At 43.7% G+C, this 144,179-nt stretch overlaps 3 protein-coding genes across 5 annotated transcripts; all 3 read right to left on the bottom strand.

Moving 5' to 3' along the window:
- Window positions 1-1,762: 1,762 nt before the first annotated feature.
- On the bottom strand, window positions 1,763-38,478 carry ell (elongation factor RNA polymerase II). The gene is made up of 12 exons (XM_085348619.1): window positions 38,330-38,478; window positions 22,844-22,888; window positions 13,672-13,793; window positions 12,224-12,387; window positions 10,975-11,225; window positions 10,765-10,889; window positions 8,180-8,255; window positions 5,811-6,393; window positions 5,417-5,483; window positions 4,503-4,674; window positions 4,337-4,381; window positions 1,763-4,253 (listed from the first exon to the last, which is right to left on the bottom strand). The coding sequence occupies exons 1-12, from the start codon at window positions 38,462-38,464 to the stop codon at window positions 4,149-4,151; spliced, it is 1,890 nt and encodes a 629-aa protein (XP_085204745.1). The 5' UTR covers window positions 38,465-38,478; the 3' UTR covers window positions 1,763-4,148.
- A 1,317-nt stretch (window positions 38,479-39,795) lies between these two features.
- On the bottom strand, window positions 39,796-48,113 carry fkbp8 (FKBP prolyl isomerase 8). The gene is made up of 9 exons (XM_085347663.1): window positions 48,033-48,113; window positions 47,224-47,485; window positions 46,924-47,093; window positions 46,721-46,809; window positions 43,841-44,061; window positions 43,485-43,657; window positions 43,322-43,399; window positions 41,350-41,487; window positions 39,796-41,193 (listed from the first exon to the last, which is right to left on the bottom strand). The coding sequence occupies exons 2-9, from the start codon at window positions 47,471-47,473 to the stop codon at window positions 41,107-41,109; spliced, it is 1,206 nt and encodes a 401-aa protein (XP_085203789.1). The 5' UTR covers window positions 47,474-47,485; window positions 48,033-48,113; the 3' UTR covers window positions 39,796-41,106.
- A 1,268-nt stretch (window positions 48,114-49,381) lies between these two features.
- ssbp4 (single stranded DNA binding protein 4) lies at window positions 49,382-141,761 on the bottom strand. 3 transcript variants are annotated; one of them, XM_085347204.1, is made up of 17 exons: window positions 141,623-141,761; window positions 129,902-129,974; window positions 121,998-122,059; window positions 113,428-113,512; window positions 72,164-72,253; window positions 61,205-61,288; window positions 58,441-58,567; window positions 58,236-58,303; window positions 56,973-57,037; window positions 55,610-55,655; window positions 55,473-55,508; window positions 55,283-55,337; window positions 53,970-54,040; window positions 53,670-53,748; window positions 53,299-53,327; window positions 53,111-53,212; window positions 49,382-51,740 (listed from the first exon to the last, which is right to left on the bottom strand). In XM_085347204.1, exons 1-17 carry the CDS (start codon window positions 141,676-141,678, stop codon window positions 51,657-51,659), a joined length of 1,212 nt encoding a protein of 403 aa, XP_085203330.1. In that variant the 5' UTR covers window positions 141,679-141,761; the 3' UTR covers window positions 49,382-51,656. The 3 variants fall into 3 exon arrangements, with proteins under 3 accessions (XP_085203330.1, XP_085203329.1, XP_085203328.1); XM_085347203.1 differs by having other exon boundaries at window positions 51,698-51,910; XM_085347202.1 differs by lacking the exon at window positions 49,382-51,740 and having other exon boundaries at window positions 53,009-53,212.
- Window positions 141,762-144,179: the final 2,418 nt, after the last annotated feature.

The raw sequence follows: 144,179 nt of genomic DNA, 5'->3' as shown, positions 1-144,179 counted from the left end.
TTATCTGTAGCTATTATAAGTGTCCGTATACTTAAAGGAAACCAATTATGCTCATTTTTAAACCTCATATTTTCATTCCTGGACTCTGTATGCTCCTTATTTATCTTAGCAGCCCCTCAATCCACCCAGAGTAACCAGCGGTTACCATTTGAGGGCTCCGAGTCCACCCACTGTCAGAAATAAACTGTTCTAGCTGCTCCGTTTTTAAGGTCAAACACCCTTCTTCTGCTTGGCTGCACTTTTTAAACAAAAGAAATAAACACCGAGTGTGTGGGGCTTCCTCTGCTCACCTGGTTCTATTAAATTCAATATAATTTTATTTATACAGCACCAAATCACAACAACAGTCACCTCAAGGCGCTTTATATTGTAAGGTAGACCCTACAATGATACATACAGAGAAAAACCCAACAATCATGTGAACCCCTATTAGCAAGCCCTTTGGCGACAGTGGGAAGGAAAAACTCCCTTTTTACAGGAAGAAACCTCCGGCAGAACCAGGCTCAGGGAGGGGCGGCCATCTGCTGCGACCAGTTGGGGTGAGAAAAGGAAGGCAGGATAAAAGATGACTCAATGACATCACACAGAGGGCAGAAAAAGCTGGTCAGAGCAGTGTGACGGTGGAACTGCTGGCTCACATGAATTATCCGTCTTTGAAATTCTGGCCCCCTCTAATATTAACATCCACCACTGCATAATAAAGCCTTTTAAATTCATCGATTATGCCATGCCCTCGAGTTTAATGCCAATTACCTTCAATAAGAGTCAGCCCTTTATTTCAACTACGGCCTACATTTTCACATGAAAGCACTAGCTCGCTCTGTTAGCACAGAATCTGAATAGAAGCAGATCCCTCTGCAGTTTTCAGCACAGAGAGGGGAGGGGAGACCTCTGTGTGTAAACATGTTTGTGTATATGCTGCTGTATGTTGAGGAGAGGGGGAGATGGCAGCTTGCCACAGTGAACTCTCTGACCAGCCCCCCTCCCCTCCAGCTCCCTCAGCAGCTCTGAGGCCAGCTTCGGGATGAGAGCCATGCGCAGCGAGGCTCAGGCACAGCTCAGCCCAGCCAACTGGAACGCAGTCGCTATGTAGATTTCTGGGATCTTTCACAGTGTGTCAGATTACAGCGAGCCTCGTCCTGCGCTGCCTGGCTGGAGCATCCTCTGCTCACGCTGCCATGCCAAGGCCTTTTTGGGATCCACGTTTAAGTGTCAGCAAACACACATTCACAAATTATAAGAGGATGCCAATTAGACACAAGACACACGTAGACTACAAAGTGGAAGCTTTTAACTACTTCCCCTTGCAACCAAATGGATCCCCGAAGGTGTCGCCGAGCACACGTAAGGGTTTACCGACGAAGAGAAACAAAGAAATCTGGGACACCGCATTGATCTAAATCTTTCTAGTTAATCTGCTGCCTTCATGGACAAAGGCGAGGCATGCCAGGACTGTGTGGAGGCTGGGGAACCCAACAGTGTGAGACTGCTGCCATCCAAAGGATAGCTGCTGTATTACAAACCAGTCGATTCAGTAATTGTTACCAAAAATAAAAAAATAAAAAAAAAAATTAATGATTTCCTTAATTAGAGAAAGTGCTTCAGTAATTTGAACTTCCACAAACATGTTTGTAAGCTTTAAAAAAAAAAAAAAAAAAAAAAAAAGACTTCATCATCTGTATGATTAAATATTCCTGACCCCATGTGGAAACAGCAGGAAATGTAGCACCATTACAATAAAGGGCAACAACAACGGATTCAGAATTTCACAAATAAAGATTTGAAAGAATTTTATTATTGAAACAAAGATCATCTCAGTCCCAGTCCCTTATGGTTTTCAAAAAGCGTGCTTTGGGTTTTAGCGCCAACATTTCATGACTGTCCTCCAAAGCCCTCTTTGCTTATACAGCAGCATGTATATACTGAAGGGAAAAGGAAAAGGGGGGAAAAAAAAAATCAAAACCTATACAAACAGATCATTTTGGCACAATCAACTCGTACATGGTAATCCTGTGCTGGCATATTATTACCAGTTTGCTCTCCATTGGATCAAAATATCTTTCACTGATAAACTCATTCACGATGGATTTTGACCAGAGAGGGAAATACAGTAATCATGTCTGAATCTTTGTAGAAAACAAGGTACAGTAAGAGTGACTGAAAGTCTTTGTTAAAAGGTGTAACGCTCGGTGTTGCAGAGTGTTGATACCAGTAACAAAACATTCCTCCTCACAGACTTCCGAGTCCCAGATCCAGCCTCGGTCTGAACCCGGCAGCATTTCTAAGTTCTGAACTTCATGTAGTGTTTGCATTAGGAGCAAGATGAAAATCTGAAACCTGACAAGTCCAGTGCGAAGCTCTGACCCCTCACAGGGAAACACTGAAGAACTTCCTACTGGATGGTAAATCAGACAAAATTAATGAGAACTGGAAGCGGGGAATTCTGTGATGTTGGCAAAGTTCCTTTGCCAACATTTGGTAGAGCGTTTTGTGTCATCCCACTCAGTAAGCACTTTGGTATACATGCTGGTCAGAGTCATGTCTACTCGATTACATGATAATACAGTCGGACTAAGCCTCAGCGTGGATTTTAATATCCTTGGGCAGTTTTTTTTCTTCAAGTAAAGATACAAAGACTGTTCATTGTAACTCATTCATAAAGCATGCACTCGGATGGACAAAGAAGTGTGTCGATTGGACAAAACCCCAAGGTAACAGCAAGATCAGAAGAAAAAGTGCAGATTCTCCATATTCACGTAAAAAGATCGATATAAGAAACGCACTTGCTGACGGCGCTCAACGTTTCTCGGGCATCTCGACTCGATGCTGACCCGGGAAACTGATTTTTTGGGTCGCTCCCTGTAAATACTTGACATCACACTTGGAAAAAGGCAAAAAGTGGTTCTCCTCTGAGCAGGAGGTCCACCGGGCTCCACTCGGAAGATGAACAAAAATGGCTTCATCTTAACAGTCGTCTCAGATGGACTAGCATGCGGGAAGATTAGCAGACAAAAACAAAAGTAAACGTGATCTGAACACAACTGAAAGTGATAATGGTGCACAAGCCGAAACTTCCAAAACTTCCCGGAGATGAAAAGAAAAAGGCTTTAGGTCTGCATCCCGTCTGCTTCAGCTTACAATTCAAGGATCTTCCGTAGTGCGAAGAAGGGTAACACTGACACCGAGCTCCTCAGAAAACTCGGACACATTCTGTTGCTACAAAAGCCGTAATAAACGGGAAAGACGATTCATTAACAGCAGAGAATAGTTTCTCACTGACGCAATAACTGAACCACAACTTAGGACCACTGCAGGAACAGAGCTCGGGAGTTCGTCCTGAAGGACCGCAAACCCGAGCCCCCCCTCCTTTAATACGCGTGCATATGATTTTAGAAACGAAAAGCTGAACGCACAAACCCGCGTGTGACCGTGCGCACCGGTTTCAAATGAACAGTAATATCTGCATCTCTTTAAAAGAGATAAATAAAGAGAATAAAGTTATCCCAAAAGACTGACAGACGGGCAAGGCAGCTTCTGGATAAAATACAGGCAGACATTCAAAATGTGAGAACAGAAGCTTTAAAGTACTGATACAGAGGAGTGTAAAACAGACTCCTCCCCCATTTTAATATCCAAAATAAATACAAAGAAATAGAGGTTCGACATCTCAACCATTCATTTTTCACTAAGTGGGGAAAACTTTTTCATCATTCGTTTAATTTTTTCTCAACTCAAAAACAAATTCATTGCATTTGGCATTCAATCTGCAGCTTTCATCTCCGTGTCCCTCCTGTTCCCAAAGCAGGAAAAAGAATTTGGAAATCTCCCAAGAACGTGGCAAAGTTTCCATGTTTGACACTTTCACATCTCTGAACTATAAGCAGGGTGTGTAGAAAAACAGACCTGCACAGAGCCACATTTTCTGGATGCACACCAGGCTTCGCCTCATCTCCACAAAAGAAAAAACAAAAGAAAAACAGAGCGTGTCCCGCTTGGTTCCCACTAGAGCCTTTGGCCCCGATGAGAGGAATACTCCCTTCATGGCAATTTTTTTCTTCTTCTTTTCTCCCCACACAAGCAGAATCTGGAGCTTTCCACCATCTGCTCGGCTTCCAGAGATAACAGGGAACACAGTCTAATAACCACTTTTAAAGTTGCTGTTGATCGTACTCCGCAATGAGTTTCTTAATGTGCGCCAGTTTGTTGTGTAGATATTCACAGCGGTTCTTCTCTTGGCTGTAGTTTGGATTAGTCTGCGATGGAAAAAGCACAGCGTCAGAATCTGATAAACCGCTCACACACTTCATCATCAGCGTCAGTCAGAGCTACAACCTACCTTTTTTATTTTACGATACTCTTGAAGTATTTGATTGTGAACCGTCTGTTCAAAGAAGGAAAGAGTTTAAGTCATTTGTCTTCACATTAAAGGTAAAAGCGTTGTGTTTATTATACGGTTACTCGTGGTGCCGTGGAATCTTTCGCGTCTCTCTCGGGGTATTTACCTTGTACTTGTCTGTGCCGTGTTGGAGCTGTTTCAGCTCATTATCAAGCACCGTGAACTGCCGGGTGATGCCCTCTATTCGAGCATGTAGTCCCCGGTACTCGCTGTACTCGGCGTTGAAATCATTTTTATACCTTTGACGCTGCTCCGGAGAGCTGATCACTGTATATTTCCTAAGGAGAAGAATACAGAAAAAAATATTACTGAACAAGAAGAGCCCAAACTACCAAGGACACTCCCTGTCTGGGCAGCATTTACTTTGGATTTTCTTTGTTTTTTTAAAATGTACTTTTACATTGTCTGCAGTAAAAAACAGATGACACAACTCACAGCACAGTTGTAAGAGTCAGAGTTTCTCAGTTACAAGGCTTTTGTCAGTTTTCCACAAATAAATCATCGAGCTGACCTCGAAGACCTCAGTGGATGCGAGCCAAATTTGAGTGCATTGTTAACATGACCCCAACGTTTTATAAGAATTCTTTCAAAACTGTGTTTACAGACAGAAGGACACACAAACTTTACCAGAACCCAGAAATATAACCAACAAAAATAAGTTGTGAGGAGTGAGAAGAATCAATATCGGCTTTTAAGTCTGACGCTGCGGGAAAAGTGCAACTTAAACCGTAACCCAAAATATGTGTCATCACGTCTGCGTTCATGTTTGAGTTGTGGCTGTGAGGAGGAGGAGTATAATTTTTGTGTCTCAGCCACAGCTATGGAGCTTGGTGGCAAAAGGACAAAAAAGTAATGAGCGCTTTCTGAACACCAGCACGCACCCGTCTCCTTTACGTCACGTCTCACCACCAATGGGACGGTGAACTATCTCCTCTCCTCATGTGTGACTCACGGTGGAGGCTGTCTCATTTATTCTGATGAGTTTAACAAGAAGAAATTTGTCAAAACTTGAATACTCACAATAAATAGTCTGCCACTTCAGGTGAAGATGAAGGAATACTGGTACTGTTACACATCCCATTAAGATCTGAAACGAGAACACACATTTGAATAATCTCAATGTGTCATCTGTGCAGGTCTCTAATGCAAAAGCAGAGAAACGTCAGTATGACTGTTATTTGTATTTAACTATCATCTTTTCTGCCAGTGAAATTAACAGGCGTGCATTTGAGGCACAAACTCGAACAGCAGGGGTCTCAGTTTGTTCGATAAGAATAAGACTCGTCACATGATGCATCACCTACTCACAGTGATGACTAACTGGAGAGCATCCAAATATCAAGTATCACTTTTATTCAGAAATCCACATCTAACGCAGTAAAATACTGTGTGTGTGTGTGTGTGTTGTTCTCACCTGTGCTTCTGTGTGGAATACTGTTGCTTTTGAGGTTTCCTAGGCTCGTCTCACAGGCTCTATTAGGCTCCGACACACACTCGTCACGACTTTTCCTCTCGTTTTCCTGCTCCTTCTCCCTCACCTTGTCTTTATCTTTGCTCTTCTCTTTGTCTTTATGCTTTTTGGACTTCTTTTTAGACTTGGTGTTTAAGGAGGAAGAGCTCTTGTCCCGCGGGGCCTCCAGGATCGTGTGTCTGGGGGAAGATGTTTGAGGGAGCGAAGGCGGCTGACTGAACCTCTCGGGCACCGCAGATTCCTGAGAGTCACAGTCGCGTCCATTGTTGCTGGAGTCATTGCTGACGTCCGACAATGCTTCAAAAGGACGGGGGATGTCGAGCATGGGCAGCTGCTGGGAGCTGGACGGCGTGCCGCCATCTGGCGCTGAACCCACCACTCCCGACGGCGTGCTGCCTGCATCGCCTCTGCCATTGGAAGAGCTGATCTTGCCATTAACCGGGGGTGTTGCAGCCTTGCTAGCGAGGTGCGATATCCTTGGCTTTTTGTTGGCGAGTGGGTCGATGAAGTCGGCAGCGGGCCGTTTCTGGCGAAAACAAAACAGTTTTAGTTTCATACCTTAAAACAGCGTTTGATATGAAATAGTGTTCCAGGTGAAATCAGGCAGGGGAGAGACTAATGAGAGCAGAAAGCAACATAATGAAAACGACAAGACTACAGAGTATTCGAGGAAGAGCACTCTTAGCAGCAAAGACACAATGAGGACTGTGCTTCCTTTTCACAACAGCAGAGATTAGATTACAGACAGCCCTGTTTGACCCAGTCCACTCTGAAGACTTTGGGAGTGGCAGACTCGATGACTTTGTTTGCTCTCCTGACTTGGTGGTGTGAAACAAAGGCAAAGAGCCAGTGAAGAGCTCAGCTTGAACCTCCCAAGCTCTTCTAATCTTCTCCACACAAGGCACCTTTGACACCTGAGATCAAAAGTCTCCTGAGATGACAGCCGGAATAAAAAGACTTCTTTATGATTAGCCATGATGGAGGAGGCTAGACTTTAAGTTTCATGTTCATCAGTGTGGATATGCCTTCCCATTGTTCTGTAGCACTCCCTGATTCAGACCAGACCCAGCTCAGGTTTATGCTGCATTACCTGCTGTGATTCTGTCTTTTTACCAATGCAGCTAAAAATGGAGCCCGGAGGCCTGTGTGTGTATTCATATCTTTGTGGGGACCAAAAATTGTAAGTTGACTATGCTTGTGGGGGACTAACAACCCGTTATAGGGACAAAATGCTCGTCCCAACGAGTCTGAAGGCAATTTTCAGACTCAAAATGTGGCTTTAGTGTCAGGGTTACAATTCGGTTATGGGCAGGGTTAGGGTATTAGGGTAAGCGGCTAGGGAAAGCATTATGTCAACGAGATGTCCTCACTAAGATATGGAAACGTGTGTATGTGCGTGTGTTTACAGAGGGAGTGAGCGGAAAGGAAGGGGCAAACAGTAGGTGTCTGAGGCAAGAACAGCTGAGTGGAAGGAGCTATTAATAAAGCAGAGCCTCTTCTCCTCCCTCTGCTTAATGGAAGTGTAAATAATGGTAAATTTAGACGTCTGTACAGACCTAACAGGACAGGCAGTATGAAAATATCAAAAAATTGTTTAGGCAGTAAGGCAGGAAAACACAATTTCACGCAGATATAGTATACCCAAGAAGATATTTTGTATAATAACAAAAGTTAAGTATTCATGGAAACGTGTATATTTATTTAAAGATTCTAGGGGAGCTTCTAATATCCCTTAATGCGTAATTCTGACCAGCAGCAACCACTTAAGAAAACATTTACTCCAAAAGGCACTTTGGAAATTCACAGAGGAGGATACTAAGAGGAAACATTTATACTTTTGCAGACAGCCAGATGATTTAGAAAAACCCTCCTTGGGAAATACCAGACACCACCAGACTACTACAACAACAGTCCGGGGGTCAGGCTGCAGTGTTTGGTAAACTGGTGGAAATGGAAAGAAACGCTCCAGTACACACATTAGGTGGAAATAATCTTACCCCTATTCCTCCTGCCTTTCTACAAGGTTGCTGGAAACATACAAAAGGCTTAAGCATGCTTGGGTTACACATTACGCTTTGTATTTACACTGAATTTTTTTCCCTGCCTGGTCTGTATCTCAAACAGGGGTTTTCTATTCTTACATGTAGCTTCCTCCGTCTTAACCAGCCCTTTATCGTGGTCTGATCACAGGAAGAGACTTGTTATTAAATGTTCAGTCAGTAACGAGGAGGAGGAGGCAGAGGGAAACAGCAGATGAGGCTTTAGGAAAATGTGTGGAAGTGAGAGACGGGTTAAAGGAAGAGGAGGCTCACTTGAGATGGAGAGCAGCTGGCCAGCTCTTTCGGTGGGCTCTCTGGTGGAGGTGCAGAGCTGTTCTGGGCTTGTTTCCTAAGAGAGTTCATGCACACAGACAGAGACAGAGCCAAGAAAATTTAATATAGTTTATGCATACCTGCAGTGCATTAAAACTCTTATCTATCCAACTATCCTGGTGAGTTAAAGCAACATATGCACTGGCAGCAATGAGGGGCTTAAAGTGCAGGAAAGTGATCTCTTTCAACCTCAGCGTTTGACCAGACACTTCCACACCACTAACACGCTTCTCAGGTCTGAAGCAATCATGGGCTCATAAAGTGTCTTTGAAATTACTTAAACCCTTACAGCTTAAAATCCCCTTTTCTAAGCATACACGGCAAAAAACAGAAAAAGAAATCTAGCTGAAATTGATTCTGTGACAAGCAAATTGTATGTACGAGGACTTCAAAGACCTGAGACAGTCACACTGAGAAGCTCACAGGGTAGCTATGACAACTGAGTGAAGGAGGAGGTACTTGAGAGCAGCATTTAATTATCTACAGAGAAGGCAAAGTTTCAATAATAAAATCTGTGCACATTTTTAACATTTAATGCTTTTTAATCTCTCAGTCACTGCAGTGTGTTTATTTAACGGCTGAACGGTTTTGGCAGCAGCTCGTGCACGATGAGCGAGAGAGTGCCACGACACTCTGAAGTGACGAAGAAAGTGGTGCCGCTGCTCACTTGGGGATGGACGCTTGTTGTGCCGGGTTACATTTATAAAGAGGTTACTTTTGCATGCTCCGACAATAACAGAACGTCGATTTAAAGGCAAACGAGCAATATTTACACGCCGATCGTAACTGCCTCCATTACCCACGAATCATTGCACGGCCAGGTATGAACAAGGATAAACGGTGCATGCTACGTGCAACAACGTACACTTTCTGAGAAGCATAACTACACGTTAGATTGAAGCATCCCACGGCTACTGCGATTGGCCCGTCGATTCTCCCTGTGCATTTCCAGCTATGTTTAACGTTGAAGTACGATATCAGTGACAGGGCAACAATCAATGCCTCAGTAATCATCACTGTCAATATACAGAGGGGAAAAAAGTCACAGGATTTGTTCCTATCGACTGGCACCGCACGTGTAACAGCAGGACACGACAACAATGTTGACCACTTAGGTAGGATACATCACAGGCTCTACAAGGTATTCCCCACAGATATATGAATCAGTCCTTAAAGTTGCTTTTTTGAAGCGGAACCTCAGTCCACTGACCTGAGCAGAGTTCCAACGCTGGCTTAAACACTAGCAGTAAAAACAGAATTCACTGGACAAACACCACATGTGGCCATAAAAATAAAGACGCATGCAGAGATGCTCTTGCCACAGCTGAGGACTTTATCAGTAGGGGGCAGTTAGGTACACCAAGTCTCGTCAGTGCCGCACCCTTGTAAAAATCAAGCCGTGTGTGCGTGTGAGTGAGAGAGAGTGAGTGTGCAGCTGACACTCAAAGGCAGGCAGGAGTGAGAGCAGTGAGACAGCGGGCTGAACCTTGGACAGGTGCCACTTCACACATAGATCAGCATGGGCTGGAACACTTGCATCATGTGCGCCCCACTCATGTTGCTGTGCGACTCCTGCGTGACTGACTGCATTAGCTCCAAACACTGGAGGAGCCACGGAGGGGGAGGTGGTATTTAGGTGGGAGGCTGTTTGCTAGTCAGCTGATAAACTCCCCCAAAAAGAGCTCAAAGTACAGTAAAGACACAAATGGGCAGCAAGCATGTACGGATGTTAAAAAGAAAATACAAGAGCACACACACGAAATACTGACTAGACTTTCCGACAAAAAACTGAGAACTGCTGCAGTGCATGAGACTGCGTGTTGCATTATGAACACTCAGTGTTAATATCCTGGCTGCCTTCAGGTGTGGGCACAGTTAAGGTTACTGTGGATAATTGGAGCTATTCTGGAGTCCACTACATAAACACAAACTGAGGACTGAATGTTGCTGGTCTATATATAGCCGGTCGGACGCTCGCTCCCTCGCTGGCTTGCTTTTCCTCGGCGTTCCAGACCATGAGAAACCAGATTTTTCCACCGGGACGGAAGCCAGCAGCTCACGCTGTTAACAAATACAACTCTAAGAGGAAATTCAGTGGAATGCAGAAATCTTCCTGGGGCACAGAGAAAGTCGAGCACATTGATACCTCCCAAAAAAAAAAAAAAAAAATCCTTAAAGAAAATAATTTCAATCCAAAAATATCCTTATACATGCAACGATCACGTCTCATAAACGACACAAGGAAAATATTAAAGAAAAATAAGCATGCATAGATATTAAACATTACTTCTATGCGCCGTAAGACTTTAAACTCATAACCATCACGCTGGCGCTTAACTCCCGCCAGAAATACAAACAAGGTGCTTTTCAAGATTTTTAAGCCACAACACGTGAGATGAAAGTTAAATCTACTGATCTACCAGAAATGCTGCTGTACAAATGAACACTGCTACAGTATCAGAGCCTTCTAACTGCTGGCATGCTATCCCACTGAACACACATATTCATTGTAACTGCTGACATACCTGAACAGAATTCTCTTGAGAAGCTGCTGGTCTCCTTCTGTGTAGCCTGGCCAGTCCTTCTGAATTTCCTTATACAAAAAGTCCTTTAATGTGAAAGTGTTTTCTCTCCCATTCAGGTTTGCAACCTATGAAAGGAGCAGAAATCTCAGGTGAGCCCAGCTACTATCAAAGTATCAGGAAATCTACATGATGGCCAAGTGTGTGTGGGACCTGTTGCAGGTGGCTATCCAGGGAGTCTTTGTCTAATGGCGAGAGACCATCCTTCTGCAACCTCAGGATCAGCTCGGGCTTCTTGTAAGGCTTGAGAGCCAGCAGGTGGACGAGGCGCTCTCGGAGCGGCCTGTGCTGAGTTGCGCTCTTCTTCAGCGTACTGCTCGAGATGATGACGGGTCGAGACGTCCTCCGTAAGGGGGCGACATCTGAGAGTCCAGGTGCCGGTTTCCGGATCTGAACCTTCTTACCTGAGAAGAGTTAAAACGCACAGACTGATGTTACACATTTTAACGGATCTTTCAAAGAGCAGTCTTAGGAAAACCGTCTGCAGTTTATTTACGAGTTACGACGAGACGCTCGTCTTATGATGATTTTAATTATAAGGGGTGTTTATTTATCACAAATAAACACAGTGTTAGAAAAATGAGTCATCAGGTTGCTTTTTGGTTGGCAGCCAGTGTATTTTATTTTCTTAAGAACAAAAACTGCAATTTCATCACAGCATCTTTGGACACAGTGGCTGTTAAAGGCTGGGAGAGCTTGCAGATGACTCATAGGTGACGCATTGTGAAATGATCTTAAGTTCAAGTCTGTGTGGCAACACTAAACTTCCAGCAAAAAGCAGTGATCGCCATCTCCCAGTGACACCTTGCTTTCGGATCACCTGGTGAGACCAACAGCCCGTTTGCTTCCTAGCACGCGGACCGAGCGTGCTTGACTCAGAGCCTCATGGTGAACAGGCTCACACTAGATTTCTTTTTTTTGTAGGCAGTGAGGCAGAGCCGCTGCGGCTTTCTGCTTCGACTGACACTCAGGGCACTGCGGTGCGGCTCTGATACCAAAACAGAGATTCAGGAAGTGGACGTGTTATGTGTGGATGTGCCTGGGGGCATTTCCTCCTCTGTGTGTTTTTAAATTACATTCAAGGAGAAATGGATCAGTGCGTATGAGCCTTTACAGCAAGCACGCATGCTGTTACCGTGAAAGTACACTGCCGTTCAGACACAGGTCACTTTCTGTTAACGCTTCATTCAGATAACCACAGCGAGGAAGCTCAAACACTGGTACAGTGAGAACCCATTCACCAGCAGAGCACGGGCCAAGTGTGGGTGTTTGCAGGGAAATATCGCTTCACACGAACCAAAAGCTCAACACTGGTAGTCTTACTAGTCTGTGTGAGTAGGAGACTCTGAAAATGACAGACCAACAGTTGGTATTCATGTGTCATAGTATCGCGTTTTCTCACCTACGTATCGTCCCCCAGGCTTGATGACGATGGCACTCCTGCTGCGAGTCTCCTCCTCAACCTGGGCCATGCTTTCCTTGGCCTTCTGGTAGGAGTCGTCTGTGGCACATACTGTAATCTTGTCCTGGATCCCACCCAAACAATCCAGCTGAATGCTCCCTTCACTGCCAAAACAAAAAGGAGGTGGTGAGAGAGGAAGACGGAGAATGGACAGAAGTTTGAACTGGAAAAAAATCCCATTAGAATCCCTTTTATTGGAGATGGGGAATAAGACACTTGTGATACATTTAAACGAGTCCTACTTTAAAGTATTGCAACAGTGTATTTATAACATTAAGTATTAAAGACTATTTTCACTACTCCACCCCTTCACCGTGCATTCCTGCCCACATGAGAGCCATTAAACCCCCCGGAGGGCACAACTATTATTTTTTCAATTTCCAGCCAACTGTGGGTTCCCACAGTACGACTCACTGCGGCATCAAATCCTATTCTTTCACAGACTTTCCGGCTCCCTTTGATTAGGATTTGGCAGAAAATGAGATGGTGCTAGCACAGTTGATGGAAGCTGAGCTCTGTCATTTGGGTTTTAGACTGCAACTGGAGGTTGACGAGGATCAAGTCGGAGATTCGAATTAACTCCAGCTGACCCACTTTTTAAAAATACTTTGAGAACAATGGGGTCAGAAACTTGACAAGTACAAGATCCTTGTAGTTCCTCATTCTGTTCCTCCATTTCCTTCCTCGTCGACGCACACATCTGCCGGCATTAATTTGATTCAGTCACAGTTTGCGGACGTTATGTGTCGAGTCTTTCCCACCTCTACTTGCTGGGATGGGCCCGACCACCCATGATTGAAGTTTAACTGTACTGGAACACCAGATAGCTTAAGTTCTTACCTCAACATTATTTTGCAAGAATATTTTGTTTAATAACTCAATTTTGGGTTAACTCGACAGAACAATGTCGTCACTCAGCTCGCGGCACCTTTTCATATTTAACTGGAAAAAGATGAAGAACGATTGAACCATTTACCAAAGTTCATAAAAGTCACAGCGTCCCGGAGCCGAAGCCCCGATTGTCTTCATCTATGCTGCCTGTAAGGTGGTGAATTGAGAGACCTGATGATTGGCCTCAGGTCCCGAGTTCAACAGTATTTCCAAGCAACAGTCTGCCTGAAAATACTCATTAGATAATTGAAGTCCAAAGACTGCTGACTATTTACACATGGTTTAAATATGTTGACAGAACATGACATTCCTAGTGCCAGTCCCAAGCCCGGATATGTGGGAGGGCTGTGTCAGGAAGGGCATCAAATCAAACATGCGGATTCATCTGCTGTTGGAGGACTGACTCCTTGGGTAATACACGAGCGACCGTAGGCACCTTCGTGTATTTACATAAGAGAAATTAATAAGAAAGCACTGCTTGTGTTTGCGCTCTTCACCTGGTGATGTACTGCTGGATGCAGTCGAAGCTGCCCTGCGGGTTATCTCTGCCCACATTCGACAGGTAGAAAGTAAAAGTTTGGAGTTCGCTTGAATTTTCTGAGCGTGGTATTGAAATTTTCTGTTGAAGACAAAAACAAAACAAACGATACATTAACTCAGCATGAAAGTAAAAAATGCATTTCACAAAGGTCTGATGCATATTACAAACACGTTTAACATTCTTTCCAGACACTTTTCCTGTATGTTGTTTGCATTGCTGTAAACAGGATGTCACTGTGGTACATAATATTTAAGAAAAAAAAAAGCTTATAAAGCTCCAGGGGTTTTCTGCTCATTTAAAAACCACGCAAAATGCATGTAAATCTACCACCTTGTGTTTCTACGGCATTCATTCACAACTACAGAGTGTTTTAATTGTTGTCCAAACGCACCACTAAAATATGTTAGCAGAACAACTATGGTAGGTATTTCTGCAGTCTGTGGCTTTGGATGTAGTTGCAGTGCGCACATACTACTCTGCCCCCACAAAAAACCCTCCTCCAGCACTACAGGTGTTGGTTATAAAAGACTGAGGTGAACGTAGAATTAACCACCGTCATCTGGCTAATAAGCCTCTTATCATAAAGCAAAGCTTCTGGATACTTTGGTTAAGTAGAGGAAATAGTTTTAGAAGAGAGCCGAGATTCAGATGTTGCGTTTTTCCTTTAAAGTAGATAGAGCAAAACTACAATAGTGCCCAGTGTGAATACAGCTGACATTTTAATGCAGTGGAAAGACACAGGCTGGTAATCATCTTAAAGGGCAATGTGTAGAGTGAGCGGAGAAAGCACGGGGCGACACCCAAACCTTGGCTGACACACTTCTGATTCACCTCAAAATGATTTTATTATGCTGTGAATTCAACAGTGAATTGATTCGTCGCGTAAAGAAACTTCTTCACTAAAGGAGCGCGAGCGGAGGCAGAGGTTTGTGTTTTAAGCACATCTGACCAAATTCAAGTGGTGTCACCGCCAAGGACTGTGCATCACACTGAGCCAGTGCGACAAAAGGCTGACGTTACATATTTGGTGGTTTTGGACACCTAGCAGAGGTCCTCTTGATTGGTGAGCAGGTTACTGCTGGTGACCCAGCCTCGATCCGAGGCTCTGCCTGTGACTCACAGGCTCCTTAATCAGTGCTGGAAGTCACATGCAGGCGGCTAAACCGTTTTACCAAAGACAGAAAGTGTGGAGGCTGCAGGTGACACAATCACCTGTATTTTCCTACCTCTAAAAACTGTTCCATAACTCTGAAAACAGCTTTGTTAACAAAAGGGAAAATGATCATTTACAAATTATAGCACACTTTTTTTGTTAGTTATCTGCATTAGCCCAGTTAATTAGCAGCAGTAACACTGACCACCCTACTACACTGTACAGCCTGTATTTACAAAGAGAGAGCAGGGACAAGATCAGGTGTAAGAGGAGGGAAACTCAGAAGTTCCTTTCTTATGGAACAAAATATGACTCAAGTGCACAACAAGATTTATGAAGAGTGAAGTACACCGCCTGCGCTCAGAAAACATCACAACTGTAAGAAAAACACCCATAAAACCAGCCACACCTATCAGCACCATCTGGTGATTGTGCTCACATCCACGTTTGTCCCGTTTAGGAAATCTGGCCCTATATGTACTCAATGTTCTTGGTCCATTTTGTAATGAGCCCCGACCCCATCGCTCGTCTTTACAGATCAACCGGCAGTGTTGCCATTGCAACAGAGACAAATGGACGCAGCCCCATTATGACTCCAGCACCCACATACTTACTTGTACTTGCAATAAAACTCTGGCCTACAGCAAACAGGAAAAATACAGACTATGCAGATAAAAGCAGCTTACTCTAAGATCAGTAAGGGCATTTCTATTGAGCGTTTCATGCTCGAAAATGCTTGCTAGCTTTGATGGCAACACATCTCCAGGCTTTCAGCACATTATAAAACCCGTTACGGCAGTTTAAGAACACGAAATGCACGTGGGAAGAAGATCAACAATGATACAGTATGTCATGGTGTTGAAAGACACCTACATATCCAGTTTAAACATACTGTACGTGTGTCACGTTTAGTTGAAAGAGCAGCAGATCGATGTGTTGACTGTGAATCCAGATCTAATTAAGAGGCACCGGAGCTGACTGAGAGGCAGGGCACAGGGGAGTGACTCAGTGACTCAGTGACTCACGCTGGAGAGGATGAAAGAGTGAGAAGAGGCTCCTCCACACCAAATGGCTCAGGCTCCACGCTAACAAACTGTCGAAACCACCACGTGGACGTAGGGCTGCTCGATTATGGCAAAAATGGTAATCACGATTATTTTCACTGAAACTGAGATCTCGATTATTTGACGATATTTATTTAACCCTTTAAGACCTACTATAGAACCAAGTCCGTCAGAGCTTATATTATTTTTTTACATGTTGTAGTGCCATTTGTGGGAGCATTTCAAGTTGCTATACAACTGTTATAGCCCATATTTTAATAATATGTATGCATTAAGTCCATAGTAACTACATTAATTGCAAAAAAGTGCAATAAACTACAAAAAAAATTGAAAATAGTTTTTGTTTTTTTACATATATTTCTACTTGGAGAAATTTAAGAGGTTTATCCCTCAAAACTTTAAATACAAAAAAAAGTTGCAAAAAATAGTTTACAACAACAGGAAATTTATTTTGAGTGTCTTCATAGTTTTATTTTGGAGATAAAGCAATTTTTATATACTGCAGGAAAAACAAAAAAACAATCCTATGATGCAAATTTGCAAAGAAAACAGCAGGTGCATCAAAATAAACTATTTCCAGCTGTGCAATTTGAGTTCTAAGCATCACAGAAACTATTCAGAAAAGTCAAACATGACCAGTATAGGCTTTTAAGGCCTACAAGTAAAAAAACCTACATTTTCCGCGAAAATGACGTCACTTCCAGTTTCGGGCAGGAAATGGCGGACATGCGATAGTTAGCGGTGACGTCTGTTTCAATGTGCGAAGTGTTATGAACAGCTGATCGGATCGGCAAAGCGTGTTTCTGGAATATTATGTTTTTGTTCCTGCAAGCGCTTTTTATGCAATTTTTGAAAAGCTTTATGTGGAAGGAAACCCTGACCGAGGACAAGCTGATGGCATAAGATGCAAGTACAACTCCTCTGGTTTCATATGCAAAAAAATAATAATTATTGCGCTAGCTTACACGGTTCAGGTTCTACAGGGATTTAAAAATAGTTACACAAAACGGAGCGTGCTGCTCTGACCGGCTTTAAAGGGTTAACAATAACAATGTATTGAATAATGGCTTTAAAAAATTATATAAAATAGTGTGCAACACCACTGAAGTTTTTTTTACCTCTCTTTTCAACCAACAGCAGTCACTCTCTCCTCTCCAAATAACTTCTGCTTAGCTTTCCGAGCTTCCCTCGGGTCCTCTTAATTAGCGGTCTCCAACCTTTTTTGCGCCACGGACCGGTTTATGCCCGACAATATTTTCACGGACCGGCCTTTAAGGTGTCGCGGATAAATGAGGGAGGGGCTAATAATCGGCTCAGTCATTTATAATGATCGTTGAAAGCCCAGATCGTAATCGTGATTAAAATTCAATTAATTGAGCAGCCCTACGTGGACACATGAACGAGCACCGCTTCTAAAGAAAGTTATCACTGTTGAGATCAAAACCTGACAAGAAACGCCTCCCACCAAGACCGAGTCTTTGGTAAATCAGATGCACAGGTGACAAAGTGTCTTTGATCACACTGAGCAGGCACGACTAGATATGGATGATTTTTTTTTTTTTAATTTCTTTTCTTTTTTTTCTTTTTTTAAAAATATATGCATTAAGTAGAGCCAACATTTTAATAATACATTAAATAAGTTATGAACTTTTAACACTCGAACTGAAAAATGTGACTGCAGATCCGGTTTGGTCAGAGTACCCAGAGCTCCGGTCTGCATCAAGACTAAGAGGCTAACTGGGTTAAGTTTTATTTGCATGGTTAAAACCTTCCAATTATTAAAGCTTTGAGAGCTTTAGCACAAATCAAAGGAATACAAACAAAGAAACATTTTAAAGAGATTACCCATCACCGCCTTGTGGGACCGTCTGATGTTCAACACACAACCAAATTAAGTGCAGTTCTTCGCAGTGTTAAAAAGGATCTGAAAAATTAAATTAAAAAAAGAAAAGAAAAAAAAAAAGAAGAAGTTTTACAGAGACAGGGATGCAGCAAATTCACCAGTCCCTTTCATTTTTAATCAAGCCAAAACCCCACAAACTTGATATCCACACCTCTTATCAAGGTGAGAAGAGAAGAAAGTCTGTCAGTGTCAAATCTTTGGCTTAGAAAGTATTAATCTATTTATTTTTCTTAAATTGGAGACACCAAGATTAAATGGATGACACTATTGACTTGTTCAGCTTCAAGCCAGCCAGAGAGCTGTCCAAATCCTCTCCAATTGAGCCGACTATGCTTGACTAGAAATCATGGTGCACGGTGGCCGATATCAGGAGCAGAGCAAGAAAGTCATGAAAAACAGTGATTCATGAGGAGAGACACGATGGATCTGGGGGAGGATAAGAAAACAATAATACCCCCGCCCCTGGATCTAATAATTGACCCTCCAAGTCCCTTGTTAGAGGGACAGCAATCAAACCCTGAATGGAAATGTGAAGGGCGAATTCTGCAAATCCACAGTCAGCCCTTACCCTGGGCACACCCACGAAAGCAATACAACAATGAAATCTGGAAACATGAGCCAGTCCTGCTGCTGATACATGTGCTGATAGTTTACAGTGTGAGGTAGCAGGCTTATCTGTATCCGTTCGACTAAGATATGCATAATGATAATTTTTCCTTGCACTCTGCATCCATAACACAAACAGGCATGGTATTTTTTACACGTGCTGCGGGGGGAGGAGCCAGAAACGCCGCTCATCGAGCAGTTAATGAATCCGTTATGAGAATTTCTGAGTATGTGGGAGAAGCACAACCTGCAGCAAAACATGTTTTAAAAATAATCTGGGGGCAAAGCTACTGAATGTTTCAGCATTTTCAGATTTAACTGTCCTTCCTGGCTCTAGAAGATCCTGTGGAGGGGCAACTTTGGACATGAGCAATATTAAGCGATGTGTAGTCGTGAGTTTAATTAATCTTTTATCTATCTTTGCAGCAGTCTGTAATTTCTGCGCATTTTTTAAATAGACAAAATCAAACAAGAACAAGTGATTAAAATTTTTTTAAGCTCAATCTTGATGACTTTGCTTTGTGGGATGATCAGTGTGCAGGAAAAACTCTGGTACTGTACATCCACCACCTCTTCTGAAGAATTCATAAAAAAGGATGTGTGTGTCACTTTTACCAAAACTGCATTTTAGGACAGAATATTTCTGCAGCCAGAATGAAATATGAGGGAGAGACGTCTCATCATCCAGATCAAAGTTTTCCATGTTTTATGCAGCCAGCGTTTGTGTTTTTTGGCCATTTAAAATATGAAACCTGTCTGGAAAATATGTCTCCCATTTCGTTTCTAGCCTTTTGGATTTTCCCCCACTTTTCTAAAAAGTATGTGTGCAAACTCTGTCAGAGCTGAACCAGATGAATGAATCTGAGTGAATGAATATTGGATCTCTTGACAGCCAGGCCATCTGTTCTGTAATTCAGTCACTTTCACACTTGTGACTTGCATTCTCATCTTAACACCAACAGATTTTTTCCCTGAGCAAGCCTGCTGCATCATAACTGCAGCCTGAAACGACCGGCAACAGACAGCAGGACCTTCTACAGAACATGTGACCAAATGTGTGTTAAGTTAAAGACAGGTGGGTAGGTAACGCCTACCATGACGCTTCTTATAAAAACTGCAGCGTCACATTGAATAATCAGCCTGTAAACTGGAGATAAAGCCATCTTTCCACAGCAGACGTGTTCATACACATAAAATAAATGAGCATTAAATGAAAGAGCGCCTGGCTCCATGGTTCTGCAGTGCACCAAAATACTGACAGCAGGCAGGAAAGCTTGCTACAACTCTAAATACAAGGCTATTGTGCATAATGTTATAGCAAGAATATTAGTTCTAAATTTTAAAAACAATGCAACCTGAAATACTAAATACTTGGCTATACTTGAGCTACAGCAGTGGTCCCATCTGCTGCTTTACAGGCGTTTATAAGACTACATACATAAATGATGAATGGGGAGCTTCTGCAGACTCCGGTCTGTTTGTGTACATCAGGAAACAACTCGTGGATACAGTCAAGAAAAACGTCTTGCCCTGAAAATATTTTTAACATATTTAGAGCATTAAACTTCCATAAGGAGACACATATTGGCAGATGTTTTGTTAGCAAGCAGGTTAATATAAAAAAAAAAAAAAAAGTGTGCTGTTAGAAAGTATACCAGCCACCAATCTATTTAACTTTGTCCATCAGTAGAAATTTAAGTTCTGTAATTCAGTGATGATCGTCTGTTTTATTTTAACCATTTTTCATGTTAAAGTTCAAACATTCATTGTGCCTGCTGAGACCTGCTGATATGGGAACTGTAAAGCTTATGAGGAGGCTGCCTGAGTTTACAACGGAAACAGTAAGACACATTTTAACCACATTTCTCAATACGGTGCCAACCTGTGCCGGAGCTTTTTATATCACGTTCAGTGACCGAAGATAACCTGGTGTCAAAGCCTTTATATAAGCCAACAGCCTGGGGTGCAGACGAGGCAGTGCCAATGAGAGCAAGTGTGTAGGAGGGCAGGATTAAGACAGATGTATGAAGCATCATTATGGATAAAGATGCTAGAAATCTCTGGTTTTGTGGGTATTGTGACCACGCTGGCAGAACAGAAACACCACTTGGGACACAAATGCACTGCTAATAAAACATCTGGGCATGGCAGACACTAAGGTTTCCAAAGTAGAAGAGCAAATAGACAGTATGCATGTCAGACGGGGCAGGCTGACACACGTCAAGCGGGCATGTTGCCTTTAATGGAAGAAGCTGCTTGTGCAGAGTTCATCATTGTCGGACAGTTAGCTGCTGATACAAGGAGCGCTGGCACCACGGTGACATTTTTATATCATGGAAAGGCACAATTAAATTATAGGATTTGAAGGAAAACGTCAGTGCGTTCTGCTTACTTTGTTTACTCCACTGTCCGCTACTCGTTTTGCATTAAGAAAGAAAACTGGGCACTTTGCATGGCACTGCTTGCTGTACCATGCAAACTACACCAATACTCATGCAAAATATTATCAGGATGTCCTAAAAACTCCCTGAAAAGCCTTCAGTTAATCCAAAATGCTGCAGCAAGAGTAGCGACAGGGACTAGAAAGAGAGAGCATACTTCTCCTATATTGGCTTCCATTCATTGGCTCCCTGTTAAATCCAGAATTTAAAATCCTGCTCCTCACATACAAGGTCTTAAATAATCAGGCCCCATCTTATCTTAATGACCTTATAGTACCATATCACCCCATTAGAGCACTTCGCTCTCGCACTGCAGGCTTGTTGTTTCTAGAGTATTTAAAAGTAGAATAGGAAACCAAGCCTTCTGTTTTCAAGTCGTTCTTCTGTGGAACCAGCTTCCAGTTTGGATTCAGGAGACAGACACTAGCTCTACTTTTAAGATTAGGCTTCAAACTTTCCTTTTTGCTACAGCATAGTTAGGGTTGGATCAGGTGAGCCTGAATCTTCCCTTAGTTATGCTGCAATGGGTGTAGGCTGCTGGGGGATTCCAAATTCATTGAGTGATTCTTCTTCAGTCACCTCTCTCACTCACTATGTGTTAGTAGACCTCTCTGCAGTGAATCATACTTTTTATTCATCTCTGTCTCTCTTCCACAGCATGTCTTTTATCCTGTCTTCCTTCTCTCACCTCATCCAGTTGCAGCAGATGGCTGCCCCTCCCTGAGCCTGGTTCTACCAGAGGTTTCTTCCTGTTAAAAAAGTGCTTGCTCATAATGGGTGACCTGATTGTTGGGGTCTCTGTGTTACTGTAGAGTCTTTACCTTACAACATAAAGCACCTTGAGGCGACTGTTGTTGTGATTTGGTGCTGTGTAAATAAAACTGAATTGAACTATTAAGTAGTTCAATCTGACCATTTTTCAGTTTGGACAAATAAATCTAACAATCTAATAAAATAAAATCAGAAAAGCCTCAACTCTGGTTAAAATAAATACAATTAATTTTTCAAATTTCAAATAAACAAAATTAGATGTGATCACTTTAATAAGTGCACTTTAAACTTTAACTCAGTTACAGTTTGTACTAGAGACAAAATTCAAAAGAGATTTGGAAAGTGGAGATGATCAATCTTAACAGGACATTCGGGGTCCTGTATGATACTTAGATGATAAAACTATCAAACATCATTCGTTAGAATTCCCACTGTGGACAAACACATGACTGACAAAGAGTACACATGAAACACAAGCCTTCCTTTATCTTGCTTTCATAATATGTCTGAATATAGGTATGAAGACAGAGGCAGAGGACATGACGCTGCAAGAGGTTTCTTTTTCTCCCCTACTAATCAGTTTTGTCAGATCACGTTATTTGGAAGGAGAAGCAATAGAAAACAAATTTACGTGACTAACATCACGACAGGGCCAAACGGCTGCCTCAAGTTCTGTGGCAACAGTGCTTTAAGGTCGAGCAGCGCTTACACAGCACATGACACAATGGCAAGGAGTGCATCATTACATTTAACATCTTTTTAACATCTCACACTCACACACAGTGTCATGCTTACAAAGAAACAGCAAACTTGTTGGGTGCGTCACCATTGAAATTATCTTGAAAATCTGAATTGCGTTATACAATCACCTGCCATTCTGTTAAGTACACCTCACCGTCTTCAGAACGAGGTCCTCTGCCATCGATAAAGCATTTATCACCCAGAGAACTGCCTATTACTGAACCTCTCCGTGCCTAAATGAATCAAATTGCTGTCACGTGGCTGATACCCGCATTAACAAGCAGATGGATAGGTGTACCTAACAAAATGACTGATAAATGTGTAATAAAGACATCTTTTGAAACTGAAAGTGGCAAATACCTGCGATAATTCAACAAGGTCAACTGTAATAAAACTGAGGTGATGATGTAGGTATAGTAGCGTGTTTACGGAGCGGAATACATTCTTACCCCTTGGTTTCCATTAAATCTTATCAATGGCGATGATGACAGGACCTGTGAAAAGAAACAAAAAGATTAATTAACGTCAGCCAAGTTACCACAAACACCTTTTGTTTTTTAATTAACTGCTCATGTATGGATATTAAAACTGTTCCGTGAGGGCAAAAATGTGATTTTGAAACCGTCAGCAGTAGATTAAATGGTAACAAAGTAAAGCCATCATCATTTCCGTCCTTTGTCTTTAGAAAAGATACCAGACACTTTGCTAGCTCCTGTACCTGACCCGGGTGAAATCTGTTTATTCCAGTGTAAATGAACTGTGATAGATGGGGAAGACTGAAAAATCCGCCCAGCGTTGGAGAAGCAGAAGCAGTCACGGGTGTAAATGAGGAAGAACAAGAACAGTAAAAAAAAAAAAGAAGCTGCCTGCAATCATGTGGTCACCTTATGGCTCAAGTAGACAAAACAGAAGAGAACTTTTAAAAAGGCATGCTATGTGCCGCAGACCACAAACACGTATGGATTCGTTTTTATGCTGAAGAGTTGATGGTCACATCAAAGGTACTGAAAGCAGTAACGCACGAACACCAGAAATAAACCAGAACAGACCATTTCACACTTTCTAACAAAAAAGACGTGAGCGAGACAACCCATTTAATATCACAAAATTAAAGTGACAAAATTGTGACCTCCCACAAGCAGCAATAAGTTTGTAAACACGGGAAAAGCAGCACAGAACAGAGTTTCCAGAATTATTTCAAGGGAAACTGCATTTCCTCACGAGTCCATTTCTTATAAATTTTAATTCTTTCAGTTTAACGATTCTCAAAAAAGTGGAAAAAAAAACAAACAAACATTCCCGGACTTGGGGGATTTAAAAAATAAAAATAAAAATTAATAATAATACTACTACATGTGCATTCTTAAAACAAATCTGGTGCTGACGCTAAGACAAAGCAGGGAGCGGCACAGAAAGCCAAACTTAATCAATCAGCAGTTTGCTTCAACCTAAACTGAACCTTTGACAGTGCCGGTAGCTCCAGATGAAGCCTTTTTGGGGCGTCAGCCTCACAATTACAGGTACTGTGGGTACTGTAAGTACCGTTAAACATTTAAACAGCACTTTGGCTTTTCTGATGCTGCTTTAGTGGATTAAATGTGATCAAGTGAGAGTACTAAAAAGTTCAAGAGAGGGTAAGCCTATTAAAGACACAACATGCTTTGTATTCTTGCCTGATCCTGACCCAGAGATCTAGCACTTGCATATAAAGATAACAGAGTTGCTATTCTGTGTGGTTTCACTTAAATTTCATTTTATTTTTTAATTTCAGGCCTTAATAGTATGGACCACATTTCTAGCATAACGGCCGGTGCAGAACGACTGCACGTCTCTACCCATTATAAGCCTACTGGGAGGAACTCTTGAAGCTTTCTGAACTGATTGGTTTCTGGCATATTTCTTATGGACAAAGTTGATTGGCTATGCCTCAGACGCTAGTGAGGATGGTCTCTGCCTATCCAACTACCTTTGGAAAAGCCCACAAACTATTCTGATGGTCATCAAACCACATTTTGATATATACACCATGGTGACGAACTCATCATGAAGGGTACTGAAAGAGTTCAAATACAAAAAAAACCGGTCTGTATAAAATTGTGGGAAATTTTTTTCCCACCTTAGTAAAAGCTCTCCAATGATTTTATGGTGTTTATGTGTTTATGGTGTCACTAGTTTAAAGGTCTTCTTTAATACTGTAAAAATGTTCATTTTGTGGATTTTTTGGTCCTATTTAGAGCTAAACAGCAGACAGATACGTTTTAGCGTATGGTTAACTCTTCTTTGACAAGCCTCTACAGCGAGACCACACAGCTCCATCCTTTACACATCAGATCTAGTTTTAAACTACGACGATTGCAAAATAATCAGCTCGACATTTGAAAATCACCAGTGTGACGTTACTTCAGCTACGAAGATCCTTTATGTGCTACCTGGCTTATATGCCTTTAATGTTAGGCTTGTGACATGCCCATGCATACTCTGACATGTGCCTGAAAAGGTTTACATTACTCCTGCAACGCTCGCTGTCCAATCACAGCACACACACCTGTGCAACGTCCTTAATTCCTTCCAAGAAATGCTGGACCTTTGGAGCAGGTTTAGACAAATGCTACAACCATTACATTAGTTAATGCACCTTATTAGTTTAACTGTTTTTACACATAAAAATTGGTTGAAAGAACTATTTAAAAATTAATTAATTAATTAATTAAAGGGCATAATCAACTGCAACATTAAACTGTACTGAACCATCCTGAATGACTTAATCGTTCAAATAAAGCCGGGACTTTCTCCATTCATTTCTGTAATCCACACACACACACACACAACTATCCCTGCTAAAACGATCATCGAGTCTGCTGTAAAGCTGATTTATAATTATTGCTTAATAGCTCAGCTGGGAGTGCTGGACTCAAAGAAACTGTTCTGATGATCCAAAATAGAAGTGTGTTAAATACCTTTTGCCACACCCTTTAATTTCCCTTCCCTTAACCGCAGCCTGTAAGATTCAACGGCGTCTGAAAAACAGCCTGGGCACACATTAAGTTGTGATGTGTGGCACCTTCCTGACAGACAGCCATCTGCCATGTTCAGTTCTGCCAAAGAGTTCTTCCTGTTAAAAGGAAGTTTTTCCTTCCCACTGTTGCCAAGTGCTTGCTCATAATGGGTCACCTGATTGTTGGGGTCTCTGCATTACTGTAGGGTCTTTACCTTACAACATAAAGCACCTTGAGGTGACTGTTGTTGTGATTTGATGCTATTTAACTGAACTGTACTGAATGCGGAAAAAGAATGCAGTCTTTCCAGAACTGGTTTCTGGTAACAGCTTTAAAAGCCTAGCTTAACCTCGCTGTGTGTTCACTGTTTACTAATTAAACATAATGCACTGTAAAAAAAAGAAAAAAAGAAAAAGAAAAAGAAAGACTGCTACTTGAAGCAGCAGTGTCTCAGAGACTCTAGTTCTATTATTTGAAGTTAAAGACTTTGTTGCGGAACAAAGGGAATGAAGCGAAGTAATCCTGGCAAAGCAACTCTGCTTAAACTCAAAAGAAATTGCAGGGCAGCAGAAAGGAGATGGAGGAAAAATAAAAATAATATCAACCATCAAATATTTTCCGAGCAACTTAAAATGTACAATAATACATTAAGGAAGTCAAGAAATTCATACTTCGCCAAAATAATCAGTATTAACAAAAATAATCCCAAGGTCCTCTTTTCCACCATAGATCATTTATTTAACCCTGATTTTAAAAGCTCCAAAAGAACCCCCACAGACTTGCTCTGTGAGCAGTTTGCAGACCACTTCAGGGGAAAGATCAGCGCCATCAGATCTGATATTTTATCTAATCGCGATATGATTGTAAACACATCTGAGGGCTCGATTGTACCTGAGGAGACACTGGACAGCTTTGTCCTGGTTAATGCTGAGAACTTTCAGAAGGTTTTCTCCACAGTGAGACCCACCACATGTCTTTTAGATCCAATTCCTTCTTCACGCTTTAAAACACTTTATGGATTTTTTGAGGCTGAGCTTTTATACATGATGAATTGCTCTCTTCAGTTGGGTGTCTTCCCTGCTGCCTTTAAAACGGCGGTGGTGAGGCCCCTTCTGAAGAAGAGCAATTTGGATTGTAATGATTTTAATAACTACAGACCTGTATCCAACTTACCATTTTTAAGTAAAGTCTTAGAAAAACTTGTTTTTACTCAGATTACTGATTTTCTCAATGATAGACAGATCCTGGAGATATTCCAGTCTGGATTTAGGGTGAACCACAGCACAGAGACGGCTCTCCTAAAGGTTTTAAATGATCTTAGATGTAACTGGGACGCCCAAAAGCTCTCAGTCCTGGTGCTACTGGATCTAAGCGCAGCCTTTGATACAGTAGACCACGCTATTCTTTTAAACAGACTAAAACACATGGTGGGCCTCTCTGGTGCTGTACACAACTGGTTCACTTCCTATCTCTCTGACAGATCTTTTATGGTGAGTATGGATACATGCTCCTCTAAGATCCATAAAATGACATGTGGTGTGCCTCAAGGGTCGGTTCTAGGCCCTGTACTTTTTAATTTGTATATGTTGCCTCTCGGCAGTGTCATCAGGAGGCATGGAGTGAACTTCCACAGTTACGCTGATGACACGCAGCTGTACATCTCCGTGTCTCCTGATGACACCAGACCAATGGATGCCCTTTTTAACTGTATCTTGGATATAAGATCTTGGATGGCAGAAAACTTTTTACAGCTTAACCAGGACAAAACTGAAGTTTTAATTGTCGGTCCTGAGGCTCAGAGAGAGAAACTCTTGTCTAAATTAGAGGCATTTTCACTATGTCCTTCGCTACAAGTGAAAAACCTGGGTGTTATTTTTGACTCTGAGCTTGGTTTTATCCCACATGTTAAACATGTAACCAAAATTGGATTTTATCATCTAAAAAATATAGCCAGAGTCCGCCCTATTCTCTCTCGGGCCAACACGGAGATGCTGATGCATGCTTTTATTACCAGTCGCATTGATTACTGTAATGCCCTGCTCTCTGGTCTTCCTAAGAAGAATATTTCAACTTTACAACTCTTGCAAAACTCGGCAGCTCGTGTGCTGACGAAGACCAGAGGGCGGGCCCACATTACACCGGTTTTAGAATCGCTGCACTGGCTCCCCGTGTGTTTCAGGATCGATTTTAAAGTTCTTTTATTGGTTTTTAAATGTCTTAATGGTCTTGGGCCTTCTTATCTCTCAGATCTGCTTTTACCATACGAACCCTCGCGGACCCTGAGGTCCTCTGGTACTGGCCTTTTGATAGTCCCTAAAGTCAGGACACATACTCACGGAGAGGCAGCTTTTCAGTGGTATGGTCCTCGTCTGTGGAACAGCCTGCCGGAGGAGCTCAGGGCCGCAGAGAACGTACATGTTTTTAAGAACAGGCTCAAGACCCACCTTTTTAATTTAGCTTTTACTTAGCGTTTATTTATTTTTTATGCTTATTTATTCTATCCTGTTATTCTATTATTAATTTAGGATTTACCTAATATTTCTTGATTTTATTCTTATTCATTTTTTAATCTTCTTACTCTATTTATATTTATATTGTATCCTGTTCTTATTTATTTTATCATTTTACCCTGTATACATCGTATTGCGTCATATCTCCAGTGTTTCCTCGGAGGGCGCTCTCTGCACCGGGGCTGTTATTGACCGTGGCTGCTGGGTCTCTGGGGTCCTCTCAGCCTGGTTGGGGGGCTCCTTTGCCTCCCTCCGGCTGTGTGCCCAGCCCGGAGGCTGCGGTCTGTGACCGGCTCCCGGTGCAGACGGCTCTCTGTTATGTTTCCTCACTTGGCTCATGCGAGCCCAGCCCAATTTTTACTCTTTAAGTGTGCGCGTGTGTGTATGTGTGTGTGGGTGGGGGTGGGGGGATATATGTGTATTGAGAGTGTGGGGAGTGAGTTGGAGGGTGGGGTGGGCTGCTTTTAACTATGTAAAGCACTTTGTGCTACATTTTTTCTGTATGAAAAGTGCTTTATAAATAAAGATTGATTGATTGATTGATTATACTGTACTAAACTCATAATATTAGAAACCAAAAGAAAGGAAGAAGAGAGGGGGAAAAAAAGAAAATAAAAAAAGCACAGCCTATCCGGGGACACCACACCTTTCATGGAGCCAGGCTCCCCGGTCTCCCCCCTGCAATGTTTAACGCAGCACCAGTTTTAGCACCCTATGCCCTCCCCCTCCCAGCAATGCTAACATACTGCTACCCTCAGCCTGTTCGTTTGAATGGGCTGCTGACATGTCACTATTCTCTGGGACCTGAGCCCAGAACGTTCCACAGAGCTAACCTTGGGGACACAGTACAGCTCCTGGCCTCAGACTGAGCATGCGGATGTCCCCACACAGTGCCTACTAGCAAGGAAATGAGGACCAGCAGGGACTTGGTGCCAAAGAGCTAATGAAGAAACTAAAAATCTAAAAATCTGTCAAAATGAAAGCTTAACTTCTGAGTGCTTATTTTCCCCCTATAGTATTAAAAAAAAAAAAAGCTAATGATGATTTAAAACTTGATTTTCAAAAAGAATGTAGAACGAGTCCTTTTCAACTGTAACGTACGATTGATGGCCAGCTTTGAAGCGACATCCACATCCACAACACAAACACAATACATCGCTAACGGAGTGCTACTTCACATTACCGCCGCTTCTGTTTTGGACGTGCAGAGAAGCAGAACACGGACTAACTTTTGCCTGTCTTCACACCTCATCAGTCACTGCAGAAAAGTGTTCAAATCTAACCACATGTGCTCATTTCTAAAGAAAGAGGAGGGGGAGGAGGTCAAACGCTTTTTATGTTATAACCTCAACTGGGGCACACCTGATTTTAGTACAGCTCCGTTTTGCACTGCATCAGAGTATTACTCAGTCAGAATGGAGTCTCTCATACATTATGCAATGTTTACATCCAATAGTTAGGGAGTATCAGACACTATGTGAAAAACAATTCATGAAAAACATCTTTTCAAATCTGATTTCCAAACATTAGATCAAGTAATTGCAAATTAAGAGTTGGGGTAAAGAAGGCTTAGCTCCTTTTATTGACGCCACAGCTTTTGACTGCATTAGACATCCTCAGAAGTTATCCAATTTGTCAATGATCAGTTCAGATATTTATTCAGTGAGAAGTCCTCAGCATGCTTATAATTTGCAATTGTCCTCCTTAAAAGGAAAAACAACAGTAAACCCTGACCTGAGCTTTTAAGATCTTGTTAGTGAGATTTTGGTATTTCCTAATCAAACCTTGCTCAGAGTTACCAAACATTTCATTAAACACATCATTAGCCTGCTTGGCCACAATCTTTTTAAAAGCTTAATAACAAAAATCTAAAGGGGTTCCTGACTATTAATGTGACAGGGTCAAAAACTAGATGGCACACAGGAAATTACCACTCAGATTAACGCAGAAACTATGTGAATTTGATTAGTTACACAAGTGCAACTCTCCAACAATGCAGACTGCAGGGGAAGTAAAGGCATGTCTTTGTTTGGTTGTGAATGTGCACAGGAATAGCCAGGACTAAATCCCCATGGGTAGGACTGCAGTCAGGTGTTTAGTTGCATCACTGTCACACTTTTAAGGTGCTCCACCTGTCTAGGATTTCAGAGGTGGAAAGAGCACTATGTGCCATGTACTCTGCAGGGGTAAACTGGTACTGGGTGTTCCTAGTCATAATACGAAGTGTGCGTGCATTTCTGCAGTGCTTCTTTTGCGTGTCTAAACCCTGAAAATAGACGTGGCAGCACAATAGCACACACGTATAATTGGGCTAACTCTGTGTTCCATTTACTGTAAGATCTTCACCTCTAGAAGGAAACCCTTTGAAGGGTTTTAAGTTTTCCATCTTTTGATTCAGAGCTTCTTTTGATCGCGTGCTTGAATTGAAGCATTACTTTAGCCCTGCAACAAAGAAATGGTGCACACATAATCTGCACATGGCATCTGACAGGTTTTTTTGTTTTTTTTGTTTTTGTTTTTTAAACATACGCTTATGGCACAACAATTTAAAAACAAAACAAAACACAAGACTACGCCTTGTGTCACCCTAAGCTTTTATTCTGTTTAATTACTACATGCATGTAAAACTTGAGTATAAAAACAGAAAGCAGTCTCATTACAAAGAGAGACATTTCTCTGAAAACTGAAGTGAGCAAAACAAACTAAACTCATTTAAGATCTTAATAGAAGTTCTTCAAATAGTCTTCTTCTTCTAAGGCCTTGACAAAAGTGATGTGAAAGTGGAGACTCAGCAGGCATTCAGAGGCTCCAGAAGAGCAAAAACAAGCAAATGGGCAAAACAGTAAGTTTACCAATTATGCAGAAAATGTTTCATTTGTCATTATAAACCTTTTACACACTTAAGACCATTAAGCTGGGCTGAATTCCCTGGACTGATAACTAAGATTTGATTTTTTTATTTTTTTTTTATTTTTTTAAATAAACAGGATCATTAGTAGTAGCTGGACTTTTTAATTAGTGCAACAATATGAACACTCAGGTTGTGCTGAAGACTGGTCGCCGCATCTCACACCATGTTGATACAGCCAGCAACAAACCACATGTTAGATTTTTTTAAATACTGAGATTACTAGTGTAGCAATAAGAGAGCTTCCTGCAGTAAGTTAATGAAATCTTATGATAATAGTGTTGCAAATTGAACACTATGAAATATGGAACCAACGGTGATTATAGTACCAGTGTGCAGGGAGTTCAGAGAACAGGTCTACAAAAATTAAAATGGTAAAAACGTGGTAATTCTCACGTTTAAGGTCATCGCCTCTGGCATTTCCTGACAGTTTTCCAGCCTGGGTGATATTTTTAGATCCCTGGAAATCCCTTTATGACCACTTGGGCTGTGACCTCTATTTCACCACGAACTTCAACTTCTCTTTCACACTGACCTGAATTTGTACAATGGATCATTACTGGTGATGAGAGGTGGGCTTCCAGCTTTGTTTGAGAAGTTTTACAATTTCCAAGCAGGAATCCAGGGATTAATGCAGATGCGCAGTTTTGAGGGGATCTCATAGAACTCCAAACAGACAGCTATACAAATCACCATGGTTCCGCAATACTTCACTTAGAAAATGCACAGCTGTACACTCACTGGACACTTTATTTGGTATACCTTGCAAATACTAGCTTGTACCGTGTTTTACGTTGAGACAGGCCTTTGTGGCAGAGATTCAACCATACTCAGACCAGCCCATCTGGCACCAGCAACCATGTTCACAGTCACTTAAATCACATTTCCACCCATTTGGATCCAATCAATTAATCTATTATTTGTCAAAATTGCCCGTACACGTTGCGTGTTACGCGTAGGACTCAGGTAGTATTATGCTTAACACGTAGTACACCCAGTTTGAACTTCAGCACACTATCTTGACCACATCTGTGTGCAGTACATTCAATACATGTTTTTAATAATGCTGCATCATTGGTGAAGAGTAAAAACAGCTGGACAACCCTCCGTACAGCTTTGTGACAACTTAACCACTGCCATGCAAACCACATTTGCACTGTTCTTCGTTTCCTGGCTTTTAAAAGTAATCTGTCCGTGATCTTACAGTAATATATTGAGTTTGGGAAGTAGCAATGATGGTGGGAGGTAGCTCAGAGCTACTTATTTAAATTAAAAAAAAAAAAAAAAAAAAAAGTGTAAGAAATGAATGTACCTCATTTGTGCAACCGACCTGTGAACTGTGCAGTAGGGGTGCAACGATACACAAAATTCACGGTTCGGTTCAATATTTTGGTGTCACGGTTCGATATTTTTTCGATACAAAAAAAAAAAAACATGTTTATGCCTTTTTAATTTGTCATTTATTAAAATTATAAATATATATTTTAACTCAAAAGTACAGTTTCTAAATTTAATGTTGCTGAAACAACAAAATAAAATAAAAAAATAAATCTGACCGAGAAATCACTCATCTTTAGAAAAGAGTTTATTACAGAGAAATGGCTCTTTCCAAAATAAAAGCTATACTATACGCTTCTTCTGGGCTATATACTCAGCAGCATATTAAACATATTAGGTCCCCATAAGGAGAATCATGTGCTTGTTGTTTTTGTCTGCTTCCACTTGTCTTTTGCACTAGGATGATGTCGGCGTAAATGTGCAGTGATATTCGTTGTGTTCCCACTAGTGCTGTCAGCGTTAATCTCGTTAAAATTACATTAACGCCATAACGTGGCAAATCTCCTTTAACGAGTTACCGCGGATTGCCCCGTGCGTGGGGCTGGACGGCGTCAACATGTTAACAAGCTAAGTGCGCTAACGCACTAGTTCCCACCAATTGAGCATTGCGTGGCACATCCGACATACTGTTTTACTTTTGTCCATGACGTGCTTACCATCAGGGTCATGCTTCACATGAAAACCAAGATCGTTCCAAACGCCAGATCTGAATTAGGGTGGGGGAGGTTCAGTTTCAGGTAGCGTTGAGGCAGCTTAGCTTCTGTCTTGCTAGCTTGCGCTCCGCTCAGTGGATCTGCACTCGACAGTGCAGCCTAGGCAGAGTAGTCGAACGCAGATCCACTGAGCGCTCAACACAGACAGCATCGTCAGAAGAAAAGTTGATAAAATAAATAAAAAAATTTGTATTGTTCAATACATATGCGTACCGAACCGAAAGCACTGTATCGAACGGTTCAATATCGATACGAGTATTGTTGCACCCCTACTGTGAAGCCTGTTAATTTTAATCTGTGTGACCTGATCTTTGAGCTAGCACATGCAAAGTGTAATCACTGTCCAGTGTATGTAGTTGAGCTACATTGACACCCTACAGATGGAAAAATTCAGTTTTCTTACTCCAACAGCATCGGAGGTCCAACACGAGAATAATTATTGTGTGTGTTCCAACCTGCTTTCTGAGGTAGAAACACACACAAGGATAGACGTGAACATAAAAGAGGAATCTCCTTTCAAACTCAGTCTTTTCAAATGTGGAAAAGCCTGCATTGAATTGGCAGATATTTCTTCAAGGTCCAGCCTAATTCAGGTTTTCTGAATTGATGAAGCAGTCTTTCATGTATTACGTCTGGGCATTTATTCTTTATTGCTACAACCCACTGAGCGAAGTAACACCTTTAAAAACGAAGGTTATGTGTGAATAAAACTCAAATGTGCATATAATTTGTTCTGGCGCCACAGTCACACTACTCATTTGTGCCTATTTTAAGCATTTATGATGCTCCACGTATGATTAAAAATTAAAAGACCAAACCATGACCCATGCACTGACTGAGCTCTTGGAAAGGACATACCAGGTCATGGAGACATTGTCACTTGTGGTAACCTTGCCACAGGGCACAGGAACACCATGACATTTAGAGTCGTATTTGGCCTTAGTGGTTATGGTCATCTCTTGCAGTGTCCCATGCTCTGCTGAAACTGAGGAGTAAGCATTCCTTAAATAACCGTAGCGCTGGCATTAGCCAACTGGATTCATGCAACAAAATCCCCACCCAGGTTCTGTTACCTCCCCTACCGTTCCCATAAGGTCTGAGACGGGGTTAGGTGGCCAAGCCCCCAGCTTACTTACAACTTCCTTAGATACAAGTGCTTTAATTCAGAATTTGTCACCGTTAAAACTTATGCTCACAGATGAAAAACAACAGAAAGGGTGTCAATTTTTCACCCATGATGGAGAAACTCAAAAGTTCTTTATCTAGAGAAGAAATTTAAGCTCTGGACAACAATTTGAGCAATTCAACAACTTTCTATCCTGACAATTCCGAAGGCAAAACATGCTTTCGGTTACACGTATCAGACAAATGCCACTTTAGGTTATGAAGAACTAGACTTAACGGAGCGCACTCACATCTCATACAACTCTTTATAAAGTTCAGGACTTCAAGCGAATAAAATGTGGAATATACTGCACATAAATCCAGACCATAGATCATCACGGGACTGATGCCAGCACTGATGTTTGTCCTCATGAATACAAAATTCATTCTTTTCCTCTCACTACAACACAAATAACTTGTCAATACCACTGGGACTAGCTACCCCTCACCAGTATTCCTGGTTTAAGTTATTATCATGCCAAATGTTTGTAAAATCTATCATTACTGAACGAAGCTTGGTTCCCTGTGCAGATACTGTGTGAAAGTCTTCAAGTCATTACACCTCATGACAGTGGTGTAAAAGTGAATTAGAAGTGAGTTTGTCTTTAAGACGAAGGTCAATTGGGCATTTCTATTGTCAAAACAGAGGTGTGAGTTGGGTCTGTGTGCATGAGAGAGCACGCACCTGTATGGGGGCTTCTGGACAAAAGGCTGTCTCTTTGATGGATGGACATGTTAAGTTTTAGATCTTTTGAGATAGGAAAAAAACCTAAAACCCCCAAGTACTATTTCAGCACACTAGTCAAGCTGTTTTTTCCTAGTACTGTGCTATAAAAGTCATGCAGACATAATTCAAAACTTATCTGTACTCTCCATAACCTTCAGCTCAGTGATGCCGGGTAGCCTTACTCATTTCCTTGCTTATGTCACAGCTAGTAGGAAGAAAGAAAAAAAAAGCGAGTGAGTCTCTGCTGGCAGTCCCGTAGCAGAAGCTCCAGTTCACCATGTCCTCAGACGTACCAAGAAAAACCCCCACCTGACAGTCACGTCTCATTCAGCCAGCAGTGCAACAAGACATGCTTTATTAGACTAATACAGCATCTAAATGAACTGAATCAGCTTTCCGTCTGGTCCCGTGTTTTGTATTTTGTTAGCTTACAGAGGAATGTGATCAATAAGCCTTTAAAAATTTCTTGCTCTCCCACAAAGCAAAGCGTGTAGTGACTTCACTATGACACAATTAAGAGTTCACCTCTCTTCCTCTACCAGCTCACCCCAGCAGTTGGGTGCCAGCCAATGTTAGAACAATCAGGAACTCTAAGGGGGGAAAAAGCAACAATGAAGGCAATTTAGGCTCAGGTTTGAGGCAGTGGCATGAGTGATAGGGATGTTTCTGAGAAACAACAGCAGAGATGGACCATACGGACCAAAGGGAGCGTAAACTGCACATAGCTTCAGTCTCAGATGATCCTGTTGATTTCTTTTTATTCAAATGAAGGCAGAGTTCTTATATTTATGACCTAATGAAAACTGATAACAGCCAACCACAGGCAAATAAGAATCCCCAAACTGACGTCAGTCCAACAACTCTCACCACAATTTATGGCATGTGAATGTAGGAAGGCAGGGTCTTCAGTTGAGAAGAGCACCGCTCCTGAGCCCCAGTGTTAGCCTTTGTTTGGATTTCATTCCAGTGCTTTTAAATATGTAAAGCTCTCATTTGTGTAATTAACACAGCAGACACCAACATTACTAACATTATAAGACTGATTATCTTCTTTAGAGGACACACGTGCACACCTATGCAGGACTGTTCTGTGTCACATGGGTGGTTTAATAATCTCTCATCATCTGTCCAATGAACCTGTTGAAGTCATAAAAACAGTGCTTAACTGCCTCTGCAGTCCTGTGCTTATTGGCATATAGCAATCCCAAAACTAAGCAAGAGCTCAGAACCTGCCGACCTCAGAGATGCCGCTCAACACAAAAAGTTTGAATGCGAATCGTGAACCGTTGAGCCCGCCAAGAGTCAACATCCCCACAATGAGGCAGCAAAGTTTCTATCACCTTACTACTCCAAAACCATTCACTTCTCTATATCGTCCACACATCTGATTAGTCAGTAGCACAGTCATTCAAACTGTGAGTAAGGGTTAAGTCAAATAACAGGGAAAGAGGTCAGGATAATCTCACAATGAGCTATACGAGTTTAGCAACACGTCTGCACGTCAGTTCAAGGGCCACTTTCAGGAGAGCATCTTCTGGATTGTGAAACAAGTTTTCAATTCCTCTGACATCCATGTTATCAAAGGAAACTTCCAGCTGACCAATTTCCTGTGTACTCTGAGTCGTTTAATGCAAATTTGAGCCTTTGCAGATTGGATGAGCACTGGGCAGCAGTTTATCCTCAAAGCTCTGCCAGTTCAGTGTTTGGAGCCCATTTCGGGAGGTAGCAACGACCAGCTGCCTCCTAAGGGAATTTCTAGTCCCACAGTTAAGACAGTGTTACCAAATCAGTAAGCAATGGCACTCTGTGACCTCCCACAGCTCATAGAAAACTGCCATAACGTTCATCTGGCCAACGAACGTACTAGAAGGGCAGCGGTTCTCCCCACTGGTGGGTTATAGAGTCATGTTATTGGGAAAAATACATGTGGAAAATTTATCTTGGTTGTCAAACAGAAGAGTTTGACATCCACCGTGGAACAGGCACAGGACACAGACGGAGCTGTGAGGAGAGCATTTTCTTAGATTAATGGTTTAATTTACTCTGACCGATAAAAAGTTAAAAATCAAATAAATTGCCAGATATTTTCTGGCAGGTTCACCCATCGATAACCATAATAATCAGTTAATTTAGCCTTTCTGCCAAATAAATACCAAGTGTTCCACAGTTTTAACAATTTGCTTGACTAATCTAACATATTCATATCTGCAATGAACTCTCACCTTAAAGTTTTGTTTTTCTAACCTGCACCCCTGGGAAATATCAGGAAGGCATGATTAAACGCTAAAGCTTAAGATCTGCGAGATAATAATAAGTTTCTGCCTCCTTCACGAGACTGGAGGCAGATGCCAGATGATGAAAGTTTTCATGGGAAGCAGTCAGGCTGGTAACAGCAGTGGACAATCGGTATGGCACGTTTTCAGCGGGTAACGTAAGAAAGCTCACATGGCATGTGTTTTGATAAAATTGTGGCCAAATGCACTGCTAACAGATCTCTAAATCACAACACCAAAGTCCTAAATGATCATCATTTCCTAATATAACCATCACAGATACCTTCTAATGCTCATTCCTTCCATGTGCCTTGTATTTGATTAGGCAGACCTCTTCCTACAACTAGTGGCCACCCAGTTACCTGTCACAGTTTACTGTTGTGGATTGTCAGCTGCAGTCCTGCTATACACAGCCACTGAAGCTGGAGATAAGGCCCTTTCCTCCTGGCCTGTCAGCTTTTCCCTGTCAAATATTTATAGAAGCTGAAACGTTAGATGGCCACCATCAGACTTAAAGCTGTGGACACAAGAAGCCGAGTAAGAGCAAAAAGCAACCCAGAAACCCACGAGCTGAATCTAGTGTCCAGTAACTTCAGACAATGTCTAAAGCTGTAAACTGAACATGATGAGCATTTACTGGATGTGAGGAGGGGGGTTGGGTAAAAAAAAAATGCCCATGTTTCGCATGAATACCGAGTGCTTTTTCAAAGTATTCACTGCCGAGCCAAGGCTTTGAGAGAGGTAACAGCTTAAAGTGAGCGGACAGGGCTCAGATAACCGACGGCACCAGACACCCTCATGTGTGGGCAGTTTGATGGCTAGTTTAGCTAGCAAGGTTTGCCCCCACCACCACCCCACTCCCCCCCCCCCAAAAAAAAAAAAAACAGGAGAGAAATGACAGGGGTACCAAACTTTCTGGAAACATCTGTACACGCGCCATAAATGACTAATTTTCACTGATAATTCTTCTACGTTATAAAAGACGTATTTAAGCAAGACAAGTGGCCGATACCAAGTTTACACAGAGAGGCTGAAACAACGCGATGAAGTAAGCGGGCTGCGGGTCCAGTGGCACCGGGCTGGAGTGAGGGGTGTCTGGGTGTAGCTACAAAAACACGGAAAACCCACCGAGCACTCGGCCACAGCCGGGGCTCGCTAAACTACACGCTCATCAAACCGAACCGGCCGTGGACCTCAGCGTGAAGGCAGGCGGAGCGGGGACCGACCTCCCTCCGCCTGTCACAGCCGCCAGCACGGACTTCGGGAGCCGACCGGGACGGCACGGAACCGAAAAGGCGCCGCTTACCCTGCTGCTCTGGTAGGCTTCGAACGCCTTCAGCGCGCTGTCAGTGAGTTTGACGTGAAACACGGAGACATTGCTGCCGTTGCTCACTCTTCCACAGGACAGTCCGTAACACTGCTCCTCCTTCAGCGCCGCCATCTTGCTCTCGCTCCCACCACCACGCGCACGGACGCGCTCTGCCGTAAACCGAGAAGTCCCGGTGCTTTTCAATGAATATGCAGCAACGAGCCGGGGAGCGAGGAAGCCCCGTGGGCAAAGCCCGAGTGTCTGCTCAGAAATAATAACGACGACGACGATGATATTGATGATGATGATGATGATACTTTACAGCGTCACACCTGTGTTGCTTTTATAAGTTTGGTAACTGAGCGATGTTAAATTGTTTCAATATTTTGAACACTTAAAACTAATTGATATTTTAGATTACTTTGATTTTTTTTTCCTGGATATTTTGTAATTATGTCATTTTATTAACGACTGAAAAATATACACTGACTATATGAGCCAGCACTGCCCAGCAGAAACGCGTAGGCAGAGGGAAACTATAGGTCATCAGATTACGTCAGCGAAACGTCAATGTCTGAAGGCAAGAACACACACACCATGATGGTTTGGGTATAGTCACAACACCCGAGAATGTCCGCTTGTAAACCAATAAAACATGGACAGTGACTCTATCTCTGATTTAATTCATTTAACTGTCTCTGTGATGTTTTGGCTTCATGCTGAGAACGAGCACTCCAGATGTGTTGATCGAGAAGGAGCTTCACCATGTCTTGGAGAGGAGATGAGTGTCCTCATGCAGTGTGATCCTGCATGAGGAAGTCAGGAGTGACTGTATGTGAGAGAGGTGCAGGACATGTACAAGGAGCAGGTGGAGGTATGTACCGGAGAGAAGCGGAATAAAAGTCAAGAACAAGAGAGAATACCTGTGTGTGATTGGGAGGCGGATCAGCACAAGAGAGGTATAGAAGTGAGTGTAAGCAGGGTGATTTTGGTTTATAAGCTGGTAGAGAGCTGCTGTGATGAAAGAAGTACAGGAAATAAGTCCAACAGAGGGACAGCTCAGAGTCAGAGAGATGAGGTGGTTTGCACATGTGCAAAGGAAGGAGTGGATATCCTGGACAGAGGATGATAAAGATGTAGCTGCCAGGCAGGAGGAAAAGATCAGCCCAGAGGAGGATCATGGATGTAGGGAAGGAGAACATGCAGAGGGCTGGTGTGACGAAGTAAGATGCTTGGATAGGAGGAGATGCTAAGGGGAACCTCAGAATGGAGCTGCCCAACTATGACTGACTTAGAAAAGCAGAAGAAAACAGGCAGATGATCTGGAGCATGTTCTCCACGTTCTCTATTAAAAGACATGGATGCAGCAGAGCAGCTGCGGTCCTTTTATGAATCAGTGCAACAGTCGATATCTGTGAAACACAACTGCAGAAAGTGACACAAAGGAAACCGTAGTCTCATGACCGACATGTTTTATTGGGATCAATACAAAATTAACAAATGCATGGAATGGCATAATTACTTTAATCAGCAAGTGTTACGAGTCGATGCGGCTACCAGCTACTCTGATGAAAGCACAGATTTACTGGAGTCGCATTTACTCTAGGTAGGAAAGCAGTAAAATAAATTAACACCAAATGGAACTTAATTTAAGGCAAACTACACAAAAAAATTACAAAGGTGGAAAAAAACAAACCCACGCACGCACTCAACATGGCCTTCAGAGAATCATCCTTCAACATTTGGTCTTAATTGTGATACTGAGGTATAATTTACTGAAAATGAAAAATAAACTCCACTTTCACCCATCTGCTGAGAAATTACCTGTACCGTACTCTGCTGTCACTTTAAAGGGAAAAACTGCATCTCAATTAGGGGAAAATATATATTATATACATCTACATTTCTCTTTTTCTGGCGGTTGAATGATGGTACACATGACAGAGCATGAATAAATCTCCTGGTTTTAAAATGTAATCCCGCAGTCATGTGCTAAATAATGTATGCTGCCTCTGATTGTTGCTTTCCCTCTGCTTTCGGAGAGGTGTCTGCGTTACCTGCGACTCTTCGTGAGGCGTTTCTCACTCGCAGGCTCCTTCGTAGTTCCTAATGACGTGGGCACAATTTTAAGACCATCTCTCTGCACCCCCACAAACTTCAGCGTACACCCACCAACTTAAACATATCCAAAGACTGCAGTACTGCTCTACAGGTGTTTCAATAATAGTGTGTATGTGTGTAGAATCAGTACAAAGGGTCACAGAGGTAGTGCACAATGTAGAGCATCATTAGAAACGTGTGTGTGTGCGCCATTAGAAAGTGAAATTGTGTCTCTTGCATAATAAATATTACTTCAAATGCACAATCTGACACTGAACTATAGCAACAAATGGTAACATTTCACAGCAGCTGATTTCTTTTTTCTTAAATCTATTTTTACACTTTTCGCTTCAGCGTTCCGATAATCGCTTTGAACTACCAGACTGGAAAAACGATGGCAGCAAAAGAAAAGATTCAAAACGACAGATATTATTAAACCTACACATTTACAAGGTTGGAATTACATCTCCCATATTACATCATTACCGATGACGTCGAATTTGTCACAAAGTTCTCAAACATAGCAGAGAGGAGAGAGTGACGGCGAAGAGGCAACTGACCGACTGACATTTCCACCTCCTTTGACCAAAGGTCAGAAGGCACTGCCAGATGTGCTTTTGTGTTTCGGCTGGCCCGCTGCGTGGGACTGGTCAGGCCGTCGCTACAGGTTCGCATCAATTTCTAGCAGCTATGACAACAGATAAGGCTACGCCGCCGATGGCTACTGCAGTGGCGCCAAAAAGCCACTTCCAGCTGAGACCCTGGGGAAACAGAAGTAGAGTGCATGTTAAGCAAGTCGAATGATTTGTTGACTCACTGAAAAGCTCAAACAAACAAAACTCCACATCCTGTTTTATTGGTAATACTGATTAAGTCTGAACCACAGGTTTAACTCCGTGTTTTAGCGACAGTCTCACCCATGAAGACTTGGCGCGTGGTTTCTGCGTGCTGCTGTTATCAGAGTGGTTACCGAGCATCTTCTTATACATGGCCTGCTCTGCTCCCCGCTGCTCCGAGTGCTTCTTCACCAGCTTGGAGAGCTCAGCGTGGATCGTCTGCACACAACAGGCGAGACAATTAGACGATTCAAAGCTGCTCTTCAGTCTAGCACACCTGCTGACGTGCAGGACACGCAGCCGGAGTGCCGATTTCTGCGTCCCACGTACGTCAGGACGACGATAAGCAGAAAACACAGCTTTGCAAGAGAAATACGACCAATATTTTTCAGTACTGATGAAATACTTAACATAATCGAATCCTGGTGAAACATGAAATTTGATTTGTGTATGCATGTTTTTGTCTTCCAAGAAATCATTTTGCCCACATGGTGACAATTATTCCAGGATATGGGTCTAGTTATTGTTCCAGGATGGTCTGCTACATGAGTCACTTGCTAGTGACTAAGCAAACTAGCTTTTTCAGACACAAAAACTTTTTCTGCTTAGTAAAACAACCTGATCAAAGATTGAGTTTACAGTAATGTTCACTTAACCGTGTATTCTGTCTGTGGAAATGTTTCAACACAAAGGATTTGTCAGTTTCCACCTAAGACGCCGCAATGGCACCATCAACCGCTCACCAAAGACACAAAACTGACAGATGACTAACTTGTCCCTGAGAGAAATGATAAGGGTAAACTAAACATCCTGTTCTAGGAGCACATGTGTCCAAACGCTGTGCTGAGACGTTCGAAGGCCGTCTAAATTGGACCAGTCATATCCACATGTCATTTCAAAAAAAGTAAATAGACAGGAAAATCATCTCTCACGCATCCGAGTTTGAGATGGGGGTGTGAATGGCTGACACCATGTCTATTAGAGAAGAGGACGACAGTGCGTCATCCTGTCACTTCATACGCCTGCGCCTGTCCAAGACCGCCTCATTTATTATAACGAGAGTGCCGCGGTATTGTTGACGCTTCTTGCTGTTAGAACACGGGTTATTTAAGGAGTCTTTTCAGTTTTTGTGGCATATTTTAGCATTAAAAAGGGAAATATAGCACCAAATTAGAAACATGGTGACACACAATGATGACTCTTATGAAATCTGAATTCTCCCCCCCCAGTTTGATTCAGTTTCTTAATCTACTTTGTTTTTAAATGTAGCTTTGGTACGTTTCATTTTAATACCTCTGGTTTATTCCATTTGCTACACCTCTGTACTTGTTTCAGATTTGCAGATATCAGACATTTAGCTGCATTTCTCCAACTACTCTCAAAGGCCCATTAACTTAGCAATTCACCCGAGCCACAGAAACACTCCATTATACTTGCACTGTGTGTGTTGGCTGAAAAGAGGTTTGCAGGCCATGTGCTGTTTGACAGATTTGTGTAGGACTGAAGTGGGGAGTTCTGGGCACAAGCACCAAGTTGCTGCAGCTTACAGCTGATCCAAGAAGCCCACACGTTTAGACGAGTTTCGTCAAACGGCCTCGCGTTGCCAAAGAACCACGTATACCCGGCTGTATAAGCAGAACAGAAACACTTTATGTGCTGGATGTGAGTAGAACCTATTCAGATCAACAATCTGGAGACGGACCCCTTAAATTGATCAATTGGCTCTAAAAATAGAGATACTTTACCCTATAGCCCCATCTGCTGGCCATAGGAACACAGTTATTTGTCAACACCACAACATGTAGCCATGTTGATTAGCACTGTTGCTCCAGGTACTCTGGATTCCCCTCACAGTCCAAAGTAACTGGTGATGCTGAACTGCCCATAGGTGTGAATGTGGGTGTGAACGCTCGTCTGTCTCCGTGTTAGGCCTGCGACAGACTGGCCACCTGTCTACCCCGCCTCTTTCCCTTCATGTAGCTGAGATAGCGCTCACCCAACCGCCCGCAGGACCCTGATAAAGATAAGAGAAAGAATGGATGGCCAAAAATACCTTGTTGCTTGGTTCCAGTTTAAGTGCCTTCCTTAAAGTCTGGATGGCGTCTGTGAATTCACCTTGCAAGGCCAGCACCTAAAGCAAAGACAGGTACCCGTGAATAAGAGAACCAACGAGTTTACTGACAGAAGGAAACCGAAAGCACGAGAGCTACGCGCACCTTGCCCATGCGGAAAAGTGCCTTTATGTTGTCTGGCTGGTGTTCGAGTGCTGACACGCAGGACTTGAGCGCTGCATCGTAGTGGTCCAGTTTCAGCTGAGAAGCAGCCATGTTGTTTAGACACTTCACTTTCACATCCAAAAGCCCCTCTTCCTCCTCGGGGGTGATGTCAACTACAGCAGGAACAAAAGAAGAAGTTAAAAAAAAAAAAAAAAAAGAACAGTGCAAGTTATTATTCAAATGGTGCGTCATTACATTAGAGGAACACTGGTTAAGCTGATAATGTCTTTTCACTACAACAGCCAAATCCAAATTTACAGGAATGCATCGTCAACGTGAGCATCGGCAGATCTCACCTTTAGAACTAGACTCCGTTATCTGCAGGGCAATGCTATACGAATTGACAGCAAAGGCGTAGTCTCCGCGCTGATAATGGGCATTGCCCCGCTCTCTCTTTTGGCTGGCCAGGGCAATCTTCTCCGCAGGGGGTAGCAGCTCCAGGTCTGGAGCATCAGTAGCTTCCAGCAGTTTCACTTCTAGGGACAGCTCAGCATTTGCAGGAACTGCAGGTTCAAGACTACAAAGGGAAAGACAAACAATCAGAGGCAGGGTTTAAGAGAGTAAAAGTCAACAATCACTGGATTACACAGGAAACAGGACCTGTCACATGTCCCTGCATAGAACGAAAAACCGTTTTTGTCCAGTAAAAAGTAGGTTTAGCTTTTTAAAATGTAGTGCTTGGATGCGTTTTTTTTTTAAATCGACATTTAAGTCTGCATTAGAGATTAGCTTAACCTGTGCACAGAGCCGTCCAGGTTTGCTTCAGCGTTTGGAGATGTATTTCTTTAGGCGTCCTGATGATGGATCACTTACATTTCTAAAAAGATGCTTAAAAAATAAAATAAAAAAATCTCCACAGAACAGCAGCCTCTGGCAGCAATATTAAAACTGCTGAATGAAGGGTAGTTTGGTCCGAGGAAAGAAACCACTGCACTTTTCTACATAATGAAAAGAGAAAAATCCTGCAGTGCAGAGGAGCACTACGACTTTCCTTCAATTTTCAGCTCATATGAAAGTTAGGAACTTCATTATGATCACAATGTAGCACTGCATCAAAGACGCACATAATCAAATGAAGAAAAAAAAAAAAAAAAAAACCAACCTAAAAATGTTCTGAAATAAAAACATGGACTTCTTTACGAACTGAAGACCAGCAGTGACGGGTACAGCATCACTCTTCTCACTCGCTCCCTCTCTTTTTTATTAACACACACAAGTGTGGAAGAGCATTTTCATTCATCGAGTACTTTTTACATTGTGATATTACTATGTTTTCTTATATAAAAGTATTCTGCAGCTATTGAAAACATTACATTAAAGTTTACAAGCAGTAATTAGATACATCCACAGTCAGACGATTAACCACTGCTGCGTTCGCGAGTCTAAAAATACTCTCAGGTTTAATGAATGCGCAGCATCAATAAAGCGTTTCTTTGAGATGCCACCAGCTACCGGGCAGACAACAACGCCTCTCTGTGTCTCTCTTGAGATGGGCGATATAAACAAAAATCAGAAAGATGAGAGCTGCACAAACCAGTGTGACTCTGCAGCTCTGTGGGGAATGACGGGGTGTGCAGTGCCATGAAAAAAGTATTTCCCCCTTCCCAATGTATTATTTATTTGCATATCTGTCACATTTCAATGCTTCAGATTAAATTAATTGGGGGGGGGGGGGTATCCAAACCTACCTGCCCTGTGTGAAAAAGTAACTGCTCCCCTTGTGAAATGATAAATGAACTGTGGCCTGATCACTGTCAGAGCTGCTGAATCACTTCAATAGAAGCTGTCTGACAAAGTGACGCAGGCTAAAAGATCTAAAGAAACAGCTGAGAAACAAAGTCACTGACATCCATCAGTCTGGAAAAGATTACAGAGACATTTCTGAGGCTCTGGGACTCCAGTGAACCACAGTGAGATCCATTTTCCGCACATGGAGAAACTGGGAACGGTGCTGAACCTTCACAGGAGTGACCAGCCTACCAAAATACACCCAGGAGGTCACAGAAGAACCAGAACAACAAGGCCAGAGGTCATGACTCAACCATAAGAAAGAGACTGGGCAAAAATGGCCTTCATGGGAGAGTCCAAGGAGAACACCACTGCTGACCAAGAAGATCACAAAGGCTCGTCTCACATCTGCCAACAAACAGCGGGATGATCCCAGAGACTCCTGGGAAAATCTTCTGACTGATGAGACAGAAGCTGAACTTTCTGGAAGGTTTGAGTCCTGTTACATCTGCATCAGACTAACAGCGTTTCATAAAGAGAACATCCCAGCAGCAGGTGGACACAGTGGTGGTAGTGTGATGGTCTGGGGGGCTCTGCTGCTCCAGGACGTCTCGCTGTAACTGAGGAAACCATGAATTCTGCTCCATACCAGAAGGAGGATGTCCGCAAATCACTTCATGTCCCGAAGCTTAAGCGAAATCAAGCAGCAGAGCAATGATCCAAACAGCAGCAAGTCCACCTCTGATTGGCTCAGAAAGACTAAATGAATGTTTTGGAGTGTCCAGGTCAAAGTCTGGACTTAAATCAGACTGTGCTGCTTCAGCGGGACCTTAAACAGCCGTTCATGCTGGAAAACCCTCCAATGTGTCTGAATTAAAGCATTTCTGCAAAGAAGAGTGGGCTAAAGTTCCTCCACAGTGACGTGAAAGACTCACTGAAGGCATCACAAATGCCTGGTGGTGGAACAGCCAGTTATCAGGTTTAGGGGGTAATTACTTTTTGATTTTTGTTGTTTGATTGTTGGGTTTTCCCTGTTCCTGTTACAATATTAAATCACTATGAGATTATTATTGTTATGCATTATTGTAGAAGGATTCCTCTGTTTTAATTGGTTAATTTAAAGCTCTTTATAAACCATTTTGTAACCTCTAACTAGAACCACACCAATAGATCGGCTAATATTAGCTATGTGCCGATACGGCCTTATCGGCCACGATAACCCTCACTTAACTCTAAAAACTGTTGTGAGAAACGGTGGTACAAGCCAAGACCTGTGCTCTCCAAAGTGTGATCAGAAAGTCACTAAAGCTTCATTAGATAAGTGGACAAGACAGAGAACTGAAACCCACTTTTAAATGAATTAGCATTGTGAGAAGGCCATTATTAAACTTTGATACAAAAAGTTTAAAAATAACAACATGCAAAAACAGCCTCAAACACTTCCTTACCTTCCTCTGGCACCATATGCATATTTGGCATCAGTCTGGATGAGCGCCTCCTCTCCCAGCGCCATGAGCTGGACTGTCAGATCCAGTGCCTGAAAAGGAGAAAAGCTCTCTTGAGAAAATTAAGGAATCACACATGAAGTGTGCAAATTCCACACACAAACCTCTGCAAAGGGCATTAATAAACTAATCTAACAGGTCTTTACCTGGATTACATCACCATCTCCCAAAGTGAAAGCGAAATCAGGCTTCTCCTCTACTAAAGTCCCGTCCACCAGGCTCGTTTTAAGACGGATTTTCACATTCTGTCCTTTCTGTGGTCGACTGTCTCGCCCTTCGCCTTCCTTCAGGACTTTTTTCTTCAACTGCCCATTACCTGGAATTAGACACGGTCACATGTATTACAACACTGACCACTGTCCATATCAGGCTCAATGCCCATCACTAATCAAGGAAAGTGCAGCACAGCCTACACTGCTGTGGAGCACATCATGGGTCCTACATACCCAAAACATCCAGCCATTCATCGACTTGACCTGTAGGGTCGGGGTCAGCGTTTGCATTTTCTGAATTTGTGGGTTTCACCTTCCCTTCCCCGGCATCTTCCAGAGGAGGCGGCTCGTCGTCGTCAATGTCTTCCTCATCTAAAACCTCGAAGTCTTCTCCGCTGTCCAACAGCGACGTTTTGCTGTTCTTCTTTGCTGATTGCGCATTATCGTGGCTATCCGACTCCATAATCTCCTCTCTGTCAGTCATTAGCAGACCCCTCTGGTAAAAAAAAAAAAAGAAAAAAAAGACGGGAGACAACGTCAAAAATGATCCTTTGCCTAACTCTTAATGTGTGTGCCCTCCCAAAACACGGATTCCAATTCAGATTAAAGCCCAAAAACAGTGTTTAAAGATCCCCTGTCAGTCACACACCACTGAGCTTGTTACAGGCTAACAGCACTAAAATAAAACCTGCTTTCGCTCTGAATCGATCGGGATTATTGATCGATTTTAGCGTGACGTGATGCGATTTCACCTCAACATTACATGTTAACTGTTGTTCTACAGCAAGAAAGCCAACCACACGTTTCCAGAAGTTTCTAACAAGTTGCCCTGCTGTCATGTGTTCCCACACGGATGGCAGGCTGCTGCTAGCACACGTTAGCCGAGGATGTACAGCTAGCTAGCTGCTAGTTGTCAGCATTAAATTAGCAATTTTTTTACTGTCTCTGAGTGTTTATCACTGCTTATACCGATCCCCGATGGAGTGAGTCAGAGTTAGGGATTTTATAATAAAAAGCCTGTATCAAAATAACCGGACACTTACCCTGAAATTGTCTGTGAAGAGCCGTGTTTTGGTTCTGAGCAGTCTCCTTTAGCTCGCAGTGCTGAAGTTAGGTTGCTGTTGGGGAACATGAAGCCAGTGAGACCTGGATGTGTCGCTGCATACCAATATCAACCTGACTTCGCCACGATCTGTTAACAGCCCCAAGCAGGCTGCTTCCTGTTAACCTTGAGACCCTGCACGTTTATTGGATGTTTCATGCTTATTCATAATTTACCTCAGAGGCAGCGATGTACGCCTGCAGCTGCTATTTGTAATGATAAAATGACTTATTTTTGCTAGTTTAAAACACAGATGAACACACTGAAAGCTAAGAACACTCAAAATGTATTAAATTAAAAACAAAACAGTTTGTATCAGTGATTTAAGGGGTGAATTTACACATGAAGACTTTGTGTGCAGCTCTCTAATGTTTTGATTTATTCTGAATAAGGATTTTAAAACTGTGATTTACATATTCACAATGGCTAGACATGCGTTTCATCCAAACACAAATAAACAATGCTGATGTAAAGTTTTCCAGGAAAAAGATGTTTCCAGTGGAAATATGTTTTTACTGATTAACATCATCACAACCAAGCAAAAGTCTTGAGTCACCCCTCGGGCTTGGTTAATGGGAAATAACTGCAGCACCTTATTCAAACATGTAGAAAACATAGATGGAAATACAGTACAGAAGAGGCTTTAAAGAATTTGGTATGACCACCTATATTCTTCAACACAGCCTGGATTCTCTTGAATGAATCATCTGTAGTCAATGTCAAAAGAAAAACGTAGAAAATTCTTCAGAAAGCCCGCAGGACTATTGCTCAAGCGCAATTTCAAAATATGATAAAAGCCCAGCTCGTTGGAAGCAAAATATGAAGAAACGAGGGATGACTCAAGAGCGATTGCCCGAGACTATATGGAAGATGAGTTAAATGAGCGCTAAGAGGGAGAGAGAGTCAAACAACAAGGAAAAATCAAATGACATTTATTATTGATGCATTGTTTCTTTTTTGATAAGCAAATTATCTGTTTTTCTTTCAGTCTAAAGAAACTTTACAATATAAAGAAACATACAAAGAACATCTTTATTACCTACACAAGACGCCTAAGTCCCTAAGACAAGATTCTGAACTATCCTACCATGAAATACAAAGCAAACCCAAGAGACAGACTGCTTCATATTGAATACTGCCGTGTCATCAGAAAGGACCGTGAACGGTACAGGAGAATCGTTAAACGCCCTTACCCCGATTCCCCACCCCTCCCCGTCTCAATACAACCCCTCCGCCCAACCAGCAAATCTTCCTAATGGTACAGTATTATACATCACAATAGAAGTACAGAGATGGCCGACGATCGATATACACAGAGGACTGAGAGAGGATCAGTGAGAGAGCTTCAAACTATACAACGCTATTACAGGAGCGAATAGCAAAGGACACAGTTTTCCCCATAAGTATTACATTTTGATCTTCTTAATTTAAAATGAGGTTTCCTTAAGTATTTTTTCCTTTTTAAAAGTTTCTTAAATTGATAAAAATCCTTCATATTAAAAACTGCAATATGAGGTCACATGTTTTTTTTTGTGAGAAGATGCCCTTTTTTGTCATTTTTCTGGAAAAACTATTCACACGATTTTTCAAAACCAAAACAGAGGAGTGATGGGCAGAGCGAGGACGCCGCGGCTCTTTGCTCCTCTCTGTCCCGTCCTCCCCGCCACGCACGCCTTTAGCGTATGGTCTGCATTAAGCGTGTCAATGTATTCTATACATTTAGCCATGTTTACTGTATTCTAGAAATTTAGCCACATGAGCCAAATAGTCAGTGCATCCTTTCACTATGAAAAACATGGACAGATCTATTTATAATTTACTTTCAGCTGTATTCATTGGTAGTGACTGACATATCAAAACATGTCAATGATATCAAAATGCATTATACAGTATTTACAAAAAGGGAAATCAAAGGGTGAGGGGTGTGGAAGGAGGGGGGAGGGGTGCGGGAGGCGTGTGTCACTACATAGGAGGAACACTGGACTGAGTGATTTCCAGGCCACCGACGGCCAGACCCTGGAGATGTCCCTGTTTAACGCTGTGTACAAACTGTTCACATTGATATCAGGAAATTGAGAAGTACATCACCACCACCCATAGAGGCAACGCTGGTTGCTCAGTTGTCGTTGGTTTGAAAACAGCTGCGAAGCAACTGAAAGAAACAGTTCACCCTCTGAACCGGTGACCGCGAGCGTTCATCAGAAACAAATTAAATAGCGTACTGTGTGACACTGACGTTTCTGTGTGCAGATTCTATGGGCTTTATTTTTTTTAATCAATTTCATACATTTGAAATTAAAAACAAAATGGAAACTTATTGATTGCAAGTAATCCTCTTCTTTAGATGGTTTACGATCAACTCCCATCATCAGCGCTCCCACGGGTCCATTATCCCGCACATGTGGGACTCACTGATGGGAACTCCACAGAGGCAGGTATTTAACGCACAGTTAAGAAGGTGGACCCAGCAGGATTTGTGATTTCAACCCAAACGAGTGTCTCCCACATTTGCTTCCAGCCCAAAAGGAGTTGCTGGATGGACCAGAATGAATCCTGGGAGGAGAAAAGGGGCCACTTGGAGTCCATAAAAACAGTGAAATCAAACAAAGCAAGAGGATGAAGGGTAGGGAAACACGTTCCAGGAGTCACAGACGACTTGTAAATAACAAATAATTAAAACAAAAGATAGAAAAGAAAACACAGTACAAGCTAAATATGTTACATTTACAGAAAAGACCCAATCCGTAGAGGAGACGAGTGGATTCACAAAATTTCTGAATTAAAAATGGCAGCTGACAATCACGTCAGGGTGTCATCGGAGCCATTTTCTACCAGCAAAAGAGCAGGAAGCTAAGAGAAGGGTTACTTTTTAAGACAGTACAGTTAGACGTGTGATCGTCAGGTGCATCTACAGACACACTGTACCTGAAAACACAACTCTGTTACCCAGATACTCTTCCCGTGAAGTTTGGGGAACACATTTAGGAGACAAACATTAAAGGAGGTTTGTGACGCGAGGCTGACGGCGGCAGAAACGAGACAAACAACAAATCAAATCACGTAAACAGAAAATCATTGTGCATTTTTCAAGCGTGTGCTTATTCTGTCACCGTCGCTGCTGCTGCTGAGAGAAAATGTGCCCTTTACAGGAAATCATAACTACATTAGTCAAACGATATCAATTATGAAAATTAGAACAATAATATCAGCAACAACAAAAAATACAAACACTGAATGAAAACCGTTCTCGCCCCAAAATGACATCATCAGTTCATCTTTTTTAACCAATCCTGTCACAGGAGCAGAGCTTTTGAAATGAGGGCTCTCGGCCCCGGGTCGGAGGACTGCTGCGCGCCCTCGTCAGTTTTAATCAGCTTGATGTGAGAACAGGGTGACGGCGGGGCGGAGCTGAATGCGAAGGGGCGTCTCGTTTGGGCCTGGATGTCACCCACTAGGGCAGGTTTCGGATGCGAGAAAGACACGCTAGGGGCAGGTTCGCGGTCTCACGGCGCTCGGACCCTCGACGGGGCGAAGACGAGATCCTTCCTGCTACTCGGAGGCCTTTTCATGTTCTTACACCCAGTTTGGAGGTGTTGGTGGGATGGGGGGCCTTGAGGCGAATCCTGCTTTCCAGGGGAATCCCCAGGGGCTGTGTGGCACAGCACACCATCCACGAATAGGAGGAAGAGGAGGAGGGTAATGCAAGACGCATCAGGGTGGACGGGAAAGGGAGGTTGAGATAAAGGGAGATGAAAAAGTAAAATAAAATAAAAGATTAAAAAAAAAAAATCACACACTCATCGTCATGTTGGGTGAATACTGTAAAGAGAGAGAAAAAGAGAGCAAGAGAGAAAAGATAAGCTAATACTATATTTAACTTGTTCCACTATCCAGTTGAATATAAAAGCAGTTCAGCTACTTAAACTAAATGCCATGTCAAATCCACCAGCCTTCAGCAGCAAACAGTACACAAAGCTCCTTTTAGTTTATTCTGTATGTCAGTAAACTCAGCAAGCAGAGCGAAGCCCAGCCCAGAGAGAAAATGTGAGGGAATTTCAGATCACAGTGACGGTACAGTCTGACATTAATCACGCTACGGCAATCGCTCCATGCACCAGAGAAGGCATGATGTGTGTTATTGTCCATGCTTGTGTGTGTGCATGCTGTGTTTCTGCGAGAGAGTCGGACAAAGCTGGGAACATGGGGCGTGACACGAAGGACTGTGCAGGGGGCAGATTTCCAAACCGTGGAGACTTTTGTGTGCAAAACAACACGGTGTTAATTTAGCTCTTATCATCGTAAAGCAAGGCAGCACTACAAGGTTTCCTGACAGCTAACTCATAAGTTCACAGGAGACTGTGATTAACATGCACGGATCAGTAAAAATACAATAAAACTAATAAAACTAACAAACACCAGCAGCAGAATATGGATCATCTGTGGCATCTGAACACAGATTTGAACTGAGCAATGAGGAAATGAAAGGTTTTCATTGCTCTGTCTCTTAATGTTAACAAAAATAAGCCAAATAAGTCCAGTCTAAGCTACGTCTAAGCTTGTAGTAACACTGAGGCCCTCCATATTTAAAAATCACAGCTCTCAGCTCAGCCACATATCTGCACCGAGGTGAGATTTCACGCTGACAGAAGATTTTTGTGCCGTTACACTCTCCACCCTGAGTTTTCATAGTAAAACATCTTCAAAGCTCTCAGTCTGTTAACATAAGGATGTTCTGGAGCAAAAGGAGTAGTTTCACGTGACTGTCATGTCTTAATTTTGAAAAACGTCTCACTTCAGTCTGGTGGTAAATGAGTCCTGCCTGAGACGGCAGGGGACTTGCCAGCTTTCTAAAATGGATCACTTCAGACCTCCATCTATATTTGTCTTTAGAAAACCATCCCCCAGGTTGCCGTGGACAATTGGCAGCTACGATCATCTAACGTGGAGGGCGTGAGTGAGTCTCATGCCGGCGGGAATCTGTGTCAAACACTTTGAGGGTTTTTTTTTTTTTTTACTCACACTTTCACTTTGGAATGGGTTTAAAAAGTTGCCTGCCATCTCGCCGTCATCCCGCGGAGTGCCGGGAGGATTGTTCATGCCTGCCATATTGTTGGGAGAATTCTACAAACGTGGACGAAACGCACCAATGAGAACAAAGAACTCATACAGACGGACAAAGAGAGATACGCAGGCATGGACAGTCTTACCTTTGGCAACCCATCCATGTCACCAGAGCCTGCATTAGAAAAGGAAAAAGAAAAACAGTGTCAGTGCAGGATATCCAGAGCTAGCAGAAATTGCTTGCACTTAAACAACTAATGGCTTTTAATTAAGCTATTTGTTACACATACAGATGAGCACTAACTCAGCTGGCTTCACCAATCATGTCTCATACATCAACAGGATCAATTGGCCTAACTCACTGCCCCACTAATCAATTTTCCCTTTGCTCAATACTGAGACAACACTTCCTTGATCTGCCATTAGAGGGCAGAGTCCACCTTCTAAAAGCTTTTGAGTGTCATAAGATTCAGTGTATGGGCTCATAGCTTACTGTACCGCATCTTTAGGTACGCACCTAGTGATCCATTCATATGATGCTGATCCATAGCACCCATTCCACCCATGGGCCCATCGGGACCTGGTCCCATTGGGAACTAAAACAAAAAACAGACACGTCGGTTATTTTTATTTCTATAGTCCAATATAATAGATCAAAAATTACCATCAGAGGGTTTTAAGACAAAACAGCTACAGCTAAATAAGGTACTGTCTCTCAGTATTTTTGCAGCTTGGGGAACACGACATGTTAGCTGACTGGTTTATAAAAAGGAAAATAAATAAATATATGAAAACTGAGCCAAACGTCGATACGTACATTAGGTCTATTACCACCAGGGCCGATGGGGTTCATCATTGTGTAGATGTTTTCGCTTGAATTTGTTGAATCTACGAACAGAAGAGCAGGTGGATGTTTAGGCTCTCTGTGCTTCACTCCTCCCAGACTGGGAAGCACTTACAGGTAAACTGCCTCTTTTTATATGCAAAATCCATGAAAAATTATTGAAAGAAGTTTTGGTCCTTGAGGTAAAGAATGGGGAAAACTGAAGACACATAGGCAGCAACAATTTTACCATTGGTGTAATAGTTTCTGCTACAGTACAGGACAAAGACCACCACCGAAGAAGAAATTGAAAAAACATCAGTTCCTCTTTCTGCCAGTCAATGCACTCGCTGCTCTCTGCAACGCACAGTCAAAGAAACCCATCTTATTCCTGTAACAAGAAGATTAGTTGTTATACGGACACCCTGGTAACTTGGCATCAACCAGTACACGCTGTGTCGCTCCTCGCGTGCGAGTCGGTCTGTTCTTAAAAGATTCAGAAGAGTGAGGTGACCTTGATCTGACATTGCAGGTAGAAATTTGTGAGCAGATAACTGAGAAAAGCACGAGAAAGATGAATGACGAGCTGAAAGACGAGGAGCAGAGATGGACAGAGCGCATGCACGGCACATGGGGTAGAGAAATCTTGCCCATTAGCGTTCCTGAATGCGGCTTTTGTTGTCGTGACTGGAGGAAGGGGGCTAATTCCAGAGTGAGGTGAGCACTTTTGTGTGTGTGTGACTGCAGTGGAATATGTTTTCCTTCTCAGTGTAGGTGCGAACAGGACTGCAAAGGGCTGCCCCGCAACATATCACAATAGCGGCGTGCATATAACACAAAAAGAAGCTTTTCACAGGCCATCAGAAACAGAACATCTACAGGACAACCGCCCGCAGCGTTTTGTTTGCAGTCAATCCTCCACAGAGACACCTTATTGATGGGTCAGACCTGAAAGGGATTAGTCAGTTGATTGTATGCCTCTGCTTCCACTCGAGTATTTTTCACTCTATGCCTTAAGTTAAAAAAAAAAAAAAAAGTGTGACAAAGGATTTTTCATGAACATCACATTTGAGAGTTCCAACAAAAGCACATTCAGTGCAATATATATTTTCTTCCATTTTTCAGTGTTTTACACTTAAAACTCCTCCTAAAGGCTCAATTCTTCACGTATTTAGAGCCCGATCTGTCTCCCAAAGAGAAATGTGTATCTGACGGAGAACACGTTTGATGTTTCTTAGACAAACCCTCCTTCAGTGAGCACTGGATCAAAGCAGAAACCAGAAGGGAAACTGAAATGTATAACTCACCTCCAGGGCTAGGCATGATGGGAGTTCCTGGTGGGCCGCCTCCCCCCGGAGGACCCTGAGGGGTGAGAGCAAGCGAGGGAGAGAAATGAGCACCGAGTGCATCTAGATGGCAGCGCGCCTGTTAGATATCACAGCGTGACAGGTAATTTATGGCCCGTGGTCGAACACGAGTTCGTGACGGGACACTTACCACATAGTTGCCTGGAGATGAAGATGAATAAGCTATCTGTGGGGAGGAGAGACCCGGGGTGAAACACAACATGAAGCACAGTTATTGTAAATGCACTCGGTCACGTGGACGTGAAGATGTGAGAGGGTGTGACTCACTGAGTTGGTGTTGGGGTTCGGCCACGGACCTCTTCCGCCAGGACCCCTGAAATGCAGAGAGGTACGAGGATAAAGGGGAGGTTTTATTATTTGTTATGTACGTGGACTCTAGAGATTATTGCAAAAGTAGAGTTCATCAGCTGACGTGCAGAAATGATCTAGAAACCTGCCTGTTCTGCTTTCTGGGAACTTTATTGAGGGACTTTTTTATTGGCGTGACGGTCAGTCACAGGACAAGCATTGAGACTCTGAAACAGAAGACGACTTGTTGTTTTTTTAGTGCCACGTTTACTCTTTGGGGTTGAAAGTTCATTGACTGTTTCTGTGCAGCCACACTAACGTGGATCACACCTTCCTGGAGAATTATCATCTCCAATCTGCCTTTTGTCGAAAGAAACTCTATGAAAGAAAAGGTGTCTGAGCTACATGTTTCTGCTCCACAAAATAATTCCACTTTTGCAAAGTTTCTATTTGGCATCGGTAAATACCACAGCACAGAGACTGTTCTTTCGAAGGTCACCAGCGATCTCCCAGTGGCTTCTGAGCAGGCATGTGCTCTTTATCTGGCACCGCTGGACTCGAGCGCAGCATTGGACACAATTGATCACAGTACTTTTTACAAACTCTGGTGCCTTGTGGGTGTCTGGCTCAGCTTTATAATGATTTTCACATTATCTCTCAAACAGGCTGCACCTATCAATAACTACTATGTCTCTTTATCCACACTCATAAAGCACGGTGTGGCTCGGGGCTCATTTGTAGCTGCAGTATGATTTTACATACGTCCCCCGTGTCACAGCATTCATGGTTACTGGATTTCTTTCCGTATTTTTACTGATGACACTCTGTTGTACTTCCCTCTTAGGCCCAGTGACTTTGAAGTGCAGAGCTCCTGCAGGACGTCTTAAAACTCACGTGCATGCGCATTATGAGGAAAATGCCCTGTAACCCTATACAGCACTATTTTATTTAATTCTTCTCATTTGAAATTTCTTTGCCGTATGCGTCGGTGCCTAGCCTGAGACCTATTGTGTCAGGGTCAGAGTAAAGCCAGGATACAAGGCCTCTGATGTCGGTGACATCTTTTAAGTCTGTGTTTATCGGAGAGCTTATCCTGACTTTCTACTTTTACCTTAAACCAGTGTAAGTCTTTATATCTCTTTTCAGTGTAAGTCTTTTTTCTGCCTGATGGTTCTGTGGGATGTTTCTTCTTCCCTCATCTGTCACCAAGCTGGTTTGAGAGGAAATTGGGGGGTTCTAATATATTAGTACTATTTTTGCCTGTTATTTAGATGATGTAAACATTATCATATAGAAGTATATACAGAATTTACAGCCATAAAAAGAAAAACAGTCTACTAACATGTTCATGCCGGGCATCCCTGGCCCCATGGAGTTTGGAGGAGGCCTCATCCCTCCGCCATAGTTCTGCACAAAGAGATGAACACACAGTCAGCACAGAGCCTCGCACCTGCTCTGTGTAAAGGTTTGAATCTTAATGAAGGTCAGCGACGATCATGTCTCCCACTAACTAGTGTTTAATTATGTGGATGTATGAGCTGTGTGTGGGCTGCGCGTGAAAGAGGACAGCTGTGTGTGGAAGAGCCTGCGCACTCTGCACATGTTGTGAGTCTCTGTATACAGTAAGTGTCTCTATGTGTGCGCGCCCTCCCGCGTGTTTGCGTGTATGTTTTCATCGCTGCCCAGTGGGCTGCTTTGGCTGGCGCTACACGTGTGTCTTTGGACACGTGTGTGTGTGTGTGTGTGTGTGTGTGTGTGTATGACTGAGTGAGTGAGTAGGGGGGCAGGCCAGAGAGCAGCTCCACTCAGAGGAAGAGTTTTGTTCAGCAGACGATTACACTTGTCGAGCAGATGCCACACCAGCTGCTGGTACGCTCACTGCCAAAGTCACCGAGCCAGGGTGGCACAGAGAGGGGACGAAGGGCACGGGGAGAGAGTGTGCGTGTGTGTGTGTGCGCGCGGTGGCTGGGTGCAGAATGAAGCAGCTGTCTTATAATGGTAATTCAAAAGGACGCTGCTGTTTAAGCATCTTATGTATTAGAAAAAACAACATTAACACAAATTAAAGTGATAAAAGGAAACCGACAGCACCGTCTTTGGCACCACTTTTAAAAAAATATGTGTTGGTGGTGGCTTGCTCATAGCACTCTAAGCATTCAGTCTCTGTCTCTCTAGGTGGGAGTCAGCAAGTAGGATTTATCATGTAGAACTGGCGTTAGCAGTGGGTGGGCTCTGGTCGCAGCCAAGATCGGCGTCAGAGCGCTTCTGACATTTAAAGGCAAAGTTAAGAGATTGGCGGAACCAAAATTCCTGCTCAGCCAAGGAGAAGGATTATCTGCATGCTGTTTATAGATTGCTGCTTTGACATTATAGCTGTTTTTTATGGAAGCCCCTAATGAAGGGCAACCAAACACAGAGTTTGCTCATAAACTAAAGACCAGGCACCAAACCTGGCTGTGTGGCAGCTGCTGAGTGGGAGTGCAGTGGGCTGGTGGAGCTGAAGGACACTATCCACTGTCGTGACTTGCTTTAGTAACGGGGCCCTTTGTGTTTTACTCTATATGACTAATTTGGTCGTTTGTGTAAAAAAACACTGGTGGTTTACCTGTGGGCCCATGCCTCCCATGCCTCGGGGGGGATTCATTCTCATTGGACCGCCCATGTTTGGATGTCCTGTGATAAAACAGAATGTTGGCATGGCAGCACCACTTGGATCAATAACAAATCAATACAGGAGGAAGAAAGAAGATTCTCATTTAGAAGCCAATATAAAGTTTCTCTTCAAAACAGCACACTATGGCCGTCAGTACCTTGAGGTCGGGTGGGGTCCAGGCTGTTTGGAAGGAGAGGCTGTGACCCGGGGATGCTCCCGGGAGGCTGATTTGGCATACGGAGGGAAGGCCTTGGGCCACCTGGGTACCGTGGAGACATGAATGGCTGCAGAAAGGACAAGCGAAGAAAAAAACAACAACTTTATTCCAGGTGATGGCAAACATAAGGCCTGGGGGCCAGAAGTGGTCAGTCAAAAACTCATATTCGGCCCGCCGGACAGCTTTGGAAAATGTGAAAGATGCCATACGTTTTGGAATTTTAACTGTATTTTCAGATATTTTGCAGCTTTTCCTTCTCCGTGGCCACTCATACTAAACCAAAGTAAATAAACAATGAAATGGCAGTTTTTTTGCTTTCTACTATACAAATTCAGGATTCAGGATCTGGCCCAATTCAGAACAAAATGGGCTCTACGTGGCCCACAATATGAAATAATAATGATCAGAAGCCAAAACACTAACACACATGTACATTTCTTGACTGAGAGTCCTTCAAATATGTTTGTGCTAATGACAACACAAAGCTACGGTTATGCCCCAAAACACAAAGAAGCCACAGTGCAGTTAGTGCAGAATGTGGCTTCAGTTTAATGAAATCAGCATCGAAAGAAAAGCAATTTAAAGGGACTGGCACGATTAGATATTAACATAATGTATGAAGTAAATAAAACAAACAAGGTAATCATAAGGATATTATGACAATATTTATTTATAGCAGGGCTTGTAAAACGACTGCAGCGGGAGTCATTAAACACACGACGGAAATTAAATTGAGATAAAACGATAGAAAGTGCTGCACATATTAAAAATACACAAAACATCACAGTACACATGTCTCAGCATGCCACCGTCATTACCAGCTTAGCGAACATCAGATTCTGCTTTTAAAACACTGCATCCATAAATCACAGTGTACGCTGCCTTTTGGTGCTTCTGATTGAGAACTAATAAACACAGATCTCTATAAAAAATTTAACTGATGTTATGATAATAATATCATTTCAACCAGCTTCTATTAGTCTCTCAAAATGTGTACAAATGTGCTCTCCGGAAGCAAGAATACTAGGGGCAGGGATAGCTCAGTAGGTAAAGTGGTCGCCCCATGATCGGAAGGTCGGCGGTTCGAATCCACTTAACGGCTACCCTGAGGTACCCCTGAGCAAGGTACCGTCCCTACACACTGCTCCCCGGGCGCCTGCTTAGTGGGCTGCCCACTGCTTCACTGAGTGAATGGGTCAAATGCAGAGAAAAACAAGTAATTTCCCCATGGGGATCAATAAAGTATCCATTATTATTATTACTTCCATGTAAAATAGATTAGTCATATGTTTCCCCTCAGGTGAGAGCCAAACTGTTCTTGACAAGTGACACTTTGAAATGACATAAGGCACAAGAAGATTAGCAAACCTGACTCTCTATAGCTGACCTTCTCATGTTTGAGGCTTTATCTTTGGATGTCAACAGGGGGAGCTATTGCGCTGAAGAACAATGTGCATGCTGTATTTTTGTTCTGTTTCCAAGTAAGGAGGGGCTTGTTGTTAAGTTTTGGAAAGTAAGACCTCAGGTGATAAATGCCATTAGGATAAAGGTAAAGGGGAAGTTAGGAAGATGGGGAAAAAAAACATGCAGGATAGAGATCTGGACCAGAAGAACAATACAAGGACAATAATGTTGCAGCGGGTGGGGGGGCATTAACATCACACGGCTGGATGAAAGCAGTAGTTCTACACCCTGTCTCTGTTTCTGTGCCATTCGGTGGTGGACATTTTACTACCGACCTCGCATACGCAGGCAGTCTAGCTACAAAGATTCTGCCTGGATTGCGTGATTCATACCAGAAACCTAAGACACGTTCACTATGTTTCAGCAGAGAGGGGACAAGACAAGGCTGGCCGGGACATGCATTACAGAGCCGGCGCACAACTAGTGAATAATGTAAAACACCAGAGACAGATGGTTTTCAGAATTACCTTTGAGAATACGTTGCTACAACTACAAATATCCACGCCCGGTGGACCACATTTCGATGTTAGACGATAAGAATTAATTCAAAAGTCAGTCCAACTATTTTAGTATCAAGAGGAAACGTGCAGATTTGAATGCTGATTGGGTAAGACTTGGGTGTTTTGGTCACGGAGCATGAGCCGCATGATGTTTGTATCATCATCTTATCACAGAGATAAGCACACACAACACAAATACAGCATGAGACTGCATTTAAATTATAATTATGTACTACATGTTTTGTGTGTCGCCGGGTGTGTGCGGTTGGAGCAAGTGGAAGATGAGTTATATAATAACAATTAGTCCTCGAAGTGAGAACCGACTCACTACCGTTTTCATTTGTACCCTCGTCACCTAAGTCGGCTTTCTCTTCGGCTCCTCTTCTCTCCTCCTTTGACCGTGTTGTGGTGGGTTTGTGCATGAAGAGCTGCACAATGTCAGGCTGTGCTGCAATATTAATGGTCTATTGATGGACTACGGGATGGTGAGTGCTGGGCTGAGGAAGAGAGGAGGCCCTCCAGATGCACCTCCGCTCTTTACAGCTGGGCCAACACAGCTAAATTATTCATCCAATCCACCATTGTGGATGCTGCCCGTCCTGCCTGTTAGCACAAGGGACCTGTGTGCGGTTTGTACACTTTTCACTGTTATTTGAGCGAGTGAGCGAGTGGAATCAAGGGTAGGCTCAAGAAGGAACCTACAAGCAAAGTGACAGACTGGATAAATGTTTGGTTCTTACCTGTCCATGAGGTCCCATCATGGGATTAGTGGGGTTATGTGGAGGAGGCTGCGTGTGAGGTGAAGGTTGAGATCCTGGGGGACCCTGGTGAAGAACAGATTTAAAGTTGTTTAAAAAACGAGCTTCAAGAATGTAATGAATGCAAATCTTTCTGGGGAAACATTATTAGCGCAATCAACCTTCAATAAATCACTTTTAATGTGAGTACTGCAGTTATAGGTTTGGTTTAGTTTTGCTTGGCCAGATTTTAGGAAATCTATCAGCGGCACTCCATCAGGGCAAGCAAGGCAAGCAGTGCTTGAACAGTGAAATCTAAAAGCAGAGATCAATCAAATCCTGAAACCAATCTCTCTTATTTTAAACAACTTTCTGTCTACAGCTTCTCATCTGTTTGCATCCATCTATCTACTTATCCAGGTTCAGGTCAGGAGTCTAAGCAGAGAAACTCACACTTCTGTCACTCTGGCTAACTCTTCCAGCTCATCTGAGGGGACACAGAGGCGTTCGCAGTCCATACGACACATAGACAATCTGCTGCTGACTCTGCTTTCACTGCTCTGAGATCAGTTTCAATCTGCCTGTTTGTTTAGCAACTAAACAAACCCTCTGTGATTTATCATCAGATTTATCATTTTCTCTTACTAACCACCGATACCAACAAGTGTAATTTAGAGGGGTTAGAGTGCAATGTGAAGAAGTTTAACAGGTAAGGCAGATTAGAATCTCTGAGAAATCATTTGTTTATACAGTTTATATAAAAAAAACAATCAACAATGGAGGCAATCACTAAGTGGTGATTACTCATGGCCCTCATTGCTCAAGCGTTTTAATTTAATATACTAAATGCAATATACTTAGCATATAGTATTTACAACATTTAAAATTCACCCAACCTTAAACACCTACAGCAATAACATTCACATCCATCATATGGATGTTATATTAACATCCATATAACATGTTCGGGAATGTTTTTCTGCACACTAAGTACTTTTACTTTTGATACTTTATTTACCATTGCCAATAATAGAGTTTGGTAATTGCTGACATTTTTTTAATAATATTTCTTCTTGCTTTCAATAAAGGAAAATTCCTTAGGAATTCGCGGGAACTCAGCGAATCCCAAAAAGTTTGATGACACTACAGACGTAAGTACAATATTTTAGAATACTTCAGGGTAGGTACAGCACGCAGAGAGGTGAAGATGTCCGGGAAGAGTGCTGCAAGATGCACAGGGCTGTCAGCATGTATATAAGAATAAAGATGGACAGGAGAAAAACTCGAAAAGGCTTTAATGTGGTCCAGTGGAAGAACATTTGTGTTTCTTCTTGAGTTTCTGGTCGCTGGTTGTCTCCCCGCTTGCCTTGCTGTAAAAGTCACTGCACACCACTGCGTTAAATATAACTGGAGCTTTGGTATTTTGGGGGGTGTGCTTGTATATTAAAAGGCTCTAATTTCAATAAACTCTCCTGAGTCTAAAAAATGATCAACTACACAAGCACAATTTATCACTCTACTTCAATGAGATAAGCGTGTTTTATGTAGCTGATGCTAATGCTGAAGTACAGGGAAATACTTTATTTCCCGGTATGTAACATTCAGTTCAAACAGCTCTCCTGGACATTATTACGGGAAATCAGAAACACATCAGTATGGAAAATAAGTAAGGAAAATAAGTATGGCATAATATCTGAAAAACACGATACTGACAGGAGACAAAGTAGTAAATGATCTGAAAGAGATGACCAAAGTTCTACTGGGACTCTAATTCTGCCTCACTTCACTTCATTGTGCACAAAGCAATCCTTTGTTAACATGCTGCTCGTATACAATGGCAAAGGCCCCTTTATCTCTTTCATCAGAGGTCAAAATGAGAAAATTAAAAATTAAAATTCACTGTAAATATGTAGAATGTCTTCACAACCATCATATTTAATCTGTTACACCAACAAAGAATGCTTCTAATAAGATCTGTCACTGACATTTTCAAAGGGCTGCATTGACTTCCATGCACAGGAATTGTTAATTGCCAGGATGGGGTCAGATCAATTCACGAAGTGGCCTGTAATCAGCATTCAATTACAGCACTGCTGCCAAAGGATAATTCAGGGTATTTTCAAACGTGGTATTATTTTTCTAAATTCTGCCGTGATGACACTTGATCCGGTTTGCCACAGTTAAAACCGTCCAAAACAGAATCAAGGGCCAAAGCAAGCTTAATTCTGGAGCTCACTTCCACTCTCCACAGAAGTGCCAAATATTTAAACCCAATCAAACATCATTATGGCAATGAAATAGAAGAATAAATCCCCCTCTGAAAATAACTGAAATTATTCTGTCATTTAAATCAACATTGAACTGAAGACTCAATCACTGCTATGTGAATTACAGTTTCAGTTTATATTATTAGAGAAAATGAGCTGAAACCATCTCTCACAGCAAACACCTCTACGTTAAAGTAACGCCGTATCACGGGACTAACGTCAACTCTGACCTCCGCGTCTCGTACTACAGCAGCATCATCTGACTCTGGCAGCAGTCACACCGCTAGAAACCTGTTACTAGCATCAATGTGGAGAAACGGGACCACCCACCGCCAGACCAGACTTATCTGCTAGTCTGCCAGAGCTTCTGTCAAGCACTTGGCTATCAAATAACATTACAGGTGTGTGTGTGTGTGTGTGTGTGTGTGTGTGTGTGTGTGTGTGTGTGTGTGTGTGTGTGTGTGTGTGTGTGTGTGTGCGTGTGTGAGCATGTGTGCAAGATGAGTGGCGGTGAGTGCAAATATAAGATCTCCCTCTTTCTTCACAGGTGATAGCAGGATCTTGTCTCAGGTGCTAAGTGTGTGCTGGCTTTGATATACCTGCAGGTACAGTATGAGCACTGAAAGCGGGCTGCCGGGGGGAGGAGGGGGGGTTTACTTTAACAGGTGTGTCTTTAACATCATTTTAAAGGTAAAGGATTATGGGAGTGCCCTTGACACTCACTGGTTGACAGTATTAGTGCAGTTTACTCAAATAGACACCAACACACAGTTATTGGCTACACCACTGTACACTAGATTACACTTCTCCTAATAAAAGGGCCAATTTTAAATATTAAATGTATAAAAATCTAAAATAAACATAACTTTATGCAAATATTCTGCACGCTTGCCTAAAGTGGACCTATTATACTAATATATATTATAACTACAGTACAGTGGTTGTTAGCGCTTATAGCAAAAAGATTTGAATCCACTGGCAGGGTGGGGCTTTCCTGTTGACATGCTTAGACTATTCCAGCTTCCTCCCATGGTCCAAAGACACACACAATACACTAATTGGTTATTCTAAATTGTAGGTATGAATGTGAGCGTGCTTCAGATTGCTCTAAGTGCTCAGTTTCAGACTGTTCTTTTCTACTCCTGGCTTTGTGTGATGTCCCTGAGCAGGGATATCACAGCTCTGGCTGTATGCACAGAAGCTCCTCCCAGTGCTGTTCAAATAGTTTTGCTTGCAAGAGGCAGCCAATCAGAAAGACATAGAATTTGTAGAATAAGTTTGGCATACATACGTTTGCACGACATTGTGATACTACTGCTCTCTCGCGAATAGCTGCAATTTTTAATTTTAATTATCAGAGCAAAATCATCAATCATCATATCTGCTGATGATGTTTCAGTTGACTGACTTTCAGCTAAACACACACAGCTGTTAGACAAGCGTGCCTCTTCACTCATGTGCATCGCTTTCCATGTAAGAGGCAGCTGCACATGTACCTGCTTCTCTTTTGCATCGGAGCTAGAGAGAAGCAGGTACATCCACATCCTCCAGCTCTACCTCACTTTCCCACCCGGCTCACTGCTCCACCCTCCCCGTGTGAGTGCTCTGTCGGCGCTCCGCCATCCAAGCCACAGAGCTCAACACCAGGAACCTGGAACTACAGCGGAAAGATAAACACGCCTGACTGACAGCTCGAAACAAGCGAGTTCCCACGAGCACGGATACAGTACTGCTGCACTGCCAGGTACGCCATACAAGAGCACAGATTTTGGCAGGAGAGATGAGCTCGTACTTACGCATGAAAATAACACTGCTCATGAGCAGAAGCACGTATTCAAGGACTTGTTACCCTTTATAAAAGGCAGAAGCAGCAGCAGGGCTCTTCAGACAGGTGCTTCCTCTCCCTGTGAGATGTGTCAGTTTACCTTTCATTGATTCTATTAATCTCATCATCATCTGAGACGTAGTCAAGTCTCCACAAAAGCCACTTTTTAACCAGCAACGCGACACGCAAACCTGGACGTGTTTATTTAGTTGTACATGCAGCACAGAGATGGCGTGCCGGCACAGTTATGACGTCTGTGCCGGTAACACTGTGGGTTTTTTCTGCCACTCCGTGTGCAGTGTGTATGTTCTGGGTGGTTAACACCAGCTGCACTGGCTCGCTCTGTCTCTCAGCAGGTTCACACTGGGGCTAATGCAGCGCTAGCTCTGTCTGACCTCAGAGGTTACTGTTGTTGCCGAGCCAGAGTGTGTGTGTGTGTTTGTGTGTGTCTAACAAGACACCCCTGACTGCACTGACCCAGCTGCAGCAGTCTGATTCTCATCCCGCCCCCCACACACACACAGCCTAGTTTCAGTCGCTCGAGAGGACACCGCATTGACTTGCATTCATCTTTCAGAGCCGTACCCTCGCACATAACCATGAGCGCTTCCTGCCTCACCTGAATCTTTGACATAACCATCACGTAATCCTTAAACTACTTTCACCAGTTTTACCAGCTGGTCACATGGGGACCATCTTCTCGTCCCCATATGGAGGTCTCAACATGATGATTGTGAGAACAAATTTTTGTTCCTGCAGGGTAGATAATACACAATCTCATTCACGCTCTCTCTCGCACACACTCACACACACACACACGCACACTTGCTCAGAAACTACACACAGAAACACTCACAGTGCTCCTCTCTTGTTCTTCTCTATAATGTACCATAATGGAGCGTAGCTCCTTTGACTGGGCCTCCCCAGGCCTTCCTGCTATTACATCTGAATGGGCCAGCATATGGCCTTTATGGCTCTACTGTTCCCTCTACAGGTCCCCGCAGAGAGAGGGAGCGAGAGAACATTTCAACTGTCGTGGAGGTATATGCAGGGCGAGTTTGAAAAGTAGCTTGCTTGGAGAGTGTGCGAGTGTGCGTGAGCTTGTGTGGCGTTGTTTGTGTATTCGTGTGGGAGAGGGGAAGGAGGGGGGGGGGGGGGGGACACGGGGAGCGTTAAATGAAGCAATTAATAAAATCATTTTCTACCCGGCTAAGGAGATAACAGCTTGGCACAGTACCACAAACCCATCAACGCAACCCCCTCGCCTCCTCACCGCTCATTTCAGCTTAAGGAAGACCCACACTGCTGCCCCTGATGGACCACTAACAGAAAGAGTGAGAGCGAGGGAGAGAGGGGTGGAAGAGTAGCAGCCTGCTGAGGGTTTTTCACCTGTTTATAGCTGCCAACACTAGAGGGCAGTGTGTAACTTCTGTCAAACTTCTGGACACACACACACACACACACACACACACACACACACACACACACACACACACACACACACACACACACACAAAGAGTGAGAACACAAAGCAGCCTGCATCACTGAACACAACAAACAAAGCCAGGAGTAGCAGCGCACACACACACACACACACACACACACACACACACACACACACACACTGAATGCACACTCATTGTCATTCCTTGCTAACATTCCAGAGAGAGCAGCAGTGGCAGCAGTGGGTCTCCTGCTAGCTCATGCTATACAACATGGCAACATGTCAGCTCAGAGACGGGAGCACGCGATCAGGAGTGTTTTCTCCCGGAGGATAGCCGTTAACCCGCTGGGACGGTGCCAAATTATTTACAGTATCGTGCAAAGGTTTTTGAGGTTTTAAACATTAATAGGCGGCACAGCCAAGAAGCATCTGATCAGCAGCAGGACGAGTCCAGAGTCAGAAAAGAAAAATTAGCAACAAGAACAAGGGGTACTGCTACAGGCGATATGCCCCCCCCCCCCCTCCCAGAGGCATGGCCTCAGTAATCATGAGTATCAATGGAAAGTTCCCCAAAATGGAGCCACCTGCTTTTTAATTGATGAAAACTATTCATGCTTACTTCACTGTTGGTGCTTAAGGCTTCTGCCCAACCATTGGTGCACCAGTGTGGATCTGTGAGAAGGATTGTGGGAATTCAACCAATGTAGAGGCCGCAGGGACACGTTTCCAAAAAGCCAAAAGCATGCAGTACGACAGCCGTGATGCTACGTGCTGGTCGAATGTTGACTGGCTGAAAATTTGTCTTTTCGAAAGGAGCAACAAATGAGTTAAGCACAAAGCAGTACAAAAGCACACCTCAAACAACGGCAGCAGGGACACTTTACGTTGTTTTAACTCTCAGCTTCACGAAACGACAAAGAAGGTCTTTGTCCATTGTGAATTTCCAGACGGAGCAGCGATGTATTGCCAACTTAATTGCCACGTATGGGGAGAGGGGGCTGCTACGCAATATAGCGGAAGTGTGCTCATTGGCAGGACGTGGTGGCGACGCCGCTCGCCACTGCTTCGCCCACATTCTTCTGCTCTCTGCGTGTTGTTCATCGCGAGGTGATGCCGTCCTCCAAAAAGCCAACAGCTCGTTGCCTTCTGGTTGCAGTGCACGGCTACGACATGCAGACACAGTCTACAAAGATACTGAAGCAATACTACACCAGGACCTGAGCTCTTTCACCAACACGCAGAGAAACATGTGATGTTTGCCTCTAAACAGATGAAATCACGTGATGGTGGAGGTGAAGCATGAACAGCAGGAGAAAAAGGCTTCATTCCTTATTATCATTCATCATTAATGTTCATGAGCCAAGTCTAAAGGAAAGTGCAGGTACACGATGCAGAGAAAAGGTTTTCCCGAGTACTGCTTCTCATTTTAAAGTCTGTCATTCAAGGGGAATTGTTGGGTATGATCTTTGTGGCTGTCCTCTCAAGGATAAGCAGAGTCCCTCTTCTCAGTGGAAAGTTTTGACTCGTCTGGGTCCTTTGACATCTGTGTCTTCCACTCACGCTGCTTTTTCACATGTGTTAGAAAAGCAGATTAAACATTTTTGCATAACTTTTTAAATATGTCGGTGGTTTTTGTTGAGAGGTTGATTACACCTCACTTTGTTAACTTTGGGCAACTTTGTGATTATCCCTCTGTAAAGTCCGCAATCTCCACTAAAGGACCGGCGCCGGCCCTAACAGAAGAAATAATATTTCAGATGCTATTCCTCAATCACTTCTGTACGGTTTGCAGTCTGTCATTCACTTTCCGAAGCACTTCACCTTATTTATCTGCATCTTTGTAATACGACTGACCGGACTGAACCCCGAGCCCAGTCTTACCTTTGATAAATAAATTACCGAGCGCAGATGTCTCCCTAATTCGCCATGTGCGTGCCATGTGTCAGCTTTGAACAGGTTCTTAAATTTGCCTTTGATACCTGGGTTGCTTGTTCTTAAATGTGTAATCAAACCTAATCCTCTTGTTGTGCTTTTTCGTGTTGTCCCTGAAGAGCTGCAATTACCTGCCGTAAATTGCACAGCCTTTGACTCTCGATCCTCTTTTTTATTTTTTTTTTGGCAAGAGGAACAATTCCAGTTTAGTAGAGAGAGGATGCCCCACCCCGGCTGGTTTACACCCCTACGAGAGTGCGCTCTGTGTTTTTGACTGCGTTACATGTCGTGTGTAGATCACAGAAGCAGCTCGAGAGCGAGGCGCTTCAGATCATTTAATGTTCATTTTCTCATTTGAAAAAAAAAAAGATTTTGGAAAGACTCCCCTGACATCTCACTGTCCTCTTCTTTTTCCCCTCCTCCACCCTCCTCTATCTCTCCTTGTTGCCTCTCGTCCCTAATTTTCCCTCCCCCCCTCCTCCCCCGTGTCATCTCCCCTTTTGCTTGCCCTCCCCAGAGGGCTATGATGCAGCAGCGATGGACTTCTGCTGAGAGACGAAGGACTACACACCAAACGTGTAGACACTTATTCTATTCTCTTTCTTCTTCTGTCTTTCTGCCTAAATGATGCCCCCCCCCCTCCCCCGCACCCACCCCCGAATGCCAGGCTCACCCTGTGAGCTACACATTAGGATAACATGAAGGAAGACCCTCCTCCTCCCATCTCTATTTTCCTCCAGTGTCCTGTCTTTGCCCCTCATCCCTCTCTCCCAGGACTGGAGCCAATAACAGTGTTGGGGTCACCTATGTTAATTGCTATGCTAGAGCAACTGGGAAAAAACACACACACAGCACACACGAGCAGTTCACACACAGTCGGTGAGTAAGCATGTGTCACTGAAGCGGCGTGTGAGAAATAATAGTTTCAAAAACAAGGGAAATGGAGAGAGTGAAGAAATGTCATGAAGAAGGATACCTGGCGTGTGAAGGAGAAGGTGAGGGAGGGAGAAGGTGGGAAAGGAAGCCGACCCAGAGTTCAGATGAGAAATGACCGAAACGCCGAGGAAATTTCGCTTAGCTCGATGTAATCCATTCACAATTCTACGGCAAGACTGTGGTCCACTCGACTAACCGTATCTCAGGAGTGACTGAGGACACGAGCACAATTTCAACAATGTGTGCGAAGGGGGGGGGGTGAAACAGCTTCCCCTTCATTTGAATGAACAAATGCAATGCAGAATTCTCAGCAGCCTGCACTTTCAGCGTGGACCGCAGCCATTAGTTCAATGGGGAATTAATGTCAGCTACCTACAGAAAGCAATGAGCGGGGCTTCGGCTCTGGCTCATGTTGAAGGATGCTGTTGTACCACTAACAGTGTGAGCTTGATTTAGGGAAATCTTTGCAGTGGCACTGGGAGCATTTTGTCTCGGTGCACTGTGCAGGCTCTGTGCTCGCACCTTTGTTTTCTTGTTTTCTTCACCTTTTCCTGCTTTGCTCAGCTAATCTGAGCTGAAGAGGGGAGGAGAAAGAGAAGAAGGATGGATGAAAAGAGAAGAAAAGATGAAAGTGAATACAGCATCCATCCCTCCTTGTTCTCCTCCTCTCTGCCCATCCTGTCTGTCTGTCTGTCTGCCCTGCACACAGGGTCTATTTATGGAAAGCAATGTCACTCACGCAACACCATCAGATAGCTCTCTCCCTGGCCTGCTCACTGCTCATACATCATTAACATTCTCTACCACCCCAGCATGTACATGCATGCGCACACACACACACACACACACACACACAGAACATGACACGCTGCCAATCAAACAAGAAAAAACAGGCTGTACTCAAACTGTACGTATGGAAACATCAGGTATGCTATAGACAGAGAGTGAGAGGAAATTTGTGCAGCATGCTTACAGCACTGAGCATGTTTAATTATACTCACAAAGGATTAATAAAGTAAAGTATTATTCTTAAAGACGTATTGTAATTTTATTGCATTGCCTGGTCAGCCGAATCCTGTTTGATGTTTAACTCAGGAGAAAGTCTTTAAATGGCTGAGACGCTAGCAAGACTCTTACACATCACAGGGATTTACAAACAAAAATCTCAAAAATAAAACTTTAAAAATAAAATAACAATAAATGCATTAATAAACATCTTTGTTTATTAATTTAAGGAAAATTAATTAAATTTAAAAGAATATATATATATATATATATATATATATATATATATATATATATATATATATATATATATATATATATATATATATATATATCAACCAATGTGAGCACGAGGCTGGGATCTGGTGACTGAATATTATATATTCAATATTCTGCTGACAGTTATTGATCTTACATGGTTAGCAGGACAACCCTTCTAGCTAGCATTAGCGATTGAAGGAGCTTTGTTATCTTTGGACAGAGAGGACTTTTTCCAAACTCTAACCAATAAAATTCAGCAGCCGGTCGGCAACTCCTTGGCAACCAATGGTCGCTAGGGAAAAACGCTCTGTTACAGACCAGAGGGAAAGGGTTGCTCTCGGCTGCTGCGTTGAAAGCCACCAAAAACAACCTTGTGATTGCTTTGGTGTCTTTGCAGACAGCTCCTTTACGTGACCTACAGACTGCGTGGAAACTGTCAGTAAATGGAGCTGAGTTGGCTGAATGTTGTACTACTCCTTTAAAGGCTCCACTCCACAAGAAGATGTCCAGGGTTTCGCTAAATGACATCAAACTTTTGCAGGGGATGAATGCCCTCTTCCTTCCGTAGGCGTTTCACCTGAATTGCTCATGGTATAATGTGAAAAATCTCATATTTGCTGGTGACTTCTTTCTTACTCAAACTGTCTGCTGTAGAAAAGCTGCTTTAAGCCAATTCAGATTTCCTGTTCTCACCCTCAGCAATTCACAGCATATCTTTGGGGGTACAGTTACTTTAAAACCTCAATTTTGTAAATGTTACGAGTTTAATGTGTGTCACAGTGTCAAATAAGGCTCCTATATGTCCTCATTTGAATATGTGAGAGTGACGGAAACAGAGAAAAGAGTGCGAGTGACCTCGTCAGCCTTTGAGACAGCCCTCAGAGAACAGTGATGACAGGAGGAATTAGTGAAGCAACACAGACCAGAGAAAATAGCCTCCTCTTCACTCTGCTTTTTCCTCCCCTCCCAGCAAACCCAACACCTCCTTCACTTGCAAAGGCATTTCATATTCTGGAAAGCACACGGTAACACAGAAAACTCTACGGGTAGAGTCTAGAGCAGCAGACAGAGCACCAGGAGTTAACATCCCGGGCATATGGACATATGGGATGGACGCAGAGAGACAGAGAAGGGAACACATCTGGACAGGGATTAGGACAGCTAAAGAGGCTAAAAAAAGGAGGAGGAGACAGAGGGATAGGCTTAGCCATGGCTAAGGGAGGGGTGATGGTTGGAGGTGATTGTGGGGGTGGGTGAGGGATGAAGTCAGACGGAAGGTCATTTTTCTTACTTGAAAGAAGCCCGGGGGCATGGGTCCTCCTGGCATGCCATCATTGGGTGGCATGTTGCCCATCACTGGACTGGGAGCAGCGGCCGCGCTCTGAAAGAACAACCACAACAAAACCAAAATAAAAGCCTCTGCATTTCCCTTCAGCGGATTAACACACAGTCACGGGACAATCAACGATCGGCAAGGTGTTAAAACAATCCTGTGTCTGCCGAAATTAATAGAAAGAGATACGCGCTGTTCGGAAATGATTTGCCATCAAACTTTTTTCCTTTTTTTCACCCTGATTGCGCTCTTTCTGGAGCAAATGGAGCAATTACAGATATCTCACGATATCTGACGGAGATATGATTGTCTGGGTGCTGTGATAAACCAATCGATGGACACAAAAACAAAATGCAAATATGGTAATTTAGTGGGAACATTAAGGAAGGAATTCTGTGGGTTTGGAGTAAACTAGTTTCCCCGTTGCGCTATGAATGGACAGCACTTTTTTTCCAATAACTGCTAAAGTAAAAAAAAAACAAAAAACAAAAACAGGGCATAAATGTGTCACTTGAATGCATCTATGACTTGTATTGATTTTGGACTGTATTTAATCTTTTCTCTCACAGTAATAATGATGCTAAACATCAGGGAGAAGAGACAGATGTGGCGCTGCCTCAGTCGTGCCGACCATCAGCACATCGTTGGCATGGCCAGGGCAATGCAAGGAGCAATTAAAAAAAGTTGCAATGATTCCTGTGGAAGAAGAACTGAAAAGCTAAGACCGCACAGATACCCCGACATCTAACAAGCAACCCGTCTTAATGTCTTCCAGACACGACCTAGATGCTGTTACTCCAAAGGCTGTGGAGGATGGACGGGTGTACCAAAATAGTCACTGTTGCTTTCTCTTAAAGATGAACACAATCTAACGGCCTTAACTATAACCATGGGTCTTTTGATTAAGCATAACCAATTAAAAGCCTCAATATCTGCTATTGAACATAGATGCAAATCCACATAATTTACAAATGCACATACACAGCGCTCTCCTCCAGCCCTTCCCCCACTGTAACCGGAGCTCCGCTCACTTCCCTCCCTGCCTCGCCTGACCTGCACAGCCCAGACACTAACTAGCACGCCCCGGGGCCACGAGGCAGGGCGCGCACAATCGCGCATGCAAAAACTGCAGCGGCAAAAGGGTGTGAATCTGTGGGGCTCTGAAAACAACCGTGACAGAGCACGGATGTGGCATCGACAGAAGTAAGGCAAGAGCCAAAACTGGAAAGAGAAAGGCATAAAGGAGAGAGGGGAGACATTTAAACAGAAAAGGCTGGCAAACAATAGGAAGCGGGCCAAGAGAGGAAGAGCTGGAGAGCTCTCTCAGAGGGTGAGGAGAGGTCAGACAGTGAAGAAGAGCTTAGTACAGATGCTTCTATATTACTCTCAGGTCTATGTGTGAACTGTCAGTTCTTTCCAGCCTCAACAGTAGACAAGCAAGAAGAGGAAGAGGTCAAGAGGATCTTCCAAACCTTAAAATAAAGAATACAGCACACAGATAAAAAATGGACACTCACCCCTCTTATAATAAGTGCTAAGCATCATTTTTCTTCCTTCCACTGTGACCTGGTGGCCTGGGAAGCATGTGAACTCTCCCAATGTTTCTTTTAACGCATAAATGCCAAATAACTCAGGTCTTAAATGAGACTCAGTCTCACAGACATCTGCGACAGGGGGACAAAGTCTTTGGCCCCAAAGAGTCTGTTTAGCCTTCATGTGACAGGACAGAGAAAAGAAGACAAGAAAGCTGGGAGAAAGACCGGGGTAGATATGCAGTTAGCTTTAGTATTAGCTTTAACCCGGTGAACCACACCGATGTCCCGCAGAAACAATCTCAAAATCATTGGCTACAGTCTGTAAACAGTTAATCAGTTTTTTAAAGTACATCTGTATTTGTAAACAGTGATTAGCAGATGGAACAGGAAGTCTTGTGTAGTTGTCCATTGTCCCCAGAGGCTACCACGATGTCCACACAGGAAGCAACGAGCAGCAACTCGGCAACCAGAGACCAGAGCCATTCAGCAGCGACACAAACAGGTGCAAGTAAGGGGAAAACTATTAAACATAAAAACGTGAAATTCTAACTAGTCTTTTTGACCATCAGAGCAAATCAGGATGTGTTGTTTAGGAAGATGCATAAAAAAATGACAGAGTATTGAGTAGTTAAAATATGGAAAGAAAAAGTCCTGTATATGAGCACACACTATTGGTATGTAGCCGAATTTCATAATATTACTTTTTACCGTGAAGGACATGAGAGCCTCGAAGGTCCCCGACCATCACGTGTGGGCGGGGCTTTAGTCAGCAATCGCTTCCCAGGTTGAAAAGGGTCCGACAGGTCAGGTCAGGTCAGGTAATGGGGTTGGCCTAAGCAACAGATTGGGTCCCATAGAAGCATGATTGTGGCAGATGATTTGTGTTGTTTCAGATCTCGAGCCTGTGTGTGTTTGCGTATGAGAGGGTTTGAATGGATCCATTATTAGGTCTGATTATGCTAATAATCACTGCAGGATTTAAACAAAAAAAAAAAAGTGTTTTCTGAATCAAGATGGAGTGTGTGAACTGCGAAAAGAAGTCGCTGCTTGTTACTTGGTTTTGGTGAGGGACTCCTTTGTGCATAATTTGGGCTTCTGTACTTCTAGGAGCCATATTGATGGAGCAACTGAAAAATAAAAATAAGGGCGCGAGACTGTAAAGTGTGCAGTGGTGCGCTTTTTTCTCCTGTTGAACAATGGGCAGCAAAAACAATGGGCTGAATACTGTACATATTGACATACATGCGTCCACACCAACACAAACACACGTGCGCACGGTTAACCAACTGCGGTTTGTCTCAGCGCTTTAACGGCCGTGCGGAGGGAGAGAGGGAGAAAATAGGAAGATGAAATAAGAATGAGAAAAAGGAAAAGAGAAGATAGCTCAATAGACAGCAGGACATCTTAGAGGGAGGAGGAAGAGTGAATGGAAGTGGTGCTGGCATGTAAGTACGTGTGACGAGTGTGTGTGTGTGTGTGTGTGTGTGTGTGTGTGTGTGTGTGTGTGTGTGTGTGTGGCGAGTGAGTGTGTGCGTACGCGCGAGCCTGCCTGCCTCAGCCAGCCAACGAGGCTCCACAGTACTCAGGTGAAGCAGCAGCAAAAGGCCCCTTCTCCTAGTTGCCATGACAACCCCGACCTCAGCTCCTGCTCTCCAGTGCCCATTAAAACCCTCAGGCCGTCAATCATCAGCATGGCCAGGGAGCAGAGAGAGGGAGAGAGGGAGAAAGCGATAGGTGGAGGGAGAGAAAAGCAAAAAGAAAGAGAGAGAAGAGAAAGAGGAGGAAAAGATAGAAAAAGAAACAGACGTGGAGTTTAAAGCAGCCTGTGGCTTTTGATAGCTGCTGCCCTTTTTGCCACAGCTATCTCTCTCCTTTTCTTCCCTCCGCACAAACAAACCCGATACACAAAACCTCCACAGTGCTAACTCCTCACCACCGTCGCTCTCCTTCAGCTCTCTCTCCATCCCCACCGAGCCAGCCAATAATCAGCGCCGCATTTCTACGACACGTATTAGGCCCATTGTAGGCTGAAAAAAATTACAAAGCCGCGAGAGGGTAATATTCAGAGAGAATACAGTCATGAAAAAGCTCAGCTGTTCTCTGAGATTAAAGTGGAGCATCTAGGCGAAACAAAGACTCGCAAAGTTACAAGACAAAATATTTTCGGAGATTATAAAACGATAACTTCATCACAAATACCCGCCGATGTCATAAGCAGAAGAGCGATGCTGATGTAAGCGGCGATGCTGTTGCATTAGTCCATTGTGTTGAAGCTGCTGATCCACAAAAGCCATCACCTCGTCCAAATCAGCACACGCTTCTTCATGAATAGGCCAAATTCACTGCAATCGTTCTTCCAAGCTACAATCAAAAAATTTGACTGCGAATTTGGTCATTATTTCAAAAAATGAGCCAAGAATCTAGCTCTTCCACTGAAACAGCGACTCTCAGCAGAAACGTTTACGACCAGTGACGCCTGCAATACGCCACTTTTATAACATTACTTCGTGATCCCGTCTTTCCCAAACACAAGGTTTTCTCTTGGTTCACTTGTAACTAATGAACTTACACGATTGATATGCGACATCTTCATTTCTTAACCCTGCATCCATCCATGCCGCCTCCATGTTTTGCAAATGAGCTAAATGAGTTAAGGATATTCTCTCGTCTCTGCTGATGCGTGACGAGATTCACAGCATCTGAAGTCTTTTTGTGTCTGTGAGGTGCATCTGTTTAACGCTGTAGTTTCACTTGTTGGAAAGACTCTTTCCAAAAGTTAGACGAATAGATTGATATCACTGTCATATCTTTTCTGGTAAATAAGCTAAAGCCAGAAGCCAGTAAGTTCAGCAAACACGGGAGAACAGCACACGAGGCTCAGCTGGAAGAGGAGCATAAATCTTTCCGTGTAACTCTTCAAGCAAGAAAACAAAGGAGCGCATTTCTCAAACTGTAATCCATTCTATAATAACACAGACTGCACTGTGCTTGAGACAAAGGCTAAATAACGAAAATAAACTTCATATTTCAGTTTGTTCTCTTAGCGTTTATAATTGAGACGACTTGAATCTCTCCAACGAGTGATAAGATGATCAGCAGCTGCCATTTTGAGGTGTCCCATGATGTGACATAACCACGGCAATCTTTACCATCGCCGGCTTGCACGAGATGCGAGAGAGGCATTATCGGAGGACGTGCATTTGACAATTTCCTCTAACAGAAGGGGGTCTGCCCTCCTTTGGCCCCTTGTTGTGATCCTCTTTAGTGCCACGGTGGAGGCTGGCTAACCGGCTAGGTCCACAGACAGTGAGTGAGCGGCTCTATCTGCCCAGTGATCAGACCTCAGCCTCCAGGGGGTAATGGATCTGCCGTTATCTGGGTCCAGACAAGCAGGCCAACACACTGCTACCTGCTGGTCACAACAACACTGATACTGACCTGTTAGTATCTGTGTGAGTGTGTCTGAATATCTGTGTGGAAGCCTGTGTTTATTTCCGTTTCCAAGGGTTTAGCCTGACCTGACTGTACTCACGCAGAAACACATGAAACCGCCCAAACCGAGATCCTCTGACCACAAAGTTCACGCATGCAGCCACACACAGAGTAACAGAGTCCAGTCCAAGCTCGTGTTTCCCAAAACAGGGCATCGCTTTATTTTTCATTCTTTGTCTGCTGAACAAAAAAGCATAAACTGCTGAAGAGCAGGTGAGATGAAGTTGTTAATGTAAACAACGAAGACAGAGCGAAGCCTTGTGATTCGGTTATGGCTGACGTTCACGTAAAGTTACACAGAGATGTGTTTGCACACGCGTGTCTCACGCCAGACTGAGCGCTCTGTTATGTGTCTATGTATTTAGTTCCTGTTGGTTTCATGTGGCCCGTGTGCAAACCAAACCAGGAATTACTTTTCACAACCCTGCTGACTGTCACTGCGATCGCCGTCTCCTCCCATCTCTCCCATTTGTCCTTCTGTCACGGCCCTCCTTCTCCTCCCCTTAGCTTCAAGTGCTCCAATAACTGTCAGTGAAGTCAACTCTATAAAGATTAGCAGCGAGGCAGCTCGGTGTGAGCGGTGCTGCCGGTGGACAGACGGCTCCGATCGATGGAAGACAGAGAACTGCCGGGTCGCTCTGCCAGGAACCCTGCTCCAAACCCTGCCACATGGAAATCCCCTCAATGGCTGGGTCTGCTCTGTGTGCAGACACACACACACACACACACACACACACACACACACACACACACACACACACACACACACACACACACACCAGGTATGCAGAAAAATCTGCATGGTAAGTATGCACAGGGGTGTTCTTGCACACAAACACACACATATGCTGTTGCCTTCCCATAGCTCTGGCAGCTGTTATGTCAATCAGGTGAATTAATTACCGGTAAACAAATCTGCTTGGGATCCCCCCGCAGTACACACACACACACAAACAAACACACACACACATCCCTCCTCCTCGCACTGTTCCTGTCTCTGAACCATCTCCTCCCAATATTAGGGCCCCAGACGCCCGGAGCAGCCTCCCAGCTACCCAGTTATTGCTCTGAGCTGGAAGCCCAGAGGGAAAGCTCTGTGAGAGGGGACGCCGCCCGGATCTCCCCACGCAGCCCCGGAGCACACACCTAAACTCCCACTACACCTCTCAGGATAACCAATCAACCCATGGCAATCCACACACTACCTGTCAGGGAAGAAAACAAATTACTGTGGACACACACACGCAGACACAGTGAGATGAAACAAACAAATGCAGAAACACAAACTATTCTCCTCGTCAACTGCTGCCTCTTGTAAACATCATATTGATGCGGTGGCTCTCTGTGGATGGCAGCTGACAGAGTGAAGAGGAGGGAACACCACGTGACCGACAAACAGCCTGAAATAAGGAAAGCCAAGCAAACAAAAACAGAAATTTTGTTTGATGTTTATACGTAAATCGGGAGGAATTAGCATTTTCTGGATCAATGTATTACTAAAGTTTTACTTTAGCTTTGGTCCTTGACAGTCTTAATAATAAAAACAAAGAGAACAAGGCGCCATCACCAAAAACACAAGAAGTCGGACAATCGGGGAGGATTTAAGAGGATTTAGTCTCATCTGCATTAAGGAACAAAGGCGCACAGCAACAGCCTGGTTCAACTTTCGCCAGATGACCTTTACTGTGTGGATACACGTTTTTTGTGGACGATCACTTTTATGGCTTTATGTCCAAAATAAGTGGTTCTGTTGAGGATCCGGTTAACCTAATATTTGTCTCCAGTCTGACCATCTGACCAATCAAATCAGGTTGACTGACGTCACCGCTGTCAGTGTGAAGGAAGAGGATTTTGCCGACCTCAAAAGGAGGAGGAAGAAGAAGCTGCCATCTTGTATCTTATTTTAAAAAAAAGAAGGAAAAGTAAATGTATCTCTTTGATATATCACAATGTTAATATTTTTTAAAGGGGTAACGTAACAACCAACCGTGACCAAATGTATCTTTTTCTCTCTTTGTGATTAAGACTGTAGTTAGTACAAAACAAGCGATCTAAAAATGCTGCACTGGGCTCGCAGAAATCTCATGAAAACAACAATAAAAGTAATATAATAAACAAAACATGTTGAAAATGACTCGCAGCATACTTTATGAAGTCTTTAACTCAACGCTAAAGCTAAACTCTGAGTGAAATGTGACACAAACACGGGTAAACTAAGTAAAACACATATTTACGGAGACTAATTTAGTTCCTGGCCTCCTGACATACACTTGTGTACCTTCACACGCCTTTACCGGCGCTCGGCAGTTAATGACCAAAGCTTGGCGATGGCCCGCTGCTCTCTTGGTGACCCTTTCTGACACCGGTCCCCCCTGCTGGCACTTCTCTTTAATTACACACACAAACATGTGTGCAGACACACAAACACACACTGATATTCAGCTCCTGCCTCCCACTCCGCCCGTGGCCTTTCACTCCCTCATTAGACAGTTGGTGTTGGGTGGAAAGCCACGACAGAACCAGAGGACAGGGTGCCGCGATGACGCTTGTCGGCGAGCACGCGCATACACACTTTAAGCAAAGGATGAGGAGTTACACGTGCACAAAGCTAAATGCCTAATTGAAGATTATTAATGCTGCTAATTAGGGAATAATAGAACGCTCGGAGCTCAGAAACAAAACCTAATAGACAGAGAAAGAAAGGTGTGTGAGTATTTGTCAGAGATAGGAGAAAAGGTTTTATCATGCATCCTTCCACCCTCTGAAGTATGTCTGGATATTTCCTGAGGTGAGATGCTCAGGTGTGCAGGTCAGACAGGGCTGCAGATCATCCCCGGAAAGAGCCAGACCCGAAGATATGTGTCGCATTTATGGCTCTCTCTCAGTGTTTGCAAAAAATGTAAATAAATGTTTGTCATTTATTTACATTTTACAGCTCAGTTCCACATCTACAGCGTGTCAGGCGCCGCGCGTCCTTGTCTTTCATCAGCTGACCTTTAACACCAAGATTCAACAGTTACACGGCGAGCAATCCCTCATAAAGGAGGCGCAGACATCTCATCCTCTCTACACCAAGAATGCAATGCAGCCAAAAGCCATGTTGCTTTTTTGCCAAGCAGGCGAGGTGCTCCCTATTTTCAGCTACAAAACCTCAACCTCTGCCATGGCTTTCATTATCACTTTTTCCTCTGCCATCTCCAAGCAAAAAAACAAAAAACAAAAACCAGAACACCACAGCAGAAAATCAACAGGTTCACAGCCGCTGTCTGGGCTGTGCAGAATGTAATTCTGGGAAATGCTGAGATGAAGCTGGTAACACAAAAAATTACAGAATATAAATTATAAAGGAAGGAATGACCCAAACTTCTGTTGGGCAGATGAATAAAAGCATCAGTGGATTTTACCTTCATGCACTAAAACACAGGCTAAATGTGCACACGCATGCAGACACATGTAGGGTATTCATATCTTGTGGGGACATCTAATTGACATTATGCTTTCCATAGCCCCTAACCCTGAAAAATTAAATACCTAACCATAACCAATTGTAACCCTGACACTAAAGCCACATTTTGAGTCTCAAAAAATGCCTTCAAACATGTGGCATAAGGCCTGATCTTTAAAAATAAAAAAAGATGAAATGAAACTAGACTGGGCACAGAAGAAGACAATACGTGAGATTATTGTTCTCGCTGATGTTAGCGCCTAAGGAAGCAGAAGCATCCTACTCAGAAACACTGGAAAAAGCTGCTGGACCACAGTGCCACCGTTTGTCCCAGTCCACCAAAACAATCATATTTTAATAGGACAGACTCCGTGTTCGGCTGTATGGGAATCAAATCTGCAGGGATTTTTTTTTTTTTTAAGTGCAAAAGAGGCGATAGAAGCTGCTAAAATCTACTGGAACGAGGCGACAACCGGCAATCCCTTACTTGAAAATTGAAAATAAAATATCAGATGCTTTTATTAAAGAATTACTTACCTGTAAAAAGTAAAAAAAAAAAAAAAAAAAAAAAAGAAGACATGTGGGACACGTGTTGTTTAAAGGTTTAAAGATCCCGTCCATTCATTTTGGTGAATTTTATCAAACCCACAGACTCGCTTTCACAATTGCCACTGTTGGAATCTGTTGCAGCTCCAACTTTGCCAGGATTTAATAATATAACATAACACTTTATCAGCCAGACCTCCTACGGGACTATTAAAAATGAAAAGAGTCTCTGGCAACCTTGTTAGCAATATCTACCTCCTCCTTATTCTTTGGCATTCTTTCATATTCTCATGCTCACTTCTTCCTTTCTCTCTCGCTCTGCTTTTTTCCTCATGTTGTGCTCACACAACTGGATTTTATTTCTGCAGAGCCGAGAAGGTGCAAGATGAAAAGGAGAAGGAAGTGGTGGTACCGTATACCGTCAACATAAAAAATATATGGAGAGAGGGAGAGCAGCCAAGGAGTTCCAGTTGGGCTGTACACATTCCAGAGCGCCTAAAGCAATGTGGCGAACCTCAAAGCTGAAGTCAGACGTCTGCACATCGCAGTAGTTAAACAATTACCATTGCTATAATGCGTAATGTGCTGCTGATAGAGAAAATTCGATGAATTACACCAAAGTTTTTACTGTCTTCTACTGTAACAGCCTGCAGATTTGTCTCACAGCCCAAATGCGATCCCGTCTGCTGAGCTGAGGTTGTGTCTGACGATTATGTTTAGCAACCAAAAGAAACACACCACACATTTAAAAAGATCTCACACCAGCCTAATCCACTCACCCCGTTTCTATTTTAATGTGTGTGTGTGTGTGTGTGTGTGTGTGTGTGTGTGTGTGTGTGTGTGTGTGTGTGTGTAGGCCCTGGCAGGAAGACACGCTCGCGAAGGAGCAGTCCTCCTGAGTGCCAGACGCTGGGATGGGGGGTTGGGTATGCGAGACACACACAGTCAGAAACACACACACACACACACACACACACACACACACACACACACACACACACACACACACACACACAGGATTTTGGTGCCCACAAGTATAGTAAACTTCCACTTCTTGGTCCCCACAAAGATATGAATATACGCTCACAGAAACACACACACACAGTGAGAAACACACACACGGCACGCGCTACCAATTTTGTATCCCAGAGGCACCACCACATAGGGAGCATCCACCTCATAAGTCACAACTAATGATTCAAGTATTTTGATAAATTTAGAAATTCACAAGAAGCCTGATAAGAAATTGGAGGCATGTCATCTCTTCCCTCACACTAAGGATGGATTTTAAGAATGACTTAAACCAAACACACAGACGGGTTAAGCGGTCGGGAAAGCCATCACTGACACGTGTTTTTATTTTCTTGTTTTCAGATCTTTAAGATCTGATCATTCGCTGTATTCCCTTCACACGTTATTCATGCAGTGGTAAATCTGCTGATCCCAGAATCTCGACACAGTTACATTCATCCTCTCTCCTCTTTTAAAAGAGCCTATATTCAACTTTAGCCTGATCAGCTGACTTGGTCCAGGTGCGGGGAGTTAATCAGGTTAGCGTCTTGTAACCCAGTGGCCTTGTGGACCCAGAAGCTGAACACCACCTAACCTTGTCTCCAGCCAGACAGGAGGAGGAGGAGGAGGAGGTGAGGGGAGAGAGCAAAGCACATTCCCAAGACAATGGACAGTCTGTGGAACTCCTGAAACTCTTGAGGACCCCGAGGCATGTGGAGGAGAGGCAGAGAGGGAAAATGAAGGAAGAAAGGCAGAAAGAAAAGAAGGAAAGTTGTTAGAGAAAAGAATAAACAGGTAGAAAAATAAGAGCGAAGGTAAAAGAGAAGAACTGCTGCCACAGGGAAGCGATAAGGAGAAAATTGGATGGGGTGGTGGGTGTTTCAGTAACAGGAGAAAAAGAGCTTGACAGCTGCTTTAGCTGACCCATGAGCAGTTTCAGTTCAGTACATGTGTTTCAACTGTAAACTTGTGCTTGTTCATCACATAGCATCACACAAACCAGCAGCTCCACTGGAAAAAAAAAAATCCCTGATGAAAAATCCAGAATTTTACCTGGAAACGGTTAAGCCCCGAGATCCCGACGCATGTCACTTCATAATCGAATTGCTACTCTTAAACACACCATGTTTGCCGTTTCAGACAGTAACTTGGTTACTTCTGGCTGTGTCCCTTTCAGGAGAGGTCGTCTAAAGCATTAGAGAATCTCTTTAGCTGTTATTAGGACTACAAGAAATGGAGATTTGCTGACAGCAACGATATTTCCTGTTTGCGAAAAGCCAGTCAAACTGACTGCAAAGTCATGTGCAAAAATCCAAAACTAACACTATAACTGCTTTCGCAAATTAACGATATTGCAACAATTGTATCCAGAAACTGTCGCCTGTCGTGTGCAGACGTTTCAGATGCGAAATGCTTTGCGAGGTATCAGCTTGGAGTCTCACCTGGGTAGAAGACACTGGAGGAAGGACACGAGACGAGATCCTCCAAACACTTATGTGCTCGAACGGACAGACTTTATACTCGGGAGCTGTCGTTGTAAAGACTGTTTAGACTCCAGTCTGACTGCTTTGACCTTTTTTTTCTTAAGTGTAGCTCTACTGGGTAACGTTCGGGGCATCAGTGTGCTATGATGAGCTTATCAGCACTCGTATATCTGGTTATGTTTGCACCACGCTTGTAAACCATAGGGTTAAATTAGAGCTGTACATTAAGGTGTTATTCTGTTACCCACTGATGCTGATGTGCACCAACAGCACCACCTGTGAGCTGCTGTGGATTTGGTTGATTTGGTGATTGTAAAAACAACATAAATGATGTCAAAGAAAGATTCAGTGGTCTACGCATCGGAAACAAAGCCGGCACAAACCTGCACTGCTGCGTCGGTGAATGAAGAATTAAATCAGTAAGGACTGACCAAGCAACACTATACGTCCAGTACTCGCTGGTGCTGTCAGCTGATGAAATCGGGCACAACTTGCTTTAGTTTAAAGCCAGCTTTACCCTTATCTGAACCCCTCTCTGACCAAGGAATGCACACAGAGCAAGAGCATAAGCACATTCACGATGGATGCTGCTAACAAACCTGCCCGTTTCTTCCCTGCCTGCCATCACACCTTCAAATGCCCGGCTCCCTGCCTGTCCCTCAGAGATATACTGGAAGATAAACAGCCTTGGTAGGACCTCCTGACCTCTGGACCACCAGTCGACAGGTTCCCAAGAGTTCAGCGGGGTCTGACATACAATGAGGACTGACATTAATGTCCTCTATTTGCATTCTTGCTTCCAGGAACTATTTCGGTAGCCAGGCAGCGTGGCTCAGAGACAGCGGTGTCAGGGAGGTGCTCATTCGGGGATGATTTAAGCCTCCGTTTCAGTGACACCAGCCTTTCATCCTCCACAAGAGACAAGCCAGAGAGCGCAGAGCTGCTGGTTCCCATCCAGCTATTCAGAGGTCAAAGAGCCAGCACATCCCGGGTCGGCCTTGCAGTGTCATTAGGATGGAGGCCGACAAATATTTACTGCGAAGGAGTCACGGAGAGGACCGGATGAAGAAGAAGAAGAGGAGGTAAAGATTTCCAGAGAGCGCCACACTTTCTCTTGACACAAGCACACATGTAGGCAGGCGAACTCTCACCAGCATCACCATCAATAAATAAACAGAGGCTGACAGAAATATCCCCAGCATAGTCTCAGCACAGCACAGAGAGAGGACAACAGGCACGCACACACGCACGCACGCGCACACGCACACGCACACACACACACACACACACACACACACACACACACAGAATGAGACGTGAAGATAAAGGCTGGGAGAGATGGCAACAGAGAGACGAGAACAAGAAGGGGGAAACAGAGCGAATAAAAGGGAAGCAAAGAGAGGAGAAGAAAATTGAGAGATTTAAAGAACGAGAAAGAAGTTCTTTGTGTTTGCTTCAGGTCTCCAGTCAGTACAAAGGATTAATGGCCGAGGTGAAACATGCTTACTGTTTCATTCCTGTTTGCAGGAAGGGTGGGGGTGGTGGGGATTTTTTTCCTTTTACTCCCTAAACACCCAGCATCCCTCTCTGCCCCCCCGCCCCATCTAACTCAGACTATTTCTTCCCCACCCTTCACCTTCACCTCTACATCCCAGACAGAGAGACTACACCAGTCTGTGTAGCCCATACTACAACACACGTGCGCACGCACACGCACACACACACACACACACACACACGCCACCCCCCATCTGAGCCCCTCCGTCACTCCGCCTCAACTTCTGGTTCTGATTTAGCAACAACCTCCTCTACTTCTCTTCAGTACAGCTTAATGTGTGTGAGCGTGCCTGTGCGTGTGTGTGTGAGTGTGAGAGAGAGAGTAAATTCTGTCTCCTGCGATGGATACACCAACACATGTGCAAACACAGCCTGAGACATTTATGCCCCCTTGTGTGTATGGTTTTAAAATCACACACGCACACGCACACACACGCACACCATGCAGCAGCCGAGATCATATGCATGGAGACACATGCTCCCCCTCTTCAATGATTAGTCTAAATATGCCAGTGATCACAGAACGACAGGAAGACCCAGTACACAGAGAGCCACACACACACACACACACACACACACACACACACACACACACACACACACACTTTTTCCGTTGCCGTTTCCCCTCCGAGCAGTGCCAGCAGGCTGCCAAGCTGCACATAAACACGGTGCATTGCATTCACCACCTTTCTGCAGGTAAAGCACACATCAGCAGCTCTCTCTCAGGCGGAACCTTCGGCTTTGTAGCGTTAATGCTTTTACCATCAAACTGCAGAAACATCAGCGACAATGACTGCACAAATTACAAGAATATTTCATATTCTAAGTGCTTGGAAAGGGGGAAAAAATGTGTTTTCACGTTGAGGTTAGCTTGTTAGCATTGCCTACATAATTCTGCAGCCTCTCAGACGTAACATCTGTGACGTGTTTGGCTGTGTCCATCTCACTGAAAGGTCAGAAAACTTCCTTCTCCTTCCTGTTTTCTGTCCACCTCTCGCCTCTTCTCTCTGGTAATCTCTAAAGTTTGCTCTGTCACTGCTGACCGGCCATCCACAGAGATGCAGTCTGCAGTTCATCTTCTAAATATAGCCAAACATTTTCAGTATATCCTGGAAGAGCTCCCACCACAAGGACCATTTATAATATTTGGATTTTCAACCCACATGCGAACATGTTCATCAGTCAATCAGCGTCCTTCATCATTTCTCGAAATAAAAAACACCAAAAAACAAAGTTAATGATTAAACAGTTGTGTGCATATGGCAAACAAACTGTTGAGCAATAAATGGAAACGATGTTTGGTACAGTGGTGACATCAGACAGCCAGTCAGAGCAGAGTATGTAAATTATGTGGCTGACACAACATACCCACAGAGCTACAAGCTTCACGAGAGGCGAGAAGCAACCAGCTCCTGCGTATCTGCGTCTCCAGTTTTCATGTGTAAACACGTTTTTTACGTTCAATAAAAGCAAATCTAGAGAAAAAAAAGCATTTTTTGCTCCCTGTAGTCTCACAGTAAAACATTAAGAAACTCCACGAAGCCTTGAGGGTCTGCAAGGGTCTCTCTCACACACACACACACACACACACACACACACACACACCCTCCTGCGCCTCCTCCCCTCTCCCCTCTCCCCGCCCTCTGCTCCCCTTTCTCCCTCTTTGCAAACCAGCACATGAACCTGAACAGGGGCACGCACGGCCCCACGAGGAGTAATGGGGTCGTTCGCCTTCCTTATCTCCTCACCCCCATAATACCCCTCCCGCCTTCTCCTTCTACCCCTCGCTTAACTTACTCCTGCTTCTCTTTCTCGCGCTCTCTCCTTCCTCCTCCCCCCTCCCCCCAACAGCCCTCAGCCAATGGCGTCTGGGTGTCAGGCAGCTCGGAGAAGCTGTTGTCATGGTGACGGGGCTCCTGTCTGTGCTCTGTCCCTCAGGCATCCCAGATCCAGAAAGCAGCATCGTGTTTACGTGAGGAGAGGAGAGGAGAGGATGAGGATGAGGAGTCGATGGAGGAGGGAAAGAAAAATGCTCCACTTTGACCAGATTTTGTTCTGATGTGTCTTTGGGTTTGGAGTAGGGCTGAACGATATATCGCATTTGCGATAATATCGCGACATGATCAAGTGCAATTTTCTAACCGCAAAGGCTGCGATTATACTGCGATTATATTATACAATTCATGGGCTGCATCCTCCTGAGGCCGCATTTGTAGACCGATTACGTCACAGCGACGCGCCGAAGGCTGTCCAAATTACTACCATATCCCAGAATTCATAGCGCGGCCCAGCCAAACTCCAGTTTCCAGCAATGGCGGCCGCTACTAAGTTTTAAAATTACTCATACTAATCTTTCTGGGTCACAAAATAAACTTTTAACATATTTTCAGGCGAGAAAGTAGTTGTGTAAACATCAAATATCTGCTCGGTTTATCAAGATATCCCATATTTGCAAAAGTGCTTCGACGTTTTCAGAGGCGTCTGCTACCCACCAGCTCGACAGCTAGCCGGGAGCTCGAGGGTTACTGATGCGGCCGAGAACGGCACAACTCCCGGCACATCATTTTCAGATCACCGCGGAGTTTCGCTGCTCGGGTTAAACGTAATATATAAGTCACTTAGACAACCTAAAAATGTTATTGTTGGGCTTTTTTCAGTGTTTTGTTTGTTCGTGAGTAAATCGGTTTGGCTGAGATTAAAGTTATTAGATTAGATAAAATAAAACTTTATTAATCCCCCGGGTGGGTTCCTCCTTGGTTTTCACACAGCTGACTAAACGTCAAACAGAAAACTTATTAAACAGAAGTATGAGACAGTCGAGAATTTACACCAGTGTCTGGTTATATTTTAGATAGCAAGAAGCAGACGGCCGAGTTTATTAAACTCCACCGAGACAGCGGTGACGCTAATCAGAACTAGACCGTCCAATTTCACGCCTTTAAACTTTAAAGGCGTGTTTGTGTGTGTGTTTATACAATTGCTATTATGTTTGCACTTTATGTGTAATGTTACTGACTGCAGTGATCAGTAAGATGTGTGTATTTTTTATTTATTAGTTTTATTTATTTAATATTATTTTTTAATTGAATGACTGTCTAGTAGTTCACAGATGTCGAAAAACTGAGTGTGGTAAAGCCACTGATTTTTTTTATGTATATTTCTGCAATCTGCACATTGTACTGACTTTCATTTTAATGTTTACACCAGGGTTCCTTGTCAGCACTTTATGCTCAGATGTTTGTAAGCTAAAAATAAACTATTGTGTATGTTCAAATATACTGTTGTGATTGAAGAAGTTAAATAAAAATGTCAGTCATCAATTCATGCATCACCTCATGTCATCATAACAGAGGTCTGTCTTCCAGGAAAGAACAGTTTAAAATTAATGTAATATAGTATTGGCCATACTATATGATGTATTGCTTGTCTTTGTTTAATAATACAGAAGACAAATACCTTAAAAAATAATCGCATATCGCATCGCAATCGCAATATTGGGGCAAAAAATCGCAATTAGATTATTTTCCATAATCGTTCAGCCCTAGTTTGGAGGCCTCGGCTTGATGTGTGTGCGTGCGTGCGTGTATGTGTTATAGCCCTGCAGACACCCAGGCATCTCACACCCCTATTCCTGGCACCTCCACCCAATCTCTGACCTTTCCTGGACTCAAGCATTTGGCCACACACACACACACACACGCACACACACACACACACACAGACACACACAATTGCAGCTTTATATATGCACATGCTAACCAACAACACGCACACACACATTCATGCAAGATCATGTAACCAGCCCAAAACACTTGCACCTGGTGTGGCCAAAAATAAGATCCCCCAGGCCGCCATGTCGCAGGGTGCCGTATCGTTGACTGCAGCTCAGAGGGTCTGTCTTAACCACTGTGCCAAACACACACACACACACACACACACACACACACACACACGAATCATAGTCTAGATCATTTACCTCCAGGGGGCATCTGTTGCTGATTGGTCAGTGCCATCGTCTGTGCCCTCGCCATGACACTCGCAGTATGGGGTGGCTCGGTTTTTCTATATTTTAAAGCTGAGCAGTGCTTGTGTGGACGCAGAGCTATTCCAATAGAGCAGGTGTCGAGCAGCACTTCAGGCCCTCCCTGCTGTATCTGTATCTACGGTGGCCTATTGCTCCGTCCTCTACACACTTGACTTTCTTCTTTTTCTGCACAGAACAATCCAGCATGTTAATTGCAAGGTAAACAACCGAAGAGGAGCGTCACCCCCACAGGAACGCTTTTCCTCTCCTCCCTCCCTCCTGTTCCTTCCTCTCGTCTTTTCTGAGGCAAGTTTGGTTAAGCCCCCCTTCAAAATCAGAATCTGGACAAGCACCAGTTGGAAGCTAATCCGGCTCGCCAACCGGACCCCTCCTCCGAAACACCGCAGCGGGGGAGGACTGATGAAAGGAACGCTGATATGAGGGACATGAAAGGCATTGTAGAGGCAAACAGAGCCACAGACACAGCTTGCCTCAGACCCCTGCGCTGCGTTCAGCTCTGTACAACAAGCTATTTAGGACATTAAAACAGCTCAGCATTGTCAGTCCTTTCCATGTTCCAAGGCTGCGTCTAGCGTTCTTTTAGGTGGACGCCATCCAATGCCGAGGTTATGACACAAAATGTCAAAACAATGTTTGCTCTGTGCTCCAGCAACTATTAACAAAAAATGTTGCTTTTCTCTGAACTGGAACATTAGATTTCACTTAAAGTTAGTGCACTTCTATTTGTTTCAACTGGAGGAAAAAGTCCAAATGAAGAAAAGTCTCGAGGATATGAAATAAGTGGAAGTAGAGAAAGGTGAGAAACTAAAGTGAAGGTGTTGGGCCAAAACATGCTTCAATCCACCTTGGCATCGACTCTACACGTCTATGAAATGCTATTGGGGAGCTCCACCGTCATTCTTCAGTGTTTTGATACGAGCGCTTCCCAGCTCGCTGGTCCAACGTCTCCTGTATAGCCGCGGTGATGATTCGGATAGTTTTTATCCTCATTAAATCGTTCTGTGACCACTCGTGCTCTATAAATTGGGGCACTGTTATCCTGGAAGAGTTCAATGGCTCGTCATAGGATAATGGCGATCACTCAGAACAACTCTGTTCTGATGTGCAGTGACCTCTGAGGGACACGGGGACCCAAATCATCATGTCCGTAGGGTTATTCAGCGTAATCTCTTCATAAACTGAACTACAGCCTTTACCTGCAGCTGCTGGAAGCACCTGCATACCCATCTGAATCATTTTTAAATTCACAATCTCCAAGAAAGATGCACGATTTGGCCTTTGAATGAACAAAAAATAGGACAGGACTAGGGATGGGTACCGGTATCCGGTGCCATGATGGCACCGGTTCTGACATAAACGGTAGTAACCATACCGAAAAGCAGCACACATTTCGGTGCTTTATTTCGGTGCTTTTTTTTCCTGAGCTGTGATACACTTTAGATTCTAGCCAATCATTTTATGTTTCCGAGGATAGTAGGCGGGTCCAGGTACGTACGTTCTTTTAGAGCAGAGCTACAGATTAAAAATGCCCTAGGCAAAGCGGTCAAAAGTCTGGCTGTACTTTACAGCAAAAGATGCAAACTCAGCACCCTGCAACAAGTGCTTTAAGCTGATACTGTGATACTGTCAAAGGAAGTAACACCTCAAATCCGATGAAACACCTGGCGACGCATAGCGTTCTTTTTAAAGCCGAGAAATGCGCCGTATTTGATAGCTTGCTGCGAGACCTCACACCGAGCACATCTACTGCGGGTGTAGGGCTGCCACGATTAGTCGACTAGTCACGATTATGTCGACTATTAAAATCGTCGACGACTAATTTAATAGTCGACGCATCGTTTGAAGCTTTGTAAGATCACAAAGGACGCAGGAATGAGTAGTAGGATTTAAGAGTGTAATAACGGACTGAAACAGAAGATGGCAGCACTGCATGTACAAGGATGCCAGCTGCCATTAAACCCCGAAGAAGAAGAAGCTGTGTCCCAGAATTCATAGCGCAGCCCAGCGCAGTTGTCAACAATGGCGGCAGCTAGTTAGTTTTAACTTTACTCTTATTATTCTTTCTGGGTCACAAAATAAACATTTAACATATTTTCAGGCGAGAATGTAGCTGTGTAAACCTCAAATATCTGCTCAGTTTATCAAGACACCACATATTTTCAAAAGCGCTCCGACGTTTTCGGAGACGTCTGTTACCCACTAGCTCGTTAGCGAGCCGGGGGCAAGGCTAACTAGAGCCGTGAGAACACCGGACTCCCGGCAAATCGTTTTCAAACCCACCGCCGTCTTTCGCTAGTCAGGTTAAACATATATATAAGTCACTTAGATAACTTAAAAATGTTATTGTTTGGCTTTCTTTAGTATTTTATTTGTTCCTGAGTAAATCGGTTTGGCTGAGATTAAAGTTATAGTTTTTGCACAGCTAAAACTGTCAAGCAGACAGCTGATTATCAGAAGTGTGAGATGCTCGAGAATATACTCTGGTGTCCTGTTATATTTTAGAAAGCAAGGAGTTTATTAAACTTCACCGAAACAATCTGCAAATTTCATTAAAAATTAATAAACTACCATCTTGTCTTTATTTTTAGTTAGCACAAACACTTCAAGCTGTAAGCTAATGATAGTTATATAAGACCAGATGCTGCTGGTGCAATAAGCTGTAGGCTGTACCTCCAATGGATGATGATCTGATTAGTCGACTAATCGCAAAAATAATCGGTGACTAGTCGACTATCAAAATAATCGTTTGTGGCAGCCCTATGCGGGTGGGTTGCCTGTTATCGGACCCGGAGTTAGCAACATCCCCCAAAAACCCGAAGAATAGAGTCCTGGCCCCTAGCCCTGCCAGTGTAGCAGAAATGATGACGGATGATGATGCAGCAGCAGCCGTTCTTCTCTGCGTGAGTAGCTTAATGTTGTTCGTGTGTAATTTACGTTGAGTAGGCTCACCACGTTATTACATTAATGCATGTAAGGTGAACTAGCAAACATCATCATAGCTACATGCGGCTGTCTTCTTGTTTGATGGCAGATACTCGCTTCACCCTGGCCAAAAAGGCTAAAATGACCAAAGAAAAAGTGGAAAACAGTTAAACATGAGAGGTTTTTGGACAAAGTTTGTGTTTTTTCCATTGTTTAAGCACTGCTTCCAGCCAAGAGTGATACCATATATGCCCCATAGCTGCAGAAAAGGCTAACATTGTTATCTTTTTACAAAAAAAACAGCTGAACATGAGAGGTTTTTGGACCAATTTTGTGTTCTCCATTCTTTAAGCACCAGTTTGAGCACCGTTTAAGCACCGGCACCATTTCAAAAGTACCGGTTTGGCACCGGTATCGGATAAAACCGAAACGATACCCATCCCTAGACAGGACAATAGGGAACAGTGAGATGATGATAAAATCCAAGCAATACCAGCGCTGGGTTAGAACAAGGCTCAGGTTCTGGTAAAGTTAACCCAATAAAGCAGAAAGTACCAGAAAGTTTAAGGTCTCCATTAACAAAAACTAAAAGTGTTTCAAGCACTATTAGTGCATTAATGATATAATATTTTATTAGACTGCCATTAATATGAAAAGCCTGATAAGCAATTTCCTTAAAGTTTTTTTTAATTGAACCACCTCTGACTTCATGTGCCCATCCTCCTCCCTCTCCCATCGAAGTGAGCACCCCTGCCGTTAATTGCCATATTATCCTGGCTCTTCATGTCCAAATTTCAAGAGTTAGTTAAAAATAGCGATAGGAAACAAACATGTGAGGCTGTCGGTCGACAAAGACAGAATCTGGCGCAGTACTTGGTGAACCGATAAATTTGGCGTTAACTGGGGATGAAAGCCACATGAGTCTGAATGACTTTGACGAGATGGAGTAAAACGAGATTTGATGTTTTCAGAATAAAGGACAAAAAAAAACACACCAAGGACACGTTTGGATTTTGTCTTTGAAACACAGAACAGACTAATTGTCTGTTAATATCTGAGGAGTATCTATTCATAGACAAGACACACACACACACACACACACACACAACCACTTGATGACAGATGGAAAGAAATTAGAGGCAAAGTAGCATTAATATTCCATCTCTTAATAACAACCAAAGCCCTTCCCCCACCTCTGGCACCAAACACACACACACACACACACACACACACACACACACACACACACACACACACTAACCAACAGCGCCATCCTGGAGAGCATTTTATCTCAAACTGGATAAAGTCTCTGAGTTTACCAGCTCTCATCCTCCACCTTCTTCCTCATTTTATTCCCTCCCTGTTGCCCCGGTACCCCAACCCCCCTGGCGTTAACTGGGGATGAAAGCCCAGTTAACTACCTGGTCTCCACCCTCTCTGCTGGACCCCTGAGTCTGAATACCCCCACCCACCACCCAGCCCCATTGCCCTCTAGCCCTGGAGCCTCACAGAAAAGTAGAGAGCAATCCCTTGGTGGGTCAGCCAGATTAAACTGCTACTGTAATCCGCTTGGCTTTCACCTCCTTGTCCTGAGCTGAAGAGTGCGATGGATGGGTGGATGGATGGATGGATGGATGGATGGATGAAAGAAAAATGTGGAGGGGAAATCTAAGACGTAAAAGAAGGGGAGGGCTGGGTTGGGCGGGGGGGGGAAGCAGCTAAATGACAACAAGGGCACGGAGAGGGAAAAACAAGGAGCAGAAGAAAGAGAGAAAATGGGAAAAAGAGAGGAAGGCAGAGAGAGGGGCTGTGCAAGGCTGAATTAAAGGACTATGAAAAGGAAGAAGCGAATAATGAATCTCATAAAGGAAAGATATTAAGGACGAATGAGAGTCAAATAAACTGTGCTGTGAGAGGGGCCGATGAAGGACAGTGGGGTAATCCTTGTGGCGGAGCAAATAAAACGAAGCAAACGGGAAACCGCGCCGAAGTACGCCCTCGTGATGGTGTAATGATGAAATTTGTTTTGTGTAAAATTTGTAGGAAATGACACAGTTCCCCTCGTGGCCAATTAAGACCAAATCCTTCCCGTCGTTTTTTCTCTCTGACCCGGAGTGGTTGCGCCCCCGCGTTCCAGCCAAACACTGTAATAATGAAAATGTGAGAGTCGTGTGGTAAAACGTGCCATCGCTTCACGTTCGGTTCAGATCTCATCACAAGTCAAACAAGCAGGACAAAATGAGCCTGTGAGGTTGGGAGGGTTGCGTTGGTGACTTGTAAAAGATTCATCAATGACGCCAATTCATCAGTCGGCATATCGACAAAACACCGTGGCTCCTTATGTTAACTCCTTCTTCTAGATGCACGAGATGCAGCGGCCATTTTTTAAAAATGCATTTGGATTTCAACCCTGCAACACAAATATTAAAATATAATAGAATATTCTCAGCCAGTCAGGAGCAAAGAAAACACTGATTTATAATTACCGTACACACCGATGAATATGAATAACTTAGTAAGTTAAAAGCTGTATACGTTTGGATGTTGGGTCCAAAAACAAAGCATTCAGCCATCTTTTTCTCTTTCAAACCACTGAGGGCAGAGTTAAAGGAGGACCAGAAAATACAAGAACAACTGCAATGAGTAATCTGAAACACTGATGATCATCTCAATGAGCATCTCAGCCCTGTTAATCAAGTTAAACCACAATTATAACTCCGATGCAAATAAGATAAACAAGTCAATTTGTGTACATGACAGTTTCAATAATGAGCGCAGTGCCAGCCTCCAGCTAGAGTCCAATTCCACGTAAATGCAGTTGATCTCAAGACGCAAGGGTAAAGCTTGAATGCAAACGCAGTCCGGACTTCAGCCTGAATGTACAAAAAAAAAAAAAAAAAAAAAAAAGATTAGAAGGACTTGATTCTTACACTTTATATTTTATAGTAATGTGCTTTTTGGGGAAATGCTCGGCCACAACACTAAAAACTCAGTGGGGTGAGTAACGTGGACGATCTCTGTACAATAAAACATCCGTCTGGATGTCACTTCTGTATGTACCACCACAAAAACACCGAAAGAAACATCAGAAAAACATCACAGATCTTCAAAACCAACAACTCCCCGACTGGTTATCGACCCATTCAACCTACCAAAATGATCCACTGGCAGATAACCAGGTAACCCAAGACACACCCACAGATCCTGATGAATCCCTTGAAGGGCTGAGAGGGATGTACAGAATATTTGTCAGGAGGTTTTTACCAAGCAGTTTAACAAAATCAGTCACTCTGACATTTGCTCACATCCCAGAAATCAAGACAAGCTCTGTACTCTTCAGGTGACTGAATTTATGTTTAAATTCCGTCACCTGCTACCAGGTACCCTACCACCTGGCTCTGAATCGCGCCACACCGAGCTCCTCCGAGGAGACATTCACCGTTACTGTCCTGTGTGTGTGGGATTGTGTCCGCTGAGTATACGGTTAAAGTGTAGAAAAGAAATAGAGTTAACAGGTATTCCTGTCCCACGCACCCCAACTGACCCCCCAGTTAATGACCCCAGAGAGGGAGGGAACAAGGGAGACGGGGAGAAAGAGAGGGAGAGGCAGGAAGAGGGAGGATATCCTGCGAGGAAAGGCTGTGATATATGAGCAGGCCACTTCAAACAAGCAGGGGGGAGGGGGACACTCCTTCTCCAATAAAACCAGGGGAGGTAGAAGGAGAAGAAAAGAGGCAGACAGAAAGACAAGAGATTTAAAGAGAGGGGTACAGTAGTAAAGAGTTGGAGGGAAGTCGTGCCAGATGAGCCTGAGTGGAAAGACGTGAATGAGGGTGGGGATGCCCCAGCAATAAAAGCACAATTAAACCCTAAAAAGGAGCCATAAAGCTAAAGATTCTTTAATGTTGGAATGAGGCCTGGGAGAATGACAAAGCAGCCTCCTGGCTAGTGATTTACATGCATTAGGATTAGTTTAGTTACTGCAGGTCAGTGTAGTATTAATGTATATTAGGTACTATTCAAAAATCCAGCAAACATGGGGGATTTAAACCGCCGTAGCTGGGAAAATGTTTGAGAAAGGCTTTTAGAATGACATAGTATGTTACCAAAAAGTTTACTTTGAAGGTTTTTCTACTTATTCTAAAAGAAATTACACAAGTCACACACATGTAAATAAACTTGGACACACACACACACACACACACATACAACATGTCATACAGCAGGTGATTAATGAATTCAGGAAGGGGCTCTCGGGAAGAGGAAGTCCAGTCTGGGTCAGGCTTCATCTACACATCCATCCATGGGCACCATCTGCATGCACTCAGAGATCACACTCTCTGAAGCCCCTCATAACCCTCCCCCCAAACACACACACGGTCTCATACTCATTTCAACATGTGAAAGTGCTCCTCTTGTGCCGTTTACCGCCTAATGTCTTTCCCGTGACGTCGGAAAGCAGCGGCGTGAGAAAGAGAGGCGGAGGGGGAGGGGCAGCGTCAAGGTGAGCCGAGCGAGTCGGGCACGCTGGCAAGGAGAGCTCGCCACAGTTTGAGGCTCGGCGTGCCATTGTGGGCCAGCGTGAGGCTGTTTTTGACAGCAGCCATTATGGCAAATAATTGAACAGCAAATGAAGACAAATTATATGATTGCGGAGCACGTCCCAGCAGTCAATCCACTATCTAGGTGGTTCCCATTCAAAGCCATTGATCAGCTTTATAACCTAAGTAGCTGGCCAGGAAACTAAATGGTGGCGATCAATGCTATTTAACAGATTATTGACTGCTGACTGGTTGCCTGGGATCAAAACAGAGAGGAGGGGGTGAAAAAATAAGTAAATAGAGGAACGGAATGAAAACACATGAAATTGGAATCGGTTCCTTTGCTTCAGTGATGATAAATGGGAAAGAAAAATACTGAGACAGCAGAGAGAGGGGAGCAGGAGCGAGGTCGCTCTTTTGGTGTGTGTGGCTGAATGTGCATGATCATGTGCATTTAATGAAGAAAGCAAGTAAAGAAGCCAGAAAAAAAGGAAATAAGAAAGAACGCCAAGTCTGCATACTGTCGCTCTTTAAAGGTGGTCTCAAGCATCATTTGTGGTTGGAGGTGGCCCGCGTTCACGAGTCTGGCATTTCCCATGACGGCTGCAAACCCGAAAACTCGTGCTCGAGGAGAAACCGGCTACGAAAGGAGAAACCTGCCCGAAAATCAGCCGGCACTTTCTACTCGTCTTTGTTCAGCTGATCCTTGATGGAGCTTTCAAGCGGCGCAGACGTACCGCAATTACATCCTTTTGACCGCGCGCTCCTTCACGTGTTTCCACTGTCTCCGTTTACGGTACATGAGCCAGACTCGAGCCGGCGCTCGGCTTATCGGGCCTCTGGCTGGTGAGACAGCTTCACGTCTCTGTCGGCGTAAAGTGGCTTCAGCCAAAGCCGAGAGAGAAGCTGAGCAGGGGAAACCTGCACCTACATCTATATGTGGGGGTAAGGACGTCCGACAGCCCCAAATCACTGTACTGTTTAATACACACAGCAGTGTGTTACCATGGTGACTGGGCCCAGCTCTGGGGCCTGACTCATATTTGTGTGTATGTGTGTGTCGTGTGCACTGTACTGCCTGCACTGGAGGATATACAGGCATGTAAATCTGACTGAACCTCAGGTTTGGCTCGGCTTTATTTGTGATTGTCGTCCAACACTTTCATCTTTGCAACATTTCCTGCAATTTACTTGAAAATAAAAAACAGACTTGAGCTGCGAAGGGAGGAAAATAATTTTTTTTTTTTTTTAAAGAAGCCAAAAAGTGTCCGAGCCTCAGTGAATCACTGTCTGCGTGCGAGTGTGGATGCAGACTTAAATATGGCTTCAGCAGTGGATATAGTGTGTGTGTGTGTGTGTGTGTCTCCCAGCTTGCTTCTGCTTGTGCATGTGTGTGTGCCTTTGTGCGTACTCACTCCCCTTGCCTTTTCTCAGTTCAGCAGAACCTCATTAATTCAGCAGGAATGGAAATCATTTCTGCATGGAGTGCACAGGAGACAGAAAGAGATGGAGAGGAAGACGCATGGAAGGGTGGGGTGGTGGGGTGGCGGGCCACAATGAACACTCACATTTCTTCATTTTTCTTTGCTGAAAATCATCCAGTTTCGGGAAATCATTTCCAGATTAATAGCATAATAAATTAATGGTATTACTCATGACGAGAATCCAACATTTACAGTATTTTAATACTATCTAATCGCAATTAAATGACGCTCTGATTTACTCATTTGTTCATAACAACTCCTGGGAAATAACACTTATGTCTAATCTCTGCCTTTATGTATTTAGATTTAAATCTCATAAGATTTACAGTGTGTCAGACTGGACAAACAACCAAATATAGCAAATGTCCAGATGGATACATTAATAAAAAGGTAATCTTCCTTATGTAGCAACAGATCAGAGCAGAGCCTCCTCCATCCCTCCCTCTCTCCATCCTGCAGCCCGCCACCAGACAATATGGAACAGACAGTAATCTGGCCATGCACTGAGGAGATTACAGCATCCACAGAGCAGTTCAGCACAGAAGAGAGCAACTCTGGCGACGGTCCACGCCGTGAGGACACGAAGCAGGAATCCACAGTATAGTTTATCCAAGCAAACTGAAGTGGCCCAGCTATTCAAAGAAACTCCTCTCTCTTTCTCCCTCACGCTCACAAGGCAGTGGCTGGTCCCACACACTCCTTCAATGAAAGCTGACCTTTTCAGTGTGCAACAGAGTGCAGTGCAGTGGATCTCTGGCCCAAATGTCACTTTTTACACTAAAGATCTGATGTGGTGTAAAGAAAAAGAAACGAGAAAGAGCAGAGAGGACGCACACGAGGAGTAACACGTGTGCGCTTCCCCGTGCAACTCTTGGTCTTTTCACAAGCACGCGTGGCTCCGTGAGCACGAGCTAAAGCTCGAACAGGTCCGAGCATCCAGTCAATAGTGAAACAGATGTGCTGCTCTATTTATCCACTGAACTTAATCATGGGAGATATAAATAACTGATCTGAAGGCTTAGATCCAGACAGCTCAACGGAGGTTGGAAGTTCACACGTCGCTGTTGTTGCTAAGTACACGATGTGGATTTTTGGATTTTCCGGCTCTCTCGGAAGAATTAACCCCAAACGGCAGCAGGGGCAGGGTTTGCTCTGATTTCAGGGGAACAACATCAAACATATGCCCAAACAGACACACTAATAATAATGGTCTATGTTTACTATAAAAATTGCAGACATTTTCTAATAACAAACTCCTTATGTTTTTCTGCTGGAGACAGTCAGTTCTTTCTGAAAGGGACTCTATGCCACAAATAAGCACTTTTAGGTCCTCTTTTTTTAAGGCTACCTTTAAACCAGCTCTCGTCTGATTGGCTGCCCCTCGTAAAACAGGGAACTGAACAGCAGGTGAGTGTCTGCAGTGACATCCAGAGCCATGCGGCTGAGATGATTACCAAGGGAACTCTGCTCTTTCTGACATCACACAGAGCCAAGCCTGTATAGGCTCTGTACGATAACTGTAGATATATTTCAGGAAATATGGAAAAAAACAAAAAAAACAAAACGCATAACAGATTATTTAAACTAACAAACAGTTAACAGATAAATACGTCACAAAAAAAACAGCCTCACAGTGCAGCAAAGACGGCCTCTGTCCTTAAACCCAAACGCCGCTGAGCTTCTTCAGTGTGTCGCTGTTAAGCAGCCAAAGCTGTTTTTAGAAGTGGAATCGCAGTGACATCGCTACGTAAAAGAGTGAGGTGGAGCAAGTACTACAACATTTGACTCAAGGTTTTATCTTTTTTTCCACCTTTGTTTGCAGTTATGAATGAAAAGAAATCGCGGGAGTATTTCAAGATCTGCCCACCACCCAAAAAAGGACTCTGAAATAGTCCCCGTGAATATTAACTCATTACAACTAATTTAGAGGTTTCCATTAGCCATGACAGGTTATTATTAGATGCATAACTCATAGGTACATGGATACAAATCAAACTTTCTACCTGTATTTAATGAAGGAGGCCAATCTTAAAATAGTATTGTTCGATAGCTAACGCTGTAGTTGCTTGGGAAAGCTACTTTTCTCTTCTTTAAACGAAGTAAGAGTGGCTGATGAAGGAACTGAAGAGAAGAAGCAGACAGAAAGCAAGTGCTCTGAGCTCAAATGAGAACCAGAAAAGGAAGATGCCGAATTAAAAGAAAAGACTTGACCTTATAAAATGGCCACAAACGGAAAACATGCTGACTTCAAACTGTGTAATCTGAACAAGGTGTCGCTCTCTCTGCACATGCATGCTGTTCTTAAAGCGACTTACCGCCCTATAATAATGATAAATATATCATATTTCCTTCGGAAAAAAGGAAAAGTTTAGTTGTTGAGTGTAGCTGAAATTAAACTGACTGTAACTGATGCACAAAGTCTTGCAGGAACAAGAAAAAAGCACATTGGATGTATTTAGAGTTGTGCATATTTTGAGACATTTTCACACGTGCAGCGCCGAATTTTGAGACTTTACCCAGCAGAGTGGACATTAAGTGTTTGGTTGTTTGTTTTTTAAAATTTGCCAGCTCTCTGCTAGAAAGTCTTGCTAACGTCCAGGCGAGCCGATGTGAGAATATTCCCGGTAATTGTGAATTCACAGCGAACGACTCGATTTCCCAGACATTGTCCAAAGTTCATGTGTGAAAACAGCGACAGAAATGCAAAAGTGTTTGAGACCTAAGAATGAACAGCAAACATGCACGGGCTGAAATCGACACATTTTTAATTTTAATAATTAGGAGGGCTATTATTTATCTGGCATCTAATAAAACTGCTGCGGTGCAGTTTATCCGAAGACCGGGACGTCCCCATCCACTGTTTTTAACCTAACATATTTACGTACTTTAAGGTTAAAACAGGTAAACAAATATATATATGCATATCTATGAAATAGGCAGATTGATTTATAGCACTAAATCTGAAAAGTTACAAGAGAAGAGGAGTTGTATCATAAAAGCAGACTAATAAAAAGAAGGAGCAGCTTACTGTTGCATTAGTAAAGGTGTACTGAGACAGAGAGAGGGAGGAGGGAACAGATGAAGGTGTAGTAATAAAAAGGGGGAGGGCTGAGGTTATAATGGTGGAGCGAGTGGAGAGCTGAAGGAGCCAGGTGTGGCAGCAGCCACAGAGGTAATCAGTGGGCCAATGGGGAGTCATTCCACTCAGAGCGAACTGGCTGCCGAAGTACCTGGAATAAAAATAATCATTACACCGCATTAAAGTCACTGTCTGTAAATATACCCCGAGCAGCAGTAAAGCATGCCTGCCACGGCTCCTGCTATCAGGACACCTTAACGTGCGCACACGTGAATTTCTAAACGCAAACAACATAAATGCAAATACTTCAGAGTAGGGCTGGGCGATATATCGAGTTTTTTAAAAATATCGATATATTTTCATACGAGATATAAGATGTGACAATATCGTTTATATCGATATAGTCTATGTTACGTTATAATTATACTTGTGGAGCCGCAGGTTTGCCTCTCTTTCGTCCACTTTTGTCTCTCTCTACGCAACGTTACTCGGCCTCGCCTCTCCTGCACTGAACACAACTCCGCCTCCCCCATAGCTTCACCTGCAGGCAATGACAAGATGAAAGCGGAAAATCTCCGTTAGCGAGTTACCGTGCGTGGGGCTGGATGGCGTCAACGTGTTAGCGAGCTAACCACGCTAACGACATGCAGCCCAGAGGGGCTGCACGGCCTAAAATCCTTTCCTTTTCTCAAAAATCGACAGTGCGCCTTATGTATGAATTCTGGTTGTGCTTACTGACCGCGAACCGATTTTATGTGGTACACAGCGCTCAGCAATCTGTCAAAAAATGTTTTAATATGACTTTGCTAAGCTACGGAGCTGCACCGCTTGATGGATTGTCGGAGAATTACGGCTACAGAGGAGGAGCCTCGCGGAGTGATACGTACAGTGTGTGTATAAGGACCACAAATGGCACCTGTTCAGAGACGTGGAGCAGCTGTGAAATCTGTCTCTTTGTTATTATGCTCAGTGTCTTTTAGTTTACATTTTGACTGCACAATTGTGAGCTTTTTGTTATGCACAAAAACAACATTATTTTCTTTTATTTATGGACCATGATTATTTAATATATGCTGATAATTTATTTTTGAGTAATATCTACGCTGTATGTAAATAAAAGTGCCCGTGTGACATCTGGGACACAGTGTGACTAAGAACTCTCTTTTTGTTCTTAACTTATGGCTTTAAAAAGAAAAATCGAGATATATATCTTATATCGCCATCCAGCTAAAAAATATCGAGATATGAATTTTGGGTCATATCGCCCAGCCCTACTTCAGAGGATGTGAAGTCGTCTCTCTGCACAAATGGCGTAAAAAAGAAAAAAAAATCAGCCCCCCTGCTGATTCTGCAACATTCATCCCGTCATTACCAAGACGAGCTTTTAACAGAAGCAAACTGTTCTCCAAACATAACTCAACCAACTCAAAGCACATTCATTATCCCCCCCCTATAACTTATAAGTGTTATTTTAGCAACAGAAACCCCAACAGAGGCTTGAATTGGATCTCTCTCACACATTTATTCCGCCTCTCAGTATTGCTGCCTTTGGAAAATGGGGATTAAGTCTGCATTTGGGAGAATTTAAATTGCAAATAAGGCTTTGTAATTGTTTTAGTCTTTAATCCTAGCAGGGAGGGCCTCACTGTAATGCAAAGTTGAGACAGGCGAACATCTCAGGCATTCATCTGAGGAAGGTCTGTGTTTGTGTCACCCCTCGCTTCAATGAGACTTAATAAGAAGGGCGTCCAATCGGCATCACGCGCTCGCACACACACAGCCATGAACACGTGCATGCACTCACCAGAACGCGCGCACAAACACATGCACACATACACACCAACCAATGGGCTTAGGGCCGCCAGTTTATTTTGGTTGTGAGTTTGGGTGCCCAGCTGGTACTTGAGACTGGTGGACTGGCAGAGCAGTAGGAGAGAGCAGACACACACACACACACAGTTCCAGGGACGCACTGTGCCAAGCTGCAATGTCTGCCAGTTACAAGCCTGCCCACTGCTACAAAGAGAGGCAGAGGAGAAAGGGCAGGATAGACTGTGTCTGTGTGTGCATGTGTGTGAGTGTGCATGCACGAGAGAGAAGAGCGATGTGAGAGTGGACAAAGATATGAAAAAGAAAACAAAAAGCCGAGGAGCATCTTTTAGAGAAATTACGGTGTTTGAAAGGATAAGGCTCAAAGTGTCTGAGAGGAAAAAAGACTAACATGAGGGAGGAAGTGAAAAGACTTCCTCTGAAAGTTGCCACAAACTGTTAGTTTCTCAAAGCAATTTAAAGCTGCCGCTCCAAATTTGCAATGTTTGAATTAACCAGATCATATCATGGATGAACAGGTGAGTGCTAGTCACTGAGAAAAACTCAGGTTATGTAAAAGTTAAGCTGGTTTCTAACTTAGTTTTCATGGGATGCAGTTGGCTGTCAGTGGGAACAACCATAAATAATCATGGGAGGAAGCTCAGTATTCCATAGAAACCACGTGTGGCAGGAACGACGTGCCCACTTCCAGGTTCAGGAAGGTTTTTGTGCTAAACACAGACTGTCTGGCCACCACAATTCAGGTGAGTGATGATCTCAAATGTTTTTACTCAAAGCGATTTCAGTTTTCTTTTTTTTTACACTTTTTGTCATTTCTAGTCTGAATGAAAAGTTCTACTTGTTTTCTATTCACCCAAAAGGCCAAAAGGCATAAACTGAACATGATTCAGGACAGTAAAGGACGGCACGCTTTAAAGAAAAGACGCAAGGCTATGAGAGGAAGAGAAACTGACTTCTGAAAGCAGACCTGCCCTTGATACCGCTTCATTCAATCTCCATATCTTATGAAAGATATCTCTATTGATCCCTTGCATAACCTGGGTTGCTTTCTTTATGTGCAATTGCTGTTATGCACACACCGCATGCGGTCTATCTTGACCTGAAATATTTAATGCTGCTCATTAGAGCAGGGCGATATGGCCAAAAATATTTATCACGATATATATTTGAAAATTTGCGATAACGATATAACCGACGATATAATTGATGCGAGACAAAATACAACTCCACAACATTACTAGCGCAAAAAGACAACCTTCCATTTATTTTCACTTAAACAAGAAGCTGGTTTTTATGTACATTAAAGCTTTATAAAAATGTAACAGTGCAAATGCAAATTCCTTGCTGAAAGTTTAACCAAAAGGCATTTCCAGTAGAAATGGGCTGACATGTCCTGAGCATAACCATGTATAATATCCACTGAAGTTAAAAAGAGGTGCTTTGCAACATTAAACTGCAGTGTGCAGTATGTATTTTTCGGACCATAAGGTGCACGGGATTATAAGGCACATTAAGCGAAACAAAGCAGTCAGATAAATCAAACTTTATTAAACTCATTCTTCTTGCTTCCTCCACTTCTGTACCATTGATTCATTAATGTTGAATTCTCTGGCAGCTGCTCTATTCCCATGTTGTTGCAGTCTATTAATGACTAACCTCATATTGTGGATGGATTATCTCAGTTGTTCTCCTGACTGAAGTTTGGTCCGTTTACAACATCCTGCCATGCGATTGCATTTGTCTCTAACCATGAAGAACCTTCACGTTAACTTTTATAAGTGGAAAAGTGTTAGTGTTCGTCCTCCAGCTTCACTGTTTATGTTATGCTAACATAGCTGTGTCGCTAGCGATCACGTAGCACATCATTAAATACCAGCTAGCCCAACTTCAGTAACCCTACAAACGTCACTGCTGTTTAGTTTCCTGTCTTCATTTATGTTGGAAGTGATAGCAGAACTGTACGTTTGATTTTTTTCAGAAATCTCTCAGTCAGAACATGCTATATCATGCTTAGGTAACTAGCGAAACTAGCGAGCTAACTTCCGCTAGCTTCCTGCTAACGTCTAACTCCGTTAAATGTAATAACTTTAGTTTTCATGGATGCCTGGAAGTTAAACTTCATAGTTACACCTGGTAAAGCAGCAATGCTGATCGTTTTATTAAAGATGAAAGAATTTAGACAGTTTTTAACTCTAAGTGATGCTGCAGTGTTGTTTGACCTGAAGTATACGGAGTTTAGGACCCAGATTACTCCCAGATTTAAGAGCATCTTAGTCCGACAAATATGACAATAACAACGGCCGCTTGCATGTTCTGCAAAAAAATGTGCTTTGTCGTGTATCTGACGGACAAACACCAAACCAGTTCCACATCACGGAAGTTGCACCATTTTTACAAACCAATTCTGGTTCATCTGTTTCACTCAACAATCGGCCATGTGCGTATGAAAACAAAGGCACTGCGCATGCGCGTTTTACTCCCATTCTATCGCGATATTTCATTTTCCTATCGTTGCCTAACATTATACCGGTATTACCGTGAACGGTATAATATGGCCCAGCCCTACTGCTCATTTAATCTATTAACTTACTGATTTTTGTGTCCTCACACACTTAAACACAACCTCCCAGTTCAGTGCGTCTCTTATTTGCACAGTTTGACAAACTTGTGACGACGTCATCAGAAGCGATCGTCTCAGGAAGCCCTGACCTGCATGGGAGGTTCTCCCGTGCCTTCCAGGTTATAAACGCTGGCCCGTCCTCCGTCAACCTATTTGAAATGTTTGTCAAAACCTTTGAGTCAGTTCATGACACGCTAAATTTCTCAAAGGATAGCAAATGTGTACTTGTGGACCTGAACAGAAGGAAACAATGACGGTCGACTTTAAAATCAGACTCTTGTCACTGATGAAAGCTGACTTAATTATGAATCTTGGTTAAAAGAAGGAAACGGCTTCTCGATTCGCAGTTAAACCAACGGGACCGTATGCTTAAACATAGCTTTCACTCGTATCTGCCTGACAATCCTTGCAACCGCCGTCAACGTTTTAGACCTAATGAGGAGCGGCAGTAATGGAGCGCTCCGAGCTTTTCTCTGGGAGGAGAGAACGGGGGAGCGCCACAGCTGGGAAAGCTGACTGGAGACCAGCAGAGTCGTTTCACTTTGAAGAAATTTACTCAGAGAAACAGTAAAATCGACAGTAACCACACACTCGTCTAAGCTTCTACCAGGTTGTTCTGCCCTCTCCTCTGAGACTTGGGACACAAAGTTATAAAAACACAGAGTCAGAGCAGCCTGCCAAAGGAAAGTTCAAAGTAAGCTGAAACAAAGACAGCAGAAGCATCATAATTGCAGTAATTTATGCCGTTCCGAGCCGGACAGTGTGTTTTTACACAATGGATAAATGGATGTGGTTTGGAAGTCGCCAGTGTCAGGGAGCTTCAAAGATGGTGAGAAAGAGGGGAGGGAGTGAATGTGTGCTTGTGTGCGTGCGGGCAGGCTTGCGTGATGCAGGCTTGCCAAGAGAAGCATCGCAGGCACCCCCAGCACGGAAGGTCGCCCTCAAACTTCCAGCCCCCTGACAAATTGCTCACTTCAATTCTCCACAGTAAACTGGTTACAGTCGAGGGCAAACAAGTGATGAATGCTGCTTTTTTTAAATTATTGAGCCATAATTTGTTTCCTGAAAATGACTAAACTGAAAGAGAATTGGCAGCGTTCACCCGCTAGTTTCATTGGGAGAGATAAACAAATGCCCCAAGGAGTTTTCACTATTCCCCTGAATGTAGTATTCATTTAAAGCATTCGTTTAAATTTTATGGATGATGATGTTGCAACTAAGAGGGTATTCATGGGTAACTGGGTTAGGGAAATTAAATGGGACTGGGTTGGAAATCTGCATGCAAGGAGGGAAAGTATACGCTGCAGGGCCTGGCTTCTACAATAACTTTGCGCGGGCAGATTGATGGCATTTACGCTGCTCTGGCTAGTGGGACGCAAAGCATAGCTAGTACCAAAACTCAGATAAACTGCAAAACATGCAGACTTCAAAAAGAGTCCCTAGTGCCTTCGCACACCTCATTCTCCCTGCACAGAAACATCCCCTCCCCGTCTCTGTCCCCGGATGGTCGTCTGCATCCGTCCATGTCCCGGTCTGTCCCTGTCAAACACAGATCCAGCGGCTCGTGCTTACATAGCTGAGATCAAATGCTAAACTGCAGCTCGGTTTAAGCTTGCCCAGAATGAACCTGCAAGGAAGGGAATCATAAGCAACATTTGATCTTCTGCTTCTGTCACTTGCAGACCTCCAGCCGAACACGCACGCAGCTTGAGGGCAGCACTTTCAGGCTTTGCTGCCTTCCTCAGATAGCGAAAGGTATACACAGACAGAGGAGCCGACCGGCCTTTTTCATTTAGACTGTAACAACGGTAAACAACGGCACACAAAGACGGCGTCCTCTCGCTCAGCGCCCGTCTGCCTGCAGCCTGCACTCCACGTACTGTTTGATATTAAAAGACGACACGGGCGTGAACAGAGGAGGCGGTGGCGGTGGCAGAAAGGTAGAGAAGACGGGAGACGGACAGGAATGGAGACACAATGCTGTGGCACACCATGGTGTGTAGGCTATATTTAAAGTGAAAACAGCCAGCAGAATCTGTGAGAGGATGATATCGCCGTGCCAACGCAGACTCCAGTCCTCTGCGTTCTCTCTCGCTTTCTGTCCTCATGCCTCCATCCATACCTACTCTGCCTATATTATGGATGTTATTATTATTCCTGCATGTCGTCATGTCGCCCCTGCTTCTCTCCTTCCCCCGAGCAAGGAAGCGGGCACTGCTGGCACCCAGCCAGATTACCCAATCAATCTCCTGTGAGAGGGAGGGAGGGCGGCGAAGGAGAGAGGGGGAGGAATAAGAAAGAGAGCGTGGAACAGAGAGGAAGGCAAAGAAAGCACGGCGGGAGGGGGTTGGAGGATGGCGAAAAAGACCTGAGAGGAACTGAAGCAGGAAAAAAACGGTGCAGGATGAGTAAATTTCATGAAAAAAAAAAAAAAAAGGACGGGGACAAAGAGCGCTTTGACAGGGAAGGAAGGTTTCATGCAGACGTGTGGCATAAAAAAAATGGCAAGTGAGCACCTGGTAACGTAGTGAGTAGCAGTGATGAAAAAAACCACACAAAATCCCACACAGAGTCCAGACAAAGGCTTGGCTATCAACGCTTGTTTACAGAGCGCAGCTCCTCCCATCGTGCCACCTGTTACTGTGGTCGAGCCTAACAAATGTTTAACCCGCTCAAAGAATAGCCAGGCAACAGCCAACATTGCATCTCCATCTATCTACGGTCTGCAAACGGCATGCTGGGAAGAGATCAGATTAGGGCTGCGGCACTCGTTTTCCTGGTTGAAGTGACTCAGTGTAGAGCAGAAGCAAGAAGTTAATTACTCAATCAACCGGTCAACCAACAGAAAATATACTGACAACTGTTTGACTGTCATTAATCTGTTAGTCTTTTAATAAAAGCAAATATGATTTCAGAATGGTGAAACAAGACTGTAAGTAATGTCTCCTTGGTCTCTGAAAAACACTGGCGGGGAATATTTTCTGACTTTTTTGACATCAATCAAGAACGTAATTAGCAGACAAACTGAAAATTAAAAAAAAATTTAAATGGAAGTTTTGCTGATGTAAAGACAGAACGTCAGACTGCATTTTCAAAATGTTAAAATTTTCTGTCGATCAAACAATCAAATATGCAGCTAATGCTCGAGCGCCTTATCATGTTCACGAGGGCTTTCATGACGGTTTTCTTAATGCGCTCTATTTCGGGAAGAGGTGAAACGTTCAAAGCTGAATCCCTGTTTTTGACTCCTCCATCTCAGCCATTATCGTGACAGTTTGCATCAGTAAGCCGAGAGCTGAGAGGAGTCAGTGAAGCACTGCGACGCGAGTGACGCACTTGTGGCACTAAATCCGTGATGCTCTGCAGGCGGTGAACCCGGATTGGCGTGAATCGCAGATGTTTGGGGTTGCGACCTCTGGCTGGGGCAAAGCAAAATGTCTGCAGCAGCGAGGCGAGCGGATCGCTTCCTGAAAGACTGTTTGTTTGAGACTGCAAGTGCATGCACGCGTGTCTGAGATGGAGAAGACAGCGACTCGTTCTCTGTGTGTGTGCGTCCGTCAATATGTATGCTTTCTTCATCACAAAGCTCGCGTGCTTTAATCATTCATATTGAGTTACTAAAGACGTGCCATGTTCTTATAATCAAACACATTTCCTCAACAAAGTGCTCTTTTGAGGAACATCCAAATTCCAGCAGAAAAGAGGACCATGAGATGCGCGGATCTCTTTTAGGAAATAAACGTGATTAAAGGGCGACGTGAAGAGGAAGGACAGAAACACAATTCCGACAATTAAGACGACAAGAGCGAACACTCAAATTACTTTACAGAGGTACAAGACTTCAGGCTGTTCCAGCTCTTTATGATACGGCATCATCTCGCTTACTTTGAGTGCGTGTATTCATTTGCATGAGAGCGCGTGGGAGTGGGATATGCACACAAGCGCTGCTGCAAGTGGGAGTGTTTACGTGAGAGTGTCTACGATAGCAGATTCGCCATTCAAGGGTGAAAGCAACTAGCTACCCTTCTAGTCAGAGGCCTCCAGTTCTGGGAGGGAGGCCAGGGCTCCAATCCCACCACATTCCCCTGGATTAGCTGTCAACCAGTCCCCAGATCTGGGGATTAGCACATTATATTCCATTATCTTTCCCAAACTGGAGAGTCCACAAAGTCTACATCATTGCTCTCAGAGGGGGCCAGCAGGACAGGGCTGAGTAAGAGGTGCCTTCAAATCGGGCCAAATTGAGCCAAACTGAGCTGAGCCAAACCAAATCTGTAACTAAGACTGTACTCCGGCTCAGCGTTGCCTGGCAACCAAATTAGTTTGCGGAAACAAATAAGCAGATATATAGATATCAATTTTATGGCTCTTTGCTGATATTTTCTCATTGTTATCCGCAGCAAAATGACAGCGTACACCTCTATAGAGGCCAGGCAGACCATAAATTACATGTAAGAAGAAGCATTAATAAAAACAAAAGCAATCCTGGTTTATCTCACACAAGTTCCCCTTCCACCGCTCCTGCTGAGCTGCACACAGAGTGGAGTGCGCGGCTCCCGGGAGCCGTGTTGTTTTTCACTCCGTGATCTGGGCGGACTCGGGGGAGCGAGGGAGCCGTTATCAGCAAGGGGCCTTGATAGAGACTCGATCGGGCCGTCAGTCTGCGGGGACCGAGGAGCCAGAGTTAATCAGAGGCAGACAGACCCCTCGTCACCCTGGGGATTCACGCGCTTCGACCCCGATGCTCTGGCTCTCGCCGTCACGCAGACGCACAAAGACACGTGCGGGAATGGTCACAATAGCACATGTGCTTTCTCGCACCTTGTCGTGCACTGTCAGAGCCTCTGCCACACCCTCTACGCTTTATTAGGACTCCTAATCCAAAACAACTCTGGAACTTTACTTAGCAAAGCATGAATTCAAAGCAGTATAATTTATAGTTTTCTTTTATATTAAGGTAGCACGAGGTCCACGATTACCGACTCAAACTTTCTTTCTTTTTTTTTTCTCAATTACCGACTCAAACTGACGACACATGTTTTTCTTTCCTTTTGACCTTTGGCCTGGATTTTCAAGCACATTCAAGACAATATTTTAACCCAGGTGCAGTCTTTTTGTCCTAAACATCACTAACTAGTTTTGTGGCTATACCAAACCAGTGAGTGAAAGCAAAGGTGAAAAGTATGTAAACATAAGATAAAACGGACAGCTGCTTCTCATAAATATAGTTGTTTCTGCCTCTCAAACACGCCTACCTATGTTGATATAGAGAATTTGCTCTTCATAGCATACACTAAATTAATTGCGGGAGCTATAAATAGCCGCCTGCTTTCCTTGTGTGAACTGATGCCTTTTTGTCTCTTATTTGTATTACAGCCTTTCCTTTTCCTCTCTGCTGTGGTCCTCGCCAAGGCGATGACCTGCGTGACATTTTTGCACTTCACGATTACAGATTTGAGACCGTTTCTTTTCCCCACTTCTCAGGTGAGCGTCTGAGTTTTAAATTCTGTGAAATTTGTGCTTCTTTCTTGTGTTTCTTTTAATTGCTGTGTCCAATAACTTGAGGTGCAAACACTGATTTTATATGCCATTGATTAAATATGGAAGTAAGAGGGTACAATCATTTATAAAAGAGGACCCTGCGTAAAATGCAGTTTTTCTACACTTTCTTTTTCGTTGGATTTGTATTCAGATTTCTGCATTTGTGTGCAAACAGTATCCTGCACCTTGTGTCTATCTCAAATCGGAAGGCTGCACTAGTTTTTTTTGAAAGTTGAAAGTGAAACACCTGCACATCGCATGCGAAACCATAAAATGACAAATATTTCTATCTTTAAACTCCTAATCGCAGCAAATCAGCAGTCGCGAGCTGAGAGTTCGCACAGGCTGACCTTGTGAACTTGAGTGAGGTCGAAGATCAAAAACAGAGCGTCTCAGCAGTTTTAAATGCTCATCAAGTTCCCCTTTAGGATGCGTTTATCACTTTACCACAACACCAACAGAGCACCTGCCTCCTCTCTCTACCTATCTTTACTGTATTTTAGTAAAAACAAGCTCAATATACTTCTGAACCTCTGATTCACATCAGCACTTTAACCCCTAAACTGCAGCTTGACTCTATGTTTTGTCTATGCAGTCCAATGCTGAGGAGCAGCAGCAGCGATTCGGATTCTCAGCTAACCAGTTTACGCAAACAAAGACTGAAACACGTTTAAAATATGTCGGCAGGTTGGCAGAATTTCAAGCCAGAGGTTCAGACATATATTGACCAGGGCTGTCAAACCAGAGCCGTTAAATAGCTGACATGCAGGTATCCAGCTGGCCTACCTCTGGAGAAAGGTGTAGGAAATTATATGGCATTTAGATTAATTAGACACAGTTGTCAGATTTAATTAACTACTAGGTTTAATTAACCATGTAATTAATCTTATGGTGGTCCAACACATGCACACACACAGAGACGAGGCGAGGAGACGCACACATCAACTAGTGCCCGCGCAGACATGCATGGTACATGCGCGACAGATGTAATCTGTTCAGCTGACAAGCGCTCGCACTTTTGCCGTCAAACCTCATAAGAGAGTTCAACTGGACGGGTGACAGGCTACGAGTTAAAACGGCCTGAATGAAACGCGGATGGCGAGAACCGTGCCTCTAATCCATTTCAGGTTTAACTTCTGCCCGGGTGGAACGATAATCTCACAGCTGAAGCAGTCTGTCCAGTCAACATTCGCACACCGTGTAATCCTTACTCAAATATACACCACGCGGCATGATGCAAATATTTATCATAGTGTGGACAAGCCAAAAGAGAAAACCCTTGCAGCTAAAGAACAAAAAACCAATTTGAAAAAAGATGACAAAGTGAGGAGGTTAAGCCTGCGTGGTCTGCAGTCACGAGAAAACAGACGCTCGCTTTGTGCTGGCCTGCAGAAAACGTGCACGTTTGATCTACTGGTCTGATCAACTGTGCAGAAGACAGGGGTCACGGGGGGCTCAGGCCCTGACCTTGCAGCACCCGGGCCATCCTCTGCCACAACTATCATAAGCAGCTATTGTGTGCAAATGTGTGTGTAGATGTAATGGTGCGATCAACCAGCTGCTTCATGTGATTTGACCTTTACTGAAGCCACGAGTGGAACGATAAATAGTCAGGCAGTACAGTGACCTTTAACCTCGGCGACAGATTCACTAGAACAGGAAGTGTGGCCACCAGCTGAGCTGCACCGCTGAAGCAGCTGATAGGAAAAATATATGTAATCAGTCAGATCGAGTTAAATATTGAACGTTGCCACAAACACCCAATTGGATTTTAAAAATTCAAAGATGGAAGTCTAAGGGCTTTCCCATAAAATATACAAGTGGTGTTCACGGGTGTTGCATTTTTTAAAAGCACGCCATTTCAGACGTCTGGCTCGCAGCGAGCCCCGTCCACAAACGGAGGCTGCAACCAGGAAGAGCAGACGCGCAGACGGTAAGAAACAAACGTGTCAAAACAAGAACCAGCAGCATTATCTCAAACAGGATAGTCCCTTCTTTCTGATGCACGGTCTGTGTGATCATGGGTGTTCACGAGCATGTGGATGTGTGTGTACTTGTACACGGCGGGAGGGTTGGTTAAGTTCACTCACATAGTCATGGAAAGCCTTGGCCTCGCTGGAATGTTCGCACGTCTCCCTCCGGTCCGGGGCAGCGCAGTACAGATCCCAGAATACACTGTGCACACAGGACAGTAACAGCAGTTAGACACTTTCATCTGTAGGCTACAGACACACCAGGTTCATGGCAAAAAGTGGTTAAAACAGAAGTGTTAACAGAAGCAGAAGAATATCATGTAGATGTTTAAAAAGCAGAGCAGGTATAAAATGATTTCTTGATAGCTCAGTTTGAGACAAACTTTTCAAAAATAGACCAAGAAGCCGTCAACGTCAGTGTGAGTCACGAGCTCCGGTGACAGCACTTTTCAATGTTGTCTCAACAGAACCATCCAAAGAACATAAAACGGCACCGATGAACCGAAACATCAGTGTGATTGGCTGATTCTTGGCCCTGACTGCAGTTTCTAGGAACATGTGTTTTAAAATTAACAACATTATGATATGAACGAGATATTATGTGATCAAAACGCGTCCAACAGAAACGGCAGAGCTGACCTGACAACGTGGTTGACGATGACAACTGTTAGCTGTGACTAACAATTATTTTCAGTATTGATAAATCTGCTGATCAATGTCTCTACTGTCATCAGAATTTTAAAGGCTGACACCTTTAATTTGTTTGTTTTGTTTGACTAGCCGCAGAAAAATAATATTTTGTAGTGAGCGCATCAGATTTGATCATTTTTGCTTTAAAAACCATTTAAAATCTCAGCACTTTTCCAGCTACACACACACACACAAACACACACATACACCACGGCAGTCTTCTCTTTAGCCTCCACACTATCGCGCAGTCCAGCCAGCAGCTCGGGTCCAAATTACCAGGAAGGACCTCCAAATGTTCCCCTCGGCCCGTCCCGGTGACCTGCAGGTTATTGACCAATCAGCTGTGATTATGTTACTTACTGCCCAATCAGCAGTGTTCATATTAGTTAATTAGACCAATCCAACTCCTTCAGGGCATCGGAGGCCACCAGGTCCCGCTCCAAATGGGCCCTTAATTACTGCACTGAAATAAAGGAGTGCTGCTTCTCCTCGGTGCTGACTTCACGGACAGAATATTAAAAACAAGAAATGCTGAAGTCACGAGAGGATTTTTTTTTTTTGCCACTTAAAGGTGCAAATAAACTCTAACATGCATTCTTTGTGCTGATGTTAGGAACAGCCGTGACACTTGATGTGACAGACTGCGAAATGGAGCAGAAAATATTAGCTGATCGCCCGTAACTGTCAGAGAGTGGCTCGGCAGCACCCTGTCACATACTGGTCATTTTTCATTGCGCAGGATGCGTGATTTTCATGCTTCTGTGTTATTATCTCTTGAATATAGTTATTACAGAACATTGTTGATCAGCAATCTACACATTCCTTCATTGTCCTTTGATTTTTTTTTTAAATTTTCTTTGCTATTTGAGGGCATCAAGGAAACCAGAGTGCAACAATGGGTGTCCTAAAAATAAAAACGAACAATAAACAATAAATTTGAACCCCGCAGCACGAGGTACCAACCTTTCAAAGCATCTGAACTAAAATAGAAATGTGTTATTAGAGTATTTAAAGATTAAAAGGCAGAGTCGGTGCCCTGAGGCGTTCAGTGCGCGCTGGGGTCCCTTCTAGACGAGGAGGGCACCGAGGAACAGGGCGGGACTGTGCAAAGCTGGTGGTGAACACATTGTGCGTGAGTGCGCGTGCCTGTGTGTTGTGCCGCCCTTCTGTCACTCGGCAATAAAGCCAGTGTACATTATCATATCTATCGGTTGGTGTTAAAGAGATTGCTGCTCTGTCAGAGACGAGGTGCGGTGTGAAGGCGCGACCATCGCAAATCCAATCAGCTCTCGGGGAAATGAAATGGGACGCGGGTTGCAGTTTGTTACAGAAAAGACACAACCAGGTGCAGTCGCAGGGGTAGGGGAAGGTGATCTAACATCTCCTGGCCTGTGAAGTCTGAAATATATTACGATTTGAACAGCTGACCTGCGTCTGTCTGAGCCGGCGCAGGCAAATCTCATTCCGTCTCTCTGCATAATCTGAAGGAGGATCACTGCCGGAGAGGACTAAACGCGGAAACAAATACTTTCATTTTTCTGATATTATTTCTGAGGTTTTACACTTTTTCTGCATAGAGAGAGGCAGAAAGTGTGAGGAAGTGTTAGATTAACGAGCAAAATCTTTTTAATATTCACCCAATTTAGACCCCATAGGGCAGCTTCAGTGCATCGGTAGGACCGAATCCAGGTATATGTAGGATGGGACCATTGTCGGTGCCTTTTTTTTTCCTTTTCAATATAGGGCTACCCACATTTAGAAGAATAACACGCAGTTGTTGTCCCATCCTTTTCAGAAAAGCTAATCTGTAGAAATGATCTAGGGAGTCAACATTTGCAGTTAATTAGCAACAGCAATCTGCGAGAAATCTTGCACACCCTTGTTATAGTAAAATTTCTATCCAATTATCTAATCATTTCAATCTAATCATCTCATCATGGGAAGCTCTTTATAGTATTATGGGATGTAACTGGTGGTTTAAGCCACACGACTCTGTACAAAGGATGCAAAGTTTAACAGCTCTTACTTTGAAGAGTCACAGGAGAGATTTAAATTACAGCTTGGGGGTCATATAAACTCTTTTATTTATTCAAATGAGAAACGAGACTAAAATATACGAGCCAGCGTGGCCGGCGCACACAAACACGCGCTCTTTGTATCCTGAACAGAGGAGGAGGAAAGGATTAGCGTCCAGCCGTCCAGAAGATGACAATTACTAAAATTAAATGCCATCACGATAATTATTTGCAATTAACTGTGGCCTCACAGAGCCAGTGGTTACAATGTGCTTTTCCAGTACAATAAAGAGGGTAAACAAAGACACTGAAAGACAGCCACGCAGGCTGCTAGTAGCTGGTTTAATCCTGTGTGCGTCACTCAGTCCGTCGGTCAGTCAGCAGGGAGACGGAAATAAAAATTAAGACAGAGATGGAGATCAGGATGCGGCACGAGTATAAAAGAAAAAAACTCAGCGCATTTATCATTTATCATCATCGTGCCTTATAAACCAGAAATGCTCCATGTGCTCATTCAACAGTCTGTTTTCTCAACCTTAGGTAGCAGAGAGCGGCCGGAGTCTATCCCGGGGCACGAGGCTAGTTACACCCTGAACAGGTTCCCTGTCCGTCACAGGACCTGCCTTTGGAAATGGTGTAATAATACAGTAACTGTGACTGAAGAAAGTCCTGCAAAACAAACCTGACCCACGAGAAAAATTAAGCTGTCAAACTTGAGACCCAAAGACAAAGAGCCCGCTCACACAGAACAACAGTCACAGAGGCAGTGACTGAGGCTTAGTGATCAAGCTTAATGATGCCCAGAATAATTACGCAGTAACAGCAAAGACATTCGGGCCTCCTCTCCTTGCAGGGGGGATAACTGTGCATGACATGGCTAATAGGAAACATTTTGTCTGTCTAGGAATCCCAAAACAGTATTCTTTCAACTTTCACCGATTTCACAAACATTTGCACTTGGTCGACAGAGTAGTATCTGAAAGTCAGACACCACCACACAGGCCTGGAAACCAGTTGGCAAGAAGTTATATTCACCTACAGTTGGCGAAGTTGCTGGCAGCCACTGTGTCAAACCAACGCACTGAAATCAACCTCTTTGTGACTAATAGCACCTAGTGAGTGCCAGCAGCCACTCGCCAATCAATCGGGGAATACACACGGTTGGTTGCCAAGAAGTCTCTAGGCCTGTGTGACGGGAACTAATTCTTCTGGACTGAACCAATTTAAGTTCAGTAAGCGACCTTTTGATAACTTTAGTAAAGTAAGACACCAAATCACCAAATTTCTTTTATAGTGTATTCGCACCATGACATAACTGACAGAATAAGGAAACCTTTGATTTCAGTTCATCCAACTCTCACACACTGTGCAAAGTTAAATTCGGCTCACTGCAGTAAACTGTATGCTTTTCAGATTTTCCAGGTTTCCACTGATTTGACTGTATTAAGTGTGAGTTATAGTAAAGTGCTACCTCCTAGTGTTGCATATGCATTGCTTGGCCATCACCACTGAAACTAAGACAGTGTTATTAAACTTGGAGCTCATAACTTTTTACTAAAAAGTATGAAGAAGAGACTTCAAACTTTAAGTCTACACAGACTTCTTAAACTGAGAAAGGCTGCAGATGCCTGTGACACAAAGCTAGCTAGCATGTTAGCAAGCAAGCAAGGCGCATCTTGTTTAATCGTCCTTGTTCTGTGCTTACACTTCATGTTACCGCCAAACAACTATCACAGCTGTTGAGGTCTCTGTCACTGTAGAGGATTTCACTGCTGGTGACGCTAGCATTAATAATGGATTATGTTTACATGTATTTACCACCACTATTCAGCCAAGAATCAAAAAATCCCCTGTTTGTGTCTCTTCCTTGTTACTGGAAGGAGACACAGATCCCGTGGGGGTTGAAACAGGAAATTCTGACAAATCAAAATGTGCTGAGCAACCCGCTGTGGTGACCCCTTATGAGTAAGGGAGCAGTCTAAAAGTAGCCTATATTTACATGTAGTGTATCTCCCCCTTGGAATATAAACCAACAAAATTACAGTTTAATCACCATCACTTAAAAACAAAAGAAAAAAAGCAATCAAGAGTGAGAATAAATGATTATTTAGGCAAAAATAAAGGGGACTAAACAGGATGAAATACAGAAGGATGTCAAAGAACAGTCCAGACATTTGGGAGCATCGGATGGCTACTCTCACTTTGTTTGCTCTGCCCCCACAAACAAGAATTTCAGCTAGAGGCTATCACAGAGAAGATCCCTCTACAGTACATACTGTTGTTGTGCCTGTGTGTGTGTGCACTGGGAATTCAGTGGCCATCCAGTGAAAACTGGTTAAAGCAATCGATTTTGGGATAAGGAGGAGACAACTAGCGGCGGCCAATAGAGAGCGAGCTAATGACACAATCAACACCTGCAGCCCTCACTGAGCCTTTTCTTTATCCGTCCACCCATAACAACAGACGTGGATGAGTGACCCCCGCTACCAGCCTCCCTCCCCTTCCCCCTTCTTAGAGCCACGCTCTTAATCTGAAGCCCCCCCCCACCTACCAACCATCGGTGCCCTACAGGAAACAGCCACAGAGGCAAAGACAGAGGGAAGAAAGCCCCAATGAGACACTAAAAGGGGGGGAGGGGGCCGGGGTGGCTGTGGGGTCGGGGTCTTAGATTTGGCTTTTTAACACAAAAGAGGCTGGAATGTAAAGAGTTAATCCATTCGGGGGTCTCTCTTCCGCAAACAAAGGGACAGGCCTCCAGACAAAGGTTGAGGGAGGGGTGGGGGGAGAAGGGTGAGGGATGAGGGAGGCTGGTGGCTTTCCTACCATCTGGAGCTTTTGTTTTGGGGGAGGCTGGAGGTTGGAGGGGGGAGGGGGGGTGCCGGCTGGTTTAGGGATGGACAGGGGGCTCCGCCCTCTTTCTCCTCCCACAGCCAACCCCCCAGACCCCACTCCCACTGAGTATCCGTGTCCACGTGCTGCGTGGCCCAGACAGACGCCCCTTAGCTAGGTCATACTACACTTCAGCCTGCCCTGCCCTGCATGGCTAATCAGCAGCCTACTCTCCAACTGCTCTCTGACACACACACACACACAGTATCATATCCTGCACTACTGAAATATATCAGTACAGTGAAAATACACTAAAAGTGCTCAGTTTCCATTTGCCTCATACACACACGCACCCGTGCGTGCACACACACGGCTCCCTGAGCGCTCTTATTGGTTCAGGCAAGAGCAAACTTGGGCTGCACTGTATGTTTGTGTATGTCATTCTGTCAGTATTACTGGTAGTGATCCAATTGAGAGCTGTCAGGTTGAGAGAAGCCAGGTTCTTTAAGGGCCATTATGAACCGTGTCAACAGGCTACACAATCACAACACACACTGGGGCCTGGAGGATGAATGAACGAAGCTGCATGTCCGGGTTTATTACACAGGGCCAGCCAGGGGCTTTGGGGATGAGCAGGATAGCATGAATGACAAACAAAGCGGGCCCTGTCAAACCTCTTATCCCTTCTCTTTGCCCCTCCTGCTGCCTTGCTGAGGATTCAGCCTCTCAACCTCCTTGATGCTCTGCCTGCTCGATTCTTTGTCTGCGTCCGTTCCAGCTACCCAGCTTCTTCTGTCCTGCCTGTTTTCTCTCCCTCTTCGCATTAGAGTTGGATTTTCTATTAGCTGGCTGACAAGCGGAAAGGGGAAATCCTACTTTTGGGTGTTCTTATTCCTTTTAATTCAGACATGGAGAAAAACATGGTACGTGCCAGGCTGTAATTCCACTGACCCTGTTCTTCCAGCCAGATAAAAAAAAAAAAAACAGTGTCTTCTATTTACCCAGCATTAAGAGATCTGACAGATTTGTTTAAAGGAGCTGAAAGAAAAGAGGCACGGCCCACGTCAGAGCCTTGTTCCATTAAATGAAGCATCAGGCCAAACAAGCTTGAGGACAGAGCAGATGTTTTCCAACCGGGAGGCTCACTTCCCCAGAGGGGAGCAGGACAGCTGGGACGGACACGCAGAAGGAGGTGAAGGGTCAAGTGCATGCCAGGGTTCTTTAAAAAAAAGAGCGTTGTTTATTTTAGTTCAACCCGCTGATATTGCCACGCAGCAGGCGAGGTCGTGGCATGCTGTGACAAAAACCGCACTCCTTATCTTATAGTCATACCTGAGTCATCCTAAAAACACCAAAAGAATAAACACATTTCAAGGATCTTTTTACCAATTCACTGCAGCCATAACGTTTCTGTACAATATCCAACAGAGGTGCAGGTGAGATAGGAAGTCAGTCAGAACTATACTTCAAAATTCATCCTGCTACCTCTATCAGCAGTCACGTCATCAGTAACCACTAGTGACGCGGTTCCATTAGCAGCCATACATTCCCAAGACATGACTGCCTCCACTGTGTTTGACAGGTAATGAGCTCTTCCTTTCCTTTTCCGAATGTTTCTCTTCCCATCAGGCTGGTAAAAGTTAACCTGGGTTTCATCTGTCCAAACAATCTTTTTCCACAAGTAGGCACACTCTTAGATGTTTTCTGGCCAAGTCAAGTCTTATCTTGGCTGTAACCAGCGGTTTGCACTTTGATTGATCCCAGATGTGGACAGTGGTACTCCTGCCTCCTAAGAACGTTCTCTCCACATGTCCTTAACCAAGTAAAGAACACTAACATCATTTGGTTGTCTTCTGTGGTGTTTCAGGCCTTTGGTACTGCTGAGCTGGCCAATAAAAAGTAACTCTTGATTTGGCCACTGCTGAAGTTTTTGCTGTCCCTCTTATAGGTGTGTTTTTGGCTCGGTGATAGCTTACTCCACGTGTATCAACACTTCTTTGGACCTCACAGTCGACGTTCCAGAGAACGGATATCAAATTCAAGCTTAACACTTGGAATCAGCAGCAGATCGCTTATCTGCTCAATTTGTCATGAAAAAAAAGAAGAGGGAACAGGACTCACCTGGCTATGAGACTGCTCGTCAGTCTACGGTCTGATTACGTATGAGCCTCTGAAAAATGGAGGCCATTGTACAAAAACGCGTTAGGGTTAAAACTACTTGGATTAAAGCTGAACGTCTGCATTTCATGCACATCGTGATTATTTGATTTAGGATCTACCGCGGAAGATCACAGATGCGAAATTATAAAAATTATTTCTACGTTTCTAAAACCCCTGACTGGTGGTGGTCAGAGGGCCCGGTGGCACCAGTGTCCGGCAGCCTCGCCTCTGTCAGTGCGCCCCAGGGCAGCTATGGCTACAATGTAGCTTGCCATCGCCAGTGTGTGAATGTGTGTGTGAATGGGTGGATGACTGAATGTAGTGTGAAGCGCTTTGGGGTCCTTAGGGGACTAGAAAAGCGCTATACAAATGCAGGCCATTTACCATTGGACAGAGGGTGCTTACGTTCTCGCTGAACATTTTGAAAACCAAACATCTGGTACTCACAGCCACTGAGCTGTCTTTCCAACTTCCAACTGTCTTTGTTAATTTCATTTTTTACCCAATTTTTCACCCTTCGCATGTGTACAGCCCATTACAACACTATCAACATCTCCTCGGGCAGACTGTCTGAAAATATGTGCTGTTACCCTCATTTCGGAGGATAACAGATACACACTGCATCTCCCTACAGCTAGCTTTTTACTCAGTTTGGACTTACTATAAACACTGTCACAGGACAGAGGATCTGTCTCCGAATTTGACTCTAATTGAGCAGTGCACACACTTCAATGAGAGGTATAAAAAAGCAGTTTAAATAACAGACCAGGGGACGTTAACTCACTTGTCAGTCAGAGGGATGCCAGGAGTGCAGCATTTAAACATGTGTGAGATGATGCACTTAGCATTCCCTGCAATTACCGTCCTTCTCCACCTCTGCACTTCCTTTTATTCCATTAAGGGTACCTTTACAGTATACATGTGAACTGCTGGAAAAAACAAAAGCGTATGTAGCCAAGAAAAATAGAAAAGTACAGATCAGTGTATACATACCACCACCATGAGTGTAAAAATCCAGGAGGTTCTCCAAGCGTGATGTTCTTCTCCCATCGGATCTGTTAGAAAGAAGCAGGACGGAGAAAGAGGGTTGAAGGAGACAGAGGAGAAAAATGAAAAATTGGACACTGCAGCATATTTAATGCATAATGTAATCATTTTGCTCAGCTGTCCTCCCAACTTTAGACTGACAGAGCGACAGTCGCATAGGAAAGTAGGCCGATCAGAAGCATGGCGCTCTGCAGAGCAGCGCGGTGCCGAGTTTGTGGATAAGAAACTGCGACTGTCTTGAAGCGGCGGTCCTCTCTGCTGCCCTCACAAACCAGCAGAGCTCCTGTCTGTATCTGGACACCGAGATAAGATCCGGTGACAGATAGCAGACCAACTGCCTGCTTCACACACTCCTGCTAACACGACTCTACACACACAGACTCGTATATACAACCCGAGAGATCCTTCACCACAGTCAATGAGGACAGCATGACAGCTGGAAGATCTCCATTTCTTTCCTATATGTGCTCTGTCTTGTGCGCTAACACACACACACACATATACACACGTATATATATATATATATATATATATATATATATATATATATATATATATATATATATATATATATATATATATATATATATAGTGGGGCAAAAAAGTATTTAGTCAGCCACCGATTATGCAAGTTCCCCCACCTAAAATGATGACAGAGGTCAGTAATTTGCACCAGAGGTACACTTCAACTGTGAGAGACAGAATGTGAAAAAAAAATCCATGAATTCACATGGTAGGATTTGTAAAGAATTTATTCGTAAATCAGGGTGGAAAATAAATATTTTGTCACCTCAAACAAGGAAAATCTCTGGCTCTCACAGACCTGTAACGTCTTCTGTAAGAAGCTTTTCTGTCCCCCACTCGTTACCTGTATGAATGGCACCTGTTTGAACTCATCATCTGTATAAAAGACACCTGTCCACAGCCTCAAACAGTCAGACTCCAAACTCCGCCATGGCCAAGACCAAAGAGCTTTCGAAGGACACCAGGAAAAGTATTGTAGACCTGCACCAGACTGGGAAGAGTGAATCTACAATAGGCAAGCAGCTTGGTGTGAACAAATCAACTGTGGGAGCAATCATCAGAAAATGGAAGACATACAAGACCACTGATAATCTCCCTCGATCTGGGGCTCCACGCAAGATCTCATCCCGTGGGGTCAAAATGATCATGAGAACGGTGAGCAAAGATCTCAGAACCACACGGGGGGACCTGGTGAATGACCTGCAGAGAGCTGGGACCAAAGTAACAAAGGTCACCATCAGTAACACACTACAACGGCAGGGAATCAAATCCCGCAGTGCCAGACGTGTTCCGCTGCTGAAGCCAGTGCATGTCCAGGCCCGTCTGAAGTTTGCCACAGAGCACATGGATGATACAGCAGAGGATTGGGAGAATGTCATGTGGTCAGATGAAACCAAAGTAGAACTTTTTGGTATAAACTCAACTCGTCGTGTTTGGAGGAAGAAGAATACTGAGTTGCATCCCAAGAACACCATACCTACTGTGAAGCATGGGGGTGGAAACATCATGCTATGGGGCTGTTTTTCTGCCAAGGGGACAGGACGACTGATCCGTGTTAAGGACAGAATGAATGGGGCCATGTATCGTGAGATTTTGAGCCAAAACCTCCTTCCATCAGTGAGAACTTTGAAGATGAAACGAGGCTGGGTCTTCCAACATGACAATGATCCAAAACACACCGCCCGGGCAACAAAGGAGTGGCTCCGTAAGAAGCATTTGAAAGTCCTGGAGTGGCCTAGCCAGTCTCCAGACCTCAACCCCATAGAAAATCTGTGGCGGGAGTTGAAAGTCCGTGTTGCTCGGCGACAGCCCCAAAACATCACTGCTCTCAAGAAGATCTGCATGGAGGAATGGGCCAAAATACCAGCTACTGTGTGTGCAAACCTGGTAAAGACCTATAGTAAACGTTTGACCTCTGTTATTGCCAACAAAGGTTATGTTACAAAGTATTGAGTTGTATTTTTGTTATTGACCAAATACTTATTTTCCACCCTGATTTACAAATAAATTCTTTACAAATCCTACCATGTGGATTCATGGATTTTTTTTTCACATTCTGTCTCTCACAGTTGAAGTGTACCTCTGGTGCAAATTACTGACCTCTGTCATCATTTTAGGTGGGGGAACTTGCACAATCGGTGGCTGACTAAATACTTTTTTGCCCCACTGTATGTATGTATGTATATATATATATATATATATATATATATATATATATATATATATATATACACACACATACACACACGTGTGTGTATATATATATATATATATATATATATATATATATATATATATATATATATATATATATATATATATATATATATATATATATATATATATATATATATATATATATATATATATATATATATATATATACATAAAATAAAATAAAAGTCTTCAGGTTTTCCATTCTCCACATTTCCCCAGTGCCGCCTATAATGATGTGATGTGCCGTATGTTGGTGTGGGCCTGTTGATTTAATGCTGCTAAAGAGCTGAGTGCTGCACTGTGCAGGAGAGCATAGAATGGCAAAGTCCTCTTGGGGACAGAAGTGTATTGTGTGTATACTATAAACCTGAGTGACTCTGTTTTTCTGTGTGTGTGTGTGTGTGTGTGTGTGTGTGTGTGTGTGTGTGTGTGTGTGTGTGTGTGTGTGTTTCTCGCTGAAGGAGGAACAGAGGCTAATTGAGGCAGGAGAGTCCAGGTGATAGTGCTCTCATTAGATGAGCAGGTGTGCGTGCGCCTTCAGTCTACCTGTGACGATAGAAGTCCCTTATCTACTGAAACATGCATGTGTGTTTTTCTGTGCACGAGGCTGGGAGATGCAGAGGCCAATAGATCACACATTTCTATCTCTGAAGGAACAATAAAATATAAAACTGCACAACATACAAGAAGCATTAAAGACGCGCTACAAATGCAGAGCACAGGACCAAATTCAGGCATGCTGTGTATCTTTGACAGCGCACTCTACAGCACAACAGATTAGCTCTTTTTTTTTTCTTTCGTCGTAACATATTTGATTTTTCTTTTGTTTTATTTACTTCTGGCATTTGTTAAATTTCATTATTGACACAGATATTTTCTTCGTTTGTGCTTCGTTTGCTTTCAGAGAATCCAGTGCACTTCCCACAATGCCACCAAGGCAAAATGAGAACTTTTAAAAGCCAGACACGAGTATTTTTCACAATGCACCGCAGCCCTGAAATTTTCTCAACGTTACCCGGCAGAGAATGCAAATGTCAATTGTGTTGGCTACTTACAGTCTTTCACCGAGCCAGCTCGCTCGCACAAATTCTGCGTGATGTTCGTCTGAGAGCGGATTGACCACAGAATTCACGGCAAGTGAGAGAAAGTCACGTGTCCCTCTCCTGACTGATAATAGTTTGAGCTCTGAGAACAGACTCACCGTTAGAGCTAGTCTACTAATAGAACGAAGGCTAAAGGTGGCTAGATTTTTATTAAGGCACGAGAAAGTGGAAGGCCAACCTGCTGCGTTTGCTCACATACATCATTATTACTGTTACTGTCATTACGTGTCCGATTTAAGTGGAAACCTCAGAGGCTGAAAAAAGGAGTGCCAAAAACCGACCCCAAAAGCGAGCGAGTCTCCACAGACTCCTATATTAATGTAGCCAGCTTCCCAGCATCAGGGTTCACAGGTTTGTCTCTGTGAATAGTTTCACCTGCATGGTGTGACTTTAGTTTTTAAACAACTCAGACATTTTAGACACTGTTAAGGCTCAAAGTTAGGAAGGTAGACAGCAGCAGCTGATTTTAGCATTTAAAAGTGTGGCTATGCTTCACTAGACTTGTGTTGATAATGATGATGCAAACATTGTGCACGTGCCGTGGCTCTCTCCGTCACTTCTGTGGGTAAAGGAAGCTGGATGGAAACGCCTGACTAAATGACAGGATGTCATCACTCTAACAGACTGATGTTACGCAGGTCATGTGACTGACTCTCAGCATATATAGAGACTAAATAAACCTGAAGACGGGCTTGAAATACTCAAAATCTTTAAGCAGCACACCGATGCAGGCGCTACATTTAAGACAACTGGCATCAAACTGACTTGGCAGTCTTAGCGTGCGTGCCTCGTGGATATGTGGACTCTTCTGCGTGTCTGCCGTTTTAATCCCTGTCTGGGTAGATGTTTTAATTCCTGTTTGAGGCCGTTTAAACGTGTGTACGGATCCGTGTTTGTGTGCCTCGGGTTGCACGCGACCCAGAACTTCACCCCTTTCCAGCGGCTCACCAATAACACTCGATCTCTGGGAGAGGATTCACCCACAAGGGCTCTGAAATCAGCGAGGCTCGCTGCAGCTCAGCTACTTACCGTATTTCCCGGACTACAAAGCGCACCTGAATATTAGCCGCACAAGCTAAAATCAGGGGAAAATCCTGTTTTGTACATACATTAGCCGCACCTGACCAAAAGCCGCAGGTGTTTCAATATTGACTTATCATATGTAAGAGAATATGCACAAAGCGAATTGTCAGGAAAGAGATGGCTGTTTGGAGACACACCCCTTTTATTAATATTTTGAAAATCAAGTTATGGGTACATATTTGCACATGTGCTGTGCTTCATAAATGAGTAACAAATGTAGTACATAACAGTAACCTACAGCACACCAGAAAAATAGATTCGGACTACCTTTTAGGCTCAGGTGCAGTGACACGGCTTTAACAAGAAGAAAAGTCAGTCATTCACCACCATCTTCCTGCGCACTAAAACCACCAAAGTCCTCTTCTCCAGTGTCGGATACGAACAGGCTCAGGATGGCTTCGTCATCCACTCTCAGCTTCTTTCCTTCGTTGTCACTTTCAAAACCAAAGATAATCCTCATTGTCATTGTCAGTGTCGGAGTCGAACACCCTCTGAAGGGCCGTGGCGGTGTCCTCCTCTTCATCATGCAGCAGTCCAGCCCTTCGAAATCCGTTGGTGATCGTGGATGTTTGCACACTTTTCCACGCTGTCAGAATCCACCGGTGGAGTTGAGCACAACTTGCTTTTCGCAAGTTTATCGCCGCTCGTCATCCACGACTCCCGCTGAACGCATAGCGCTACTTTGAAGTTTGTTTTTCGCGCTACTTGTACGGCACTATGTTGCCTGGCGGATGGACATGTGACCAACATACCACTCTTGAACCCCGATCCTTCCGCCAGGCAACGTAGTGCCGTACAACAGCGGAACAAACAAAACAAATCGTCTTACGATATCACAAAAATCATGGAAAATCTATAGAAAAGCCGCACCTGACTAAAAGCCGCAGGGTTCAAAGCTTGTGCAAAAAGTAGCGGCTTATAGCCCGACAATTACGGTAATCTCTCTGTGCCGCTCCACCATCTCTACTTCATATTTCAGACTCCTGGTTGTTGGCAGCCGGGCCGACCTCCAGCAGCCCCGTCCACCCTGCTGCCTGCCTGCCTGCACGCTGGTGGAAGCAAAGGCAAAAAAGACCGATTATATCTGACCGATGCATCCGTGTTCCAGGAAAGGCGATGTGAGGCGGGTACGTGTGTGTTTTTTCATTGAAAAGCTCATCATTTTCAGCAGAGCTGGGAGTGATAAAACTTTTTTATTGATTTAAATGAGGGATTTTGATATATTATATTGACTGTGACGGTTCTTTTACAGCTTATTTTTTCACCCTGGTCAAGTCAGACATTTTTCCTCCAAAAAACTGATGTTTGCTATTTTGAAAACTGATTTTGCGGTTTGTTTATTTTTGTATTCACTGTTCAGTGTTATAAATACGCTAAACATGCTATGTTTAGCGTAAAGTACCTAAACAAAGCTAATATTACCGACTGATACCTGCAGTCGGTCACATTTGATTTTCTAAGAACTACAGTTGACAGCATATACAAACAAAATAATAAAAAAAAAACTTTTTAACTCTATAACACTTTTATAACAAAAGAAACTGGAAACAGGTACAAATAATTATCTGATTTGGTCAGGTGCTTAAATCCGTTTCTAGTGCGTACAACAACATGTTAGCAGGGCTGCGAGTGTGCACGTGGCTTTTCTCCTGCACCGCTCTGCGCTTGTTGCCCATTCGCAAAACAGACCAGCTCGCATTCAGTTGGCTGTCACCAGTCAGCTGGAAATCGGCTGATTTCGGATGCTTAAGCCTCCTCGGAGACCATAAACCTCTGTTAGTGGATGTCTTCATTGAATTTCTCTTTTGGGCTGGGACTAATGTGCAGGAAGCCTGCTCTGAGGGTCAGTATCACAGATATGCAGCACACATGTGCACCAGCATCTCTACACGACTCCACCCTGACTTCATCTGATTAAACGACACATAAATCACGTCGGTATTAAAGTTGGATGATACAGGCCCGCCTTTGTTTGCCATTAAAGCCCTCTCTGCGTTGTGGACTGTATTAAGCGGAGATGAATAAAGCCAATGAGCAGCAGAGGTGTTCTCCTGAAGGAGGCCTGGACATGGGACCATTAGCAGGAAGGATGTACATTAAGGAAGAGGATGCAACACATTAGAGACCCTACCTCCTCGACAGTTCAAGGGCATAATATAAGGCTAATAAGTCTAGCAGACCTGAAACAAATGGTTAAGTTTGCAATTGTTTCCAATACTAAAGGTACGATTGGTTTAACTTGTTAAATGTCAGAATAGGACAGGAGCAACAGCACCAGCTTACAACATGTCAAACTGCTCCAATTTAACAGCTGATTAAACTGAAACTAATAATGAAGGGATGCTAATCACATTAAGAAGCCCAACTGACAGCATGTTTACATTGTCCCACATTAACAAACACTACAAAGTAGGGCTGCACGATTAATCGTTAGAAAATCGCGATCTCGATTCATACTTATGTGCGATCTCATTTCCAAATGACAACGATTTAAAAAAAAAAAAAAAAAAAAAAAGACGATTGTACCGCATTTTGATCCGGGACGTAATCTGCATGAAAACAAGCGCTCACTCTTCCTGCTCAACAAATGACAAGGGCGGAGCCTTATACCACGTGATACAGAAGCTGTGCCGTGTGATGCTAAAATTAGCAGGGAAAAAACAACGGCGAGCACGTCAGGGATGACGAGAAAGTGACAGGAGAAAATCCGTCCTGGTCAACCACCCAAACATCAATAACGGGAACCTTTTACAGCGCTTCCCTATGCACGTCGAACTCCCGCAGGCACAAAGAAATTACGGAGGCTATCACTTATCACCTGACCAAAGATATGGCTCCCATCAACACTGTGCAAAACGAGGGATTTAGGAAAATGATCAACACCCTAGACAAACGCTACACAGTGCCGTCCCGCTACTATTTTTCTATTGTTGCACTACCTGCTCTATACACACGGAGACGGAATTTCAAGCAGTATAACATTTTGCGGCAACAACAAAACGTGAGACATTTGTTGTTTTTATGTTTATTTATTGTTTTTATGTTCAGTCTCAACTGTTACGAAGTTGATGTGCAGTTAATAAGTGCAATAAATATTTATACTGGAAAAGAAAATCGTGAGAGAATCGTGATCTCAATTCTAAGCCAAAAAATCGTGATTCTCATTTTATGCAAAATCGTGCAGCCCTACTACAAAGTACTGCTGTTATTCAGCAACTATAAAACAGACACACACACACACACACACACAGGACTAGGCTCACTAACATGTTCATGTTTTTACACTTTCTTAAAGTCGGGACCTCAGCTGCCTGCTCGAACACATAACAGCTCATAATGTGAATTCCATTCCTAGTCATACAATAGAGGGGGAATCACACTCATCCTCGCTGAACAGGAAGTCAAACTAAAAGAGCTTCTTACCTCTGACAGGAAGGTCTGTGCTGATTTCTGGGCACCAACATGCAGCAAATACTCGTACACATATAAAGCTAACCTGAAAAACAAGAGCAGAGACGAGAGGAGGAGTGAGCGCTGAGGATCACAGTGAGCGTTCATTCAGGAGGATTTCAAAAGTGAAGGAAAAGTCAAACGTTTGTGCACAACTGGCGGAAAATCATCGCCGTGTCATCTGAGATGGCGCTCGGATAAACGTGATTTTACAGTACAGATATCATATACACAGCGACGGGGTGATGAATGTTTGATGCGCAGGTTTCAGGATGACTGCTGCTGAGGCACAGAGAAAAACATGGATGAAGAATATCCTCAGACAGGACTCCCAGACGCGAACACACCCTTGTGGATTCTACGTGTTAGAAATGATAACACAAATCACTCTTTAAGAGACAAAAATGATTCATTAATATAAACAGCAATTAGTTTAAGACGGAAGCACAGCTGATAATTATTAGCAGCTTTTCAATCACCTGTGAGACAAATCTTAAATCAAATATTGCTGTCTAAGCTCGGTCCATTAAAAGAAAATCTTTTAGGATCATCCAGCTAAAAGAGTAGAAACACAGCTGCTGGAAATGGCTGAGGAGGCTCTGCAAACAAGCCTTTAATATTACACTTCTGCTGATATCAAAAATATAGTGTATTCTTCTCACACTAAACAATAGACTTTATGTCCTCATATTTACACTTTGCAGCTCAGCCTGTATTCATCACCAAAGCTTTACTCACATGTCCTTTAGAGGGTTTCAGTGAGCAGGAGCCAATCACCAGGTAAAGAGGTGGGCTACACCTGCCAGTCAATCGTGTACGAAAAGACAGACAAGCTGTTCAAGCTCACACTCACACCTGCATGTGACATTTACCAATTAACACAGTCTGCATGTCTTTGTACTGATGGAGGCAACCAGAGCATCAGCACAGGGATAAAGACCCCAGTCAGCCGGCTGCTCCCAACCCAGAGCCTGCTATCTATGAGGCCTGATCACAAAGGATCAAACTACTGAGTTAAACTATTTATTCATGCACAGGAAAAAAAGAATAACGTTCGATTCTACTATTAATCTTTTTTTTTTAAATGCTGGTTCATGACTTTAAACAAGTCGTGCACATTTTGACTGCACAGTTTCCCACCAGTCACCAATAAAAACACACATTTTTTAACTTTTGCTGTAGAAAATGAATTCGGCTCGTGTGATGTGTCGATCCGAGAACCAGTAAAAGTCTGGTTGCCTAGCAACAAGATGGTGGGACTTCATAAAGTCATCGCTTCCCGCCAAGAAACTGTACGACACATTCTTCTTCTCCTTCCTCTCTTGGCTGCTCCCTTTAGGGGTCACCACAGCGGATCATCTGCCTCCACCTCCTCCCATCCCAGCATCCTCCTCTGTCACACTAATGCTCTGCCTGTCCTCCTTCACTACATCCACCCTCAGCATCCACCTTTTCTCCTCCACACACGTCCAAAGCGCCTCCGCCTCGCCTCTCTGACTTTGCCGTGTCTGGCCACCATCCTAGAAACCTTTGATTTCGGTCTTGCTGCTGTCCTTCTTTCACAAATCACCCCTGATACTCGTCTCCACCTGCTCCACCCTCCCCGCACTCTCCTCTTCACCTCCCTTGTGCTTTGGATAGCTAACCCCAGGTTCACTACCTCTGCTAGCATCCTCCCTGCTGCACACATGTACCATGCCTTGTTTCTGCTACTTTTTATTCCTCTTCTCTCCAGAGCATACCTCCACCTCTCCAGGCTCTTCTCCACCTGTTCCCTACTCTCATTACAGACCACAACCCATTTCCATATCTTCATGGTATGGCTCCTCAGCTTTATTCCACTGTAGTTACTACAGATCTGCTCTTGAAAATCGGCACCGGCACAGGTCTCCCTTCCTCGGCCATCCTCGCACTCTCACAGCTTGTGTCCTGAGTCTGTACGACACATTATCCTACTACAAACCACCATGTCCTCTTTTTACGTTAGCTTGTGGAACATTAGATTAAAACCATGTGATTTTTATTTGAGTTTTAGAGGTACTGACAGGCAAATGTTGCATTCTGTGGACAGAGCCAGGTGATCTACCTGCGCCTGCTTCCTGTCTTTATACAGGATAGTTATTCGTAGTAACTTTAAACCCATTATGAACATTTCCAGCTCTTAGATTTCAGTCAAGTGAATTATCACGATTCATAGTTCAAAAAAATATTTATCTGATACGGAGCGTCGACGCAGCCGCTCAGTTCATCCTCCGTGTGAAACAAGCCGGTTTTCCTGCTCACCCTTTAAGCCGACTCCTGATTGGCTTCCCGTGGTGCTGCTGTGCAAACAGCCACAGCTGTATGCCTGAGATGACCACATTAAAGATATCCACTTTCACTGACATCACACAGAGGCGAGAGTAAAAAAAGCTCACGGTAACCTGAGCTTTTAGCTCACAGGGATCACTTGCACAACCTTAAATGAAACTCTGTCTGTGATTAATATGAGAATGTGCTGTGGTAACAGAATTAAACTGACAGAAAGTAAAGAAAAGCGTCTTAGCCCCGCTTCGATGCACAGATTTGAAAGTGGTATTGATCTTCTCAACTAGTTACAGCAGAGAAGGAAACAAACATATTTCTCAGTGGCTGCAAAGGACTTATTACAAACATAAATGTACTTTATATCATAAATAGCATCAGTTTTTAGAGACCAGCCAATTACTTTCTTTCTCTTCCCTTATTAACACTCATCCTACTGCCACTTGGCCAGACTCGCAAAACTCAGGTAAACAGTATTTACCAACATTATTATCACAAAGAACTCAAATACTGGCACCCACTCCCGGTTAGACAACAAATTCATCTGCATAAATCTGCATGGACGCACATGCTTCCCTCAGGTTCACCATTTCAGGACAAAAGCAAACTGCACTACTAAATATTTTTACTACGATGAAGAAGCGCGGACAGACGCCACACCATGCAGTCATCTATATTCAGCTCTCCCTGCTTCTACAGCACTGTGCGGGGAGGTGCTGCGCTTTTGTGTACGGTGGGGGCGATAGATTTTATGCTGATCACATGCATCAAGCCCAGACCAGACAGAGAGTTATGATGTTTGGGTTGTTGCTGGGTGATACTGAATGAATCAATAATGAGCCAGAACAGAGTTGAACAATCTGACTCTTTATGTCTTTAAAGATGTCACTGCAGCGTCTTGAGAACTATCTGCTAAAGTGTTGCAGCTGGTCCAGACTAGTTTCAGCCAGACACGCGATGCCATCACCTGCGGTATTTCTAACATCTGAAACCATCCTATTTATGCCCATATCAGCGCCTAATGTAAACACACAGTTTAAGGAAAACATATATGTCGTGTGTATGTGTGTGTGGCTGTGTTTACATATCTTTGTAGGGACCAAGAATCAGAAGTTTGCTATGCTTGTGGGGACCAACAGCCCTTATAGGGACCAAAATCCCAGTCCCCATGAGTTTGAAGGCATTTTTGAGACTCAAATGTGGTTTTAGCATCAGGGTTACAATTAGGTTATGGTTAGGCTTAGGGTTAGGCATTAATTTTTGATAGTCAGGGTCAGGGTAAGCGGCTATGTGAATTAGCATTATGTCAATTAGATGTCCCCACAAAGATACGAAAACACGGTGTGTGTTTGTTTGTAAAGAGTCACATGTAGGAGCAAATTGTTTGTTGTTAATGTTTAATATTGATATCAGATGCAGCGACTGTTCTGCTGAAGTGCAAGTGATCAGCTCGGTGTTCAGGAAAATGCCCATCGCCTGTAACTAAGAGTCATCTGCGAAAATGTGCAGCAAAATCATTTTTATTTTTTAACAATTCAGAGGATTGTTGGCTCTAACATGACCCAGATTATGACTTTACCTTAAGCCGTGTTTCATTAGAACAGGATACGAAGGAAACGGCACTACTATGGTACTTATTTTAGTTTCATGTGAAATTTTTGTGCTTTTTAGCAAAAAATGTAAACTTCTAATGAGAAAGAGAAATACTATTTTCATCCAATAATAATAATATCTGGACGCTCCCTCTCTATCACACAGATATATTGTAATATAAAGGGTAAAGCATGTTTGGGCAGTGGAGCTGAATCAGTGTGTGGAGAAGGAGCTCCCCTGCCTGTTGTGTTTCGGAGGGTGGCGGGGTTATCTGTGATGGATCACAGTTTGTTCAGTGGCCTCCTCTCCACCACAGCTTCAACAGTGTCCAGTTTGCAGCCAATCACAGAGCACAACAGGCCTTGCTGCAAACCTCCATCATTTTGCTGCCCACACTGAAGGATCTCAGGAATCAGAGCCTGCTCGTCCTCTCTTCATATACAGTCTTCCGGTTCACTTTATTGCACGGTAATAATCACAGCAATCAATTTTTTAAACACAGAAAGCTTTGTAAGCTTCTTGTTTTTAGCCAAGAGTAACGACTGCAGCTTTGGCACGTGGAGCTAATCACGAAAATATGCAATAATGTGAAAACGAGCTGCTACAGAAACACTGATCACTTTAGTTGGAGCATCAAACACCAAAATGACTCCTTTGGCACGGGCGTCAATAACGTATGTAAAGCTCGAAAGAGTTATGTTGTTAATTATTTGAGCATTTAAACCAGCAGTGGCCGACGCGCTCCTCCAGTCAAAGTCTCAGTTGTGTGGGAAAGGACTCACGTGGAAGCAGCCAACCAAAGCCAACTCATGTCGCCTGTCCTTTTTCTCACATCTGCATTTTGGCAGCTGCACATTTAGAGGATGCCATTTGAATTCAATTCAATTTAATTTGATTTATACAGTGCCAAATCACAACAGCAGTCGCCTCAAGGTGCTTTATATTGTAAGGTAGACCCTACAATAATACATACAGAGAAAAACCCAACAATTATATGATCCCCTATGAGCAAGCACTTTGGTGACAGTGGGAAGGAAAAACTCCCTTTTAACAGGAAGAAACCTCCGGCAGAACCAGGCTCAGGGAGGCGGGGCCATCTACCGTGACTGGTTAGAGTGAGAGAAGGTATGCTAAATAATGAATCGCAATGAAACTGTACTTGCAGTTTAGCAAGGTTCAACAAGCGACCCTGTGTTAGATTTGTATTGTTGATTGTCATTTATGCTTAGAAATATTTACTTATATATGCTTAGAGTTTTGTAATTAGTTGTAGATTGGTAGAGGTTTTGATCCTTGATAGTCTGCAAACTTTGTGTGTATTAGACAGCACTTTGGGAGCATGAGAGGTCATACCGTGTCTTATTGTTTTATGGTAGGATTAACGTAGTTGCGTCTGTTCTAGTCTAAGTGCTCTTTGTTTAGATGAACTGCAGGACTTCCTCACCGTGTTATCTAGGATGAACCATCTAGGGTGAGGGGGAGGCTACCCTCTTCCTGATCAAGGATGTTTGACCCTTTGATCAGCAGTCCACACACACACACACACACACACACACACACACACACACACACACACACAGGCAAGGTACTCTTTGTGTGTATGTAGACGTCATATGTTAATGAACTTATGCATATTCATGTAACCTCAATAAAAGAACAGTGGTACGGGAGAACGGACGAGAGCAACTGGGGTCAAGCGAAGGAACGGTGCCTGTCCGGTTCTCACCCGTGCACGAGAAACATGAAGAAGCTTGCCTACTTGTGTCTTGCTTTGCAGTGTAATTATATTGTCTTCAACGTTCCAGCGGATGGGTTCAAGCTACAAACCTATCACCCTGTCTCCTAAAAATGACGTTCACGCGACATTAAACTACATTCTCAGTGATGTTTCTGTGGGACAGCTAATACTGCTCCCACCTAAAAGTTTAAAAGTGCATAAACAACAGGACTTTCATACAAAAGAAAAGGGTTCGACTCCTGTATCCTACCGATGTTCTGGCACGTTTGTATTTTCTGTTTTTAAACTTGAAATTGTGCCTTCATTGCTCTTTAGTTTTATTTTCGCTCACTGTTTGTTTAGAGTTGGGACACAGCAAAAGATCATAGGTCAAAATAGACCCTTTCACAACCTCCTAAGAAGCTGCTCCATTTTACGTCAGCAGCAGAGCAAGAAAACAAAAATAGGTCTTCCTCAAAACAAGAAGACGGGACTGCCACATGTTGTAACGTTCAAAATCAACCCTGCCTTTGCAGTGCGAACACCCAGCAGCAGGCGCCAGGTCCTATATGCTGCACCTACGCTGTACAGGATCGAACAGATTCCCATGAGCACTGCGCCGATGAAATTTTCATGGCAGAGTCTGGTGTGATCTGAGGGGCTCCGTGCCCCAGCGATGGGCACCTGCCCTGGCTGCAATGCATTATTTAAAAACACTCATTCAATCCAGGCTTCAGGGGACACCTTTTGTTACCCTGTCAGAACCAGTAAGTGTAACCCGGCTGAGGAGGAGACATTTTTGCAAGCCGGTGGAGCAGAGCTTGAGGAAGAACAGGTAGATAAAGTAGGCGTGAGGGGGGTTAGCTGTGGCAGAGGGAAACTGAAGGTCAGGGCCTCGGCTCTTTGCTCTACGGACAGCACCGGTGAGAACGCTTCCCCGTGACCCCTGCTCCGGTTACACGTGTCAGTCAGGAATAAAAGGTGAGATGCTTACGAGACAAAGCACGAGCACAAACAGCCCTCTCCTCAGCTTATGCGCCCTCTGAAGAGGTTCACAAAGGAAATTTAACAGAAAAAACTAATTGCTGATGCAAATTAGTCGATGAGACATGGGAGATCAGTCTGAGTGGGAGGAAGAACATCTGACCTGTGCTTTGACTGCTGACTAAATATCAAGGCCCGTCACGTAAAGTGTGTCAGGCTGTATTAAAAGAGCCACAAAGCCAACTGGCAGAGCATCTGTCTCGTCCTCATCTTCTTTATCTTAAGATGCAAAATGATTCATAACAATTTTTAAACCATAAGCAGCTCCAAAGGAGAAGAATGAAAACCCTCTACAACATCGCTTCTGATCTTCCCTCCTTTCTCGTCGCCAACGTCACGCAAGCAAACTAAGACTTCGCTCCATGTCCACACATCAAGGAGATCTCTGCCACTGTCACGTCCCTGGGAAACACACACCTGACATTTAGCCCCAGGCTGTCCCAGCTCGCCTCAGGAGACAAGGGCATCTCGGCTGAGTTTAGCGAGCTAAAACACAGACAGTTAGCAAATTAACTCTCATGTCTTTGTTTCAATAATTCAGCAGCGAGAGCGGCGGCAGGCCAAGGAAGGAAGCGATGGAGGATGAGGCAGGGCCTCTAACTGCATCTGCTTTCACATACATGCCTTTTAGAAACAATAAATACTGATTTTAAAGCGCGACGGGATAAATATGAAACATTTACACCCAGCATATAAACACAGTACGGCTGTGCCCGGTGTGGATGCAGTGATGTATCACTTAAAGGTGAATGAGAGGGTGGATGCCCGTTTGAGACATCCGTGATAGAGTGAAGCTGTTTCACTAAAGCTTATTCCCGCTGCGCAGCGGCTGTGTATATTTTTTGGGCTCAGTTATGGCATTTCCTTTGTCAAAACAAATCAGCGTCACCGAGCATGTAAACAGCAGTGGCTTTAGCCATGGGTTAATCCACACATTGTTAGACAAACACAAGCACACATGAAGCCTCCGCTCTCCCTCTCGGCTCTGTGATGTTACCTGCTGACAGAATCACGTGGAACTTTTCTCAGAGTTTAATAGTAAAACTGGATTTTTAACCCACAAAAGCCGTTTTTAGGTGAAAGAGGCAGACGAGAGCGATTGACTACCATCCTCAGCAGGTAATGAGGACGATAACATGATGCAACTTCAAAAAGGAGCTTTTGTTTTGTAACCGACGTATGTTTAGGAACACACAGAGCCTCGTTTGCTCGATCGAGGCTTTTTCCCGTGTGCTAATAAAAGGCGCGCACTTCTCATCTGTGTGCTCTGTTGCCAAACTGATTAACAACTTCAGGCACGTAGCTTCAATATTTATACTCTCTTCTTTATTTCAAGTGAGAAAACTAGCAAATTTGTGCGGATGCACCAGAAGCAGCTGACGAAAGGCGGCATTAATTGACTGTTGACATATCTGAATGAAAGCACAGTCAGCCAAAGGGTGCTGAGGGTAAATCGAGGGCTTCTTTACTTTTAGAGCAGTGTTTCTGCTTGTGTTAGCGCACAGCTCTTTATGCTTCCTTCAAAAGGCTAAAATGCAGATGGCAGAGCCATCTGTGTAGAATCAAAACCATGCATTCAGACCTGAAGATCCCCATTAAAGTGCATGTAAATACATGGGAGGAGTCGGGGGAGGAGCAGAGGATGTAAAGAAACCCATGTTCAAAACAAACTGATTAACTTTACTCTTGAAGCTCTTTCCCCGCATAAATCCAACAGCACTCGAAACCACACGGACAAACCGAGGATTAGAAAACAAACGCGAGGAGCAAGTTCTTTTAGAAACCAAACACGAGTTTACAAAAGAAGAAAATCAATAAAAATAAGGTGTGGCGTCGATCTGTGAAACATTTTTGTGAATGGCGCCTTTAATTAATGTGCTGGCTCCATCAGCGCACAATTCAAAGAGGTTCCAGTTACATAGGAGACATTAATACGGAAGCTTCTGTGTCACTCCCGTCCAAATTAAATTAAATAAAACATTGAAAAGTGCAGAGAATAATTAATTTCTCTGGCTGTGAGGGCACCGGTTCCTCCTCCACCTTCATTAGTATTAGTAGCTTGTTTTCGCTTTACAAGACGCCTCATCACAACAACGTTTCTCAAGGATCTGCAAAGAAAACACTCTCCCCCCCTCATTTCCTGCTACCTGTGATCTCAAGACAGCTGTATGGTGAGGCCTTGGTCGTGCAGCGGAATCCACAAAAGTGAGAAACGCTCGTGTGACTGTTTCATGTTGCATTTCTGAGCAAACGGGCTGGATTCGAGCCTTGGCTTCAAGGCTGTGACGGAAATAAAAAGCACACTGTACATATGTCACAACACAATTAACAGCAAAACTAAGAGTGCATGCTGGAACATTTTGTGTAGTGACCCTGAGAGCTACTGTACATACCTGCAGCGTTCAGTACTGTAAATACAGAGCAGCTTTATTAAACACTTCATCAAGAACAAAACCTCACAAGTCCTTCGGTAAATGAAGCACTGCTTTCTAAGTTAGGCTGCCACCTCGGTATTGAAGCGTGCTCCCAGTTACAGGCCCTTTTTAGGCTCCCTAAACAGAGCGGTGTAAAAAATTTGTGATTGTTTTGGTTCCATTATTTCCAGTGTGAGGTTAATCCCTGAAAAGCTCCAGCAGCTGGCCATCACCACATTTGTGACACCCCACAGGAAGAAAACATGCTGTCGATTTTAAATTATGCACGTGCACATGCGTGAAACGTTTTAGGCACAAGACAAGGAAGCAGTTTAATAAAACACAATATAAACTTATGAGTAAATAGTCCCTCTATAACTTCTTCCCCTGGTGTAACTTGCGTGGCCTGCCCACAGTCATGAATCGTCCAATTGCTCTCAGCTACACAAGGAAAACATGCTTTGAACTAATTACATTTTTCTCTGGCCTTAAATATGTGATCTGGTGTTCCTCTGCAGATTTGTGTGTCAAATCTAAGAGCCGTGCAGCTCCTTTAAAATCAAAAGGACACAAAAATAAAAGTGGGGAAACGTTCACACTTTATTATGATTAGAGCTGTTGTACAAAACCAAGAGCGTAAAGTCATATTATTCCTTTATAGATTACCTAACTGAGCACATCACACCATAATCTTCTACGCAAGAGCTGGAGCTGTGACGCCACACTGCACGCCTGCTTTAATAAGATACGAGCCCATCCGGGATGCCCTCTGTTTAATATCTGAATATGTAAAGAGTCGTATGAATATGTAAATATGAATATGAGGCAATTCAGTGATGCATTGAGGCAGCTGTTGCGAGCTCTACACTTACAAGGAAACATGTGTTGGCCCTGCAGGGCAGGTTAGGGTGACAAGACAGGTGAGCAGAGAGGGCAGGCGTCATCTGTGATGTGTGGACAACACCTGTAAGCCTGTGACATGCCGAAAGGACGCGAATATACACAGAGACGTAAAGAAAAGGTGGGAATAAATGCAGAAAAACAAACTCAGAAATGCGGTTATTCACAAGCAGCCTTAACGCAGCAGCATTCATCATTTCCAGCTCTCCAAAGACTTGTATTTCTTATGAGTTCAATTATTAATCTCCTCCTACACTATCATTTGAAATACATGCTGCCTCTGCACTGATTTCACTCCCAATAACACACGGAGCATAATCCACAGTCCCCGAACAAGCAACGGGAACACAGAACTCAAATGATAGATGGCTTTCAGCGTATTGTAAATAAACGAATGAAGCTGAGCCACACAAACAGGTGTAAACGCAGCCTCGGCGTCTGCTGGCGGTTCATGTGCAATATTAAAGCATCATATGCTGGTTCAAAGGTCACCCTGCCTGCTGTTCATGAAAACCACATGGGACTGTTTTCATTTAGGATTCACTCCTCAGCACACACACACACACACAGAACTGCTCAATTTTCCAATAAACTGATGGGAATTCAGAGTGAAATCAAAGGCTTGTGGCACAAGGCATGCACAAAGTCGTATTCGAGGAAGCTTCCACTAAGCACATAAGCGAGCCACATCTCTAGGAGGCTTAATCAATTGAATATGACACGGCAATGCATCAAAAAATACAAGAGAGTCTCTAAAGAAATTTGGCTTCTATTACAGATGCATGAGGTGCAGCGGAACAGCACAGCCTCCCAGGACCTGACAGTGTTTTTAGATTACAATTGCATCCCAGCAGGGATCCCTACACTCTTCTAACCTCAGACTGTTTAGTGCTTAAAAATAGCTAATGATGATAAAACATAGCTCTGATCTAAAGTGCTGTGATGCAAAGAGGGTCCAACTCTTTGAAAGACATGCTCCAGCTTAGCAGGGACATAAAGGAGAGAGGGCGGCAGCCTCCCATCCACCAGAGACAGGGGCATTTAAAAGTTACACTGGCTTTGTGTAGTGAGCTCAAATCCTGGAAGGATGCACAGGCAAGGAGGACGATGTGGACAAATAATAAGGCACAGCAGAAATAAGCAATAAACAAAATTCTAATCATTTGTCCAATATTATGTGTTCACACAATAACAGCGCAGACTTCAGCCTAACGTTCCTCGGCGTCCTGCAAGAAGCAGCAGTTCAACATTCAGGCTCTGCTCCCCGTGACTGCAAAACTTTGGCCCCGCTCACTGAACTTTCCCTGCGTGGACCCGGCTTCACGCCTCGGGACCCCGCAGAGCAGGCAGCCCATCCCGCCCCTTTCTCCTGCCCCCTCCAGAGGAGCAGGAGCAGGCTCCTCTCCACGCGCGTGGAAGTTCTGATGCCGAGAGCCGCAACAAAGTATCAGGACGGAAAGGAAACGGCAACAGTGTCGCTCCCCACGAGTGACAGAAGTGTGCGCACGGCAGCCGTGTTTCAGACACAAACACGCAAACTGGAGCCACAAGCAAAGGAAAAAGTTTATCGCGCACCTCCGAGGGGGTCACGGGGAGGAGGGAGGAAAGAGTAGAGCGGCTCCTGTGAAATTACCCTCGCTACTTTACAAAGTTGTGCCGCTCGCTCCTCCGCGCGCTCACACACACACACACACACACACACACGGCGGCTCGGTCACTTACTTTTCTCGCGCCTGGCTGTCGGAAGGGACGACGGCTCCTTTACCTTTGGCGTACATGCTGCTTCTGTTTTAAGACTTTTGCCCCACTCAACACCTGTCAAAGAAAGCAGCCAGCAAAACGCTCCATCTCCATAGCTACCCCTTTAGTGTTTTTACTCCCCCCTTCTCCTCCCCCTCCTCCTCCTCCCTCCTCCTTCTCTCTCCTCTCCCTCCCTCTCTCTCTCTCTCTCTCTCTCTCTTTTTTTTTTTTTACATCTCCAACATTGGCCACAAATCAGGCACAGTTTCTACTGGGGGGGACTTGAAACCGTCCTCCGTTGGATTTTTTTCCCCTCCTCAGCCGCTGTTCCGCAGGCCTGCTCTTCCTCCCTCTGTTAAGCAAACGGTGGGGGCTCCTTAAAGGGAAACACACACTTCTTGTTTGCGGACCGCAGGAGGAGAGAGGAGGGGGAGATGGGAAATGCACGCTGGCGAGGACTTTGCTCTGTGGAGCAAGGTTTTTTTTTTCTCCTTTCTTCATCCCGTGAATTTAAATGTCAGTGCCCACTTCTAGCGCTTTCGCACCTTTACCTGTCGGTTATTTGTTTTAAACGTGGATTGTGTTAAAGATGGATGGAGGTGTTCTGAAAGGTGAACCCAAAGAGGAGCCAGCAGGGGGCGTCACCTCTAGTTATTTAAACACTGCTCGCTTTATAGAAGTCTATGGAGGGAAAGGTCGTCCATTACGTCCAAAGTAAACACTTTTTCATAGAGCTTTTGGGCTTAGTCCACAGTTTCGGGTCATATTGAATTAAGCATGATGTTCATTTTTTAAATTATGATCATTATTAATGTCAGACACTTTATGCAGGTGTGCTTCAGGGGGTGTTTTTCAACCCACGACATGGGCAATGATGAAAACGCTAAACTCAAAGCTTCATAACTCGAAGCTATCCAGTTGGTGATACCGCCACTTTTTAAACATCAATGGAAAGAACAAATGTGATGCTTTGATTTTCAATAACGGCACAAACAGTGTTGTGCTCTGGTCTAATAATGAGAAAACCAACAGAAATGCTTAGCTGTCTATTACTACTGCCCGTCACCCCTCCCAGGGTAAGAGCCGCTCAAGTTGGATCTCCAGAGATAGCCGTCTGGTGTTATAGAAATACGGTGTAAGTATGTTTTTAGAATAACTCTAGCAATCTCCTTCAGTGGATTATTTTTCGGAGTTAAATCTACCCCTCCATCTGAACCCGTTTAGCCCGATTAGCCCCTTCAGCACCATCATTTCCTCCTTTGCACGCTGGTCGTGAAGTTGCAGAGGAACAGAGGCACACCACGCACGTCGGCCTCTTGTGCACGCAGTAAAAATGAGACTTAATTTACTTAATGAACCTGAACTTGTGTGGAGGTTGGAGGTGTGGATTTGACTTTCCTTCAGTTTATCTTCCATTATAAATTCAATTCCAATTTAATTTCATATCAACTTTCATGCACACATGAAGCTCACAGTAGTTGAAGTAGTTAAAAATAGACGACAGGAAACAGAATTTAGTAAATTTGTACAACAGTGAATTTTTAGTTACCTAAAGCATACACTACATGGTCCAGTGTGCTGGGTCGCCTACACGTCACACCTACAGGGGCTGATCATCCGTGAAGCTCCTGGTGTACGGTTTCCATGATGATGGTAATCCCGCTGGAGGTTTGGAGCTCAGCTGATCTTCTCAGCACTCAGTGAAAGGGTTAGGGATAAGGGAGACTCTGGCATGCCAGAAGCACAATGCACAACCAGCTGGGCATAGTGTAAATATGCACTGCACGTGAAACTGCAGGTAACGGTCAATATTTAAGGTAGAATAAGGGACGAAACAATTTTTTTCATCATGCGTGATGTCCCAACTAAAACGGGACAGTTGGCAACCCTACTGTAACTCCTTGTGGTCTCCCAGTTTGTGGCTGAGTTGCTATGGTTGCTAAACACTTGCACTTTGCAATAATAGGGCAGTCGTGGAAATAAGAAAACCTATTGCAGCACCACTCTCTTTAGAACAATGAAGCATACTCTCACAAATGTTTCTAAGGGACATCTGAGAACACCTGAAAATTTAAAGGTGTGGTCCAGAACTTTTATTGATATGTTGTCCATCAAACTTCACCAAGCCAGTTTATCTCCACGTGCAGATATCGCAGAAGCTGATCCTCTAATGCTGATGTTCTTGTCTTGTGATAAAATTCACTGCAAACTGTAAAGTTTACAGCTCTACTTCACTGTAACTCTAGATAAAAGTCATATGTGCCCCGAGTGTTCCTGATCTATGACTGAGTTATTGCATATTTTCAGTTTTTTTGTGATAGAAGCAACTAAACTTAAACTTCACCCTTACCCTATGTGTCTGCATGATAGCATTTGTGCTTTTTGTTTATTTGCACCAGGCTACCTCTGAACATCTTTAGATTAAAGTCGTGAACAGTGTTGGTCAAGTTACTTGAAAAAAGTAATCAGTAACAAAAATGCAATCCCGTTACTTTACTGATTGCTTATTTTCAAAAGTAATTAATTACTTAGTTACTTT

The sequence above is a fragment of the Diplotaxodon limnothrissa genome, linkage group LG23 (assembly GCF_057381915.1).
Source record: "Diplotaxodon limnothrissa isolate DT_005_m linkage group LG23, D_limnothrissa_male_GT1.1, whole genome shotgun sequence".
NCBI classification, from domain to species: domain Eukaryota; kingdom Metazoa; phylum Chordata; class Actinopteri; order Cichliformes; family Cichlidae; genus Diplotaxodon; species Diplotaxodon limnothrissa.
The sequence above is the reverse complement of the archived record's forward strand: the minus strand, read 5'-3'. Positions and strand labels throughout refer to the sequence as shown.

What these genes read in the sequence shown, in the direction of transcription:
- fkbp8 (XM_085347663.1), bottom strand. Translation starts at nt 47,473, where the DNA reads ATGACTGACAGAGAGGAGATTATGGAGTCGGATAGCCACGATAATGCG. An exon ending in GAGATGGTGATGTAATCCAG is followed by an intron (nt 46,810 to 46,923) that starts GTAAAGACCTGT and finishes TCTCCTTTTCAG; the next exon opens with GCACTGGATCTGACAGTCCA. An exon ending in AACTGGAACCAAGCAACAAG is followed by an intron (nt 41,488 to 43,321) that starts GTATTTTTGGCC and finishes TGTTGTGTGCAG; the next exon opens with ACGATCCACGCTGAGCTCTC.
- ssbp4 (XM_085347202.1), bottom strand. Translation starts at nt 141,678, where the DNA reads ATGTACGCCAAAGGTAAAGGAGCCGTCGTCCCTTCCGACAGCCAGGCG. An exon ending in TGCCCCCGGGCTTCTTTCAA is followed by an intron (nt 61,289 to 72,163) that starts GTAAGAAAAATG and finishes GTTCTTCACCAG; the next exon opens with GGTCCCCCAGGATCTCAACC. An exon ending in CGAACCCCAACACCAACTCA is followed by an intron (nt 55,509 to 55,609) that starts GTGAGTCACACC and finishes TCCTCCCCACAG; the next exon opens with ATAGCTTATTCATCTTCATC.
- ell (XM_085348619.1), bottom strand. Translation starts at nt 38,464, where the DNA reads ATGGCGGCGCTGAAGGAGGAGCAGTGTTACGGACTGTCCTGTGGAAGA. An exon ending in ATCCAGCAGTACATCACCAG is followed by an intron (nt 12,388 to 13,671) that starts GTGAAGAGCGCA and finishes TTGTTTTGGCAG; the next exon opens with TGAAGGGAGCATTCAGCTGG. An exon ending in CTCAAGAGAATTCTGTTCAG is followed by an intron (nt 8,256 to 10,764) that starts GTATGTCAGCAG and finishes GAACTCTCTTAG; the next exon opens with GAAACAAGCCCAGAACAGCT.